Source organism: Haliotis cracherodii, unplaced genomic scaffold, assembly GCF_022045235.1.
Source record: "Haliotis cracherodii isolate W230 unplaced genomic scaffold, xgHalCrac1.p SCAF_1, whole genome shotgun sequence".
In the NCBI taxonomy this organism is placed as follows: domain Eukaryota; kingdom Metazoa; phylum Mollusca; class Gastropoda; order Lepetellida; family Haliotidae; genus Haliotis; species Haliotis cracherodii.
In genome coordinates, this window is record NW_027266264.1 from 86,721,430 (window position 1) to 86,865,608 (window position 144,179).

At 41.5% G+C, this 144,179-nt stretch overlaps 1 protein-coding gene across 2 annotated transcripts; it reads left to right on the forward strand.

Annotated features, from left to right (window-relative positions):
- The first annotated feature begins 5,285 nt into the window (after positions 1–5,285).
- LOC139453700 (lachesin-like) lies at positions 5,286–107,232 on the forward strand. 2 transcript variants are annotated; one of them, XM_071235179.1, is made up of 8 exons: positions 5,286–6,032; positions 66,827–66,966; positions 91,353–91,566; positions 92,103–92,129; positions 93,240–93,281; positions 100,213–100,503; positions 101,823–101,846; positions 102,157–107,232. In XM_071235179.1, exons 1-8 carry the CDS (start codon positions 5,978–5,980, stop codon positions 102,285–102,287), a joined length of 924 nt encoding a protein of 307 aa, XP_071091280.1. In that variant the 5' UTR covers positions 5,286–5,977; the 3' UTR covers positions 102,288–107,232. The 2 variants fall into 2 exon arrangements, with proteins under 2 accessions (XP_071091280.1, XP_071091286.1); XM_071235185.1 differs by lacking the exon at positions 93,240–93,281.
- The last annotated feature ends 36,947 nt before the right edge of the window (positions 107,233–144,179 follow it).

A 144,179-nucleotide genomic window follows, 5' to 3' on the forward strand; every position in this document is an offset into this window, starting at 1 on the left:
CTTTCAAATTACCGATAAGCCAAAAAACCGAGGTCATAGCCTTCTAGGAATGATTAGAGCCATTATACATTGCTATATCTGATAGCAGTGAATGCCCTTCACATACAGAGACAGGCCAGGGTTTTAGATTTGTACGTCTTCAGACGTGATTCCCATATTAAACCATGTTTCCTTTTGGCGTAAGGAACTGGCGTAAATTAATACACATGACTAATTATTTGCCTCCATATTCTGAAAAAAACGAACAACCTCACATTGGTGTTGAAGACGCATAAAAGAACTAGGTATGTGCGACCTATGAAATACCACATACTAGTGAAAAGCCAGTATGTTAAGTGGGGAAGAAATCTGCCCAAACCATGCATCGGTACTACCAACTACTACTACTGGATTCCAAAGTTCCACAAAAATTCGTACAAGGAGAGGTTAATTGCTGGATCCAGAACATGTAGCACCAAATCTCTGTCTCAAAGATTAATGTTACGTGTCGATTCACAAATCGAAACAATAATGTTTACCCAGAAATCTGTACGTAAAAGAACTTAGAGTGAAACCAACCCATGGTATATAATCAACTAATGTAAGACAAAAGCTTCCGAGATGTGCTAGGCAGGGATTCCGGTGTGATCTCCACACGAAAGCTGGTCTTGATGTCTTCTCAAATGAAAATATGTGAGACATACGTAAACACGCTCTTGTTCCCTTATAAACAGCCTTACTAGCCACCGGAAAATTTCTACAGAGTACCCTCACCAGTCTACCGGCACTAGAACATTACAGAATATTCTGTAAGCTTACATGCCCCACTAGCATCGAAATATAGTAACTTCCTGACGACTGCCTTAATTAAACAGTACCACATTCCCGACGACTAATCACTGCGCAAACACAATGCAATAAGCGTCCACCAAATCTCAACAGAAACACTACACCACAACCATTGTAAAACAACACTGCACAGCTACAACCATTGTAAAACAACACTGCACAGCCACAACCATTGTAAAAATACATTGCACAGCCACAACCATAATAAAACGACACTGCACAGCCACAACCATTGTAAAACAACAAAATACATCGCCATATAACAACAATCAAGGAAGAACCATCTTTAAATTCACAGAAGGTATTTGATACAAGTGGAATTAATATCATGTGGATTCTCATAACGTCAGGGATGTGCTTGATTTGTACCCTCTCAGAAAAGAACCAAGTTCTTGTTTGTCAAAACATTTTATGTTCAACTTTGTACAACCCCTTTTCCCAGACGACAAACTTAAGGAAAACTTCACTCCTTGATCCATTTGGGGCATTTGTTACTAAACTTGGTGCTCATTGTTACATGTCCTATCTTCCAAGGTTCGGGACAAAAACAAATTGTCCAAAATAAAAGCAGTTGTCATCTGAAGTTAACTGAGAAAACAATATGTGAAATACTGGACTTCCTTATTAATAACATCTTTGTGAAATTCATAAGTAGGGCACGAAGTGGGCATCACCAATTGTGCTCCCGTTCTGATTGAACTGTTCCGTTATGCGTATGAATACTATTTCGAATTTTTGCTCGGATTGGTAAAATCAAAACAAGGTAAAATGGCTAAGTAGTTTAACTTTGTCGATTTGATATCGTTCAACAATGGTCAAATAGCGATTGATTTAGCCACCAGAACTAGAAATAAAGGGGGCCATTAACACTGACTCATCTTCTATTTGGATATGCATACAATTTCAGCGTGACAACACACTACACGTGACACAAGACAAGAAGGGTGACTTAACTGTCCAGCAGTCAACTCCCCCCCCCCCCTCCCCCCCCTTATGTCGCCTCCAGCCTTAGGTGTCTACATTACACCACGTTTGAGGTATAATCGAGCATGCTCTTCCTGCAAAGGTTGAATGGAGCGTCTCACGACTCTTGCTGAAACTTTGTTTCATCAAGTTTAAGACACGTGGAGGGCATTTCATAATTTGACGCATCACTAACAAAAATTATGTCTGATGCAATTCCCCATTTTTACTTGTACCATGTTCCCGTGTTTGTTTTCATGTTTGCCTTTGCATGTGTTTGTGACGGGTGTCACCGGTGGGGCAGGATACGCTCACCTTTCCGCGAACACCAGGTATCATAGTGATTCGAAATACTTGCTTACAATATTGTCGGAATCGCACAATGGATCCTGCCTTTATAAGAGATTTGATGGTGATGGAAATGGGTATTCAACAAGTGAGTTAAAACCGTATTTCGCAACGCCACGTGAGTAAGTTTGCAGCTATTTGCGTCCAAAACATGGTAGTTGAAATAACGTTCTAAAATGTCTTCAACAAGAAAAGTTTTAATCAATATCACTGCTGTGTAATCTGTTCAAATAAGTATGACATTCTTATACCAACTACCCAGACAGTATTATTCCAACGAAAGGGGTACATTTGTTCATACAGCTGACTACCACCAACTCTTACAGATATATATCCATCACACAAAGGTTACAGATTGATACAAAAGCTAAAATAGCCTTATAAAGCTAAAAGTGACACGAAAGTTGGCTGGTATGAATTAATGATGCTTTCACGCGGCCAAGCACTTAGTTTTCGATTCGTCGCTCTCGTGCCAAATGACATTATTTTTTTATTGAGTGTTGTTTATAAATACTATAACGATTATGGTCGTCCGCCCCTTGGTGCTGGATACATGCTAGATTTAGTTTAACAGTTTAATTAAAAGGGCGAAAAACTTGTCAAAATCATGCTTCATGTGCTCGAGTGAAATCAGATTATTTACTGTCAAGCGAGGAAATGGTAGTAGCTACGTATCGACTCCCGGTTTGGTACTATTGTGTATTGTCTATACCGGTGTGTTACTCTACAAGTCTATACTCGTGTGTTACTCTACACAGTCTATACTCGTGTGTTACTCTACAAGTCTATACTCGTGTTTTACTCTACACAGTCTATACTCGCGTGTTACTCAACATAGTCTATACTTGCGTGTGTTACTCTACATGGTCTATACTCGCGTGTTACTCTACACGGTCTATACCCGCGTGTTACTCTAAACAGTCTATACTGGCGTGTAACTCTACAAAAGACAACGCATGTGTTATTCTGCACGGTCTGTACTCATGTATTACTCTTCACAGTCTATACTCGCGTGTTACTCTACACAGTCTATACTCGCGTGTAACTCTACATAGACTATAGGCATGTGTTATTCTACAGTTTATGACCTCGCGTGTTACTCTACATAGTCTATACTCGCGTGTGTTGCTTTACATAGTTTATACTCGCGTGTCTTAATCTTTACACCCGTGCGTGACTCCACATAGTCTTTACGCTCGCGTGTAACTCCTCACCCGTGAAGAATAGGTCTTCAGCAACCTATGCTTGTCGGAAAAGGCGACTAACGGGATCGTGTGGTCAGGCTCGCTAACTTGGCTAGTGCATGTCATCGTATTCAAATTGCTGTTGATCGATGTTCATGATATCAATCACTGGCTTGTCTATGTGCGCCATCTAGCGGGATATTGCCGAGTGCGGCGTTAAACAACAAACAAAGCGTGTCTATGCCCTCGCGTGTTTGTCAACATGGCCTATATACTCGCGTGCTACTCCACATAGTGTATTCCCTTCGTGTGTTACACTACATAGTCAATTCCCTCGCGTGGCTACAATTGTCAAATAGTCATATTCATGTCTTTACTTTCTTTATTAGTTGGTTAGTTATGGCACATTGATGGAAGACAAGGGGAGATGGGCCTGTATAGCACCCCAAGGGCGATAATCCTCCGTCGACAAACGCAAACGAGAATGCGTGACATAGTTACTGCCAGGTTGCTGTCAATGTAACTCGACTGGGCACTTACTGACACAGATATACAGCTGTGTGTGTCATACTGTACATGTAGCTGTAACACAAGGTATCACACGACTTGAACTGTTGCCGTGTTATGTCTCTGCCTATCATAGCCGACCGTTTGCTTGGTTATACATGTACTTGTCCGAAAAAATAATTAATACATCGGTCATAATTAATTTTCAAAAATGTGAAATAATGACCTACAATTTCCTTTTGATGCATAACATATTCAGAAACAATGTATAACTAACTGTATCATTAGTAGAGTTCAGTGTTTATCCGAAAAATATTTTACACAACTTTATCCGATAAGTACATGAGCACTTGTCATCTTGTTGAGTCATGTTGTAAATATACCTTGAAGAATTGTATTGCGCATGTAGCAGAGCTGCTGGCCACCTAGGGTGAGTAAAAGCTTCTTGTTGATAACGCTGCCATTAATATTTCCGTTATCGGAAGCTTTTTATTTCTTCTGATGAATATATTCATCATGTACAAAAAAACAAACCCATAAATATACATAAAATGTTACTGTTCTAGTGAGGTTGGCTTTAAATGCAATATTGTAGACTTGATCATTCCTGTAAATATAAGTATTCCGTGAATAAGATATGTATGTGAAACACCAGTTGTAAAATAGACAAATGTTGTGGATCATAATTACACAGTCCACGGTACGTAGGCCGAGTCCCATTGTATTAATTATATAGTAATGTGAATAATTTATTATGCGATGAATCATCGACACATATGGAACATATTTCTTGTTTCATATTTACTAATACCATATCGATATTCTTTTCAGTAATTGTCATTTATCTATGATAATTGATTATATCGAATGGCATAAGGATTTATCTGGATCTAGATACGGGACTGCCTTTGTTAGAGCGTCACAGGGAGATCGCATTGCCGCCTTAGTCATAATGAGTGAACGACAAGAAGCCAAACAAAGACTCGCGAAATGTACTGCCAGTGATAGTTTTGAGGTACTTTTGACAACTATCACCATCTGACCGTGGCTTTCATTTCATCCAGTACTAATTACATATTTCAGCTGAGCACGTGGGTCAGAAAATGTTATTGACAGATGTTAATTTCAAAATGATGTTGTTCCTTCAAACAATGCACTAGGTTTATTGACCGGGTGCGTATAATGAAGCTACGCTCGCGCATTGTTAGCTCAAAAGTGATCAACTCCATTTTAGGGCATTGGACTAAATTGATTCATTTATGAAAATTAAGTAACTTTAAAAGTTTCGGGATCTCTCGGCGTGGAGCGTGGAGTGGTTGTTTCCCATTCATCTTGCGGGACAATGACAGCGAATTGCGAATGTTGGTTTCTGATTGGTCAGAGGCGTGTCAATTTCATCTGACTCATCAATAACAGAGCCACGTGCTCGCGCTCGGCAGAACAGCTCAGAGAGAGTGTATTCGCGACGGGCGAAGTTCTGCGCTACTGCAGGGGTCGTGAGCGAAAGCTGGGATTTGAGCTATGCGCCGGATTAGGGTACCCGCATTCTGTCAACGCAGATCCATTGACCAATCCAGCTCGGACTAAACTTACAAGAGGCGATTAATACTCTGTTTGAGTTGTCGACAACACTATGCACCTGTCTCGCTGAAACGAAAAGCATTGCCCCGACACCCCCTTCTCAGGAGTAGACTCGCCTGCCCGACAGTTCGAGCGATTATACATCGCCGCATGTGGTACAATCCCATTTGAGTTTTTCGCCGATGCGAGGAATACTGTTTTAGCGAGCGTGGAACCATACGGCAGTATCGCACCGTTAACGGACTGGGCCGACGGCTAGGAACACAGATTCAAAGGGAAAAAAGTGGAATATTTCATTTTATCAGTTTGACGAGATTTCGGTCTGTGTTGAGCTTGGATGTGCTCCAGCAGTGGCCGATATGTAACCGACGCTGTGTCATTCCATGGAGCACCAGGGAAGCGACGTTTTAACCAAAATGTTGGAACTAAGCTGGAAGAGATTCCTGGCTTATTGAGAAGGCAATAAGCTCTACAGGAGCAATCAATAGTCCTCGCTGTCCCTACCATCGGATTAACATAGTCGTAGTAATTGGAAGTTTTAATATACCAGTGCCATTTCTGTGAAAATGTTGGAAGAACTAAGGCTGTTGTTTCACCTCTTCTTCGTCGTGGTCGTCACAGGTAGGTACTGCATGTTTAATTGGGACTGTCATGGGTACATGTGTAACGAGCTGGTGGTTAGAAACACTTTATCCTGGTATGGTCAGGTACACAACGCTTGTGGCTCAACATGCATATATGTATATAGACACAGCAGTTGCTAACTTGTGCATACTTACTTGTCGTTGGTGGGGATATCAGATTATTTTCCGCATCGTGTGATGCACTCATTCTGTGTTGCGTGAAATAAACAGCCGCTTACTCTGAATGTTAGCACATGTTATTTAGCAACGTAGGAATTTCATATCAACTAAGTGGCTGTGACTTACTTGTGGAAGTCCTGTCGGTAGAAAAAACCAGCTGTCAGTACCTAATTCGAGTTGTGACGACTAGAGACCAGATGATAGTACCTGACATTGGGAGCATCTGTAATCTGATTAACCCCCCCCCCCCCCCCCCCACACACACACACACCGGGCCAACGCCTTCCACCACCTCCCTACCCAGTGTGTAACCCCCCCCCACCCCTCGTTCCCGTTGGTTTCGTGTGTACCCTCTGTGTATTTTTGTAGTCAAGTAGGATATATTTCATCGGACATAAGGGGTGGAGTGATTATGGAGAATACTATCTGACATAACGGGTGGATAGGGTGCGTTTTGTTATACTGTGCATGACGAACAAAGGTGGATTAGGTTTGAAGTCGAACTCTGTGGAGAACGGGTAGATTGGTTAGGTAGTTAGCCCTTTGAAGGTATATTGGTTATGTTGGATAGCACTGTCGAGAACGGGTAGATTGGTTATGTAGTTCAGCACTTTGAAGGTAGATTGGTTATATTGGATAGCACTGTCGAGAACGGGTAGATTGGTTAGGTAGTTAGCCCTTTGAAGGTATATTGGTTATGTTGGACTGCTCTGTCGAGAAGGGGTAGATTGGTTATGTAATTATAACTTTGAAGGTAGATTGGTTATGTGGGGTAGCACTGTGCAGGACGGGTGGAATGCGGGTGTGTAGACGTAACCAGGGATTACGCCGACCGAGAACTGCCATGTTCTCTAGACACAGAGGATCGGTGGCTTTTTTCTCTTAAATTATCAGCAAGGTTATTTTTTAGCCTTCATAATAATCCTCACTTTTAGTATACCCAACAGTGAGAACATTGACTGTTTGTTGTAACATACACGCATGCAGATGTGCTCAAAACCAGACATGCCTGGGTATTCGTTGTATTATAAGAAAACAATTCGCCCACTTTAAACATTTACTGTTTTTCTTCAGTATTTTATGGGCGGCTCCGTCCATGCCCACTAGTTTTTACAAGGTGGATAATTTCAGAAATGATTTTAGAATGAAAATTACGAGACAAAAATATAGTATAATTTAATTGTTAATTTTATTTTTAACCGGCAGTATCTGTTTTATCTTTCGCTCTTATGTAAAAAGATGTTGGTTCTTGTCTGTAGGTCGCTACTAAACGTAAGTTCCCCGCGAACGCCGTGTACGGATTGTGTACAGTGTGTGTACGGTGTGTGTACGTCGTGTGTACGGCGTGTTACATCACGCTGGGGTTTCGGTATTATATACTCCCCACACTCTACAGTAAATCTCGTAAGATGCGTGGCAGCTTATTGTCTGAATCTGGGGATGACAAATAAATTGATTTGACCCGAACCCACGACGGGAGGGATTACAGGACCCAGTACCAAGGCAATAAGCATCACTTGTGTTACAAGACATATTGGTGTGATGGTTTCTATATAATATACATGAGGGGGTTGTATTGAACAACCGACAGAAAAATGGAGTCCCAAATAGAAGCACAATTGTATTATTTACCGATCAATTGTGAAGCAATGCCCCATGCTTCAGAAGTCAGGGCATGAAATATACATTTATACACAATGTAGATTTCGGTAATTGACAGACTTATTACCAATCGATAACAGATAAAAGGTTTTCTACGCAGAGAAATTGTGACATTTGACAGTCCGTTAGACATTTCTAGCCGTCCGCAATAAAACCTTTAAAACGAAAGATAAAAAGACAAGGATTGTGTTTATTATGTTTAATCTCTTGCTGGGTTTACGACCTGTGAAGGTTGTCTGCCAACAATCTTATAAATTGTTAAATTCTCGAGGTGTTGATATCCAGATTCGGCGATCAAATATCTTGAGTAATGACGGGAGTAAGTGTCTATCTCTGAGTACCGTCTAACAATAGGCGGCGACAGATGATCCCCACCTCCTCCTTGCCCATCCCTACTGTCTGTTTCCAGTAATCATACCTACCTATCCCAACCTCGGAGATTGGTCCCAAACTTAACACTCAGGCCGGTGCTATATATTACGCTTTTCCCCCTTAATCAAAGTTTGGTCACCTATGGTGATTCTATTAGACTGTCGCCGCTGTTTAATCAGATGTCTCGAGTTGGCAGGGAGCGTCCACCGTGTAGGGCTGGTGAGAAGCGTTAACCCCCGGTCACAAACTTACTTAGCCAGCAGTCGGAATCACACCTTACCATGTCATAACAATTAGACGACTCTTCGTTGGATTATTCGACATATATATCTAAATTTTATTAGCAAATAGAGCTTCATGTCTTCCACAGCTCGAAATAACATTGGTTGATTACTGTTTGTATAACAGTGTGGACCAGTTTGTACTCTGGGATGTGGTTATTTGATGTGAGGGTCGGGCGACGGACCCCCTCCCCCCCCCCCCCCCCCCCCCCGATTCGGTTGCTTACAATCAAATACTTACAAAAGTCTGTGCTTGAAGAAATGGCCCCTATGTGAATGTCTAATTAACGCTGCTCATTACTGGTGAAAATGTCGCAGGATCATTAGACGTGTGATTGATGTACTGTTTACTACATTCATTTGGACTTTATCGTTGTTTAAGCTTTGTTAGTTGTGTTTTCATATGCGTTATTAAAACGTGGATATATACGATCGATAGATATTCCAACTTTCAACGAGGTTCTTAAAGAGCAAACTTATGGATTACGTGTAAGGTAATTGGTGTTTGGGGATGATTTAGCCAGCACAATCGCCTGTTTTAAATCAAATTGATTAGTTTTTAATTAAGTTGGGGTCTGCTATGTATTGATTGTAGCTAGAATGTCACTCAGTTTAGGGAATCTATTTGTACGCAGTAAAGAGCAAATACTGGACTAACACGATCACCAAGGCACGGTTTACGATAGAAAACACATATATCACGCAATATTTGAATCAACGCGAAATTTATTTGCCATAAAAATATTTTGAATCAGCAGTAAATTTAGTAATCTTTTAACTCTCTGGTTTATAGTATTGCTACTTTAAGAAAAATAAGGTTATGTTATTAGTGTATGGTTTCAACAAAAAATTTTTTTTTACTCGTGTGAATTTTGACAGGGTGACTCGACTGCTATCTGTTCCGAACCGCATGTAGGACGGCGGGTATTCTCATGCACGACAGCTGTCCTGAGGATACGGCCCTCTGTGAAGTTAACCCGAAATATAGTTACTGTTCCGGAAAATGTATGTGATAGTTTAAGGACGCCAGGTTATTAGCAGCGAGTAGTGAACATTCCCCCGCCACCACGCATCGCGGTATCCATGTTGAGAGTGCACGGGATCTTGGGTGTTGGAAAATCACTGACAGCGTCAGATTAACCAACGTAGCAGAACAGAACGTCATATTTTGTTATTTTCCGATCACAATGTGTTGCATTTGTATTTCAATGCAACTTTACAGAGCATGACATGAAACGACACAATCTAGTTGATATATATTTTGTTAATAGTACAAGTCATATTATCATATATTTTGTTAATAGTACAAGTCATATTATTAGATATTTTGTTAAGAGAACAAGTAATATTAGTACATATTTTGTTAATAGTACAAGTCATATTATTATAAATTTTGTTAATAGTACAAGTCATATTATTATATATTTTGTTAATAGAACAAGTCATATTAATATATAATTTGTTAATAGTACAAATGACACTTACATACAGGGCCTGTATGTTTTTTTCTATTATTAATAATTGAGCGTAATATACTAAATTCTCACAGATCACTTTCATTATTGAACAAGCCAAATTGATATATTTGGCTTATTGTCTTTACAGGACTTCGGTAACAGTTATTTCCTGTACCACATGTTCAGATTTAATATTCCCATTTCGAGAAGTGTTGACTTTCATATCTGTTCCCATATAGTCTACCCGCCACTACTAACTCATGCGAAGGGCGACTTTTTGCGACAATCTGCTGATAGTGCTATCCCCTGCCGTCGAGGAATTTAACCGTCTCACCTGCCATGCAGTCAAAGTTTATTGCCACAATCGTAGCATATGTTTGACATGTTTTATGTGAATAAACCTTTTCGGCAAATTCAATTTCGTTAAAAAAGAATTCAAACAGCTAGGCTGTTTACACCTGATTAATTGTGTCTACTGTCTACTCACCAGAGGCCTGATTAATTGCATCTACTGTCTACTCACCAAGCCAACGGCTGAAGGATTTTGGGGAGAGAGAAAGAGAGAAAGAAAGAAAGAGAGAAATATTTTATTCAGATGTCTAGCGTGTTTAACAAAGTAACATCATAAAAACATATCACATTGTACCCCCGGTTAGTTAGGGCCTATTAGACACCAGTTACCGTAAAACGGTCAATAATAATAAAAGCAGTAATAATGCTAAACTAATACAAATACCCTATGTTTATAGCTTTATAGTTAATAACAGAGCGAGGGGAAACAACTATGATCTGTTGTTTTGTCGACGCCGTCAACGTTCTGTAGCTGAGTGGGGAATCGGACTTGTTTGTTTATTTGCTTGTTTAACGCCGCACGCAGGAATTTTCCAGCTATACGACGGCGGTCTGTAAATTATCGAGTCTGGACCAGACAATCTGGTGATTGATATTATGAGCATCGATCCACGCAACTGGGATACGATGACATGTATCAACCAAGTCAGCGAACCTGACCACCCGACCCCGTTAGTCGCCGAATCTTTACGGGTCGGATACCGATTTAGTGTCATTCTTGCCGTCATGTATACATGATATTGTTCTTGACCACCAAGCCGGATGATTGTTTCTACAAGTAACGGAGCAACTGTAGATTATGATCAACTAAAACTGTTTTCTATGCTACGGCACTGGTGTGTGTGTGTGTGCGCGTGCGTGTGCGTGCGTGCGTGTGTGTGTGTGTGTGTGTGTGTGTGTGTGTGTGTGTGTGTGTGTGTGTGTGTGTGACTACCCAATATGTATTATCAGACCAATATAGCCTTTGGTATTATCGTTAAATTTATGGTACGTGATAATGCCGTTGTGACGTTAAACCTTTGACTCAACACTGTGATGCTGAATATTTAAGTTGTGATATTGATCTATCGATTTTCCATTTCGTTGTACACGTGTATTGTCTTGACTTACCGTTGACTCTCTGACCTGGTAACATAAAAGGATAACATAGTATAAAAATATACGCCGAACCTTCTACCGTCAACAAATAAAATCGAATATAAATTGTTAACTGCTTGTGGTAATGTTGATGTAAAGCGAACAGCCTGTAGCAGATAATTTCATGCATGGAGAACCGCAGGTTTGTCAGAACGACCTTGGATGTAACAGCAGGACGCCCTTGTCATCACCTCCCGATCGCCTTCATTGACCGTTGCCTCCACCTCATCAATTAAATAGTAGAGAAAATACTAATTTAACGTTAACGCTATGCCTTTAACATTGCCTCGCGTGGCCTCGCGCCTTCCCTTGCACTCTCGTGTTACTGACCTGGCGATGTAAACCCTTTGTGTGGACACAGGCTTTAGATTCCACGAGAATATCACATTTGTCCTTACGTTGAGGTTTAATTGAGCTATTTCACCCATAAATCAGACACTTTGGGTTTTATTGATTTCTTGGCTGGGTTTAAGTAGTTCAGTTTTGTATAAAAACTATTTCCGACTGTACCTCAAATCCGACTTTCTATGCTAAATGACAACGCGCTTTAGGTTTATCACCACCCCACCCACAAAACATGGGCCACTGGCATAGTTTCTGTGTTGCATGCAGGCGAAATAGTGTTTTGAGAGAGCTGTGTTGAAATCTGTTTGGTAGCGGCATCTCAGGAAAGCACTCAAACAGGTTTCCTTGCCTGCAAATGTGTGAAAGTACATTGAATATAACTGCTTGAGAGCATAGGTAATCTTACTAACTCGGGGTTGGGATGGCGCACCCCTCGAGGTAGTAGAAGGGCTCGTCTCTCAACGTCAACATAACGTCTACACAAAACGTTACCTCTACGCGTGACGTCTACACGTTACTATGTGGTCTGTGTCTAGGACGTACATATTGGGTAGATGGTCTGTGTCTGGAAAATGCATAATGGGTAGGTGGTCTGTCTAGAACGTACATATTGGGTAGATGGTCTGTGTCTGGAAAATGCATAATGGGTAGGTGGTCTGTCTAGAACGTACATATTGGGTAGATGGTCTGTGTCTGGAAAATGCATAATGGGTAGGTGGTCTGTCTAGAACGTACATCACGGGAAGGTGGTCTGTGTCCAGGAATTACATTTGGGTAGGTGGTCATATACACACGGATTCAGATAGGGTACCCTCAAAAGCGTATTTCTCGTAATTGTGGATTTACAGATGTATACTTTAAGCCCAAATTGGATGATTAAATGAAAAGGAATGTTAAGTTGCTTGTTCGTAACCATTGCCATGAACCGCTAGTGAGCGTATCAACCATAGTGAATAGTCGCTTGATCGCCTTATCGCTTATCTGTAAGTACGTTATGTTCCCACGACAAAGTCGCTTATGATGTAATCGCTTGGCATATTACGCATTCAAACTGATATTATCCTATTTACGTGTCCTTATTTACACGTTCACTTATCTGCGCACACAGTGACAGACATAAGAACGCCGTGGGGTTTCCCGGTGAGAAATAATTAGTCCCTCTGCTGGTCGTAAGAAGCGAATTCCTGATACGGGTGGTGGTCAGCTGCGGTCATTGGGTTGATTGTGTCAACGCACCCTGACTGCGATTCTTTGACTTGATTATTTACAAGCCGCCGTCTAGACTAAAACTATGAAAACATTTCTTTATAATAAATGTATTTTTCTTTTCACAACACCCTTTACTCTTCTGCTGAATATACATTATATATATTCAGCATACTTGGCGCAGGACTAGCCGCCGTCATATAGCTGGAATGTTGCTAAAAATCACTCACTCAAAATGGCACACTCACACATTATAACACATTCAAGGTATTACTGGGTATTCTTTAATGGCATGGTCACTTGATACCCATCGCAGGACGAGTGACAGTCACATGCGCGGCTCAGTAACTTTTCGTCACAACAGCTGTGAACATCTCTATGCATATCAATGACGAAATGCGAGACCCTAATGAATATCTGGTTTTGTTACGAAGCTGTTACATTGCTATGAATATGTCCATATTGTGTCTCTCTCTGAGTATTGATAATTTGTTTAGAGGAATTCAAATGTCATTAAAACATTCTTAAAATTGTTGGTATTTCTGTACGCATGGAGTATCAGCGTGAATCATTTATTTACATCGCATCATTGCAGTGAATATTAATATTGTATTATTATGGTATAATGTTACAATAATGAACTTGTCGAGTCCAGGCACGTGTTGTTTGTGCGTGAACGGGATAGACGATAAGCTCCGTTCAGCGACGAGGAAGATAAACTCCGTACATCGCGGAGGGTGCACGACTTTAGCGTTATCTGTGAGTCGGAAGCAAGAATCTGCCATCGTGGCATCACACAGGCACGGACTGTAGGTTGAATCCCTTTTAATATAGCACCCCTCCACTGGGGTACATGTAGATGTGAAGCTTGCTAAGTGTCAGCGGAGACTTATACGAAGCTAATCGTAATGGGTTGATAGTATACGTGAGTTACTGTTGCCATGGTGACGTTAAGTCTGACCTGACACTGTGATGGGGCCGAGAAGGGGGTGGGGGATGTGATTTTGATACGACATGGTTGGTATGTAATTGTTACAGCGAAACCGATTAGAATGACCGTTGGGTCACAGATTTTTAAATTATTCCAAATGACTGGTCTATCGGTTGGTTGGTTGGTTGGTTTGTTGTTTAACGCCGCAATATTCCAGCTATATGACGGCGGTCTGTGAATAATCGAGTCTGTACCAGGCAATCCAGTGATTGACATCATGAGCATCGATCCATCCAATGACATACATCAACCAAGTCAGCGAGCCTGACCACCCGATCCCGTTAGTCGCCTTTTACGACAAGCATAGTCGCCTTTTACGGCAAGCATGGGTTGGACTAGGTCAAGACCTATTCTACCCCAGAATCTTCACGGGCCACTGGTCTATCGGTCCTCCATCTTAATACAACATTATATTAGTAATGAGTATAATTCGCGGCCCAGCATTATACTCTGTTTGGACAGATTCATTACAGTTGATTTAGCAGCGTAAGTTTGGCTTTTTTATTCATTGATTTATCTCTAAAGGTTTTGTACCTGGAAATACAGGTAAGAAGTGGTTATTCGTCATCAACATCAAAAATATATTTACTTTTATAATTACAAAATCTTTACGCACTTTTCATTCTGTCTTAAAGACTTGTTTCAATACGTTTTGACTCTTCATTCTATTCACATGAAAACTTAAGTAAACAGTTCCATGTGTTTAAAGGTTTGAACCAGTAACGTATTACATTTCTAGAAATGAACAACGGATGTCGACCAAGTTCACCATAAACTGCAGCAGTATAGGACTTATATACAACCTATTTACAACCTGTTAAATGTACACGTTCAAGTGCTAACACGTGAACCGCTCCTACGTTTCGCAACTACAGTGCTTATTGGGTGTAACAAAAGAATGAAATAACTGGCAACACTGTCTAGTGTAAAATCACATTTCTGTAAATTATGTAAGAGGTTGTTCATAGCTTTCAATGCCTTTTCTGCCAATGTGCTACCTTACATTTTCCAAAACAAGAAATTATTGTAGATCAGTAATTAAGTGCGTCAACTGTCTGCAACACCAGCGGCAGCGAACAGTGCTGCGGGACAAGGTAACCATTGATGATCATGAAGAGAGACTGACAAAGACCTCATTAGGCAAGGAGAAGACTGTAGCCCAGTCCCGTTCTGTGTTGCTCTTTATACCGCCACACCACGACAAGAAGGCCGACTGAGGCCTATCAAAGGGTATGCAGTCATCTGGCACGACTGTGGTGCAATACGCAGTCTTTTGTCCATTTCCACACCGTAATTGGGCAGCCAAAAGGAAAGTCTGAATAATATTTTTGGACAGTTCATCGGTTTTTGTGGTGGCAATATCCTCGCATGTGTATTTCCTTCGTCATCCCGGCTACTTGCAAAGACAGGGTATTAATATCTCGTGGCAGGTATTAACGGGATATGAGATTGATACACGAATTATTCACACATCGTCAGTCCTATTGACCAGACTCAACATCAATATCGTCAGTTTACGGTCAGATGTCAACAGGGACTTGACAAAGGCATTTATCGTCTCTTACAACACGAGAGAACATCCACTGTCGGAACTAGACTTTTACAAGTCTCAAAGCCAATAATTATTAGTTAAAATCACAATTTCTAGATTATGTAAATAATAAGAACCAATTATCGCTATGAAAGACTATGAGTCCTAAGACTGCCCACATATCTAGACTTGCCTATTAGGAGGATAGAATTATTACACATCTATGGACATTTCCTCAGGACAGCCTTGGAGCAAGGCTAGTGGTAGGACTGCGCTGTCTGATAAGGGTACACATTATTCCTTGTTAGCCACTAGACCTTGAGCACGGACTGTTGGTTCCGACTAATATCTTACCATAACACCCAGCCGGCCTGAACAGACAGTTTCATCACCAATGTTCACTGTCACGTGATCTGAGGGAGAAGACTCCGGAAAAGAACAAATTGCTTGAGAGTTCTGACCATATCCGACAACGATACACTGAACATCAGCGAAGGATGAGGTTTTGGGGGAATAGCGAGAGCTAAGGACTTGGATTACGGAACCATCGTCGAAATATTTTTAAAGCGTGAAATAAAGTTACATTATACTATAAATCGATTTATGAAGGAAGTAGCTCTTTGATGTATTTCCAGCGATCCATGCAAATTATTTCACTCTTACGATCATAATTGTGAGGCATCATTTCTATAAGGACACTCGGTATTATTTTTTAGAAAGAAAAACTTCCGTACATAAAGACATAACGGCACTCTAGGTAGGTTGCAAGCACGCGCTGAGGAGCAGTGTCAGAGACATGTAGCTGTTAAATGCTTGGCAATAAGTGCCAGGCGGGTCATGCCCCGGACATGCCGGCTAGATTAAGGTTCTATTCCAATATTGCAACAGATTCCCACAAACTGTGTTTGTGTGTCCCTCTCGTGATGTGGATTCACAGCTGCTGTGTAGGGCTAAGGCAACATCCATCGACCATCAAATCCCCTCAATATGAAGGACACCCTTTCACACCAAGGCACAATTAGACACCCCCTTCTATCCCCGTCAATCGGAGGGACACCCTTTTACATCCTTCTGTCCCCGTCAATATGAAGGACACCCTTTCACACCAAGGCACAACCAGACACACCCTTCTATCCCCGTCAATCGGAGGGACACCCTTTTACATCCTTCTGTCTCCGTCAATCGGAGGGATACCCTTTCACACCAAGGCACAACCAGACACCCCCTTCTATCCCCGTCAATCGGAGGGACACCCTTTCACATCCTTCTGTCTCCGTCAATCGGAGGGATACCCTTTCACACCAAGGCACAACCAGACACCCCCTTCTATCCCCGTCAATCGGAGGGACACCCTTTTACATCCTTCTGTCTCCGTCAATCGGAGGGATACCCTTTCACACCAAGGCACAACCAGACACCCCCTTCTATCCCCGTCAATCGGAGGGACACCCTTTTACATCCTTCTGTCTCCGTCAATCGGAGGGATACCCTTTCACACCAAGGCACAACCAGACACCCCCTTCTATCCCCGTCAATCGGAGGGACATCCTTTCACATCCTCCTGTCTCCGTCAATCGGAGGGACACCTATTTACACCGAGGTACAATTAGACATCCCCTTAAATCCCCGTCAAGGGGGCACGGGTGGCCAAGTGGTCTAAGGCGCCGCGATTCGCTGTGCAGAGTTGCGTCCCTTGGTCACACCATAAACCTATGATTGTGGGATCGAATCCCGGTTCGCCCTGATTATGTTTCTAGGTTTGTCAGCACCATACCCGTGCTCGTGGGTTTCACCGAAGTGGTAAACGTCTGAGACCTGCATCACTTCGGGCTTTCCTCCCACATTAAGCTGACACGCCGCGATATAACTGGAAAACTGTTAAAAGCGGCGTTAAATCCAACTCACTCACTCACTATCCTCGTCAATCGGAGGGACACTCCTTCACACCAAGGCACAATCAAACACCCCGTACAAACCCCGTCAATCGGACTGACACCCTTTCATAGTCACACCCTTCTATCCCCGTCAATCGGACTGACGCCCTTTCACACCCTTCTGGCCCCATCAAACCGAGTGACACCCATTCACATCAAAGCACAACCAGACACCACCCCTAGGAACACACGTAGACGCACATCAACACCCCGGACACGCCCTACGTAACCCCGGGCGCCTATGCAATCAGCCCATTAATGGTCACCAGAAAGATAAAGTCCCTCTGACCTGAGCTTTTATTGTGAACCCTCTAGCCAATGCCTTCAGTGAGGTATTAACCGCCGACCTCAGTTTCATGTCTTATTCATCAGCTGGTTGTTGCAATTATCGGCAAGTGTTACAACGGCGGTGACGAGCTGAGAATTTCCTAGTTCACCATGTTCAGTGTCTAAACCAGTAACACACATCAGTATGCCGACATCTGTTCACCTATACATCCTATGCAAATTGCTCCTTTGTTAATTTCGTATAGAATGATGAGGCAATTACATACAATGAAGCAGACATCAAATAAGAAGTGTGATGCGATATGCACTTGTTGCTGTATGTTGTCCACACGCCTTCAGGCAATGCATTACTTATAGGTAAATTGTAGTAATTGGAAAGACTTGATAAGGTTACGGAACACTTAGTGAGCTCCGTGGTCTACAAGCCACTTCACAATCTTTATTGTACTTGTACTTTTAGTTTTGGCGCAAGGCTGAATCCGCTTGCCGTTGACAACGTACTCGCGAAGATGTTGACGCAGTCGAATACTAGTATGTCGCGTCAATTTGTCTAAACATTAGACTTTTATGTTAACGTTTTCAACAACGATGGGAGGACATTTTTTTTGGAAAGGAGTGGGTTGGTGAGTGCACAACTTTTTGGATAGGAATGAGTCGATTGGAGCACAGCTTTTTGGAAAGGAGTTGGTCGGTGGGTGCACAGTTTTTTGGAAAGGAGTGGGTCGGTGGTAGTCCTGCACCATGACCGTGGAATATATTTATTTCATGAAAAAATAATAATCTAAAAATGCATACAAAAGCAAGTCTAGCCAGCTCAAGCTAGCTCTATTTTTAAAAAATATTTTTAGAGTCAAGAAGGATATTGTGTAATATAAAATTTCAGAGACTAAATGTTAGTCTAGGTCGGTGGGTGCACAGCTTTTTGGAAAGGAGTTGGTCCGTGGGAGAACAGCTTTTTGGAAAGGAGTTGGTCGACGGGAGCACAGCTTTTTGGAAAGGGGTTGGTCGGAGGGTGAACAGCTTTTTGGAAAGGAGTTGATCGGTGGGTGCACAGCTTTTTGGAAAGGAGTGGGTCGACGGGAGCACAGCTTCTTGGAAAGGAGTTGGTCGGTGAGTGCACATCTTTTTGGAAAAGGGGAGGATGCACTTAAAAGAGAATAAAAATGCTACATAGTAATAATTGTTGTTTTTGTAATTGCCAGCATGTCACCAAATGATTATATGTTATTTATACTTTAACAGTGTTAGTTACAAGGAAATAGGGCGTGGCATGTGCCAAAGCAGCCCACTCCAAGGTCCACGTGTTTCTGTAAAACGAGTGAATGAGTTGGATTTATAGTCGCTATTAAAAGTACTTCCGGTTGTATTTCGGCATAAGCTGATGTGTAGTGGCGTGCTGTAGGGTCGATGGGAGGTAGTGTGTTGAGGAGTGAAATGCGTGAATGTTGTTTTATGTCCAGTAAGCTGTACTCAAATAGCCCGAAAATAATCGGGCCACACAGACCAGTGGCAGGGGCCATGAACATCGATCCACCCTGTCGGGGTATGCTCCCATACAGTCATCCGTATCACGTGGTCATCACCGATCTGCTGTTGCGATGGGATGAAGGGTCTGGTGCGTTGCCCAGCACAGGGTTCCGTTGTGATGTCGGGTGGATTGTGGATTGTGATTTATTGTAGTGTTGTCGTATGTACAGCACAGATGGGTTGAGTCGTTTGCTAGGGAATGGGCACGGAGGCCACATGCATATTTAGATTGTCACTGGCGGATCCCGAAACAAGACCACCCGGCGCAGAGTTACAGCTGTAACTTGTTAGAACCCCATTTACCTTCTGCAACCAGTCTGATGTCACAACTCCCACTATCGGGGAGACCTGTTGACATGTACTCTCATACAGCCCTTTGTATACCGTGACGCCGGCTTTTGTAGATCGAAACACCGTCTGATTTAAGGTTACCGCAGTTCAGAGGAGTAGTATTATTTTCAGGGAGCAGGTACACAGATAAGGCCAAATACCACCGTCTCAGCGTGCCCCACCTGCACTAACACAATGTTCATGATCAACACTGGGTAGGAGTCTATCATTTCCTCATGAAACGCCCTCGTGTAGACGTGTGATGGACGTACTCACACAGCGTTTAGTGGCCTGTTGTTCATACTGACGGCGACGTGAAGTACACACTGCATTCTACTGGCAGTAGTGTGGCGTGTACCACTGCATTCTACTGTCAGTAGTGTGGCGTGTACCACTGCATTCTACTGGCAATAGTGAGGTGTGTACCACTGCATTCTACTGACAGTAGTGTGGCGTGTACCACTGCATTCTACTGGCAGTAGTGTGGCGTGTACCACTGCATTCTACTGGTTGCAGCCTGGCGTGTACCACTGCAATCTACTGGCAATACTGTGGCATGTACCACTGCATTCTACTGGCAGTAGTGTGGCGTGTACAACTGCATTCTACTGGTAGTAGTGTGGCGTGTACCTCTGCATTCTACTGGTTGCAGCCTGGCGTGAACCACTGCATTCTACTGGCAATAGTGTGGCGTGTACCACTGCATTCTACTGGTAGTAGTGTGCCGTGTACCACTGCATTCTACTGGTAGTAGTGTGGCGTGTACCACTGCATTCTACTGGCAGTAGTGTGGCGTGTACCACTGCATTCTACTGGCAATAGTGTGGCGTGTACCACTGCATTCTACTGGCAGTAGTCTGGCGTGAACCACTGCTTTCTACTGGTAGTAGTGTGGCGTGTACCACTGCATTCTACTGGCAGTAGTCTGGCGTGAACCACTGCTTTCTACTGGTAGTAGTGTGGCGTGTACCACTGCATTCTACTGGCAGTAGTGTGGCGTGAACCACTGCTTTCTACTGGTAGTAGTGTGGCGTGTACCACTGCATTCTACTGGCAGTAGTGTGGCGTGTACCACTGCATTCTACTGGTTGCAGCCTGGTGTGTACGACTGCAATCTACTGGCAATACTGTGGCGTGTACCACTGCATTCTACTGGCAGTAGTGTGGCGTGTACCACTGCATTCTACTGGTTGCAGCCTGGCGTGTACCACTGCATTCTACTGGCAATACTGTGGCGTGTACCACTGCATTCTACTGGCAGTAGTCTGGCGTGAACCACTGCTTTCTACTGGTAGTAGTGTGGCGTGTACCACTGCATTCTACTGGCAGTAGTGTGGCGTGTACCACTGCTTTCTACTGGTAGTAGTGTGGGTGTACCACTGCATTCTACTGGCAGTAGTGTGGCGTGTACCACTGCGTTCTACTGGCAGTAGTGTGGCGTGTACCACTGCATTCTACTGGCAGTAGTGTGGCGTGTACAACTGCATTCTACTGGTTGCAGCCTGGCGTGTACCACTGCAATCTACTGGCAATACTGTGGCATGTACAACTGCATTCTACTGGCAGTAGTGTGGCGTGTACCACTGCATTCTACTGGTTGCAGCCTGGCGTGTACGACTGCAATCTACTGGCAATACTGTGGCATGTACCACTGCATTCTACTGGCAGTAGTGTGGCGTGTACCACTGCATTCTACTGGTTGCAGCCTGGCGTGTACGACTGCAATCTACTGGCAATACTGTGGCGTGTACCACTGCATTCTACTGGCAGTAGTGTGGCGTGTACCACTGCATTCTACTGGTTGCAGCCTGGCGTGTACGACTGCAATCTACTGGCAATACTGTGGCGTGTACCACTGCATTCTACTGGCGGTAGTGTGGCGTGTACCACTGAATTCTACTGGTTGCAGCCTGGCGTGTACCACTGCAATCTACTGGCAATACTGTGGCGTGTACCACTGCATTCTACTGGTAGTAGTGTGTCGTGTACCACTGCATTCTACTGGTAGTAGTGTGGCGTGTACCACTGCACTCTACTGGTTGCAGCCTGGCGTGTACCACTGCATTCTACTAGTATTAGTGTGGCGTGTACCATTGCATTCTACTGGTTGCAGCCTGGCATGAACCACTGCATTCTACTGGCAATAGTGTGGCGTGTACCACTGCATTCTACTGGTAGTAGTGTGGCGTGTACCTCTGCATTCTACTGGTTGCAGCCTGGCGTGAACCACTGCATTCTACTGGCAATAGTGTAGCGTGTACCACTGCATTCTACTGGTAGTAGTGTGGCGTGTACCACTGCATTCTACTGGTAGTAGTGTGGCGTGTACCACTGCAGTCTACTGGTTGCAGCCTGGCGTGTACAACTGCATTCTACTGGTAGTAGTGTGGCGTGTACCACTGCATTCTACTGGCAGTAGTCTGACGTGAACCACTGCATTCTACTGGTAGTAGTGTGGCGTGTACCACTGCATTCTACTGGCAGTAGTGTGGTGTGTACCACTGCATTCTACTGGTAGTAGTGTGGCGTGTACCACTGCGTTCTACTGGCAGTAGTGTGGCGTGTACCCCTGCATGCTACTGACGAGAGTGTGGCGTGTACCACCCCATTCTACTGACGGCAAAACGCGACGTGTACACAATATATTACTGAAGGCAGCATGACGTGACACAATAATCTACTTACGTACTGTGACACACTCTTTGCGCGATGGACGAGCAGCAAAGGTTGTCTCTGGGTCGGGAGGATCGGAGGCTGAAGTATAATTACATCCTTTGATAAATGACAAACATAATTGACGAATGTTCATTTTCCGTAAAAAAATCCAATTAAAGTAGAACTAAGTGATTTTTTGTGATGTTTGCAGCGCTAGTCTTTGACCAGGAATAGGAGCTCGTGCTCATTAATTATTGAGATTAGTTTTCGTCATCGCTTAATGGGCTCATGTCACTTGTTGTTGCCAGGCTGCTTCAGGTTGCTGCAGGGTTGATACTTTTTGAAGGAATATGTTACTAAGTTCTTCATAGATGAGGATGTTGATGTTTATGATGATCACGATGAAACCACTTGTAGAGATGTGGATGATGATACTCTTGATGGCGTTTGACACTTTGGTGAACCCATTAACCCTCTTCAGACAGACAATGATAATCAGGGAGAATCTGAAATCAACGGATACTGCCACAACTAAGATATGCAACTCCTGACATCAAATGTCACCGATTCATTCGTGCGATCGATGACGACGTTGATGATTATGATGACATTTTGACAATATTATGGTGATGAAAATATATCAGATGAAGATGACACTTTGGAAACCAAATTACGGTTGTGATGATGATGGTGTTTATGGCACATGCCACTTTAGTGATACTGCTGCTGTTACTGAACGATGTTTACCTGAATATTGAATATATGATGCTATTTGCGTTTATGATGACATTATCTAGAGAGATATCATTACAATTCTGACGCTGTTACGTTTTTTATGCAGAAGACCCGTAAACCTAACACTGAAACAGCAGGTATGTGATTCCACGCACGGAAAAGAAAGCTACTGGTCCAAGTAATGGCGCTCTAATCCACTCACTCTTCCCAAGCTTGGCTAAGACAAGATGAAGTCAAGTGAAAGTCATCCCGAAGTTCAAAGCCTAGTCCGTCCGTCCCAAAGGCATAAACGTAATCACATAACACATCCATATTTACCAGTGAAATGTGTGCATGTTAGACACGTGTGAAGATCGCAGCTCCAGTTTGTTCATTATACGGGGCAATACCGTGTAATCATTCCATCAGGGTTCGATCCTGGAATTAACTGGTAGTTATCGTCTCTTTACGGTCGTTCAGACGGGTAAACAGATGCGTGTAATCGCCTCCATATTGTGAGAATACGCACAGATTATCTTAATTATGCTTTAATGAGTAGGAGGTCGTGGTCCGAGGACAGCAGGAGCGTTTGACTGTAGTTATTCACTTGTGTTCAATGTTATTTCTGTAGATCAAATACACGATTACCATGATTCGTGACATTCCTGTAATTTTGTCTCGCCCTGCACGGATCTGACGTGGCCCGTGGTGGCAGCAGCTGCGAGGCACAGTTCCTAACGACTCTATACCACCCGATATTACATGCGGTAAGCTACTTTGCCATTGTGCTGGAACGAGACCGCGGACCAAGTTCAGACCATTGCACAACTGTAGTAGGTGTATATTGAGTGGAAGGTTTATGCTGATGCAAGGCGGACAGAGTCGGTGGTACGATTGCTGGAGGAGTGAATGTTGCTGCGTTGCTGATGTTTAGAGTGACCTGCATTCGGACTGTATTCTCTGTTCCATGGACGTCACAGATCTAATATAGCATGTATAGAATAATATGCGGAATTATCATACCGTTGTTCATCTGCAAGTCAGAAGACATTCCTGTAAGTCATCAAGCCTCTGGATGGTGCGGCAGCTATGAAGTGAATTATTCTCCTTCGAGGACGGTTTGTGATCACTAAAGACAGCCAAGCGATTGAATAGCAATAATGTAATCTAAAACTAACTCAACCATCCGAACATCTACTGCGAGCCTGCCAGACAATTACGGAGAAATAAACGTAAAATCTATGACAGCTCTAGAATGGCTTTATACGGCGAAACAAGAGACTCAAAGAGGCAGCGTATAAAAAAATTCTATAGCTTCTGAATAAAAAAACGAGACAACTTTATTGTCGATGTAGTTGTGTCGAACCAATGACGCTAAGTGCAGCTGTTAGTTTGCCGCCATGTATACCTGTGTAATATGACCGTGCCTGATCGGTACATCAGTATACAAATGGGCCGAGAATGATAATGTGATAAAATACATTAATGTAATCAATTTATAAGTAAGCTTAAAACCTGGCAATGGATAGGTTAGTGATGATTGTTTAGATTGTCCAAATGCATTAGCAATTGAGATGGCAATGTTTAAAAAATTATTTTTGTTTTCAAATAATTTGAATGTAGTTCGATGATAAACCGCTGGGGAGAAAAACGAAAACACAGAAATGTGAATATTGTGTTGGTGTAATCACTTATATTCCCAATATCAACTGCATTTGTTTCCATATCTATCATTTCAAACAATAAATACCCCTTCATAACCGTTGACATTTTATGTATAATAATATCATTAAATATGTAATATTGATTGTTTTGTTTTTATATGTGTCTACAGGAATGTAAATTATGTATGTCTGTATATATGTATATATGAATCATAATGTCTTGTCTTTTAAAATTGCATCTGTCACGTAATGGAACGTTACTGCAATAAATATTATCTTATCTTATCTTATCTACAATGCATACAATACAGGTTAGCATTTACGCTCAGCTGTTCTTTCGATATTGCAAATATGAATAAACATTCTCCAAAACTAGCATGCTTCAAGATCTGTTGACAGATGGATATATCGTCTTGTCTTGTCACCAAGGACGGACTCTGCTGGGTAGGGGAGGGGGAGGGAGGAGGAGGGAGGGTACGGATGAGGAGGTTCTGCGTCAGATCCGGCACGCATGGGTAATGGGCTGACATTTATGTGGGGGTTCGTGTCGGCAAGGCGTCGACAAGCCGACCCCACTAAATGTCGGGCGTTGTTAGGGTGACCGTGTCAAGTCTATTTGTAGGTGATGACAGCAGATTTAGCTGGCATTTAACAGTGTCGAGTTCAATAATGATTTATTCACAAAACACCTTCATGCAGGTTATAGTGTATTTTGTAAATTCGGTTTGATGGCTGTGTTTGTGGGAAGTGTAGATGTGGCACTTTAGGACACTTTGGAACTTGGCTTGGTTGACAGGCGTCGTCTTCGCCATCATTGCAACTGACACCAACGTCATTGCAGCCGCACCAACGCCCACCACGAAACCCTTAAGGTGTGGTTTAGTATGATGGTCAACACAGTGTGTGTGCACAACGAAGGACATAGACTTGCATAAGTCTCTTAAGACAATAATTATTAGTTTAAATCATAAGATCTAGATTACGTAAATGATAAGAACAAGTTGTCCCTATAAAAGACTACGTGTACTGTCAACATATCTAGTCTAGGAGGATAGAATTACTACACCCCCATGGACTTTTCTTTGAGTAAAACATTGGTGCAAGGCTAGTATGAAAATTTGTTTGTTTGTTTGTTTGTTGTTTAACGATTTATTGTGGCCTCTTTTTACGATAACCCGACAACCCCTCTTGGAGGCCCAATAGCGGGACAGCGAGGTCTCCACAATCAATGCTTGTCGCAAGAGTCGACTAAAACGTGTACTGGAGGATTTTGACTTTGCGTATAAGGAACGCATAATATAAATCCCGACCACGAGGCTTTGAATATGATTGTCATGGTTGTCTCCACTACACCCGACACTGCCCTGTGTTACCTGATCTGATACAGTCCTTGGTAGGGTACGTCATAGGGTAACTATACTCATTCAAATGTCAAATACTGAAACTAACACTGTCAGGCTCATGTAATGACCTTACGCTAACGGTATCGAGGATGCAGCATCTTCACGAAAGAATGAACCAAATCCGAAACAATAATATTTCATATAATAGTGTATATGAAATTATCAATCGTAGTGTCATTTCATAAACATTTTGTGATAAAAACACATTTTCATAATGTCAGTGTTACTTTATAAGGTATAAGCAAACAGACACCCGTGAAGCGCCTCTGTTAGTCCAATCTATGAGATCTACTTATATAGTAGATATCTATCTACAAGCTATACTAGAGCGCTAGAGCGATATTGTGGCATCTACAAGATGTAATTGATAGTTTTAACTCGATGTCTAACTATCAACTACTTTATTACGTAACCGTGCTAATGTCATATCTTAAGATGTAGCAGATCGTTTTAACTCGACGGCTGTCAACCATCGTACAATATTGCAGTGATAATTCCGAATCTGTTAGATGTAACAAATGGTTTATATTCAATATCTGGCTATTAACTATCCTATTGTAATACAGTGATGATGTCGAATCTAGCTATAAGATGAAACCGATAGTTTGAACTCGATATTTAGCTATTAACTATCCTATAGTATTACCGTGCTATCGTGGCATCCGAGGACAATCTGACGTTTGGGTACACTACCTTACGCAATACGCCGACATTGATGGATGGACGTGTTACAGTCGACTATCAGATCAACGGAATGCGATCAGCTGTTTCAGACACTGGTCTATCTAGTTTGTAATTGCGTGTGCCGATTCAACGATAACGTATGCCGCAGTGACTGGCATCGAGCGGGACAGGTTAATGTCTCTCCATGACCTGTGTATATTACATAGATTTCCCCGCACTTCCTCGTCGCCAGGTCATGTGGAACAACATTGCACGGCACTTTTAGAATGTAGTACTTTTATCTGCAAATCGTTTGGAGTTAATCCCATTCAGACATTAGCGATTTCTTTTATGTGCTTTTGTTTTTGATTACATTTCGACATGTTTTTCCTTTTAGAGTAGGTGGAATTCACATTCCAAAATAAAGCATCTATTTTGGTATATTGAACGCAAGCTTATAACGAACAAATCACCAACCGCTGCTGTATGTACGGAAACATTACCCTGCATGGCGTGACCGGGACTATTTCCTACCCCAACCCGACACGCTCATCTCCCTCCCAGGCTTTGTCACGAGGTACACAAATTAATTTTCAATTTTTTATTTGCTGCCAAGTGTAAAAGATTTTCCTGACGCCTTTAGCAGCGTTGTACAGACACATACTTAACTTGCGGCCCGGCCGAAGTGCGTTTTTATTGACAACTTTCAAAATCTAGTTACCATTTGACAGATTCCGGCGTCAGAATATTATTAATAGGTCTTTTACAAGATAAATGGTTATTAATCCTCGATGGACTATACCACAAGGCTAGCGATTGGCTTCAAGTCTACTCGCGCAGAGCCTTTGTCTCAATGGGTTATTTATATGATTAAATGATATAAACTAACTCTAATTGTCCCTTGTTTATACTGGCTAGTACACTCTGGTGCATTTGTGATTGAGCTGTCACTGCGGGAAGAATGGATTGGTAGACTATGAGGTGTCAAGGGTAACGGATAGGTGTCTGTTTTTCTCTGTATCTCACTAATAGTACCGATATTTCAAATTTGAAACTGGATTCATCATAAATACCTCACTCACATCTAACTGATTCAATTGTACAATCCAATGGGGCTTATCAAGAGATTCTCAGTAGCCGATATTCGTTCCCAAGGCTGGTGTTATTGTGGCTTTCCATTGCATTGAATGCAATATTAAAATGCCTCTGAATTTAGACCAATCAATAGACCCAATCAAAAATCCCAATTTTGGACACTGTAATTCTATTTGATTCCACCGGTCACTTTACTTTGCGATCCTAGATAAATCCGTGCCTACTTATTTTAAATCCATGAAGTAAGGTTAACTCTTAATATCCTAGCACCTCGCGTCTAATACCAATGAATCCACCTAGTCTCATGACTCCCATGCTTGCCGTAAAAGGCGACTATGCTTGTCGTAAGAGGCGACTAACGGGATCGGGTGAGCAGGCTCGCTGACTTGGTTGATGCATGTCATTGGATCCCAATTGCGTGAATCGATGTCAATCACTGTATTGTTTGGTCCAGACTCGATTATTTGCAGACCGCAATGATATAGCTGGAATATTGCTGAGTGCTCCGAGAAAGGCGCCAGTCGGGTCACCTTTTCCTCCGAAGACCCTGGCAGTCACTGAACGAGGTTTGTGAGAACAGCTAGGGGTCGACCCCGGACCGTTTGGGTTCTACCTACCTACCTACCTACCTACCTACCTACCTACCTACCCACCCACCCATCCACCCACCTTCCTACCTACCTACCTACATATGAGTGATTTAAAGAGCGCTTCAAGCGGAGGTAATTTCGCATTCGGGATCTCTATAGACTGCCATTAAGTCGTACCCCACGTTGGTGAAGTAGGTGAATGTCCGGAGGGATTAACAGGCACTCGGATGCTTGTTGAGCCCTTCATCCTGGCATTCGTGGTCACTCGATGTCCAGAACGCTGGTCAAGGATTAGTGTACCAAAATGACTTGCTGCATTTGTCACCGAGACTTTGGATGGCAGCGCCTCAGTCTTGGAAGACATCCTGGCAGATTCTTTCACATTGTGTTGACATCATCAGCTCCACGTCTACCGAACATCTAAAAACACCACACATCAATAAACACAACGTATCAGTGTAATTCCCATTTACAGCTTCTGTGAAGTTATCACTTGACGGACCGCGGCATATTGATAAAGAGAAGCGATTGGATGTCAATGTCAAGAGTTTCTTTTCAAGAAAATAAGTTTTGTTGCCGCAGGGAATGTGTGTGCATGTGATGCTTCTTGTCCTGACAATTGATGTGGAATTTGTCGTACTGTTCCTTTAGATTGATGGCGGAATGTTGTCGTAAACGGGGTTCTCATTATATAGTAAATAAAATATTTATTTGGTGTTGGTATTTTGAGTATAAACTTTTATATATGCTTTTGTAGTTTTTAGTATCTTGATAAGGGGTAGGTTGCTGTTAAGGGATAATGGGTGCCGTGGTCATCTAACCTGGTATTGGCTGTGTGACATTGGGAGACTTAGTATGTGTTAATGGGCTCATGAGTAACATGCTGTTTGGCTGTGTGATGATAGGGAACTCAGCAAATGGTATCGTGGTTTTGGTAACTTGGTATGATGGTAAGGTGGTGTTTTGTACCACTGTGTGAGGGTAATGTGGTGTTTTGTACCGCTGAATGAGGATAAATAGGTGTTTTGTACCGCTCTATGAGGGTAAAGTGGTGTTTTGTACCGCTGAATGAGGATAAATAGGTGTTTTGTACCGCTGTATGAGGGTAAGGTGGCGTTTTGTACCGCTGAATGAGGATAAATAGGTGTTTTGTACCGTTCTATGAGGGTAAAGTGGTGTTTTGTACTTCTGAATGAGGGTAAAGCGGTGTTTTGTACCGCTGTATGAGGGTAAGGTGGTGTTTTGTACCGCTGAATGAGGATAAATAGGTGTTTTGTACCGTTCTATGAGGGTAAAGTGGTGTTTTGTACTTCTGAATGAGGGTAAAGCGGTGTTTTGTACCGCTGTATGAGGGTAAGGTGGCGTTTTGTACCGCTGAATGAGGATAAATAGGTGTTTTGTACCGCTCTATGAAGGTAAAGTGGTGTTTTGTACCGCTGAATGAGGGTAAAGTGGTGTTTTGTACCGCTGTATGTGGGTGAAGTGGTGTTTTGTACCGCTGAATGAGGGTGAAGTGGTGTTTTGTACCGCTGAATGAGGGTAAAGTGGTGTTTTGTACCTCTGTATGAGGGTAACGTGGTGTTTTGTACCGCTGAATGAGGGTAAAATGATGTTTTGTACCGCTGAATAAAGATAACGTAATGTCTTGTAACGTGATGTTAGGGAGAGTGGTATCTTCTACCGCGGTATTTGGGTTTTACTTAGACTGTTATGTAGTGCTGTAGTGCTGTTAGGTAACCGTCGTGATTACGCTGACATCAGCGACTGCAGGCGGACGAGTAATGAATGGATGGTGATTATGTCGTTGTGCAGGAATGATAATGTTTAGATAACAAGACACAACTTATGACACACCCGCATATTTACATAAGGGCAGGAGACAATATAACAGAAAAAATATTCCTTAGTTTGAAATCCTTCAACTGAATTGGAATTCCCTTCAAGGTATTTGTGTAAATTTCCAAACCGTCTTGCGGGTTCTACCAAACACGGCTGTACGTATATCTGCAAACTGTTTACTACCGTGAGCATGGTGAGTCATGTGGAATATGATACACAGAGGGCCTAAGTTCACAAATCCACATTAATATTAAGACTTTATAACTCATGTCAAGACGGATAGAAACGTTTTTAATCGACCCCGCAGAGGATACGAAACACAATAAACAGTAATTCACGAATGTGATGAAGGACAATCACCAGTAGTTCAATAATGTGATAAAAAGGCAATCACCAGTAGTTCAAGAATGTGATCAAGGACAATCACCAGTAGTTCAAGAATGTGCTGAAGGACAATCACCAGTAGTTCAAGAATGTGATGAAGGACAATCACCAGTAGGTCAAGAATGTGACGAAGGACGATCACCAGTAGGTCAAGAATGTGATGAAGGACAATCACCAGTAGATCAAGAATGTGCCAAATACAATCATCAATAGTTTAAAAATGCGATGAAGGACAATCCCCAGTAGTTCAATAATGTGATAAAAGGGCAATCACCAGTAGTTCAAGAATGTGATGAAGGACAATCAGCAGTAGTTCTAGAATGTGATGAAGGACAATCAGCAGTAGTTCTAGAATGTGATGAAGGACAATCAGCAGTAGTTCAAGAATGTGATGAAGGACAATCAGCAGTAGTTCAAGAATGTGATGAAAGACAATCATCGGTACCCCAGGACTGTTGTGTAACCTGACGCTAACACCTGTACTCATGACAAACCAAACCTACACTGATATTCCTGGTATGGAGCCGTGTATGGACTTTAGAATGCTTTAGAAACCGGCTTGGCGCCTTCGATCGCGTTTTGATAATACAGTAACTGAAGGATTTCCCGAAGGATAAAAGTTGTACATTCACGAAGCAGCCCCGCAGGACTGCAAATTGGACATTCATGAAAGGGAAAAAAGAATCGGCCTAACGCGTTTCTTCTGCTATGTATCATCTTCAGAATTAGAATTGTTAAAGAATGTATGAGAGGCGGAAACGGCGTTTCATACCCGCCGTGTTTCTTGTCGAAACATTGATATTCTTCTGGTACCATAATTAAGCAGGTATGCCCGTCATCAATCTGTTTTCAGTGTATGGACCGACTGAATTCATATTTATTAGGCCATGTGGGATATGGCCGCTGAATGCAATGGCATCCTGCTTGTCGGATCGCATATACATGCGGATCTTGACAGGAGTTCTCTTTAGTGATGGAAATCATGCAGAGATGCGTACAAGGTATATCATTATCATACTTTTATGTGACTTGGGCTTCTTTGGAATTCTATAATTAGCACAAGACGCAAGCAGTATCTCAGATGAACTAGAGATAAAATAAGTGCACTACATTTGTAGCCTTAGTCGGCGGAAAGCGATAACAACCTAAGGGGGTATATGCTCTCTTGTTATACCTTCGGAGTATTTTTGGTGTATCAGGTCAGATTATTCACCATTATCAACTGGGACATACATGTAAGAGGATTCATCATCACTCTGCTTCAAGATAAGTGAGGTGGTGAAAACCCTACGAAGAACGCGGGGCAAGGATTCACCCGACAGCATTGTTGACGTTATGGGCCATCCATGTTGGCATTATTTAATAATTTGTTTTACGGCGCTGCAAACACTTTTTCTCGACTGCAGCTAATCATAAAGAGCTGACATTAAACAACATTTATTACACTTACGTGAGGATTCGAGATTAATGTTGGGAGATCTTTCAGATAGTGGAAGGCGAACGGCTGAAAGGCTGCATATGAACACTTCTCGTGTTGCATGTTGTGGAATTTTTGAAAGATGGAAAATGTTTCGAATGTAAAAAAATGATACTTGGATCAATCGTAACGCTCTTTGCGTACAAACTATTTACATGAATGTTTATACTAAATAATTTATGTAATAATTTATCTAATTATACTACAGTGTGTATTGTTCACAAAAGGGCAACATGTTTCTCATAAAAGACGTGACATGCTTATTGGAATCTTTGTCGATGGATAATGAAGAAGTGGAAATAATTCTACTCAAATACTTCAAATGGATTCTGTTGCGGTGGATAATCACTCGTTATTCTGTTGCATTGACGTTATATATTTATTGATATATCTATCCTAATCCTTATCCTTATCTTCATGTCCACATGCAAGTATATGTCAAGGGTCTTTGAAGTTTTCAATACTTCTAAGCTTTATTGAACATACTACATAAATAATCCGAGTAAGCATATACTCCGAAACGTTGTGTTCGTCATAATAAAGAAGTTGACATCCATAAATTCTGTAAAAACTGTACTTCAACATTTTGTGCACGTTGAAATTTTGATAAATTTATGGGACCACGGTGCTACCTGCTTTTTCTCTGAAACATACACCTGGTGAAAGTTAAATCAAGTTCCTTAAACCGATCCCTGTCTTTTGTCACTTATCCTACTGTGATCTTGCTAATCAACCACAGGGTTAGACATAACCGAGTTCACAAAAATCGTGAACACGAGTCGAAAATAGAAGTCGAAGAAATGTTATATACACTTGATTTCATTTTAGGATCTTCTTGGTATGTATTATAAGTAACCTTGTTGACGAACATGATTATTTATAGAAGACATGTTTCTTCATTACAATTTACCAACAGTGATTATATTGCTTGTGACGTTATAGTAATCATATTGCTTGTGACGTTATAGTGATTATATTGCTTGTGACGTTATAGTGATTATATTGCTTGTGACCTTATAGTGATTATATTGCTTGTGACGTTATAGTGATTATATTGCTTGTGACGTTATAGTGATTATATTGCTTGTGACGTTATAGTGATTATATTGCTTGTCACGTTAAAGGTTAAACGCAGTTTTTAATTCTAGCATATGACAAATTATTTATTTGTGCATAGAGTAGCTTCTTCATAGTAGTACGACAGTGTCAACAACCAATCAGTAAGGCAACTGAAGAAAGTTTCTAAGAATGTAAGGACGTTCTTTCAAGTACCACGGTGATATTAGTATTGTAGTCTAGACATGCACCAAATCAGTCAAACAAATGAAAAAAATCTACTATGTTTTTAAGATACGTGTTCAAGTACCTTGTTAATATTAGTTTAACTTGGAAGACATGCAGCGTATCACTGAACGAAAATAAACTAGTTTCACAATACTAGTATAACATTGTAGACATGTAGCATATCACTGAACGAAAATAAACTAGTTTCACAATACTAGTATAACATTGTAGACATGCAGCGTATCACTGAACGAAAATAAACTAGTTTCACAATACTAGTATAACATTGTAGACATGTAGCGTATCATTGATAACAAATAAAACAGTTTCACAATATTAGTTTAACATTGTAGACATGCAGCGTATCACTGAACGAAAATAAACTAGTTTCACAATACTAGTATAACATTGTAGACATGTAGCATATCACTGAACGAAAATAAACTAGTTTCACAATACTAGTATAACATTGTAGACATGCAGCGTATCACTGAACGAAAATAAACTAGTTTCACAATACTAGTATAACATTGTAAACATGTAGCATATCATTGATAACAAATAAAACAGTTTCACAATACTAGTTTAACATTGTAGACATGCAGCTTATCATTGATAACAAATAAAACAGTTTCACAATATTAGTTTAACATTGTAGACATACAGCGTATCATTGAAAACAAATAAACTAGTTTCACAATATTAGTTTAACATTGTAGACATGCAGCATATCATTGAAAACAAATATAATAGTTTCACAATACTAGTTTAACATTGTACAATTGCAGCGAATCATTGAAAACAAATATAATAGTTTCCCAATACTAGTATAACATTGTAGACATGCAGTGTATCATTGAAAGCAAATATGATAGTTTCACAATGTTAGTTTAACATTGTAGACATGCAGCGTATCATTGAAAACAAATATACTAGTTTCACAATATTAGTATAACATTGTAGACATGCAGAATATCATTGAAAACAAATATAATAGTTACACAATACTAGTATAACATTGTAGACATGCAGCGTATCATTGAAAGCAAATATAATAGTTTCACAATGTTAGTTTTACATTGTAGACATGCAGCATATCATTGAAAACAAATATAATAGTTTCACAATACTAGTATAACATTGTAGACATGCAGCGTATCATTGAAAACAAATATAATAGTTTCACAATGTTAGTTTAACATTGTAGACATGCTGCGTATCATTGAAAGCAAATAAAATAGTTTCTCAATATTAGTATAACATTATGGAAATGCGGCGTATCACTGAAAACAAAAAAAATTGTTTCAGAATATTATTATAACATTGTAGACATGCAGCGTATAAGAGAAAACGACTGAATATCACAAGCGTGCCTTGTCAATCCGTGGGTCACACGAAGTGGCCCAACTGTGTCATAAGTGGGCCTATTTCTCACATGGGCAAAGGGGCGCCGTTTAGGATTTGGGTGGGCATTTAGTTGACCACAAAGGTCACCTGCTTGTCTGTTTCAGGCAGTTAGACTCCAATAGGTAGTCTGTACTGTAATGTGAGATGACGGAACTGTCTAGTCCTAGCCGGATAGAAGCAATTTGCTGACGTCATCATCTCCACGACCCTAGCACCTTATCGCACAGTACCGGCCGGGCCCAGGCGATCTGTCTGAACTTCGTGAAGGCCGAACACCATCTTCCAAACGGCAAAGGATACTAGACACGCAAGAGTGTTCTTTGAGGAAATGTAGTCATTTTATGTGTCTGGTCTTTTGGCAACGAATATTTCTGTTCGCGACCGATGCTTAAGTAGCGCAGTATCCGTACAATGACCATTAGGTCCGTCATAGTGTTTGTCATAAAAGTAGGTTTGAACCGCGATGTACTTGGGCTGGAAATGAATTATGCGACAATACCTTTTTCATAATCATACGAAATCTGTGCTAAAATCAGAGTCTGTAGTACGGTTCCGAATATATCATGACAATGAATTATTATCAAAAAGTAATTACTCCTTTTGTTCGTGAAAAGGTGAGTTATCTTGCCCAACCGGTCATAAACACAGAAAATTCAGTTATTTACCGGAAAAACTCGGAAACACATGGTACAAGTGAAAATAGTGAATTGCATCTTCCATCACTTTGGTCAGCTTTGTAACCACGGTTCAGTAAGAGGAAGGGAGATAGCTTCATTTCATGTCAGATCTTGGGGAAACTCTCAAGATAGGTAGAAATGTTCAGACAGGTTACTCTCAAACACTAGCACGTTATTACCAACCAAGGATAAATCTGGCATTGGAACCCACGACCAACGGATGTTGTAAGGTAGATGTCAACGCTATTGCCCTTCCATGATTGAAGGTACATGGGACGTAGACAACATACATGATATTTAATGGTTTCGTGTTACCTCGTCTCAACTACAAGGTTCATTGATGACAAAATGTGATCTTTTCTGACCGCAGACTCTCTTTATGTACTCGTATATAGGAAATCTATATCTCCTCTGACAGCGCTACAAAGATTCATTGTGTACATTTACTGGGTCTTATATCACAGCTACCAGCTTCAGATGGGGCGCTGGAACCATTATCTAGAGGTCCCATCTTATCAACCATCGTGCCCTTTAGTAAGAAATCAATGTTTTAACAGGCTTTGCTATATCTAATGTGCCAGGGATTTCTCCTATAATGAGTGATGTTATGCAAGCACTTGAGTAATGCTGACACTCCTATCGCCTCACCTGTTGCCGCTTGTCTTGTGTATCTGCTAGTCCGCTAATTTTATAACGCAAGGTTGACGGTTGGGCGTATCTTGAAATATAGCCTGATTTTTTGCACGATGAATATGATAATATTCCGTCACTATGTACTTTTAGCTTAATATCAACAGACTGTTCTTCTATCGGGTGAAATACACACACGGGAAATGATAGATGCCTCTAAATATATATAGCAGAGCTACAGATAGTGAAATGATGTTGAACCAAGCCTATCTGAAGTGGGGGAAACAGGCGGGGTGTGGGTAGTGATATCAGGTGGGGTATAGTCTCAATTGCCTCCTTTCACTGAGCAATACCAGCTAGATGTGGGTTCGCATCCAAAGTTTTAACCGATTCCATGGTCTGACAGGTGATCGCTGGTTTCACCAAACTGATACACGTATGAAACTATGCCCCGTTTGGCTTTCCTCCCATATTATGCCGACACGCCGGGATTAAGCCCGAAATTCTGTTCCAAGAGGCGTTAACTCCAACACTCCATTCCCCTCTTTAGGAGCCAATCACACACGTGAACATCTAGTGTCTGTAATGACTCGGCCAACAAGGTCGATGGTACGTTCACTCAAGTTCAGCTTCACGTTCAGACACTTTACTTCTTGATGACCTCTGGAGTGCACCATGATGAAATAGTCAGCATCAGATAGCATACTCCAGATTCACTTAAGGATTAAGAGGTGGCATGTCACCTTCAATGAAGTGCAATTTGTCTTGTGAGCGTGGACACCAAACAATATCCATCTTACAATCGATATTGTTGTACCAGCAGGACGACAGGGTTTGGTCCGATAGCGTGATAACCAGCATGTCAGATTAGATTGTAAAGATAACGTGAGTGTGAATTATTTTTTCCCGAGGTGCTATTAATTCTGATTCATTCCAGATTGTCCGTCAAACCACTGCTGTTACATGGCCCGTCCTGGAGTGTTTGATAAAGTCAAAGCATGTCTAAGTTAATGTCAGTCTGAAATGAAACTGGCATTCCTGGATTGCTTAAGACGATGGAACACACATGCAAACAGTTATTGACAGCAGTTCATACTACCCCTAATGAAATGAACATTCTTCTACTTGGGGATCTTTCATTGTTGACGTTTCCATTTTCATCTTATTATGGACCATTGCATATGTATGCAAGTTGCACCGATGAACCATGGCAGCAAAAGCTTTTACCGCAATACTCAAGGGACCTGAACACTTGGCCTTGTATCTGGCATCTTAACTAATTCGATTATAATTGTATTCGTAAACAGTAGCGATATCGTGTAGGCAGCTCGGTTATATGTAAATGCCTTGTTTTCTGTAGCGGCAGCTATTCTAGACATCAGACTGACGTCGGTAACTCAAGACTCTAGCAATCCTCAACGGCCCCAAGATTCACATCAGTGTTTAAATGAACATGATGTCTGATCAAAAGTCAAGTTTTATGTTTTTGAATGTTGATTATATGTGACACGTTACAAGCGCAAGAACGAATCCAGTTCTTAGGAGATTAGACTTGCACAAGTGTCTAAGGCAATAATTGTTAGTTTATATCATGATTTGAGGATTATGACACTTATACCAAGTTGTCCCTACAAGAGACTGGGTGTACTGTCCATCTATCTAGACTTGCCTACAGGGAGGATAGAATTACTACACATCCATATACTTTTCTTTCAGTACAGCCTTGCAGCAAGGCTATCTCAGATGGTCTCGACGTTGAAACACCTCCTAGTACCTAATACCTAAATAGTCTGCCGCTCCTAGGCATCAATCTAATACCAGGGACATGGTAGAAAACACGTGTCGAACCCATTGTAAACACAGTACATTGTACACAGACACGGCCCCACAACAATATCTAAACGCTTATGTTATGGTCGGCCTTTGTTGAAACAGTAACGGGATAGTTTGTCTTCATATTAATTAAACCGCCGAGCCTGAGCGATGTAATGTATGTGAGCGTGTGTACAGTGTAAGGTTCTCGTGATGTCTGTACCCCGTCATCGATCTTCACGTCGAACATTCCTTTATCCGTTTCATTGGAACACAACACCCATTTTGCCAGCTGTTTTCACATTTAGTGCTGATTTACTTAAATCCTTTATTCTGTTCATGATATCAGTATTTATTGAATGATACCAGTAATGTTTTATTGAGAAGATTAATTCTTTAATGAATTAATATCAGTAAATGTTTGATGTTATCGTGAAATAAATTAATTATATGATAAAAATAATGATGTTATTTTGAAATGAAGTAATGTTAATAGTTATTATTACTATACTTAAAATGAATAATGATATCGTCAAACCAATTTCTGATATCATTTGGCCATATCGTTAATTGAAATATTAACGTCAATAACATATATTCTGATATCTGTACTTACCTCCTTGCATCAAAACGAAGGATTTATTGATATCGGTATTTGAAATTTTGATGGAATGTATTATTGATATTACTAAAAATGGTTACTCAGTAACGCCATTACCATTAACAATTTCAATGATTTAATTCTTGATATAATTAAATCAATTAATGATATCATGAAACCATTTCACGGCGTCAGTAATCAAATAATGATGTCCGTAATTATGTTTATGATATCAGTAGTGATTAGTTTAATGATATAAGCACTGAGATAACTGACATCATGAATACTCGTCATGGTATCATTAAAACAATTACTGATACATGGACGGATACAGCTTTTTTTTAAAAGGGGGGGGGGGGGAGGGAGGGGTGTGTGTGTGCACAATTAAGATCTATTTATTGTCTTTGGTGGTAATTTATACCTATATAAAGATTTTTTTCGAAAAAAAAGAAGAAAAGGGGTGGTGGTTGGTGGTGGTGGTGGTGGTGCGCACCCCCGCACTCCCCCCCCCCCCCCCCCCCCCCACCCCCTGTTTTGTTTCTTTAATATGCCACAACAAGAGAACCGTATTTGAGAAAAAATAGATAGATAGATTGCTCGGCCAAAATAAAGAAATAAATCTGATTCAGCGTCAAACCTAAGTTTCAAATCTAGACGACTTAGATTCCTTTATCGACCAGACAGCGCAAAAAATGAAATTATTTTTCTAAAAGGACGCAGCGTATAGGCTATATGACAATTGGTCCACGGCCCAGGGGAGGGACTCCCGCCTACTTAGGTAGCTCCTGCCCCGGGGGAAGGTCGGTCGTCTTCCGCGGGGCTGGGGGAGAGCGGTGGTATAATTGTGTTACCTCCCTGCTTACAGGTATAGATACCAGGGCTTTGAAGTGGAAATAGCAGTGCCAAGACACTTTCATGATGCTATTATTTTCCGTAATGAATTTATGCTAGACTGCTTTCTGAGAGTTATTTAATTAACAGTTGGATAGGAAAGGTCTGTCTGGCTTAGTTATGGGAAATCATACAATATTGATTATTATGAAACTTAGAAGAGTTAGGCGTAGTCGTCATTCTAACTAGACAGGGCAACACGGCGCTTCTGGTTATCCGTGGCACGACACAGCTGCGCTCCAGACCTGTCTTCGGTGTCATGTCCGGTCTGAAACTGTTTTTTTTCATTTAACTAAATACATTTAAAATGGGATGGATGCATTGAGAATGAAAAGTACGATTTGCACGTGCACTGTATGTCATTACAGAAACGATGTGTGTACTGTAAAGCTTGGTGCTGATGGAGCTGATCTTTTTAAGCCCAACGGCCGACATATCAGTTGAACCTGGTGTTGATAGAACTGATCTGTTTGACCAAACCTCTGAAATTACCGCGTAGCCCGATATTGATAGAGCTGATCTGTCTGAACAAACCTCTGAGATGACGTATACTCTATAGTCCGATATTGATAGAGCTGATCTGTCTGAACAAACCTCTGAGATGACGTATACTGTACTCTATATATGATGTCCTATGCAAATCCATATTTTGACTTGTACCATATGTTTCCTTGCTTATTTACCACATGAAAAATCGACTTGCCTTTGCATGTATTTGTGACGGGTGCCACCGGTGGGCAGGATACGATCACCTTTTTGCAAAGATCTGGTGCCATGACTGTTGGAAACTGATTCCATTAACACATGCTTATTACATAGTCGGAATCGTACACTGGAGATTTCCTATGATTATGGAAAGGGTTCTGTCGTTTATAGTTGATGAGTATGTGTGATAGCAGTCGACGATGCTCTTCCTTTGATATTGATTTCCATACAATGACCGACTCTTTGCGTCCTGAATTCTGTTTTCATCTCCATCCATCGTGAAATTGATTTGTGCTTCGTCCTATCATCCATCTTTTAGTTTACCTTCGAGACTATAAGTTAAGTGCAACAAAAGCATCCTTAATCTAGATCTAGTCCTCTGCTGAATCGCCATGTATGGGTTCACAGAAGGCCAATGTCACTTTGAAGTGGCTATATTCTACCTAATCAGATGTATTGTATTTACGTATGATTGGTTTTGCTAAGATACATGATTTTCTCAGAGTGAATCGTGTTACTATAGAAACCGTAATATGTTCAGGACGGTGCATATTTCCGATACCGATTCTATTACATTAGTGGACGTCCTATTATGTATGATCAGACATGCTATAAGGTAGGCACTATTAGATCGGACCGTTGTGATGCACGAGAGACTACCTGACAGACAATGACTGGTACACAATATGCTGGGTCTCTTATTGCTAAAATGGGAAACTTCTCATTGCCAAATCAGTTACGTTTGCATTTTTCCGAGGAAGCTAACGAGCGCTTATACCGAGCGCCGTTTATTCACCAAAACGAGGCGTACATTGTTGTGCAATTTTCAGCGTCCATGGGTTTTTCTACACGTTTGTCCAACTAGCTATACAGCGGGACGTGACGCAAGGGAATTTAGTAGTGCTTCTAGGTCATTTCAGGATTTGCAGTTTTGGGGTATCACTGGATGGCTTTTTTAAGTGTATAGGATATATTCATCAGGCAAAGACTAAACACCAATTTAATGGTAGCAGTTCCTACTGACTTTACAATGGCATTTTCTTTGAATAACGAATAATTACTTTGTTTTGGCTTTGTTTATCACCAGACAAATAATGACCATGTCCACGTCCTCCCTTGTGTCATAAGTTCCTGTGTGACAAAATGTATGTATGACACGTAGTGCGTTAGTGCTGATGGATGAGCTGTGGTTCTGTTTGGGACCACCGGTTACCGAGTAGTCGTAAATGACGCCGTCAAATGACATTATCTTGGCAGTGTAGCTGTAACCAACACAGGAATTTATCATTTTCCTCAAGTTCAGACACAGCACCGGGCAGTCAGTGAGTCGGGAGTCAGAGAAAGTCTTGTCCTCCGTATGGGTCAGTGTTGGAATCACTGTCGGAATCAGTGACGGTCATTGGTCAGTGTTCAGCTGTATTCTGTCGGAATCAGTGACGGTCATTGGTCAGTGTTCAGCTGTGTTCTGTCGGAATCAGTGACGGTCATTGGTCAGAGTTCAGCTGTGTTCTGTCGGAATCAGTGACGGTGATGGGTCAGTGTTCAGCTGTGTTCTGTCGGAATCAGTGACGGTGATGGGTCAGTGTTCAGCTGTGTTCTGTCGGAATCAGTGACGGTCATTGGTCAGTGTTCAGCTGTGTTTTGAGACCCTCATGGGCCACCACAGATAAGGGCCCCATTTACCAGCTGTTGTAGGCGATACATCTCCTCCACCACTATGTGAGGCATCATTTGATAGCCGCGCTCCTTCTGTGACCAGTGCCGGACATTCACAGCTGTCTATAACATCGACATCAACCATTATCCCACGATAGCTATTGAGTAGATACATCGTCAGTCATGATCTTACTGTAGCTTTTATAAAGATTCATAAACTGAACCATAAACTTACTGTGGGACTTGAGTAGAGACCTACATCAATAGGAGGACGCCAAGCCTCTCGGGATATTTGTATCTCCGTAACAAGAAAACGGTCGCCGGTCAAACACACGGAGGCAAGGCTTGTGTTAAGGATGGCTGTCATAGCACTGCTGCCGGATGTGCATCACTACCATACTCTGTCATGTGATGAAATGCTCTTTGTCTTCCTCGTCCTATACAAAACAAGTCAAACTGTCATGTTTGCCTGGAGATGCACTTAATGAGGTATTTGCCGATTTGTAATCTTAGTAAATTAAAATGTAAGGCCCACCATTTAATTACAAGGATATAACAAAACAAAACAACCTGGAAAAAATGTCTCAGGTGTTACGAAAATAAGACTGATGACTGGAATCCCCTATTCGCCCCGAGCAGGGTTCTTGGCTTCGTTCACCAAACTCCCCTCAAATGCTCTCTCTACACTACTGTTAATTATCTCATAGCCCATATCTCCAATGCCGAAATTATCACTGCTTTTATATACCTACTGAATCCATCCCGTGGCGATCCGGGGTGGAATAGGTCTTCAGCAACCCATGTTTGTCGTAAAAGGCTACTACGCTTGTCGTGAGAGGCGACTGACGGGATTGGGTGGTCAGACTCACTGACTTGGTTGATGCACGTCCTCGTATCCCAATTGCGTGGATCGATGCTCATCATGTCAATCACTGGATTGTCTGGTCCAGACTCGATTATTTACAGATCGCCCCCATATGGCTGGAATATTGTGCAACAAACCCAACCTACTGAATCCATTCCCTGATTGTTCAGCCCTTAATAGCTGGTTCAAATCACAGCATGTTTGAAGTGCTGCAGCAAGATGCCCTCACTGTGTAGGGTGCTGCTTACTGTCCACGCTGACGTTTTGTGTTATCATCATCATTACCATCAATACGAATTTAGAAGAAATGAAGTTCATATTGTATTGGTTTTCTGCGGAGTATGAACGCTTCGAACCGTGCAAGTTAAAATCTTATGTAAAACACTATTTTAAATGCCACGATTCAAAACGTTCATGCCCCAGTAAACCAATACAATATGAAATTAATTTCCTATAAATTCGTAATTTTAAGTTTAAGCTAGGAATGCCAATTTTACTTTTACGCACATTTTAGGCGAATTACGTCCCCGGTTACATTGGAAATCAGTGACCTATGGACTGATATATTCTACACGCGCAAAACAAAGTATTTCCAATTCTATAAATGAAATAAAACACAACTCATTGTTAATCAACTGTTAATTTTATTAATTTCACATTACCAAATATGTATAAGAATGTTGACGTTTGACATCACAGCGGTAATCGACTTAAACAAAATGGGGTGTCCACTGACATCAGTTTGCGGGATTTTTACGAAAGATATTGTGCCATTGTTCCACAGTGTAACAATCTATATTTTGTTTTGTTTACATTTCAAACAAGTGCACTTTTCCGCGCACAGCGTTCGTTTTCAAATCTAATTTCATTTCGCTTGAGTTTATCTGGACATCTTGTATTGGTGACAAAAGCCATATTTCATTTGATTCTATCGCTACGTTTCAGAATGATCATTGGTGATTTGATAAAAAAAAATACCCTTGATCACTGATATGCTATTTTTGAAATTCAATTCTCCGAGTAAATATCAGATGTTTTGATTTCAAAACATACAGTAAATAACGCCGTGAATGGTGATTTAGTAATGTGTCCAAAATGGCGAGATTTACGATGTTCCTAATTTCAGAGGTCATTTTCAGTAATTTTGTTTTGCTTAAAACGACAGTGGATATCGCAGAATAGTGAATCTCCCACAGAATCGTTGAGTGTTTTGAATTTGTACTCAACTTCAAAGTGAGGGTTGAAGAGGAGGGACAGAGGGTTGTCCTGTGGCATCGAGGGGATTACGAATACATGTATGTAATCAAGTGTTTTAATGAAACCTTTTGTAAAAAAAGATTTTTTTTCTATTGTCATATATTTCCGATCCTCAACTTCGTGGTAAGGAGGGGAGACAACAGAGAAGTGGTCAACTCGGGGATTCATCCGGGTTAGAAATAGGTCTTCAGCAAAACATGCTTGCCGTAAAGACGACTCTGCTTGTCGTAAAAGGCGGCTAAAGGGAGCATGTCCTCGTATCTGAATTGTGTAGATCGATGTTCATGATGTGAATCACTGGATTGTCTGGTCCAAGCTCGATTATTTACAAACTGCCGTCATATAGCTGGAATATCGCGGAGTGTGGCGTTAAACAACAAGCAAACAACAACGTAATGCAAAATGTGTCTAATATGTTTTTGTAGCCGGTCGCTAGTGGGTGTATGTGTACAATAACATTTATCTTATGTTATCTTTATCGTATCTTATCTTCGGACTTTAACCTGGCTATAACCGAAACACGTGGCGTTGAACCCAACTCACTCCCTCTGAGCGTGCGGCGTGGGATGTCGCTGTAGGTGATGAGGATGCTCAACGTCTTTATTGGCCCCTTGTTGTCTCGGGAGGAGTCAGGTGGCCAGGGAGTGTATGAGGTTGTCATATCACAGTCGGTAGTTTGGTTCGCGGTCAGGGAGATATGGAAATGTAATTATTGCTTGTTTACTTTAGACTCCCAGTGATTAAACTGCGCCAGTCGGGTGAGTCGGAGAGAGTGGGGGGCTCTTGCCAAGTACACAACCAAGTGCTAATTAGTTTCAAAATAGCTGCACTGTAGTAGAAAACCACACCAAACTTGTGCTTCTTTCTTACATAATTAAAGCCGGGATTTGGAAAAGTCATTATTCTTATATTTCGTGAATGTATATCGACATATCCACAGCGAATCCCTGCGGGAATATTGCATGTTTTTAGCACAGTGGAATGTATACGTATGTAAATTTACCGTCTGAGACAAGCATATGGAAGCCTAGTATTACTAACACGCTAGTCAATGTTATTCAATGCACGACTTCTGAATAATGTTTTGTTGAAGAGCATGTTTCCTGTATCTAAATGCAACATCACGGAGGTCGAGTTAGCATCTGTTCCTGAAACCACCACCCAGTGTTCCTGCATCAAATTCCAACTGGAATTATGGAGCAGCATCCGTGCTATCTGCTTCTGCAACTATTGCACTGGTGGGAATTGCAACATATTGTATGGAAACATCCTTAGGCATAAATCCCAACCTCCTAGTCATAAGTGTAAATTAGCAGCTGACTGAATGAGGACATTTATAGAAGCTACCCACACGCAGTCGCATTTAATGTGGACACAAATCAGCACTGATTGGATAAAAGTCACAGCAGTTTGACATGATCTGTTTCATTAATTCTGTAGAGAGTATCCCCCCTCCTCTGCCACGCACGTGGTTACATAACAAGCCACATCACAGCAAAGGGCAGGATCATAAATCTCACAAAAACAAATAAAGTCATCACACAAGTAATGATTTAATCTAAACTAATGTTTACTTTTGCCATTAGGAGACTTATAGTCTTAACAACACCGGGCCCTTAGGAAACTGGGAAACAATCTGATTTTGCAGTTGGGGATTGAAGATTGCCAAAATGATGCAAGTTATCGCCTTAAGCAAAGTCTTTAGCAATGCTTAGTGGTTTAGATAAAAAGAAGCAGAGGCTTTTTCTGTGACATTCAGCCTGTGGTTTTCTGTTTCTAGGCTAAAAATCAATAGAATGTTGTTACAGGCCAGGTTTTTGCACCAATTGTGGCCATTACTTGCTAGGTAATTGTTTTAGTTGTTGACTTATGGCGATAGGGTTATGAACATTGCCTCGTCTTATGACTATTGAGACGCATGTTTAAATTCATTTGCTCCTGAACAGTGAGTGAATTCGTGTTTCTTGTAAGATTGGGTATTGAACCAGTGTGTGTTACCACCAGGACATCCAGTATTCCTCGACGTCAGTAGATCTTCCGTGGAAGGCTGAGTGAGTGGCACGGGTTCACATGCGGGCTTCACACACGTTGTCTTGGCCTCCACGTCTTCTGGGCCTGTGTGGCTCGACAAGGCTTCCTAGTCAGACGGAATTACTCCTCTGTTCGCTTACCCTACTTCTTCCTTTATATTTTCTAGTTTAGGTGCTGGGGACCTCTGACCTACCCTAGACAGTCGGTATATTCACTACTCTATGTGCCCACAGTCAGTCGGTAGACCTGTGAAGATCCGGGTTAGTATAGGTTTTCAACAACTCATCACGGCAAGTAGGAGGCGACTATGCTTGTAAGAGGCGACTGACGGGGTCGGGTGGTCAGGCTCTCTGACTTTGTTTAATGCCTGTCATCATATCCCAAATGTGTGGACCGATGTTCATGATGTCAGTTACTGTATTGTTTGGTCCAGACTCGATAACTTACGGACCGTCGTCATATAGCTGGAATAATGCTGAGGGCGGCTTAAACAACAAACAAACAAATAAACAAGTCGGTATGTTCACTGATGTCGGTGCTGAGAACATGGATCCACAAAATGTGAAGTCGTTTAAGACGCCGCTGTTGGCTGTGCAGAGTTGCTTCCCTTGTACGCGACAGAAGTTGCCTCTCGAGGGCTGGAATCCCAGTGTACGATCCCCAGATATGGACATTTTGTTCCAATACTCAGCAATGTTACAAGTACCATCGTGACCTGCGCATGACCTAGCGTGGACAGCGACCTGTGTGAAGGACTTGACCACAGTGACACCCAGTATGCCGGGCCCAACTGCTAATTTGACCACGCTGTCGCACTTGTACCCCTCGGTACGACAAGCAAGATGTTCTAGGGGATCTATTCTACCTGGAGTCTTACTGTGGGTGAGTGGATAACTGAATTAGTCTGGTTCTATGCTCCTTGTAGCGATATTCCAGTAATATCACAGCTTGGGGACACCAGATATGGACACTGTACTCATGTGAGGAATCGAACCCGGATTTTCTGCGTAAGTGAACGCTCGAACCACTACGCTACATCGCCCCCTGACACAATAATTGGCGTAAAGTTGTAAAATCGATTACATTCCAAGATAACATTCTATCAATACCCTGACCACGTTGCATTCACAAGATGTGCGTGTGCCAGATCTGGCATTGACAGATAGTCCTTCATCTAGAATGGTTGCAGGAAGGCGGAAACAAAGGAGAGGGAAAAGAATTATATACTGTAGAGAGCGAATTCTATATCAGCAGCATTGACCACCCGTTAACAAACATTGGCGATGGTTGTCCGTCGACTGATGGGCCTTGGAAAACAGCGGCTCAATTACTGTAAATATCTCTTATATATTAGACGTGTCAATTATGATCCATTTTGAATCTAATGTCCATAACACCAATTAAAGCCGCAAGGCAAATGTCCGGAACTGAACCGAACACGTACAATATGGGACATTTACTTTGCCAGACAGCGGAACCGATTTGATCACGTGATCTGCCGCAAGTGAACTCGTTAATTGTCGTAATTAGTTCGGATTGGAGATATTTACGGTAGATCTGCTGTCAGCTTGCAGAACGATTGCCAATATTTCAAGTGAGAACGATTGGTTTCAGTCGTTGTGTTCCTGTCCTTGAGATGTCAACACGGCACAAAGGCATCTGCTGCCAACAGACGCGGTTAGCCGGTTTCCCTGTCGGTCATATATCCGCACTTCAGCGCCACCTGTGGCATAATCGCAACCACAAACATAACAGTCGTAATGACAATAGCATGTGTATACGGATCCACTTATCATTTCTAGCAGATGGAAATCTCAAGAACAGGCAAGAAATCTGTAGTGCTAATATTAGAAGGGTGTATTTTAACGCGGTATTTTGTCACTTGAGCGAACGTAAAACGGGCGTGATGTATCTTTATTGGGATGATATGCAGGCTTGTGCTACTTTATTAGGCTTCAAAGCGAAGGAGCTGTGCAGGAATGTGCTATCTCTCAGTTACATAGTCCGGATAGATATGAAGTGTACAGGAATGTGCTATCGTTTGGGCTAGGTTATGTGGGCAATGGTATGATACTAGCATGTGCTCTCATTTGGGTTAAGTAGTGTGGACCATGGTATGATACTAGAATGTGCTCTCATTTGGGTTAAGTAGTGTGGACTATGGTATGATACTAGAATGTGCTCTCATTTGGATTAAGTAGTGTGGACCATGGTGTGATACTAGAATGTGCTCTCATTTGGGTCAAGTAGTCTGGACCATGATGGATGTAATTCTAGAATGTGCAATCTTTAGGGCGACGTAGAGAGGCTTCTTGGAAATGATATTTGCTATATTTTGCGCAAAGTATGATCTCAATTTTGGCTGCTCAATCGGGACTATGCTAGGTGTCATCTGTTTAGAAATGTGTTATCTCTCGGCTACGTGATCAGAACCTTGATAGGGATGAAGCACTACAAGACAACTCCACGCTGACTGGTCACCTTCCGCAAGAGTCTACCAGACGTTGCACCACGATCACACTGCGGAGGTAACCGCAACTGCTCAATCTTGCATCCCTAGCAAACCTACATAGTCGTCGTCTCCCCCTGTGCCTCTACCTGCCATTGCTGGCTCGCCTATTATCCCACTGTTAGTCAGCCACGTGACTATTTATTCTTCATCACGCCAACTGCTAAATTTTAATGAGATTTCACCGAACTAATTAGTGGACGATGCGTGTGAGGTGTTCGTAATCAGGGTTTATGTGAAGGCGCGAAGGTTTAGGAGTTACTTGTACAGAACATTTCGATCTGAGAAAACGAATTAATTGTTGTAATAAAACTGCTGTTGTTTATCTTAGAAATGTTTTATCTTGAGTGTAAGGTGGGAACCACGTCTGCACTTGGTGTGCAGGTCAGAAACACGAGACGTGTGGGGAATGCCAGAGCATCTGTGACGGAGCTCTGATCCACTGTGACGATGGATTTCGGTTGTTCGATGAAAAGGTATCCGTCTTAGATGCATTAAGTATGCGCGTGTAAAATGATATACGAAATGGCAGATATATGCTTGGGAACCATAGGCACCTTTCTTTTTTTTCCATCGCGAACTTTCTTGGATCTTATGGAAATAACTACGAATAGCAATGATGTCATTTTGATAAATGTCTGAGATACCACAGATGCCCACGTTTAGGGCGTTATCAGAACACTGTATGTTCTAGGTGGTGTTTTGAGTCAGATGATGCAGTTGAAAGGCTGGTCAAAGAAATGTCATTAGATCGTGGAAACTGGTTCTGTATTTCAGTATGTGACCTTGAAAACGAAAACAAATGTTTTTTCGTCTGACAAATAAGAATACGTTTTTAAAAACTGACTATGATAAAGATAAATATATAGTTCACGATGCCTTACTTGTTTCCAGTTACTTAGTATGGACCAAGTTGGACTCCTGCTACTGGTACGAACACAACACTTTCGCTTGCTTGACGTTTTTTACAGATTGTGGGTTTTGCACAACACGTTTCCTATGTGTTCCAAGTACTCAGAAAGTTTATAATATCCGTCAAAATACAGAGTAAACATGGTTACTACCGTGATGATGTAGAGGAGGCAGTCAAGATGATGCAGAGAAGATGTGCTGTAGACGATATGAAACATTAACAGTCGCCATGTGATGCTACAATCATATAAAGCGCATTGTAATCTGCAGATACACAATTATTCTGGTCCACCGCAAAGAATGTTTCTTATCCACTCCCATAGAATATCCACAAAAGAAGGATCCTTTGATGCTTCTGGCTGCCACAAGGCAATTTGGCTGTAAACGGAAAGCCGCAAAAACGACAACCAAGGAAATGGTTTGGTTGTAACTGTTTCCAGCAACAAAACGAGCCTGTCAATTTCTGACAGAAGTCGGTAATATGTTTTTTGTCTGGTAGTGAAACATTTGCTTCTTATTGGAATGGAATCTATGTCTGCATATCATTGTCTAAGGACATATTGGACGTTCACGGTTGTCTTGTGTTTCGGAGAACGGTGGAAGGGGCTGATATATTACTGATTGAGGGGGTTCTGATGTACCAGGGGAATGTCCTGGGTATCAATGTGCACGGGTAGAGATGGTCTTCATACATCTTCCTTCACAGTAATACTGCTGCAAATTTAATGGAGACATGATGTATTGTAATAGTGATTTAGAGTGACAAGCTTGTTGCAGCAAACGTGGGGAAACGTCATCGACATGGCCAGTCAGCAAGTAACATACTGGAATTGCTTCATAAAAGATGCAAGTGACTGGATTAGCGGATAAGGAAATGAATTCAGCTATGTAATTGATGTGGGTTTTTGTTCCATGTACGGGTCTTACAAAGGGCATGTTGGGTTCAGTGGTAACATCTAATAAGAGCAATTGAAGTTTGAAAGAAAAATGTCACTTGAATAGAACTTCATGTATTGAAGCCATATTAGGAAATCCTAAGTTTAGTGGAGGAGCTCTTGCTTTGTTAATTCATTACAGTAATGTTAACTTTACGTACAAAAGTACGCTTGATGTCTTCCCTGTGGTGTAAGGACATGCTTGACGAGGGATGTCTCGTTGTCTGTGGACTTGCTTGACGAGGGATGTATCTTTGTGTGTGGACTTGTTTCACCAGCAGTGTCTTGTTCTGTGTGGATCTGTTTAACTGTCGGTGTCTCGTGTGTGCATTAGTTTAACCAATGGTATCTTGTTTGTCGACTAGTTTAACCAATGGTATCTTGTTTGACGAGGGATGTCTCGTTGTCTGTGGACTTGCTTGACGAGGGATGTATGGTTGTGTGTGGACTTGTTTGACCAGCGGTGTCTTGTGTGTGGACTTGTTTGACCAGCGGTGTCTTGTGTGTGGACTTGTTTGACCAGCGGTGTCTTGTGTGTGGACTTGTTTCACCAGCGGTGTCTTGTTCTGTGTGGATCTGTTTAACTGTCGGTGTCTCGTGTGTGCACTAGTTTAACCAATGGTATCTTGTGTGTGGACTAGTTTAACCAATGGTATCTTGTTCTGTGTGGATCTGTTTAACTGTCGGTGTCTCGTGTGTGCACTAGTTTAACCAATGGTATCTTGTGTGTGGACTTGTTTCACCAGCGGTATCTTGTGTGTGCACTAGTTTAACCAATGGTATCTTGTGTGTGCACTAGTTTAACCAATGGTATCTTGTGTGTGGACTTGTTTCACCAGCGGTGTCTTGTGTGTGGACTTGTTTCACCAGCGGTATCTTGTGTGTGGACTTGTTTCACCAGCGGTGTCTTGTGTGTGGACTTGTTTCACCAGCGGTGTCTTGTGTGTGGACTTATTTCACCAGCGGTGTCTTGTTGTCCAGGCGGTAGGATGATGACGGTGGGCTGAGACAGGTTACCATGCATGTAGTGTGGAAATGGTAAACAGAAATACCTGCCAGACGGAAGTTCAAAGAAACTACAACTTTAACCTTTTTTGGTCTAGTCTAAAGTGTTAATGATTTCCTCCCATTACTTGTGGTAGGACTGACAAGCGAGGGTAGTGTTCTCTTTTGCAATTTTGACTAATTGAACAAGATTAGCCCGTGTGGCCCGTGGTTTTAAACAGAAATAGACCCATGTTTGCCTCTTGGAACAGGTTCCGAGTCTTTCACCTGTGGATTGATAGGCCCTGTTACTGCTTTTTCCGACCCATACACAAAAACTCTGACAGAAATCGCGTAAAATGTTTTCATGGGAATCTGACTCGAAGAGATCTTGTTTGGAAATTGTACTTTCAGTCAGAATTCCGATTTGGTGAGTTTCAACATCGCTGTCGACAGCTTCAGCAGCTCTGACATGCTTTACGCTCCTGGCTTGTAGGAAGGGTTACACCCCGGGAACCGCTGTCTTCGCTTCGCCCTAAAAAACTTTGCGTATTTTTTGGACCACTGAAATCTAGGTTTGAAAGGGCGCCCATGTCTGTTGTCTGGGGGAAACCTATAAAGAATTTGTGTTTAGAAAGGCTTATTCACATTTCTTTTTCCTTGACTTTTTCTTTGTGTTCAGTGCCTCAGATAGAACATGTGATTAGTGCATTTGAGCAGGCAAGTTCTTCAAATGATATTCTAGGCAAATCCGACTCGTTAACTTTTTGTTGATACTGAGATAGAATGCGAGCTGTCGCCGCCTGAAAGCTGTGTCTAAATGGAGTCGTATTTCACGACTTTTGAATCGGATTGTGCGTTAAATTTGTTCAGCTTAGGTACAATTTCTTACCAATCGACCTCGTGTGCCGTGTTAAGTTCAGAACTGGCTGATGCGCATGTTGCTCTGGAACTCGCTTAAGTAAGCATGTTTCCAACTGAATTATTTATCGGAATATTTAAGCTGTATCCCACATGTGAATGTACGTTTGCAAATTACATACTTGTTTCACGGTATTTATTTCAAATATTTTTTTTATCATCGAGTTTGTGCAATGCAAATCAGTAGCTAATTTAAGCAGCAGCGATTAACGGGGTACGTGGACACACCATAACACGTTATGATCTTCCAGTCCTCATAAATCTTCTCTCAGGGACAGTCCATTTGCTGCGAATGGGATGCGAGTGGGGTGGTTGTTGATTTTCCCTCTTTTGTTTCCAAAACGAATAACTCAGTGCTCATTCCCCACAACCCAACTCCTACCTCCAGAATATAAACTGGTGTGCAGATAGCAGGCAGGCCCACCATTAGTTGCACTGGTGGTCCACTAGTCCACCCACGGCGTGCCCAGCTGATCTTTGATGGCGTAGTGCAACAATAACAAACGGTAGTAAGACAGTGGCCACTCGTGGCAAACCTCTACGTCATATACCCGGGGGGAGAGACCCGGGGTAGAATATGTCCCCACCACCCCATGGCTGGTCGTAATTGGATAAAGATTTGGGGTCGTATCCCTTACGTCATGTAGTCCTATTCTGCCCGGGGCACCCGATGGGAAGCAATTCTAAAACTACACAGGAACATAGTGAGAAATACATGCATTGCAACAAAGTCATCATCCGTATTTGGTCGACAGTGGCAGTACTGCGAGACTGAGACGTATACACTATACAGCACACGCTGTCCTTGGGAGGTTTTACAGAAGATTGATTATATGGAAACAAAATCCAGTCATTGTAGTGTGAAAACAGCTGTTGTGTACATTAGTTTGGGCTAATTGCTAACATATATCATTGACCGTTCATTAAAGAATCCGGAGTCCTATTCCCAGTGGTCATTTGTAGTGGTCGGCCTGTTGTGGTTATTGTATGAATGCTGGCGAACAGTTGATATCGACAACTGACGTTTCTTAACACACGAGAGCTTGCTTTGAATACATGTTAAAAACTAACCACATAATAGATACAGATTTTGTTTGAGGTAGTTACACAGAACATCAAAGCTTGTACTATGTCTATCGGATCGTTTCTTGTGAAAGCAACCAGTTAATTTAACATTGTGGTTTCCCTAACAGGAATGAAAGGGTTGAAAGAGTCTTATTGTTCAATTAAAAATCACTTTAGATACTGCTGAAGCCGACAGATTCATCCTTCTGTGTTGGGATAAAGCCGCGACGTCATGGATACAGCATTGTATTGGCGTTTGATCACGTTGTAGTTAAACAGTTTCACGTTCGGTGTTTTGTCAAATGAGAACCCATGCCATACACAGGACAAATGAGACCCAAGCCATACTCAGGACAAATGAGAATGAGACCCAAGCCATACACAGAACACATGGGACCCAAGCCATACACAGAACAAATGAGAACCTATGCCATACACAGAACAAATGAGACCCAAGCCATTCGCAGGGCAAATCAGAACCTATGCCATACACAGAAAAAATAAGACCCAAGCCATACACAGGACAAATGAGAACCCATGCCATACACTGGTCAAATGAGGTCCAAGCCATACACAGGATAAATGAGAACCCATGCCATACACCGGTCAAATGAGGCCCAAGCCATACACAGGATAAATGAGAACCTTTGCCATACACAGGACAAATGAGAACCTTTGCCATACACAGGACAAATGAGAACCTATGCCATACACAGGACAAATGAGAACCTATGACATACACAGGACAAATGAGAACTTATGCCATACAGCAAGTACTCATTACGTTACAGGGTAACTGTTGCGATGTATTCACGCCATGTGACGTCAGCCAGTAGTATGTGAATCATGTTGACATTTGGAGATATGCATTAACACAGTTGTTGGCAGTCTGAATGCCAGTTGTACTAGGGTCGGTCCAAGAGGTAATCATCCTAAACTTACATTCTCCCGAAATGGCCAGTAAATACCACAAGCGGAAAGCCATGTCAAGTAAGCATGATGTGCCCTGGTCTCCTTTAGGTTTCCGTACACCGTCTCCCGCTTCCTTCTTCTGCCCCTGTGGATTTATGGAGATGAAGACGAAGATCTCAGAATGTTTCTCAAGCTATTTCCGTTCGTTTCAGATCATATGTTCAACTGACTTTGACATTTGTTATACAAAATTATCATCTCGGGGAAATGAACTGCTGAGCGAGAGACATTACGATCTGACCTATCGCGTGGGGCGTGCTAAAGTGCACGAGCTTAAAAACTCATATCTGCACGTGCCACTAATTTTCCAATCCCATTCAACCAGATGAAAAGGTGGCACTTTGATTGAACCTCTTAGTTACTCTAGAGAGACCTTGCCTGGGAAACATCACGTATTACCCGTTTTAAGCGGAGGAGAATACAAAAAGTCTACACGTTATTACTCTGAGGTTGAACGTGCCTTTCTGGCGTATAAAGAACCTTTGTCTCTGGTGAGGAGTGTTCGGCAGATAGTTTGTTACCGATGTGGTGTTCTTTATTGACATACACTATGGACGCCACATGACGCCCAAATACCATCTGGTTACCAAAGTGATGTTCTTCATTGACATAAACTATAGACGTCACATGATGCACGGCCCAAATATCACCTGGTTACTAAAGTACCATTCTTCATTGACATAAACTATGGACGTCACAATACCCTATACCCTGCGACAATACATCACAGCTACTGCATCTATACAAGCCCACGGCATAGTCAGTGTAAACATATGTGTTAACAGAGCTTAGGTCAACTCAACGGAGATAATAGGCGACTGCATGGTGATACAATCTGACTGGTCCTTACCCAGATCACAGCCGTAATGGACGAGGGAGGCAGGGACATTAATATAGGCATGAGAGGTTCGACATTATAAGTGGTCCACGTACTACCCTCTCAGATAAAGAGGAGTTGGTTGTTCAGTGCGTAAGTCATTTGTGTCAAGGGTGTCTCCAGATGTTATTATCTCTGAATTAATGTTGTAGGGGTTATCCAGTAAATATTGAAGATATTGGACATTGGAATGTGAACCAGGTTGTATTTTTGTTGCAAAAAGGAACAGAATGTATCTCTGTCACGAACAATGTCATCCACATTAACAAAATATTTATGAATCGCTCAGAAAGGCCCATGATTGTATGATGAATATATGCAGATTGATTGTAAATAATACAATGGGTAGGAAGGAAGTGTTTTGATGACCGGACTTTCCGCAGCTGAGTAAGTCAGTGTATTGTTTCGAGCCAGCGGTTGACCACTGTCCATTCTCCGTCCAACCTCTGGCTTAGCATGACTTATGCGTGGTTAAACAAGCTGTCTAAAGCCGGACGCTGCCACGGTCTCCTCACGGATGTGAGTTAGTCCATACATTATAAGATTGATGCAGTCAATAGCTGTCACTTCAGCCCACTCTACGCTGAGATACACAAACATTTACATAGGGTCAGATCAGTCTCATCGGGCGAGGAGCCACGCCAAGAAAGAGCCGCAATGTTTACTGTTTTCGTGTACTCAGTACAGTCGTATATAATCTGATTTACTGTTCAATGCCTCGCTCCCCTTCTGCTGTGATATTGAGGTTAGAATATATGTTATAACGCATTGAGTTGAATGCATCAAAACATAATTAATATAGCGAACATTGTATGACGATGAAGATGCTGTTCTTCCTTCTTCCATAAGTGCACGTTTAATAGCCCGAATAATTCATTAACCGATGTGGAATCTGTAAGATCTACTTGAAACATTTCTGTTTCAGATTTGATGTTTATCACCGCCCGATAATCCTTTGAATTTTGCTGAAGGGCATTTTGTCAGCGTTTCTTTCATGTGAAGTATTTAATATGTCGTTGTTTTCTGTTTCAATAGAATAAAACAACGACTAGTCTTTGAAACCGTATAGCAAAGACTGATTAATTTGCTTGTTCTGGGCAGCTACTGATGCCCGTGGATACGGCCATCTAATGTGGTGGCAGTGCTCGGTCTGTGCAGTTCGTAGATGGCAGGTAAAACATAAAGGCCTTGTCTCATTACCTTGAGACGTCATGTTGTTTTGGGGCGATGTCTGTCGTCTGGGCATATTTTTAATGGCAATCCTAGTTTATGATGTATTGTCAATCGAAATCCAGGAGGTGGATGTACGTTTTCTGCCCAATATTAAGGTTGTCTAGTAAGGGAACCCCTTGGCGTCTTCTCTCGAAGGGATAATTGCATCAATGGGCGTCATGACGTGTGTGAGTACCGCGATGACCATGGAGTGTTAGTACACGTAACGAGGGTAGCTGTGTCCATGCGTGATATTTCAACTTGAATGTCTCTTAATTAGCAGATCAAAGTCATCATGAAGAGCATCGGATTTTGACCTGGAATTGTTATGCCAAAGATATGAGCTAATACATACGGTGTGTATGGTATTTAAAAAAATACTTTCAGTGGGTTCAGTGGCGACTGCCGACTGTATGTATGAACGGTTTGATATGCATAAAGACAAATGACAAAGAGGAATGTACGTATGAACATCGGAGCTGGGAAGTTTTATATCCCTATGTTTTTCATGTAGTGTGCGTTGGCAACGAGATGGCAACATGTTCTACAAATCCATATTGGTTTGGTTACATCTAATAGGTTTAAGTGACATCATCATTGGATGAGAAATATCTGTGGGGATCATCCCCCAGGCCCTTGACAGATACAGGGCGTTGTACTGCAAGTGCAGGATGTCAAAATGGCCGACACGTTGATCATGAGGAGTACGGGGGACCCGTGGCAGTAACTTGTCATCACTGATCAACTGGCAGATCATTCAAAGATGATGAAAACGATGTGCCGAATAAATACTGAATAAATTCATAGATTTTTGTAGAGTGCTGCCGATCGTGGCACGGTTCGAGTCGAAAGTTTGGGATGTGATGAATATGGTATATTCGGTATATGCGGTGTGTATATCTCTGTTGGGTGTGATGTTACATTTCTTGTATTATATACCCGGTGAGTATGGTATATTTGGCATGTATGGTATATGCCGTGATTATGGTATATGTGGTATTCTAACTAGTATCAGAAGAGCAGACTCCTCATATACAAAAACCGGTTAAATATGCTTGACAAAGACGTATGTCTCAAATGTTGAAATATTGGAAACATATTTGGACATGCTCATTTCATCATTCATCAAACAAATCAGTGGTTCTTGTATGTTTGAGATTGAGGAGAACACCTATTTGTCCATCCTAGTCTAGACCCATAATCTCACCTGTTCGTTTACACGCATGCCTTTAATCCCATGTCAGCATCCATCTGTTGCTTGATTCAGTACGTCGTAGAATGTATTATCTGACTCGCTCCAACGAAGGTTACCACCAGGACGGGGCATGGATACATGCGTCAATTATAAATTTCCTGTACCAATATGCCACTGGCCTTTGTGTACAACATGTTTGAGTAAAGGCTAGTTTATAGTTTTAAAATTGTATTTCTTAGTTCATGTGAGCGTATGCCCGGGGAGTTGAAGGTCGATCCACAAGACGTCAAGAGATGGCGTTTGTTACTCTGTCTAGCGCTCGGTGGCTAAAACAAAGATGGTCGTCCCGGAGTCTTTGTGTATACTGTGTCTGAGCAGAGTATCCATGTTAAGCTGCGGCATGGTATCTCAGTGGACTTGCATTAAAACTCCGGACTAGTACAACAGCAACGAACACCCTATATAAGTACATACTTGAACGCGGCGTTAAACCCCTTGAAACCCACCTCACGTTATTTCATGCGGATAATACAAAATTAATATTTCTCTACATTAGAGATATTTTTTTGATAAGGCGATAATGAAAACATGACAAATTCATGGATGCTGGGTGTGGACAGTACAGCATCACTGTCGAGGGTGTAGAGTCGTCAGTGTGTTGCTTCTACAGTCTTCTGGCTCTGGCTGTCCTTGTGAGTTACGCAATAAGACCGAACGTTTATAATGGTTGCAAACTTCTGCAACTTTGGGTTGCCTCGACGTGCGCCCGCCTCAGTTGTCGAATATGGACGTTGTTCAGTTATAACTTGTCACTTTATGAGAGTGAAATCTGTTAGATTGTTAAAAGTTTACTTATTTGATAGCAATTGAAAGTTTATTTTAAACTTTATCATATTCCGTGCGTGGTGGGTGTCAATAGGGTGCTCTTTATCCATTATTTATGTAAATCCCGCACGTCGAGTGAGAGAACTATGAGTTAGTCCAGTGTAAGAAACATGTGTTGAACCAGAGATTTTAAACAGCAGACAAACACGGCTAATTTCGGGTTTTCACTGACAGTTTCAATGACAGACGCGCGTTGCCTGTTTTCACTTTACCAAATAAATTATGCAAATATTTGCCCACTTTTCGTAATTGAAAAACTACAGACACCGGAGAAGTCATTTTGTCTGACGTTGCGGCTCTTATTCCTCGGGAACTGTGCATATACTGCTTTACATTCGCAACTGGATCTCAAACATTGATGTGAAATTGCTTCACTCAGGATTTATGATTTAATATTTGGGTATGAGGCTAAATAGTTGCACCGGATGTAACGCTAAATCCTTTGGTAAGTAACCGTGTTTTCGAGATTAATTCTGGTCCCATTCTTTCGTTTCCTGTAAGGAAGACGGCAATGTCTAGGTAGTCACGTGTTGTGGTACTGATCAGGTCTATGATTCATATAACCCATCCACGTCCAGGAGTCGCATTCTCTTATTTACTTTGTGTTTAGAAGAATGAGTTTTAACGTGGGAAGTTCATGTCGACTTTGCAGAGACTAGATATACGATCTAGCCACAATAATAGACAGATAGATACAGAGAAAGATAGAGAGATAATGATGGGCATTTCCAAGCTACTCAAATGGTCCAGATCGACAGTGAAGGTGAAATATAATTAAACGTTTGTGACATTTCCATGCATCATTACACTTATTAATAAGACATTAAAAGTCTTTATCGGGTGTAATAATATGTTTTAATATTCATAATGGAGCCTGGAATGAAAGCCATGCATTATCTTCAAGGAATCGTTAATTTATGATCTTTTATTATATCTTCAAACATTTAGGTTCTCCAGGAAGTCCATTTCACAAATTCTCAGTCTGCTTTAGACACGAATTGTTATATTGACATGAAGGTATGAGGTAAGACTTGGCCATAATCGTTACTAATGTCTCCACACACAGAATGGACATTAAAAAAATACTACTTGACCAATACTGGTGGCAGATGACACGTTGTATTCTACTGAAGCAGAATTAGTGAGACAACAGTGAGACTATCATACTGGAGAAGATTCAGTGAGATAAATATGAGTTGTACCTCCCAACTCCGCCCCCAAACCGCGGGGGTGTCCTTGACCGCCAGACATGTCAGACATGTTATAACTGTGTGAACTTGATTGTGCTTGAATCTGATAACTGGAACCAAAGTGACAATAGAGGTGTCTGGCGCTGAGACAATGTTGTGTCAGGTTAATTCACTCGAATGGAAGATGGCATTGCTTGTAGCAAGTTATTGCATTTCCCAACACACAACCCGCCGGCATGGCGCATTCAACATATGAGGTCAGGCAGGGCGTGACGTCATATCCCCTTCTTGCGTACATGTATATGTTTACAGCAAGTTGGAATATATTTTTTTAAATGTTTTTCTGCATTTTCTGTCGTAAGTATACATGTTTCGGCTCATGTCATGGAGGTCGGCTTATTGATAGTGTTCCCGCTGATTTTGCACGTGAAGCTATTTGGGGATCTAAATATTTTTCTTGTAACGAGTTCGCGCAGTGCTTTTTGATGCATGCTACTCCACGAAGGCTACAGGCCAAGCATTCTGCCACGCAATATTTAACGCTGAAGCTAGGGAGATGAGACGTCCACGCTCCCGTCATTACTACTTGTTGTTTTTGTCGTGTAAAAGTCATGCAACAGGTCATAAGAGCAGGGTTTAGTTACGTGTGGAGTAACAGTAACATCGTTAGGCAGTGTAGAGGAGCTGCATGGGGATCACAGTCACGGCATCAGGGAGTCCGTGGTGTGTTGCTATGCATCTCCCTTCACGTGAGGAAGGAGACAATAGGTGCACGTCATGACGACGTGTACCCCACAAACAGCATACCAATATTCATCTCTTTCTTAACTTACTCCATAGAGCCATCGGTGTTTCCAGATTACTTTAACGCCTCACATGCACCCATTTCAATATTTGGTTTGTTCAGCTTAACGTTTTGTTTGATGGTCTCTGGAATATCGTTGGGTGCGGCTAAACATCAAATAGATTACATTCGTCGAGACGTTTAACAACCAGTGTAATCCAATTCGTCGAGACGGCTTCTGAACATGAGGCTGTTTTTTGATAATTGCCATTTCTTATTTGTGTAACATGAATGTGGAGTCTTTAATGATGTCTTTTAAATCCTCCGTTATCTGATCTCTTGTCTATACCAGTGATCTGTGCGTACCGAATTGTTCCAGCAGAATGTCTGCGGGTTCAGAGAGCTCCATCAGTTCTAGATGAGCTATCTTGTTTACACTTACTTGGTACCTTGTAGCTCATCTGTATGCATCAAACAGTGCCTTTAATGTCAACGATTGGCAAACAAAAAATGAAGCCCGTTGTTTTTAATCGAAATAACTTGAGGATGTACACATCAGGCATGTTTTCAGACGATTCCAATGATTTCATTCTAGGATCGATTTTGTTGTGAACGATTGTCTTTTTGGAGGTGAATGCAGGATATGTCAATATTGAATCTCATGCACTCTTCCTACTCGGAGTATAGATCCATCCACGTATACATATGTTTGAAGGAATATTCAGGATACATGTAGAAGTAGGCGAACCTATATTTAGTGAGGTGGTGGGTGAGATGAATATGTCATCTTGATAAAGAATGAAGGCTCATAGTAACGCATGCGCAGTCAGACCCCTTGGATACCAGTGGGACCGCGGTGCCTGGGATGCTTGACGTGAAATTAGTGTCTTCTTTTAGGGATCCCGTTCAATTGCGTTCACAGATCCAATGGGATCTTTCCTGTTCGAAACTTATCGCAAGGGTCCAATGAAAGTGCGCCATCAGTTCCGACCACGGTAGATTGTATCGATAACGCCATAAGTAGCGATTACTCCCCTAGAAGTTCAACGTCCTTCAACTTGTCCGTTACTCTCCAATTTGTAAAATCTCGCTAATATGTTCGATGAACATCAAGTCCACTTTTCGCCAAAAGGTCCATTACTCGCAAACAAGTTCAATACCTTTCAATAAATTAGTTACTCTCCAGTATGTCTAGTCTTTCACGTGAGGTTCGATAAACATCAAGCCCATTTTTCGCCAATAGGTTCATTAACCGTCAACAAGTCCATTATTCCCTAACAAGTCCATTACTCGCCAACAAGTCCATTACTCGTCAACAAGATCAATAACCGTCAACAAGTTCGATAACCGTTAGCAAGTCCATTACTCTCCAACAAGTCCATTACTCGTCAACAAGATCAATAACCGTCAACAAGTTCGAAAACCGTCAACAAGTCCATTTTTCGCCAAGAAATTCAATACCCTTCAACAAGTTCGTTACTCTCCAATATGTATAGTCTTGCCAACACGTTCAATAACCAATAAGTCCATTATTGATTACTCTGTTCACTACTCGGTAACTAGCCGTCAATAAGATCAATAACCGTCAACAAGACCATTTGTCGCCATCAAGTGCAATACCCTTCAACAAGTCCATTATTAGCCAACAAGATCAATAACCTTCAACAAGTCCATTATTCGCCAACATGTCCATTACTCGTCAACAAGTCATTTGCCCGTCAACAAGATCAATAACCTTCAACAAGTCCATTATTCGCCTACAAGTCCATTACTCGCCAACAAGTCCATTACTCGTCAACAAGATCAATAACCTTCAACAGGTCCATTATTCGCCTACAAGTCCTTTACTCGCCAACAAGTCCATTACTCGTCAACAAGATCAATAACCTTCAACAGGTCCATTATTCGCCAACAAGTCCATTACTCGTCAACAAGTCATTTACCCGTCAACAAGATCAATAACCTTCAACAGGTCAATTATTCGCCAACAAGTACATTTCTCACCAACAAGTTCAATACCCTTCAACAGGTTCGTCAAGAACATTGTAAGGTCATGGTCAAAGTTATGGACACATGCGATTAGCATTGGTAAAACATCAATAAGTCTTTAATAAGGAAACAAAATTCCACTCATCTAAACATGCATAATCGACTGTACAGACAGCAGATTGGTTTGGTGTTTTCTGTAAAAATGCTAAATATTTACTATTTCTGAGCAAACAACACATCAACACGCACACACCACCATGAGGGATTTCAGTTCGGTCGGGCCAAGAAAGATGCAACGCTGCTCTCGTTAATTTGCCAAGCTTAATTGGCAACTTACAACAGCTCCACGTATATTTTTCCATCGCCATTTAATGATGTGTGTAAGGCAGACACGTATGTGAATCTGCACTGTTTCAAAATGTCGCCTCAAGAGTTCTTCCCTTACTGTAAATCAATACATGATGTATATACTTTCTAGATATAATGCCAAGCTCGCGCCCTGTTCCACGCAAGGGCTTTGACATTCGCAAATCATGATTTAACTTGTAATGCAGTGGAAATAAGTAATTATGATGTGTTGGTGATTATAGAAATATAAGCAATCGATTGAGGAATGATCAGAAAATTATCCCCTTTTCCCTTTTGAAGTGAGTCAGCCATGATACTGCGAGGTCCGTGTTGAAGGCAGATCCCCGTGGTGTGAGGCACGTCCGAGGCATATCGCCACTGATCAAAGTAGGGTTATGCATTACCTACAATAAATGAGCTTTGAGATCTGCTTTCAACTACGGAAAAATGGGTCGTTCATTTAAAAACGATTGCTGGTTGCTTAACGTCTACAGCTGGGTCCTGTGGGATGGTTGTTGTTACAGAGATGGGCAAGTTTTACTTCCTTATCGGCAATTTTCTCAGTTTTAATGTACAGCGTCTGAAAAGGGTTATTAGCGAACTTAAAACTTACCGTCTCAACATAAGCATTCATATCCAGCGCTTTGAACAATTCTTTGCTTCTTTTAAAAGAAATGTCAAGACATTCTACATCGCCATGTGCAGCGTGCACACAACAGACTAACAGACCTAAAACGTTGCAGCGTGGACGACGGAATGACATCTTACTAACGTCTCACCAACGTTGACCACGGAATAATGTCCCTCTGACGTCACGGCAACGTGGACTGAAGAATATCGTCTCAGTAACGTTGCTGCAACGTGAAAAACAGAGTAAAGTCCCAATAACGTTACAGCACCGTGGACAACGGAATAATGTTCCACGAACGTTACAGCACTGTGGACAACGGAATAACGCCCCACTAACGTTACAGCAACGTGCACAATTGAATAACGTCCACTGACGTTGCTGAAACGTGGACAAGGGAATATCGTCCCACTAACGTTACAGCACCGTGTACAACGGAATAACGTTCCACTAACGTTGCTGCAACGTGGACAACGCAATAACGCCCCTGTAACGATGTTATTTGTTTGTTGAGTAACGCCGCGCTCAGCAATATTACAGGGGTCTGTAAATAATCGAGTCTGGACCATATAATCCAGTAACTAACATCAATATTACCGTTTTAAGCAACAGGGATTACGTGCATCCACCAAGTCAGCGAGCCTGACCACCCTACCCCGTGAGACGCCTCTCTTTAGGACAAGCATGGGGGCCTGAAAACTGTTGTAACCCGGATGTTCACGCTGCTGTCAGTGTGGACGCCGAGTTTGGCGACGTTATTACTGTATACGTCGACGTGTTGACACCAACTCAGGCAGTGGAAAAAACACATGAAAGTTGCACTTCCTAATCACGCGTTTCATCTTTTAGCCATGTTCATCCATTTGGAATTGTAATATCCACGTTAACAAATGACGGTGACTCTTCAGTTGATGGGCTGACCAGCAGAGGTCGGTATCTCGTGAGACATCAAACGCCTTGGACCCATTGTTTGTACCACCGCTGATCTTCCATGGTCCGTAATTACATAAACAAGTTGACAGTGGCAAATTGAAACTTTTGTGACAAATTCAACATTGTGACACACTGCAGCGTTCGAAGTCAACAGTGTAACAACAGAGTATTACTCAATGACGTACATCAGAGCATCACATCGTGACGTATCTCAGGCCATCACACCGTGACGTACATCTGGTCACAACATGACGTACATCAGAGCATAACACCATACCGTACATCAGAGCACGGCAGCATGGCGTACATCAGAACATGATAACATGACGTACATCAGAGCGTCATACCATGACGTACATCACAGCATCACACCGTGACGTACAGCACAACATCACACGGTGACGTACATCAAAGCGTCACACCATGACGTATATCTGAGCATGACAACATGGCGTACATCAGAGCATCACACCAAGACGTATATCAGAGCATGTCAACATGACGTACATCAGAGCATGACAACATGACCTACATCAGATCATGACACCGTGACGTATTTCAGGCCATCACACCGTGACGTACATCTGGTCACAACATTACGTACATTACAGCATAATATTATTATTAAGTACAACATACCATTACGTTTTGATAAGCACCAGAGACACACTCGGTTCCAACAACTCAACTGGGAGGTGATGAGAGCGATCCCTCGAGCAGTGTTTATTATCGCATGTTTTAGGAGCCCGAGACGAGAGATAATTATTAATAAGAATTTGAAAGCACATTATTGTCTTGAATGTTAACTTTTCGCTAAAGGCAAATATTTAACACCCTTTAACTTAGGTTTCTGGCGCTCTGTGGTGGGTGCTGGCAGTTAGAACAACAAACAAACGAGAAGTCGATCGCCCATTTCTTCAACAGCCGTCGACTAGGCGACATGGAAGGAAATATTTTGGCTTTACAATGTTGAGACAGTAAGCTTCAGGCGTTCTGTCTTCCATCTCGGAATGCTGAGATGATGTATGGTTATTTAATGAGAACACTCAGCTCTTTGGAGATTCTCCACCTAGAGGTACAGAAATCAATCTATTATTATACAGAGTAAACACAGGAATAGACTGACGTAACGCGCAGTGGCGATGGCTCACAGAACGGAAGGAGCATGGCCGCTGTCATCATCGCGTGGCTTGAATGTGCGATGTGTGACACGAGTCAGCACCGTGGAGGTATCTTGATATGATTAGATTGCCATTAACCAAGTGATATAATGGAGTCTAATATCACCTTTCAACGAATGTCAAGTTGTGTGGCTTCGACTACCGAGCAAGCCAAATTGCGCCTTGCTGGCGGTGGTCCCGAAATTCCGCCTTCCGGTGTTTTCGTTGCTCACTTCCGACTTGTGCCTGGAGTCAATATTTTTTCCCTTAAGTCAGCGTCTATAGCTACAGCTCAGTGCGGTAATTAGTACGAGCCCCCAAATTCTAAGCGTTTATGATTAACCTAGATCCTTGGGGAAATCCTCTCATATGGAGAAATACTTTCCAAAGAATTTTTCAGGATTTTATATAAGACTACCTCGATCCCATCTTCACGCCTGAAGGCGTCCCCGTCAAGTCATGGTATGCTATGGAGCTACAAGGACGTCTGTGACGAAAGCGTGAGAGGCAATCGATTCCAACCAAACTTGCAACTTGTGCATTTGGAATGGTGTTATCTATATGTTGACTTCACTGATATATGACTTGACTACACTGATATATGACTTGACTTCACTGATATATGACTTGACTACACTGATATATGACTTGACTTCACTGATATATGACTTGACTTCACTGATATATGACTTGACTACGCTGATATATGACTTGACTACACTGATATATGACTTGACTTCAATGATATATGACTTGAATTCACTGATATATGACTTGATTTCACTGACATATGACAAAATATTTACCATCCTTATGTCAGGTATTAACTGAAGCATGTGCTGACAGTCTCCATCCCTCTTACACTCACGCTCTCACTCTATCTCGTCCTGCCTCACTCACTCACTCACTCACGCTCTCATTCGATCTCGTCCTCACTCACTCACTCACTCACTCACTCACTCACACACTCACTCATGCACTCACTCTATCTCGTCCTGCCTCCTTCCCTCTTACACTCACGCTCTCACTCTATCTCGTCCTCACTCACTCACTCTCGTCCTGACTCCATCCCTCTCTTTAACTCACCCATCCACTCAATCTGGCCCTGCCTCCATCCCTCACTCACTCACCCACTCTATCTCGTCCTGCCTCCATCCCTCTCTTAAACTCACTCACTCACCCTGCCTCCACCCCTCTCTTCCACTCACTCACTCACCCACTCTTTCTCGTCCTGCCTCCATCCATCTCATCCATTTATTACTCCTCGTCCTGCCTCAGTCCCTATCATCCGCTCACTGATATTGTTGAAATATTGCTAAAGGTATTGTTAAACACGCTGATGTGAAATGAATGTAACCTATTGTTCTTGACGTGATGTACATGACATTGTCTCTCTTCCAGCGTATGACCAACCCTACGTCCAGACGCAGACCTGGGAGGTGAAGTCCCCGGTGTTCGCCCCCACCCCCGACAACTACACCTACGAGGCGGGGAAGCTGGCGCGGCTGAAGTGTGAAGTACAGAACTTGGGCAAGAAAAGGGTAAGTGCACTGTAACAGAGCGGATTGGCCGGTATTTAACATGCATGCAAGGTGCTCGCCACCTGCGGCACAAACATGTGTAGTATGTGTCTAGTAAGCAGCAGTGTAATCTGGTTGCACAACGTTAACATGTTATGCATTCATACAGATTAATGGCGGTTTAACGTTGTATGGTTTCACTATTGTGGATTATGGGTCACTTTGGAAGGGTACCTCAGGGTACATCCTTGTAGGGATTCTCTGGAGTAAGACATCCTTGGAGTAGAGATTCTCTGGTGTAGGACATCCTTGGAGTAAGGATTCTCTGAAGTAGGACATCCGTGGAGTAGGGATTCTCTGGTGTAGGACATCCTTGGAGTAGGGATTATCTGGTGTAGGACATCCTTGGATAAGAGAATCTCTGGTGCAGGACATCCTGGGAGTACGGATTCTCTGGTGTAGGACATCCTTGGATAAGAGAATCTCTGGTGCAGGACATCCCTGGAGTAGGGATTCTCTGGAGTAGGACATCCTGGGAGTAGGGATTCCGTGAAGTAGGACATACTTAGAGTAGGGATTCTCTGGAGTAGGACATCCCTGGAGTAGAGATTCTCTGGTGTAGGACATCCTTGGATAAGAGAATCTCTGGTGCAGGACATCCTGGGAGTAGGGATTCTCTGGTGTAGGACATCCTTGGATAAGAGAATCTCTGGTGCAGGACATCCTGGGAGTAGGGATTCTCTGGTGTAGGACATCCTTGGATAAGAGAATCTCTGGTTCAGGACATCCTTGGAGTAGGGATTCTTTGGTGTAGGACATCCTTGAAGTAGGGATTCTCTGGTGTAGGACATCCTTGAAGTAGGGATTCTCTGGTGTAGGACATCCTTGGAGTAGGGATTCCCTTGAGTAGGACATCCGTGAAGTAGAGATTCTCTGAAGTAGGACATACTTAGAGTAGGGATTCTCTGAAGTAGGACATCCTTGGAGTAGGGATTCTCTGGTGCAGGACATCCTTGCAGTAGGGATTCTGTGAAGTAGGACATACGTAGAGTAGGGATTATCTGGAGTAGGACATCCTTGGAGTAGAGATTCTCAGTTGTAGCACATCCTTGGAGTAGGGATTCTCTGGTGTAGGACATCCTTGGAGTAAGGATTCTCTGGTGTAGGACATCCTTGGAGTAGGGATTCCCTTGAGTAGGACATCCGTGAAGTAGAGATTCTCTGAAGTAGGACATACTTAGAGTAGGGATTATCTGGAGTAGGACATCCTTGGAGTAGGGATTCTCTGTTGTAGGACATCCTTGGAGTAGGGATTCTCTGGTGTAGGACATCCTTGGAGTAGGGATTCTCTGAAGTAGGACATACTTAGAGTAGGGATTCTCTGGAGTAGGACATCCTTGGAGTAGGGATTATCTGTTGTAGGACATCCTTGGAGTGGGGATTCTCTTGAGTAGGACATCTGTGAAGTAGAGATTCTCTGAAGTAGGACATCCTTGCAGTAGGGATTCTCTGGAGTAGGACATCCTTGGAGTAGAGATTCTCTGAAGTAGGACATACTTAGAGTAGGGATTCTCTGGAGTAGGACATCCTTGCAGTAGGGATTCTCTGGAGTAGGACATCCTTGGAGTAGGGATTCTCTGAAGTAGGACATACTTAGAGTAGGGATTCTCTGGAGTAGGACATCCTTGGAGTAGGGATTATCTGTTGTAGGACATCCTTGGAGTGGGGATTCTCTTGAGTAGGACATCTGTGAAGTAGAGATTCTCTGAAGTAGGACATCCTTGCAGTAGGGATTCTCTGGAGTAGGACATCCTTGGAGTAGAGATTCTCTGAAGTAGGACATACTTAGAGTAGGGATTCTCTGGAGTAGGACATCCTTGGAGTAGGGATTCTCTGAAGAAGGACATCCTTGGAGTAGGGATTCTCTGGTGTAGGACATCCTTGGAGTAGGGATTATCTGGTGTAGGACATCCTTGCAGTAGGGATTCTCTGAAGAAGGACATCCTTGGAGTAGGGATTCTCTGAAGAAGGACATCCTTGCAGTAGGGATTCTCTGGAGTAGGACATCCTTGGAGTAGGGATTCTCTGAAGAAGGACATCCTTGGAGTAGGGATTCTCTGGTGTAGGACATCCTTGGAGTAGGGATTATCTGGTGTAGGACATCCTTGCAGTAGGGATTCTCTGAGGTATGACATCCTTGGAGTAGGGATTCTCTGGAGAAGGACATCCTTGGAGTAGGGATTCTCTGGTGTGGGACATCCTTGGAGAAGGGATTCTCTGGAGTAGGACATCCGTTGAGTAGGGTATCTCTGGATTAGGACATCCGCGGAGTAGGGATTATCTTGCGGAGGACATCCTTGGAGTAGAGATTCTCTGAAGTAGGACATACTTAGAGTAGGGATTATCTGGAGTAGGACATCCTTGGAGTAGGGATTCTCTGGTGTAGGACATCCGTATAACAGGGATTCTCTGGAGTAGGACATCCTTGGAGTAGGGATTCTCTGAAGTAGGACATCCTTGGAGTAGGGATTCTCTGGAGTAGGACATCCTTGGAGTAGAGATTCTCTGAAGTAGGACATCCTTGGAGTAGGGATTCTCTGGAGTAGGACATCCTTGGCGAAGGGATTCTCTGGTGTAAGACATCCTTGGAGTAGGGATTCTCTGGTGTAAGACATCCTTGGAGTAGGGATTCTCTGGTGTAGGACATCCTTGGAGTAGGGATTCTCTGGAGTAGGACATCCTTGGAGTAGGGATTCTCTGGTGTAAGACATCCTTGGAGTAGGGATTCTCTGGTGTAAGACATCCTTGGAGTAGGGATTCTCTGGTGTAAGACATCCTTGGAGTAGGGATTCTCTGGTGTAGGACATCCTTGGAGAAGGGATTCTCTGGAGTAGGACATCCGTTGAGTAGGGTATCTCTGGATTAGGACATCCGCGGAGTAGGGATTATCTTGCGGAGGACATCCTTGGAGTAGGGATTCTCTGGAGTAGGACATCCTTGGCGTAGGGATTCTCTGGTGTAGGACATCCTTGGAGTAGGGATTCTCTGGAGTAGGACATCCTTGGAGTAGGGATTCTCTGGTGTAAGACATCCTTGGAGTAGGGATTCTCTGGTGTAGGACATCCTTGGAGAAGGGATTCTCTGGAGTAGGACATCCTTGGAGAAGGGATTCTCTGGAGTAGGATATCCTTGGAGAAGGGATTCTCTGGAGTAGGATATCCTTGGAGTAGGGATTCTCTGGAGTAGGATATCCTTGGAGAAGGGATTCTCTGGAGTAGGATATCCTTGGAGTAGGGATTCTCTGGTGTAGGACATCCTTGGAGTAGGGATTCTCTGGTGTAGGACATCCTTGGAGTAGGGATTCTCTGGTGTAGGACATCCTTGGAGTAGGGATTCTCTGGTGTAGGACATCCTTGGAGTAGGGATTCTCTGGTGTAGGACATCCTTGAAGTAGGTTGTCTCTGGAGTAGGGTGTCTCTGGAGTAGTGTGTCTCTGCAGTAGTGTGTCTCGGGAGTAGTGTGTCTCTGGAGTAGGGTATCTCTGGAGTAGGGTGTCTCGGGAGTAGGGTGTCTCGGGAGAAGGGTATCTCGGGAGAAGGGTGTCTCTGGAGGAGGGTGTCTCTGGAGGAGGGTGTCTCTGGAGGAGGATGTCTCTGGAGTAGGGTGTCTCGAAAGAAGGATGTCTCTGAAGAAGGATGTTTCGGGAGAAGGATGTCTCGGAAGAAGGGCGTCTCTGGAGTAGGATATCTCGGAAGAAGGATGTCTCGGGAGTAGGATGTCTCGGGAGAAGGGTGTCTCGGGAGTAGGGTGTCTCGGGAGTAGTATGTCTCGGGAGTAGGGTGTCTCGGGAGTAGTATGTCTCGGGAGTAGGGTGTCTCGGGAGTAGGGTGTCTCGGGAGCAGGGTGTGTCGGGAGTAGGGTGTCCCCCATCTCATACACATGCCAACACAACACCTGCTTTTGTCAGCAATTCGTGTACAGAACCTGGCGATTACCATGGTTGTAACATGCACCTCTAGTATCTGATTCTCCAGCTACATTACAGCATTACATGCACCAAGCGAAACAGAGCAGGATAACATCGACGTTTCTGGCCAAGGAATGTCTCACTGTGCTCCCCCAGTAACATATCTGACGAAATCTACAACTACAATCTGTGTAGCAGTCAGCCGTATCGCTGCTTTATGACAGAGGTATGTGCATCGGGTCTGGACATCAGACAGTGAGTGGATGTGATGAAGCATCTCCACAGTTGGCGTGCAGTGTGCCACACTACATCGTCTTTGCCCTAACTCAGACGTGGCTCCACCGATCACCACTTTGCTTGCTCCATACACGAGGCCCTGTGGGGTTTCGGGTTACAATTGGTCCCCAAAACCTATGGATCCTTGCTTGTAACATCAATGTGACTACTGAGTCTTTCTCGTTCTGCCTCCGTCGCTTTCATCAACTCACAGACTTGATAATTTGGTCCTGTGTTGATTATATTCATTCAGCAGTCATAGTGTGTGAGTGAGTAAGTTTGGTTTAACGCCGCGTTTAACAGTATCCCAGTTATATCGCGGCGTGTCAGCTTAATGTGGGAGGAAAGCCCGAAGTGATACAGGTCAGGCGTTCGGTGAAACCCGCGAGCACGGGTATGGTGCTGACAAACCTAGAAACATAATCAGGGCGAACCGGGATTCGAACACACAATCATATGTTTCTGGCGTGCCCAAGGGACGCAACTCTGCACAGCGAATCGCGGCGCCTTAGACGACTAGGCCACCCGTGCCCACTAGCAGACATAGTGGTACATTATTGTTGAAAGTAGCATTGAACAATGAACCAACAAACAAACCATAAGATAAGATCAGATGATATTATTTATTGCAAACAGAGATAGTGTTGTAGACAGACACACAATCACTAAACGTAAATATACATGTAACATTTAAAACACAATTGCAAAAGTAACAAGATAAAAAAAAATAAAAAGTGGATGTTAGATAAATAAATTGCAAACTTGGTGACAGATATTATTAATTGTGATGACATAAATATTTTCTAAAACTAAAATAAACAATGATGTTCCTTAAGTCGTGAAAAACTAGTCTTTGGTTTGTACTTTGTAATATATAGTGTTTTTCATCTTCGATAAGTTAGAACAAAGCCTTTGAGTTTAAGGTACTGGAACAATAGTCAACAAACCCAAGAAATCGCCAGGGGGTATTGGACCTATTTCACCAAGCACCCCCATGGATATTCCTCATAGGAGAATCACGCATTAGCAATGTTCCAAAGTACACGTGTGTAGACGAGGAGCTAGGCTGAAGAACAAACACATTAGCATCCCCTGTGGACTGCCTGTCACCAAGCGTATACAGCGACAGTGAAAACACGGACAAGGCTACTAATTCTCATAATGGACGAAACTGCTCATTACATGAGGAAAGATATACCCCATTGGCATAGTTCGACTCAATTAAGGCTGCAGTACCATCTTAATTTGTGTTACTAGGTTACCCAGAGTCGCCCCCCACGGCCTGCACACCCAGATACCCACAGGCGCGGGGATAATGTTCAGTTTGAGATCCGATTAATCGTCGCTCAGTCACAGCTGTTTTCCCAGAGTTTTTCGTTGGTTTGATTAGCTGAATCTTTCTCTTAGGCTAAATATTGATCCATTTAATTCAAACTGTATTCAGCTTTACATCTGTCTTGAATAGAACGTGTTGAATCATCCAACTAATGATTTAGGTCAGGGTTTTAACGCTGAGCTCATTTTGTCTCGTTACGTTTATTTTTTCGTGTGTAAAAAAATATTAAGCAGTTGCTGAAAACTTGATAGCAAATTTCAGGAAAGTATCGCCACGGAATACGGCTCCATTTACTCTAACGATCTCTACAATTGCAATTTGTAATGAGTTCGTAATCGTGAGTGAGCGTTTTCTGCATCATTCAAAACATGTTGAAATGTGAGATCGGAATTCTTCAAAGGCATGTGTATGACGAGAACATATCAATGCCACAGTCGGACGTGTAAGTACAGGGCTAACGAGGCCGATATGATCTGAAGTCTGTCAGCACACACCCGTGTTCGTGGATTCCACCGAAGCTATAAACGCTGATTTGTGTGGTATCGGGCTTCCATCGTTCATTAGGGCCGGGGTAGAACTGGTCGTCAGCATCCCACAGCGACCCATGCTTGTCCTAAGTGGCGACTATCAGGGCAGGCAAACTTGGTTGATGCATGTCATCGTATCCCAATTACGTAGCCATGCTCGTTATGTCAGTCACTGGAGTGCGGCGCTAAACTACGAACAAACATAAGGCTGACGTGTCCATATATATATATATATATCCACAACCCTTGCCACTTATGAATGAATAGGTGAGCAGGTATGGTCTTTACGAACAACAACAATAATACTAATACTTATACTACTACTACTACTAATAATAATAGGCCAGTTACATTGCGCATATTTCCAGACCACTCAGGGTCATGCTCACAGCGCTATGATTACCAAGGTCACTGGATCAGTGTACACTCAAAAGTCATTCACATCTCCCTGGGGAGTATACAACCCAAGCTGCCTGATGGCGCTGGATGGTTAACTATCATCCTGCCGGGATGTCATCCCATCCTACCGGGTACCCATTCACTGCTGGGTGAACAGAGGCACATTTCGAACAAATTCACTTGCCCAAGGAGACGCCGCATGTGGTACATGTGCTTCAGTGTGGGGCAGGACCGTAGCCCTAGAAACTCTCAGGAGCCAAGCTGCCGACCACAGTCACCCGTTCAAGGACTCTCCGCGACCGACGTTTCCTAACTTCACCCGATGTGTGACCTGTACGCTGTGCACAGGACAACTTGCCCAATGAGCACCAAGAGCAGGCTTCACCCGTTGTGTCCATGTGGTGTCGATGATGTGTCGTGGAACCGTTGTACTGGCGCTGCTAACCCAGCTATTTGCACGAGTAGGAAAGCTTTACGCCTCTTTGATCAGTATTCAAGAACACCAAGAATAGTCTTCGCCAACTGCATCCATGTAGGGTATTGAGGCTGGGTCGACGGCGTGACGAGCAAACACTGTAATGCCCCTGCCACCAAGCGTCCACTTACGCCTAGGTATATAACATGATCGTTCCCTGGGGTGTAAGCTCACTGTTGACATCTAACACGGCGATAAGCCCAGGTCACCCTTCTCTGGCCGCCGCAATCACAGACGCCAGTTTTCTTTCTGTTTTGAATGAAAAGTTAAACATGCGTCTGAGACATCGTCTAAGATATAATTGGATTTATCTCTGACATCTATAAAGCTAGGGAAGAGGAAAGAACCAATATCATTGAGACGGGGGCTACCTCGTTAAAGTCTCTTTCTGTTACAGAGGTTGCGATTAGCACTGACAAAATGTCTGTAATCAGACGTGGGACTTTAGTTCAAAGGTATCGAGACGTCTAGCAAAGGGCGATATCAACGTCTTAATTTTGTTTAAACTGACCGCGTCCAGGGTAAAACCTATCGGTGACAGGGCAGACCAAATTGACCCCCTCCAACCGACCAGATTAAAACAACCTGATGACTGGAGCGAAGGGCGCATCACGGCTTGGGTGGTTCCTCGGAGAGAGAGGGGTGTGTGTGTCTCGGGACCTCCATGATTAGGAAATAAAGTTCCAATCAGGACAAATGAAGACATTCTACCTAAGATGTCCGCCTGTGGCATCTACACATCTGAGATCTTAATCCCATTTATCAAGAAGGATGCAAATCGATTGGCATTTAATTTTATTTAGCGCCACGTTAGAGTGGAAAGCTGAAAAGATCAAAAAGCTTTTTAAGTGGGTCACATGACTACTGAAGACATCCAAAGTATGAACGCCTTCCCATGATGTCTTCTGATTTGCAATTCTCGTATATTAAAAATCAATCTCCCTTGACCCTGATTCGATTTGTTGTAAAAGTTTTAATATCTAATAAATGTCGGGCCCTCAGAAGTACGAGGTTGATGGCTTCAGAGTGGGGCTCACGAGTCAGGTCTGATCGGCCCTCTGAAGCTGTAGTGGCGGAACTGAATAGTTTATTGTTGACCCCTGTACGTCAGTGCTGTGTGCTTGTCACTGCCACCGTGACTACAGAACGTCATGTAGGTGTAATATAGCTGACTACAGCTCGTCGTGATATGTGTAATATAGCTGACTACAGCTCGTCGTGATATGTGTAATATAGCTGACAACAGAAAGCCGTGATATGTGTAATATAGCTGACTACAGCTCGTCGTGATAGGTGTAATATAGCTGACTACAGCTCGTCGTGATAGGTGTAATATAGCTGACAACAGAACGCCGTGATATGTGTAATATAGCTGACAACAGAACGCCGTGATATGTGTAATATAGCTGACAACAGAACGCCGTGATATGTGTAATATAGCTGACTACAGAACGCCGTGATATGTGTAATATAGCTGACTACAGAACGCCGTGATATGTGTAATATAGCTGACTACAGAACGCCGTGATATGTGTAATATAGCTGACAACAGAACGCCGTGATATGTGTAATATAGCTGACTACAGAACGCCGTGATATGTGTAATATAGCTGACTACAGAACGCCGTGATATGTGTAATATAGCTGACTACAGAACGCCGTGATATGTGTAATATAGCTGACAACAGAACGCCGTGATATGTGTAATATAGCTGACTACAGAACGCCGTGATATGTGTAATATAGCTGACTACAGAACGCCGTGATATGTGTAATATAGCTGACTACAGAACGCCGTGATATGTGTAATATAGCTGACAACAGAACGCCGTGCTATGTGTAATATAGCATACAACAGAACGCCGTGATATGTGTAATATTGATGACTACAGAACGCCGTGATATGTGTAGTATAGCTGACTACAGAACACCGAGATATGTGTAATATTGATGACTACAGAACGCCGTGATATGTGTAATATAGCTGACAAAAGAACGCCGAGATATGTGTAATATTGATGACTACAGAACGCCGTGATATGTGTAATATTGATGACTACAGAACGCCGTGATATGTGTAATATTGATGACTACAGAGCGCCGTGATATGTGTAATATTGATGACTACAGAGCGCCGTGATATGTGTAATATAGCTAATTTCAAATCGCCATACAAATTATATTACTGACATCATCTCGTCATATAGGTAATAGTGTTGGCTACAGCTCGTCATATAGGTAATAGTGTTGGCTACAACTCGTCATATAGGTAATAGTGTTGGCTACAACTCGTCATATAGGTAATAGTGTTGGCTACAGCTCGTCATATAGATAATAGTGTTGGCTACAGCTCGTCATATAGGTAATAGTGTTGGCTACAACTCGTCATATAGGTAATAGTGTTGGCTACAGCTCGTCATATAGGTAATAGTGTTGGCTACAGCTCGTCATATAGATAATAGTGTTGGCTACAGCTCGTCATATGGGTAATAGTGTTGACTACAGCTTGTCATATAGGTAATAGTGTTGGCTACAACTCGTCATATAGATAATATATCGCTTTGTAGATATCGCTGCAATGAAATTACATCACAATGCTTTGCAGACCACTGTGACATCATTGATACTGTCTACAAACTGAAAAAGTTGGAGAAATGATTTTAGATGATAAATAAAATCTCACCCTCGTGTCTTTTGATATCAAATATATCAACAGTCGTTGATATATTTGATATCAAAAGACCTGAGGGGTTAGATTCTCTATATGTATGAATACTGTGTCTATTATTGAATAGACCCGTGAAGATCCGGGGTAGAATAGATCTTCAGCAACCCATACTTGCCGAAAATGGCGACTATGCTTGTCATAAGTGGCGACTAACGGGATCGGATGGTCAGACTCGATGACTTGGTTGATGCATGTTATCGTATCCCAATTGCGTGGATCGATGCTCATGATGTCAATCACTGAATTGTCTCGCCCAGACTCGATTATTTACAGATCGCCGTCATATAGCTGGAATATTGCGTCGTTAAACAACAAACAAACAGACAAACACTTATTGAATAAGGTGGCATTTTCGTGACGTCAGATGTAACCTGTCCAGGAGAAGCAAGTCGGAATACATTGTGGCCTTGTGTGCCAAGTCATCCTCGGTCGGGATGGGCAGAGTGACTTACAAACTCTTTGGCTATTTGGCTTTAGTTTGAATTCTATTTCAGTGAACGACCACAATGTATTGATGATATATTTATGTTCTTTTGGGAATGGACCGATCAGCATGTATTGGTAATATATTTATGTCCTCTTTGGGTTTGGGTCGACCATTCATGAAGTCTCACAATGGATTTACATGGTCATGTGGTGAGGGAGGTTAGTTCCGCTGTAAGCTTTATGGCATACAAAGCAATCCCTTTCACCCAGAATACTTTGCCACAGCGTGACAGTCCCCACAAACAGGAAACTTCGGTACTAAAATAGTTCGATCAATTACAGAAACATAAGTCTTTAGTCTGTACAAAGCCATGCACCTAGTCAGCATCAGGCTGACCTATGTCGACTGCCTCCTCACGCCCTTCGTATTGCGCAACCACTATTGTACTGGGTCCCTCATTGATTTGCTTCTCTGCAGACCGAACCACACATACACGTGTTTATCTCCGTTAACTGAATAACCAGTGTTTGGTCACTCCTTGTCTTTCATGTGACAGCCGTAGTCATCAAAGTTGCAACCTGATTGACACTTCTGGCGTGTACGTACGCCGTTAATCCTGCCCCGGCCGGTACAGAAGATGTGTGTTCTTGTCTTGCCTTCTTTATCACTAGAAACCATCTTGTAGAGATACCGTTGTTTGGGTACTCCGCTCCGCGGGCCGTTGCTGCACACAAACCTTTGACACCTACTTGAGATATTCCTTGAATGTGAAGAGGATGGGTGGTGTTAATGAACGTGGCTCACGAAAGCAGTCAACTGTAGATAAAACGAATTCGGATATATGGAATTATTTGACATTAGGAAATCAATGATGATTCCCGACGCGGAAATGAACGTCAATATGTGTGTGATTGGCCACATTACTATCTGATTGTGAGGTTCCTTGGGTGCTGTACTTAAGTGTTATGCAAGTGTCATCGAAGACATAAAAGTTACTCCTTATCAAATATGGCTCACTATGCCCACATCTAACCAGACTGGAATATATAATGCCCGCCGTCATATAGATGGAATATTAATGTTGAGTGCTGCGCTAAACAACAGACAAACAAACAAACAAACCAAAGGAGTTCGAGACGAATTATTTTTTCCCGCACATTATCTTTGCTGCGCTTAACAAAGAAACAAACAAACAAACAAATAATCTAACAAACAAACGAGACGAGATATATTTTTCTCGCACGGTGCCGCGCTTAATAAACAAGCAAGCAAACAAACAAACATATAAACGGAGTTCGAGACGAGATAGTTTCCCCCGCACATTATTTGTGCTGCGCTTAACAACAAACAAACTAACAACCAGAGTTCGAGACGAAATATATTTTCCCCGCACACTATTTTTAGGACGTTCTTAATTGTTTTGGTGTAAAACCCGAGACAAAATGATTATTTGAGATATTTTTATATTATGTTTTTCAAAACTGCCTTACGACAAAAGAAAGTGTTACATTGAACAAACAACCAATGAAAGACACCAATGATCCACGTACAACAGTGAGATCAAACTTCTACTTCTTGGATACAGTAGTTGCAGGCATTCCCAACACAAACAGTTCAGACACATCAAACATTCTTGTATTAGAGTCACTAATGACGGTTTGTTCTGTTTCCCATCCGCGGACGTCGTCGTGTCAGATGTTGATGCCAAGAAGGCCGATGCAGCTGTCGTCCCCGTCCAACCCAGGCCTTGTCATTGACAGTGAGGTCGGCATGTGGGGCATAATGTGTTTCCCACTGGAAATGTTCAAAACAGACATCACCATCAAGGAAGATTTTTCTCCTTATATGGGCATTTGAAACATCACGTTTAAATGGAATCCGAGAGAATATAGGAACCACCAGTGTTTTTCCAACCCCAGAACCGATTACCATTTTCACGTTTCATCGGACACGTTATTGAACTGCGAATACCTAAACATTTTAAGGAGAGAATGCAATTAATCTTCCTCGGTGGTCGGCTAACAGACTGATTTTCGTGTAGGGACGAGTGAGATCGATTAGCTTAATGACATCTTTAGCTCATTAGGGCGAAGCTGTGACAGGAGAGGTCTGATGTTAAGACATCTTTGTGTTTAGTGGCATGAACTGGGATTTCCTACTTTGTGAGTTATCCCCCTTTGATGAATAGCCGCCATTTCGTATTCTACCTTATTTGTTTTGATTAGTGAACGTCACTTTGAAGGTGATGGGTACTCCCTTCATGAGATTGCATATCAAAAGCAACGCACAATCTATCTTGCTGATCTAGGACGAAGTTCATCCCATCTAAAGCCACCGGTTCATTTATGAATGATGAATGGGACATTGATATCTATATAATTCCCCGTACAGAGTTTAAGGACATTGCGGCACATGTTTTGTTCACGCTCACACAAATCATTGTTTAAGTGATGAGTTGAGTAAGAAAGCTGAAACTATATCTATATCTAGCAATATTTTTGATGAGATTTCTTGAAATCTAATCTTGTCAGCCAGTATGGGTTAAAGGGATATCTATGAAAACTACATGTTTATAAGTGAGAACATGAAACTGTTTTTCTGCTGTCTGAAGAGTCTGATGTATTGGAGGGGAAACTGACTGATGAGTTTCCGATCCGGTGATCTCCGTTGTTTATAGGTAACATGATCGATGCAACATTGTGCATCACCTGCTACCACCGACATAGACCTTGATTACCGTTACTCCAGCAAAGACATTCGTGTTTGGACCAAGGCTAATGGATCCTTGCCTGGTCGGGGACCTTGTGGATCTGGAGATATGGTATTGGTGAACTGAAAGTATTTATCTGTGTCTGAACGACGCCCCAAAGACTACAGTTCGTACTGACACAGACCTGCACGAGCTACACTCGTTTGTCGTTACGATCTCAGTAACAGAGGCAGGTATTTCATGTAGTGTCTTCTGTCGAGTGAGATCACTGCTGAAAAGGAAACTTTGTAACACATCAATACTTTCCTGCAATGTATTCTTCATGATGATGAAGAACTTGACTGTTTCTAATTTGAGCTTTCGTGCAACATTTTAAGAAAATAATAAGAAGTAGTTCCGGTGACATGGTGGTGGTCGGGATCATTCCCTAATTAAGGGACGAATGCAACAAATTACGGAAACCCGAGGAAGTCCGGCAATTTGTGCCTGGTCACGTGCGAACATGGTGGTCGCCCTCCCACACCTGGTGGAGCACGGCCAGTATGTGGCAACTGCATCAGCCTCGCTCTTTGACAGGGTGAAACAGGGAAATTACAGTGTCATCCATGACCTTCTTGGCCTATTAGTCTAAAAGTGCTGGGGATTGTTAGGAGAGATTATATTTATAACACAACGAAGCAGCTCCATGTGATAGGCTTAAGGTGAGATGAAATATCTCAGCGCAACAGAGACCATTCCATCTGCGGAAACGTTCTAATGGAAAACTGGTGTGCGTCATGTTCAGCACCAATTACGCTTGTTATCTCAGATATATATACATGGAATAAGGGACCCCGTCTAATGAGGGATCTTATCACGCCGGAGTGTCTTTTGTTTTATGCAAACAACATAGAGGATTGAATGAAACTGACACGTTTGTACATTCAAATTAAGCAATTGGATATGGTTCAAATTGTCATGAATAGCGATGGTTGTGTGTCGCACCTTGACACTTGACAGGATCTTTTCTTATCGATGTTTTGAATGATGTGTGGTGCCCAATGAAGTCAGTATCAACATATTAAGGATTCATGCATTATAGAAAGGAGACGAAAACAAATAAAATGTTGGAAAAGTATAGGTTTAACAACAAACAATTCGCTCACTGGACATGTGGGATGTTGTGGAAAATAATGTTTTATAGGTCCAAATATTGATTTTTCCAACAAAAAGCCATCCAAAAATATAACATGGTTAGTCCCTAAACGAGTGATTCCTTAGAAGTTGATCTATTCATACTTAGGAGCTCCATGGCAACGTATATACAACCCTCCTGTAGAGATCCTCTGAGGACCACAAGCAACTCCTTAAGAGACACCCTGAAGACCACAAGCACTTCCTGTATGGATCCTCTTAGGACATTAAGCACTTCCTGTATGGATCCTCTGAGGACCACAAGCACTTCCTGTATGGATCCTCTGAGGACATAAAGCGCTTCCAGTATGGATCCTCTGAGGACCAGAAGCACTTCCTGTATTGATCCTCTGAGATCCACAAGCACTTCCTGAAGAGATCCTCTGAGATCCACAAGCCCTTCCTGTAGAGATCCTCTGAGGTCCACAAGCACTTCCTGTAGAGATCATCTGAGGTCCACAAGCAACTCCTGTAGAGATCCTCTGAGGTCTACACGCACTTCCTGTAGAGATCATCTGAGGTCCACAAGCAACTCCTGTAGAGATCCTCTGAGGTCTACAAGCACCTCCTGTAGAGATTCTCCGAGGTCCACAAGCAACTCTTTAAGGTCCACAAGCACTTCCTCTTCGTAGTGATATAAGTTGTTTTTTTTGTTTCTAAACAAAATGATTTACCACCTGTTTCAATGCTGCGTTATCCTGCTGTCTAATATAATATTAAAGTAGACGAGTAAATCTGTGCACTCGCCGTAATTTGTCGTGATGGAAACATCCCAAGGTCTCATTCAACAACCCTGCCTATTTCTAAGTAATGGATGTTTCAGATGATTACGATACATTTTGGCGAATTTGCTTAATCTTTCTTTAAGCATAATGCTATTGTAATAAATGACAATGTTGTTTTTCTGTAGAATTGAGTTAAGTGTGAAATATTTTTGTCAGAAGCCTGACATATAGGATCTGCGATTTTCGAGCATAAATTAGGTGTATAAATCTTGATTGTTGGCCTTCCAGCCACGGTGGTATGCCACATTTTATTCAGTATCACAAGTGTTTTTCACGTCGGTGTGATTTGTTACAAGGTAATGCGCGGGGACCAAAAGAATACATTTGACTTTTGATTTTCCGGCGTATTAATGAGAATGTCGTGAAGTGAATTCTATTCTATTCCATTCTCCGGCTGTTAAGGGGCGAAGCATCGGATTGTGCGCAGTGACACATGGTTGGTACAAGCATTGCAAGAATATCCAACCTCAACAAAAGTAAATCTTATTATTTGATTATTCAGTGTGGTAAAGGTATTTGTCTAACCTTCAAAAACAACGGTAAGACAATGAAATATTGACGCGAAATTGAGCTACGTTCCTTAAAAAAGTTGGAACGACCTTTCGAGAAATGAACAGATGTTGAGGCCAGGAGGCGATGTCTAACTTCCAATCTTCCAGATCTCGAGTTTGGTTGATAAAGGCTCTATGGACTATATTATATTATTCAGTATAAATCTGGTTGCCGACATAAGTATTCGGCGAATGGAAGTTAGAACGGTCTTGCAAAATGTGATCAGAAACACATGTACCTGAATATATGGAGTGGTAAGCTACCTGTTCAAATTACAGAAGATGTCAAGATGATGGATACATATTTGCCATCTGCCTCTTCTACTTGCTTGGTTTGTGTATATGAGTGACAGCAGGACATATCCAGACCGATAAGTAGTATTTTCTGTCATGTGTGGTACTGAATGCAGAGCGATCTGTCGAGGCTGTCATTGTTTGCAGCAGTGTGAGTGGTGTTCAGATTGAAGATATGCATGTCTTTGCACAATGATTAATTTCGCTCGGCTGTATGGAGTAGTCGCAGGAGCTTCCGTATGTTGTTGGACGTGAATCCAGTTCTCTGCACGATAACCTTTGAACTTCTATATTTATCAGCCGTGTCATACATCAACGTTAGGTTCTTGATACGTTTTAATGTCCTTCACCTACGGTCTCGCTGACCCTGATCTTGAACACAAGACGACGCACGTCCGAAGGGTGTACAGATTTTTCTTTTTAAGAAAGCTGAGAATATCTTGTTGTTTTCCTTCGACGTTAAGGGGACTCGGGTGAACTAGGGTTTAACGCCGCATCCAAGATTATTGCACTTTTGGTATGACGTGGTCGGGGATTAAACTGCGGACCTTCCGCTCTCCAGGCGGACGCTCTTTGGTTAGACCAGCGAGGCGGTCCATTCGACGTTTGAGCAAGCAAGCTGACAGTACATGCAGGCGCCATTATTAGCTGTGTCAGATAGTGGCGTCAGCACCATGCCCTTGCCACTGGGTTTCACCAAGCTATAAACGCCTTGGACCTTGGTTACTTCGGACATTCCTCCCACGTCAACCAGAAGCGCCGCGATATTACTGAAATACTGTTCTTATCAAACTCACTCACTCCAGACAGGCCATTGATAACGATGGATCACACAGTGAGAAGCTGAGGGACACAATACACATGCAGTGATCCAGGCGTTAGCGGTTGATTTGGTATATGGATTCTGGTGTCGTGTGATACATTTAGAAAAAAGGACTCGTTAACTTTCAGCTTCTTCTGCGAAAAGCCCACAGGATGAAACTGAAACTGGGAAGATGCCTATCACCTTATATTGATTTGATGTGTTCATGGAATTAAGGTGAAAAAGTATTTTGTTTTGTTGACATGAGTTGCAAATTGTGAGGAATAATCGCTTCGTGGAAGATTAAAAACCTAGGATGTGTAGCAATGCCACGAGACCCAGGTGTGTTCATGGCATGAATTAAACATAAAACTTGTAAAGCAAATATAATATTTTTTGAAAGTTTGCAAATGTGTTCTTTGGGAAAACCTCTGTGGACAGATGGTTGGTGTTTGGTGAATATTGGACGGGGAAAATGCTCACTGACTTCATTACCGTAACGATTTCTTATTTAATTAATTTAACTTCAATAACTTTGGCGTGTATAGACGACGCATGGGCGTAAAAAGAGATGTGCATTGTGCAAATAAATAATCAGTGTCCATAACGACTTTTTTTTATCGTATGTTGACAATCACATCGGCATTTAATGTCGATGTTACAGTTTAACCGGGATCCTATTTCTTGTGTTGCTTGAATGTTTTGTTAATGACATTGGCAATGAGTAGTTTGACCTATATGGTGTTAATGTCTTACAATGTGTTATATAGTGTTGTGGGTATTCCTGTTTGTTTGCTGTTTCACGCCTCACTCAGCAATATTCCAGCTATATGACGACGGTCCGTAAATAATCGAGTCAGGACAAAACAATCCAGTGATTGATATCATAAGCATTGGTCTACGCAATTGGAATACGATGACATGCATCAACCAAGTCAGCGATTCCTTACCACCCGATCCCGTTAGTCGCCTCTTACAAGCATGGGTTGCTGAAGACCTTTTCTACCCGGATCTTCAGGGATCCTGCAGAGCATGATATCTCTTACATGAATACAACGGGCGGTAGCGAGGTGTGTATGATCTAAGTGTCAGGCGACGTCAAGCGTAGCGATAAGAATCACATGAACATGTCTTCGATATGTCCCAAGTAGAAAAGGAGACCAGACGTTACCACAGTGTTATGCAGAACGTTCTAGGGTGACTATCAACCGTTTTCTTTAAAATGTGCGTTACCCATCAACCCCACGTTGTGTTTAAAACTCAATGTAGTTATAATCACACGAATCAGTTCCTGCAAGGAATGCCAGATAACGCGCGTTTCATTCGACCTTTTTGTTTGTTTTACGTACTACTTTCTGTTTATATCCACGCGCATGGCTTTGTTTGACGTTTATGTTGCTTTTATGTGCATACATAAGTGTCATCATGCGTTTATGGTATCTGAAGGGTGGATCTCGCGATAATGTCATCGGTTGTTGTTTGCATTTACCGATGAATAGGCGCGTAATACACTCGCTGCAAAGATATCAGAGATGCATTTGGTGATAATGGTGTCCCAGCTAGACATTGTCTCAACCCCCCTGGACTGCCAACGGTCCTGTATTGTCGAGACACTAACGGTGATGTACTGCACTGGCGCTGTACGTCATGCAATTTATGTCACGGTAGCACGACAATATATCGCACTGGCTACTCGACGAAGGCTATTCCCAAATGTCAGGATACCACTATTTAGGAAGACAAAAATTAATTCAGCCTCGTTATCTATGAGGCGAATATAATGTCGATAAACAGGAAATGGACGTAAAAACGACAGCAGATTTTTATCAAGGAAATTGATGAGACCGAGTGTAGTTAACTGCATAATCGGAATACCGCGCGAGTGTCGTAATGTGCTAGCGTTATTTCCAGGCAAAGGTCACGCTAGAACGACACATGCCTGTGCATGGGACAAGTACCCTACGTTAGGTCAGTATTACTGTGCACATATGTGATGTCAACTTCCTCAGGAATAACATGCATCTCATTTTCAAAATCATACAGCGTGAAGTGCCTGTTCCAATGGGGCATTTTCAAGGTCTATGTTTGGGATATTTGAGGGTTTTATTAACTTTTGGGATGGAATTTCAAGAACTTTACATGTATGCACCTATATTGAGGTAAACATGGATGAAAGGCTTTCTACATGAAGGTAGCTTAGTATTTGTCCATCACTCATTTCATGTATTGGAGGATCGTTGACTCCACCTTTGCCCAACATCGAAGATCCTGCTGTTCAGCCTGTCTACGCGTGGTAACAAGCAGCGACATTAGCCAACAAATTTCATTATCGTCGTGTGATTTAATTTCATAAGCGCTGGTCCCAATCCGAAGGACATTGAAGGTTTTACCTTAAAAGAAAGCTGAAATGAGACGGGGAGCGAGGTTTGGGAGAGCCTTTCTTCCGGTTGCCCGATATCATGCAGCAGTGCTAGGGTTTTATGGGGCGTCATTGACATGCCGACAGTACATTTGCATATGAAAGGATTGGAGGGACACATAGGAACTCTTATTACATGCTTATTTCTTTGTTCTTGTAGTTTGTATGCCGATCATCCACATACTTAGCACCGGCTTTCCTCGGGGAATGGTCGACAATTCCTCCTTCGTGATGTAACTGTTGAAAAGGTCGCAGATTGTGGCGAAAAATCGAATTTGTTCATCGGGGGGTTACTAACGTAAGAAAATTTACACCACGCCGTATTGATTGCTTCGAGGGTGAAATGTCGCCCGCTAACGTGTACCTCTCCTCTCTTGCTGTTTCAAATTGAGCAGACTAATTTTGAATTGCCATGTTGCGTTCTGGTCTTAGTCCTTGCTGCCAACGTCATAATTATTTTCCGTTGCTGTACACCCTTGTGAGAGGATAACTTGTCATTATCTTTCCCCTCGACTGATCACTGGGCGCTCGACTGTCGATCCTACAGGGAAGGAGATCATTTTCATTAGCTCTGGCACTACTCTGATAGGAAAATATGTCACAAAGTCAACTAGGTAAAAGGACGCAGCTTTGATTATAGATGGCGTGCGATGTATTCAATTTTATGTCAATAACAGTGTAGATGATGTTTCAGTTGAGGAGTCTAACATGCTTTATCGTATTAATAAAGTGATGCAGTTTGGGTTCTAAAGCCGATTTCCCACTCAAGAAGGCTTAGAGAACTTTTGAAGTTGCAAGGTGTAAAATTGGCTTGCCATTGCTTTAGAAGCAGAGGAATGCCCTGTGGTTAAACTAATCTGAACACTCGTTGCTGCGGGTACTGACTTTGTTAAGAGTTATTTTGCCATTTTAGTGCACTGTAACCGCACGCAACATATCCATGCGATTTCCAGATAGAAACGAGGTACCAGGTGTGAGACAATTAAATGTAGACCCAGATACATAGGCGATAAGACGTTGGCAGAGCGTTTCCCGATACACTAGAATCCCCGTCAGCGTCTCATCACCGGCAGCTCCCCATGACGTCAAGCCGCGGTGTATGAAATTAATTTAGTTAATGCTATACAATGCCAAACTAGTGGAACTAAAAAACCCACTCCCATAAGGTGCTTCAGCTTATTTCTTTGTAATAAGGAATCATTTGATTTGTCTGCTTGTGTTCCGTAGGGAAGTGAAACTTAATTGTGAAGACTGAAAGCAATCAATATGCACTGCCAGATAATCATTCGGATCCATCGTCATCAGCCGAGAGACACTTCCAAAATATTTAGGGCTTTGGATGTGCGGTTTGCGTGAGGAGTTATTTACTAAGCTTTGAGACTTTGGAAGAAGAAATGTTCATTCCGCAATAACACATTTGAGTTTAAAAATAATAATATTATAACACCTTTTGATTTATGCAATCCTAGAATTAGTTGCTTTGCAGAGTGTATCTATACCCTCGTCACAATGGACCGACAATCACTAACGCTTCTGTGGTGTATGGTGGTGTGTTGTGGTGTGTTGGTGTGGTGTCGTGTGTTGGTGTGGTGTCGTGGTATGGTACTGTGTTGTTTGGTGGTGTGGTTTGGTGTGGTGTGGAATGGTGTTATGTTGTGTTGGTGTGGTGTGTTAGTGTAATGAGTTGGTGTGGTGTGGATTGGTGGTGTAGTGTAGTGTGTTGTGATGTGGATTGGTGATGTAGTGTTGTGTGGTGTAGTGTGTTGTGTGGTGTGGATTGGGGGTGTAGTGTTGTGTGGTGTAGTGTGTTGTGTGGTGTAGGTTGGTGGTGTATTGTAGTGTGGTGTGGTGTGTGTTGGTGTGGTGTGATGTGGAATGGTGGTGTGATGTAGTGTTGTCTAGTGTGTGTTGGTGTGGTGTGATGTGGATTGGTGGTGCAGTGTAGTGTGTGTTGGTGTGGTGTGGTGTGGTGTGATGTGGATTGGTGGTGTGATGTTGTGTGGTGTGTGGTAGTGTAATGTGGTATGGTGTGTGGTAGTGTGATGTGGTATGGTTTGTGGTGGTGTGATGTGGTATGGTGTGTGGTAGGGTGATATGGTATGGTGTATGGTGGTGTGGTGTGGTATGCTGTGGTGTTCCACCTTGAGCAATCAGTCACATCACGCCTGCTCTAATATACTCAACATCAAAAGTTCCTGTGACACCAATATGTTAGTGTATTTTTCAAACAAATAAAGTTTGGTTTTCAATATTGTAGTACATATATGGAATCAAGTCACAAAAACGCAACTGCTACAGAAAAGCATGCATTCCATGTTAAAGTTGACTTTTATGCAAGCCCCATGCATTTTATTACCTAACAATGGGTATACAAGCATGTGCGTTTACGGGATTCCCTATGCATTGTATCGTACTGACCACTCAGAAAAAACAACAAAATCACGCAATTATTCAACATTACGAAATGCCACGCCATCCCGAAAATGAGCGTCTGCGAGCCATTTGTATGCTTGAAGCAGGATCGAGTCAACGTGGTGTTGCAAGACAATTTGACGTCCACAGAAACACCATTTGGTGTTTATGGCAACGTTGGCAACAAACGAATGCAGTCAGAGACCATCCTCGGAGTGGCAGGCCACGCGTAACCAATAATCGACATGACAACACACCTACGAAAGCGATTCCAGCCAGCAACAGTGACTGCAAGAAGCATCCCTTGCCTTCGACGAATATCTTCCCAAATCGTACATCGTCGCATCAGATTGTCGCCAGAAGACCCGCCAGACGTCCCATTTTGACAGCAAACCACCGTCAAGCACGTCTACAGTGGTGCAGACACCGTTTACGCTGGACGGCCACGTAGTAGGGACAAGTTCTATTCACTGACGAGTCTCGTTTTCACCTCAGCCACAGCGATGCACGGATTCGAGGGTACGTTACGTCAATCATTGTGTCATGGAAGAAGATCGGTTCGAGTTATGATATGGGGTGGGATTACAGCAAGACAGAGGACCCGTTTGATAGTGGTAGAGGGAAATCTCAATGGACAGCGCTATCGCGACGAGATCATCAGCCCGAGTCATGGCCCAGGCATTACCTATAAACATGACAACGCCCGGCCTCATATTGCTCGACTTGTTCAGGATTTCCTTCAGCAAAACAATGCGAATGTCATCCCCTGATCTCTCACTAATCGAGCACATGTGAGATGAGATGGATCGGCACCTTCGACGTCAACCACATGTTCCACAGACACTCCAGGAACTTCGAAACATACTCCAGCATATATGGACAGATATCCCTCTGGACGCCTGGTCTATTCCATGAGACGAAGATGTGTTGCTTGCATCGCAACCAGAGGTGGCCACACAAGCTATTGATTTGTAAAATGACATTTTGGCATGTTCTGAAGTCAGTATGGCAAGTTAAACCATTTGAACACTTCCAGAAGTCTTTTATTTGTTGCAAAGGGAAATTGTTTCAGATTTGGTAAAAAACATAACTTTTCAGTAAATCTTATTCAATGTCGCAGGAACTTTTGTTTTTCAGTATACGTTTACCACTTTGAGGAAACAAATGGACACGGCGGTTATGGTGCGGTCAGACCGGGCACATGTAGGGTTTCGAATCCAGTACCATGGTATTAGCAAGTCTTCTCAGCGACGTGCAGCGCCTTTGAACACTTGTCCCCATAAATGCAGCAACGTTTTTCCAATATACCATTAACACAACATAGCACAACAGCGACAGGCCCTGGGGACATGTGGCGTTCACAACAGAGGGAATAGAAACAAAAGAATAGACTTTATACGATTCAGTTTTATCGCTCACGAAACAAGAGTTAGTGATGACACCAGGTGTACTCTTTCGATAAAATGTGCAAGTCCCAGTGATGACACCAGGTGTACTCTTTCGATAAAATGTACAAGTCCCAGTGATGACACCAGGTGTACTCTTTCGATACAATGTACAAGTCCCAGTGATGACACCAGGTGTTCTCTTTCGAAACAATGTGCCAGTCCCAGTGATGACACCAGGTGTTCTCTTTCCATGCAATGTACAAGTCCCAGTGATGACACCAGGTGTTCTCTTTCGATACAATGTGCAAGTCCCAGTGATGACACCAGATGTACTCTTTCGATACAATGTGCAAGTCCCAGTGATGACACCAGATGTTCTCTTTCGATACAATGTGTGCACACAGTGATGACACCGGGTGTACTCTTTCGAAACAATGTGCAAGTCCCAGTGATGACACAAGGTATACTCTTTCGATACAATGTGCCAGTCCCAGTGATGACACCAGGTGTTCTCTTTCGATACAATGTACAAGTCCCAGTGATGACACCAGGTGTACTCTTTCGATACAATGTACAAGTCCCAGTGATGACACCAGATGTTCTCTTTCGATACAATGTGCCAGTCCCAGTGATGACACCAGGTGTTCATCAAGGGGGAACCCATTATCCCATTTCTGCATTATCGTAGTGGCACATTATATACTATATGTTTATGACCACTGAATCGATAAAATGAAGCCGCGTCGTTAGCCGGTAAAATGAAATAACGCTGTTTCTACCTGTCGTTGGCGTTACGTGAATGTTGCAGTGTTACTTGATATTTTCCTCTCCTATACGTGATGTTACCTATATCACGTTCATCATCCAATCGATCTTCCAAGAAGCAAATCAAATATCGAAAATCGAAGGCCTCACAACCTTTTATGACCGCGTCCTATCGATATATCAAGGCGTATCGCTACATCTCTCTCGGACAATTGATATATCAATATAACAAATAGTTTCCTCCATTATGTCGAACCGATGTTTCTTTTGTACTCTCAAATGTGGATCTGAACAATTACATTGTCCACAGACTCTCAGGACCACCAGCACTACCACATCCATTACCTTTACTGAATTATGTCTGGTAATACATCAAGCAAATGATTTTTGCCAGGATTTTCCATCTTACCGATGCTAAGGGAATTAACTGACTGCAAAAGTCCCGAACTAGGCTGAAATTTCTTGGTTCGATCGTAGCGACACAAGTGGCTATTACGAGTTATGTCCTCTTTGTCCCTCCTATTGACCAATCAGATTCGACCTCTGATATTTCTTGCATTTGCTTCAAACAATATGGCGGCGCCCAGTCAAGACGATCTGATCGATTATAATCAAGATCTATGTTGTAATAAAACGGGTCTTACACTCGCGAATAAAGTTACACGAGCACATTGATTAAAAACATGAAAAGGTTTGGAAAATATCTGTTGACCCTAAGTTAACGGTACACATGCGTTTCAAATCCTGCAATCGACTGAAAACTGCACGGCTGTTTACGAACCTGATGCTGATTTCGTTATGTGTTAGTCCATCCATGATATATCTCCATTATTCCAGCCTAGTTCGGCAAGGGTTGACACTGGACTGTACTTCGGGAAGATGGTATTTTCTGTAGCAAATTTGAAAACAAATGGTTCCCTAGATTTTCAAAATGTTGGTCAAGTAACTGGAAGTGTATTTCTCTTGTTTACAGGTGGGATGGCGTCGAGCGTCTGCACCCAATCCTCTAACAATCGGCACCATGACGTTTGTGGAAGACGACCGGATCAGCGTTGAACACCCGCCCTCCACCGGGCAGTGGAACCTCATGATCAAGCGGGTGGAGATCGAGGATGCTGGGGTATATGAGTGTCAGGTTGCTTCAACGGCGCGCCACCTCCGTAAACACGTCCTGCTGGTTGTCAAAGGTAGGACTTGGTGTGTGTGTAGTTTACAGCTTTGTGATTACATTTTTGTATTTGCAATGTGACTTTGGGTTACTGTTTCAAATACACTAACGTGATGTAAATGTTGGACCAGATGTACAGTTTCACCTTTTGTTTTTAGTTATTTAGCATGATTGATTTATGCGCCAGAGCTAATAATACCCGACTGGGATGTTCTTTAGTTTCTGTCTCATTCATCACATTCATCCATTGGATAAAATCACCGGAAATAGCATCTGACTCTTGTGACTGAATCACTGATTGGATGGACGGAAACTGAACCTATGTAGTCGTTTTATTGTCACGCGGAAAGATTCATAACCGTTCATGTCTTCTACAAGTATTATGTTCAGTTCTAAAATTATTTCTACGAAATCCTGACAACCTGTCCACCAGATGCAGACGAATGTTCCCGACTGCATGCTAGCTGGGACAGAGCAGCACTGATGGCATGTTTTGTATTCACATCAACATTTTACCAAAGCTCTAATAACGCTGGAAAATATTTGTATTTTCAGAACCAAAAATACGGGAGAATGAGCATAGTGAGTATATGAAATCTATTCGTCTCTACTCTAATCTTGGAAATTCTTGGAAGATATCGAACTTCAAGAAGTCCTAGTCAATGGGATATAACCCGATATAAATCCTGTCACTTCATCAACCAACTCATTGTTACTAACGGCTTGTAAATGTGAATGGGGTAGCTTTGGTTTGCCCATGAAACCATGTTTGGTTTGGATTAGAAGTGCACTGCTTCCAGCCTTATTGATGTACGTTCCCCCCTTGCATCATGGCGTATTACTAATGCAGTGTAACGGCGGTTTGATGGAATTACCCGAGTCCCATGTGTTGCGCTGGTCAAGTTGGTTAACCTGTTTCTGATATTACCTTGTAATGATAGATGTGAAGTGGTGTATGCTTACCATAGAGGAATTGCGTATCGTGGGATGTTGGTAAACCGTCATGTAATGTACAGATGCCCTTTGTTTTTATGTCTGTGGTTTGGGGTTTGACATTTACTCTTTAAATATTTTAAACGTTCCCAATATAGACATTAACATGAAGGTGGGCCTCTTAAGGCAGGTATTGGTTTGACTGTAACATATGTCATTCATCGGCGAAATAGTAGTTGGGTGTAGGGTTGATAAAAATATAGTTACATTTTCAAAATGTACACGACAATGATATTTCTTGCCTAATGTTCGCGAACGACCGGTTCCATGATGAACAGATTTTAGGTGGTGTGATGGTAAATACTCGAAGTATGAAGTAGAATTGATATCACCTGTTGAATTAGTTGATTAAAGCAGTGGATCAATCTGTGTAAAGTTACTGTGATATCGCTCATTGTATGGGGAAGATTGTACAGATTCCGTGTGAAGGATATTTCTGGTACAAGTTTACGTGGTAAGTTGTTGGTTAGGTAAGCATAACAGTTTTCACGCCAGCTGTAGAGACAGTAGACCCAACATGGGGCTGTGTGTGAGTGTGTGTGTGCGTGCGCAGTTGTGGTATTATATCGTAACACCGCACTGTCAACAGTTCTTAGTATGCGGTCATCTACATTATGATAATGAGACGGATATGACGTCATAGTCTAGCTGGACTGATAGATAAATACAATATGTCTCATGGTCTTAACGTTTTTTCAGTGCCTCGTGTCTCGGGTACAGGAATTAAAGATGATCTTTATGGTAAACCAATTTTGTTCTGCATATTGTGAATAGCTCGAGTTGCTCTTTTTATTCTTATCTGTACATTTCGCCTTCTTCGTCCAACCACTGATGTGTCCTACATCCAGACACACATGAGGAGCGACAGTCGTATACCCAGGTTCACTTGGCAGATTCTTTTCAGGTTCTTATGACGTAGTGTGACGTGTGTATGTATTTAGGCATGCCTCACAACCCCGTGGTTCCGTGAAAGAGCATTGTAATGACTAATCCGGTCCAGTATATTGCGAGCATCTACCCGAAGCAAGAGAGTTAACTGACTATAAAAGTCCACTTTCCACCCTCGCCAAACTAGGCTGGTATTATAGCGTTACATTGTGGCTGAACTAACGAGTTATTCAAAGTCCAATCAAAATCGCGCAACGAAATGGAAATCCGGTTCGTAAACCGCCGTGCAGATTTCAGTCGATTGCAGGTTTTACAAAGCATGTGCACCGCTTACTCGTTGTCAACAGATATTTTCCAAATCTGTTCATGTGTTTAATCAAGGTGCTCGCGTGATCTGATGCATTTTGCGGTTTAAGACCCGTTTTATCACAATTTAGATCTTGATTATCGATCAGATCGTCTTGACTTGGCGCCGCCATTTTGTTTGAAGCCAATGCAAGTGAAATGAGAGATCGAATCTGATTGGTCCATAGGTGAAGCATAGAAGGGACGTAACTCGTAACAGCCACTGGTGGCGATACGATCGAGCCCAGGAATTCCAGCCTTGTTCGGCAACACTATGAGTTTTCCTCCAAAGTAATGTAGCTCTCGTATTTTGCGATCATCTGATACACAGAACACCGTTGATATCGCCCTGATCACGGTCACATCGCGCACAATGTTCACAATACTTTGACACTACATGATCCATTAAACTGAAACATATATGAGCGACTCGTCCTATATTTCTTCAATCTGTTTTTACCCACTCTCGGCACCACTGAGACTCTCTAAGTACATAGCTGCACGCACATAGCGTATTGTCTTGTGTTTTTACTGTTGATAGATACAAGCCAGATTCGTATACACTTCGCATTCCCTACACGACTAATACTCTTGGCTTTTTATGTAACGTACACTTTTGTAACTGTATGACTTTGCAATGTTGGTCCAGTTAGTGCTTCGTGTTTTTTTAAAAACGCTGGGTCGCATGCGCTGATTTGAGTGTCTGTATGACATTGTGGTATGAATATTCTTAACTGCGGCAAAAAATTCCAATCAGAATGTGTTTTGCCAAATGCTCACTCTCAACACTTTGCACTGGAGCTGTAATTTTACGTCGAGTGTAACATTTCCCTCTCGTGTAACACTAATCTTCCAAACCCCTGTCGGAATGCTGCCTGTCTTTACGTTGTAGTACGGCATCAGCCACGGCAGACAGTGGCCTGGTTAGCGACAACCTCCCCATCACGACATTGGGAAAAAGTGATAATTACTTCAGAGCTTTCCATGGAAAAAAAACTACTCCACGGGTTTCTTTACTTGACAAAAACATAACCATCGACGTTTGGGGGTGATGATGAATATGTTGTCTTGGCTTCTCTGAATGTATGTGTGCGACTAGTTACCTTGGTTGCTGTCATAATTCGCTGTATGATTCACGTTTCACATACCACCATGTGCATGTTCGCAATGAAAGGGAAAAAACCCCACATGGCACACGGAAATACAAGTAAGTAGAATTATTGCATCCGACGCCATAATGGTCGAGCTGATCCTGACCGTGACTGCGGAAAATATTCGCAATATTTATTTTGATAAAAAAACAGCCCTGATGATAAAAAAGCACACCCAGCTAGCTGTATTCCCACATATGAAATCAGCACTTGAAAAAATAACAGAGAAAAATGTATAGTGTAATGACAGATTTCATATATTATTTACTTGTCCACGACGAGCTGGGATTGTATATAGCTGAATTCCAAATCGAATCTTGCCTACGTTTATCAGTGTTACTTCATACCAGACGGCGTCAGGACGCGACATTGGCACTCCGGCCTTCTCATGGTGTGATTGGAATCAGCCATTTTGATTGAAATTGTTGTGATTGTTTGGATACATTAAAAAAATATTTTAATCATTCAATGACACCATTTATCTCTCAGTGTTCAGTGTTCCCGTCTCCTCAAGACGTTTGACAGAAATGAAAACTTGGTTTTTATCCCCTAACCAGGAAAAAAGGACACAAAAAACAACCCCGTAATTAAATTCGTTAAGGTATCTGATGGGGATGCAAATTAGAATACAAACTGGTCATTAGGATTGGAAAGACGTTCAAGAGGATCGGGGATGAGGAACAACAACAGGTTGCATTAGGAACGTAGTTAATATATTATTTGGTCTGGCTAGTTGGTCTGGAAATATGGTACCATCATTTCGGGAGCGTCATCAGGACCCAGTTATCTCTGTGGAATCAACGGGTGGAGAAGTGTTCAGATCTGGTTAATGAAAACAGGGAAGAAAAAGCTAAAGCAAGATTTAAGTTCAGATGGAATGTGTAGATGTGCTTGATCTGAGGTGTCTGATGCTACGAGTGGGGTCTACGGAGAGACTCATGGACAAGTCGCCACAGGCAGTTCGTACAGAAGATCTTCCTTCGTCTTTCAGTATCACACTTGTAACTTTCATCAGTGTTGTAAGCGTCTGCGGCATCCGGAGGTTGATTCGCCATGACGTCACCCCCAGTATTTTACACAAAACAAATTTGCAATAATTGACTTTTGACGTGTAGTTTTAATGACCCGTACATTTAGGCATCTGAAGTCTCAACAGCTTCCCCTTCTGTGCTAGATGTGTATTTGAACGACACGTCGTATGTATAGATGTGCCTCAACGCAACTAGGTCAGCCATGCGTATTGCAATAAAAGCCATTTAAATCGCCAGGAGACGCTTTAACGCCATGTGTACCACTAGGAGACGCTATACCGCCTGTGTATCGCCAGGAGACGCTATAACGCCATGTGTATCGCAAGGAGACGCTATAACGCCATGTGTATCGCTAGGAAACGCTGTAACGCCATGTGTATCGCAAGGAGACGCTATAATGCCATGTGTATCACCAGGAGACGCTATAACGCCATGTGTATCGCTTAAAAACGCTGTAACGCCCGTATATCGCCAGGAGACGCTATAACGCCCTCTGTTCCGCTAGAAGACGATATAACGATCTCTGTATCGCTAGAAGACGCTATAACACCATGTGTATCGCCAGGAGACGCTATAACGCCATTAGTATCGCCAGGACACGCTATAATGTCATGTGTACCACTAGGAGACGCTATACCGCCTGTGTATCGCCAGGAGACGCTATACCGCCTGTGTATCGCCAGGAGACGCTATAACGCCATGTGTATCGCCAGGAAACGCTATAACGCCATGTGTATCGCAAGGAGACGCTATAACGTGATATGTATCTCCAGGACACGCTATAACGCCTGTATATCGCCAGGAGACGCTATAACGGCCTCTCGCTAGAAGACGCTGTAACGCCATGTGTATCGCTAGGAAACGCTATAACGCCATGTGTATCGCAAGGAGACGCTATAATGCCATGTGTATCACCAGGAAACGCTATAACGCCATGTGTACCACTAGGAGACGCTATAACGCCCTCTGTTTCGCTAGAAGACGCTATAACGATCTCTGTATCGCTAGAAGACGCTATAACACCTGTGTATCACCAGGAGACGCTATAACGCCATGTGTATCGCCAGGACACGCTTTAACGTCATGTGTACCACTAGGAGACGCTATACCGCCTGTGTATCGCCAGGAGACGCTATAACGCCATGTGTACCACTAGGAGACGCTATAACGCCTGTGTATCGCCAGGAAACGCTATAACGCCATGTGTATCGCCAGGAAACGCTATAACGCCATGTGTATCGCAAGGAGACGCTCTAACTTGATATGTATCTCCAGGAAACGCTATAACGCCATGTGTATCGCAAGGAGACGCTATAACTTGATATGTATCGCCAGGAAACGCTATAACGTCATGTGTATCGCCAGGAGACGCTATAACGTGATGTGTATCTCCAGGACACGCTATAACGCCTTGTATATCGCCAGGAAACACAAATACGCCGTATGTATCGCCAGTTGATGGTTTGATTCCATGTGTACAACCAGGAGACGCTATAAAGCCTGTGTATCGCCAGGACACGTTATAACACCATGTGTATCGCCAGGAGACGCTATAACGCCATGTGTTTCGCCAGGACACGCTATAACGCCATGCGTAGCACCAGGAGACGCTATAACGCCTGTGTATCTCCAAGACACGCTATAACGCCATATGTATCACCAGAAGACGCTATACATGGCAGGTGGTGTGTGGACTACGGTCCTTTCTGTGGCCATACACAGTGCCTGCGTGATAAGTGGGCCCAGTCTGAGTACGCTGGAACTGCTCTAGTGATAAACGCCTTGATGTTCTAAAGGCTGATCAGCTGTTATCCTTTGTACCACAATTAGTTTGGAAGTCCATCTATCACACAACCTGCTCAGTTGTTCTTTGTATAAAAAAACAAGGCAACCAGAGGGATTAAGCCCCGTCGGAGACTATTAGAGGGCTATTTCCTGCGTCAAATCGAGTCACTTACTGGTAATTAATTTACCTGTGGAACAGACACGACCATTAGTTACGATATTTAACGCTGGTTTATTATTGGAGAAAGACCCACTATCGGGTAGTTAATTTCACAGACCGTCTACTCTGATACGGGACTATGTATTAATATAATGCTTGGTTGTGCCAACGTCTAAGCTGTACCTCTCCATCATATCCATCCTTCACAGCTTCCCTGAAGCTGCAGCAGCTGTAGATCAGAGGATACACTTCCCTCTTCCAGAATGTATTGTATGTTAGTCCGTGGCAGTCAACTGAGAACTAGGCCCCTTGGAAGTGTGCCTCCTTCGCCTGCTGGTGCGATAATGTGCTTTATTTTTTTAGAGTAACCAAATTTGGTTTATTGATTGCTATTCATAAGACACATGTGCATTTGTAGCAGGATGCTTTGGTTTCCGGACGATAAACACAATCAAGAACAGGTTTCAATTCAATTTGTAGAGAGCTAATATTCAAACACAACTCAGTTTGACAATATGGGGTCCACGTGGCTGTTCGTGTCTGCGACTTGTTTAAACTTTTTAACTTCTAACTACATATCATGCAGTGCAATTCTAGATATGTTCAATCTTCAATGCCTGTTATCTGGTATTTTGCTGCAAGGCTGCACGTTCAGTACGACGCAGTGCTTAGGTCCAATTCTCGGACATTTGACCTTTTCCTCAATGTTGTAGCTTAATTTGCACCTAGATTTTTTATATGAATATAAGAATATAGTTGGTAAACTGAGCTAGATTGATCTCAAAGACCAGGTAAACGGTCACGCGATCAGCTGTGTTACGAGATGACATGATGAATATTATTAATTCATGTAATCAGGTAACTATAACATTAATATAGTATACCATTATACATGTATACTTACTGTCAGTTACCATAGATATTTGGAAACATTTCATTCAACAGCTTCATGTCAAATTATGTGGATGCCATTATGTATGACAGGAACCAGTTTTCCCGAAATGAGAGAGCCATATCTATGTAGTTACCAACAGCATTCGACCAATGACGATCCGGGGTAGAACAGGTCTTCAGCAACCCATGCTTGGCGTAAAAGGCGACTATGCTTGTCGTCAGACGCGACTAACGGGATCGGGTGGTCAGGCTCGCTGACTTGGTTGATGCATTCCATCGTATCTCAATTGCGTGGATCGATGCTCATGATGTCAATCACTGGATTGTCCTGTCCAGACTCGATTATTTACAGACCGCCGTCATATAGCTGTAATATAGCGGCGTTAAACATTAAATAAACAAACAAAAACAAACAAACCAACAGTATTCCCCATCTCCGAGAACCATGTCTATGTGGTAACCAACAAGATTCTCCATCTGCGAGAACCATATTTATGTCGTTACCAACAGTACTCCCCATCTGCAAAAAAAAATATATGTAGTAACCGACAGTAATCCCACAATTCACTATAATCACCATAGCGATATTTATTAGAACTTTCTCATGCAATCTCACTACCATATCTTGATGATCGATTTGCCACCACCATGGCGTTTCATGTCGAAAAGAAATTTGTTTATCTTTGATTCTCTCGGTTATTCGAAAACATATATCCCAAATTCAGTTGACTGTAAGATTTGCCAGCTGCTAACATCCTTTGCCGTTCATCGCGTGACTGTTCGTGACATCCTGATAGGCATGCCGTGCAGACAAATTACATCAATAGCGGTGTTGTATCAGCTATCATAACCAGTGAACATACACGGGACCACAAAAGTAGTGACTTTATTGAGTCTATTTGCCCACATGTTTGTGTGTAGGTAAACAAGTGCATGCATGCTTCAGCTTAAAGTGGCAGTTTGTGGACTGAGAGCAACGTGTCCAGTGCATGATGTTTGATCATTTTCAGTTTTTATCTGTGTTATAATCACTTCCTGTACCATATATAACATGAGTTCTTGATATCATGACAGACTCATTATTTGCTCTAGATGTAAGACTGCGTGTCAAACATTTATTTGTTTCAATTAATGCGGAGGAGTCAATTTGCTCTACTTGATGAAGGAGTAGGCATATACTCCGAAACGTTCTGTTCCTCTTAATAAAGAAGTTGACATCCATAAATTCTCTTCCTTATGTGTATCACTTCTAAATGCCTTTCAAAGACTTGCTCTCCCTGTTTCCTTCATTGTGTTACAGTTGAACGTCGTGTTTGTCATTGAGTGTCATAGTAAACGAGAAAGAGTTTATTTGATATTGTGATAATTATGTCCCTCTTACTGTTGTTTTTGTATTAAATGTGAAAGTAAAATTGCAGATATCCAGATAACTGGCGAGGAGTTTGTGGAACAGGGGAAAAAGATCTATCTCATTTGCAATGCCACGGGGAAGGAACACTCCCCCGATGACCTGGACTGGTTCAAGAACGGAAACAAGCTGACCACCGAGTTTGCCCGGAAGATCTACATACGGAAATTTGTTTCTTTGACAACGAAAACTATTGTTAGCATCCTGGAAATAAAGAATGCTAAACTGAGTGACGCTGGGATGTATGTGTGTCGGACGTCGGATTTGCAGATCACGAGTAGAAGAATCAACGTATTGAAAAGTAAGTGTGAGAACGTCTGTGGCAGAGTGTTCACCATCACATACACGTATTCTGACACTTCACTGTGGCACTTTCCTGTGTGGCTTTAAGACGTTTGAAACTGCTATTTGAAGACATATTCATAAATCCCATTGCAAATGTCTTCACTTTCTGAAACATAGAAGCATAAAATGGATAAATAAGTAAAGTGTGATATTGTATTTGGTAGACGTGTTGATTTAACGGAGGACAAGAACCTGCAGTAAATTTGTACAATGTGTAGAAAGTCAATCGCAGCAACAGCTATGTACCCCTCAGGAAAGTACCTTATAATTTTCTCTACATGTTGGGTGCGCTTTGCGTTTGCGAATTGCTTGTAGTCCAGTGGTCAAATACTACCTTTACGAATAACTTTTCGGTTGGCCTCTCGTTTTCTCCATATACTTAATGGTGGATGAGGACGTGTCGACAGGAGTAGATGCAACTTTCCCCAGCAACCACAGAACACCCCGTCGAATATTTGATACCTGGACTATTGCAATGTTTATTTGAAGTTCTTTGAAAAAAACCCATCGAATCCTATACACGATAGAATCTGTGTGTGTGTCTCTGTCTCGCTGTCTCTCCCTCTCTCTGTTGTGTGTCGCTTTCTCTCTGTATCTCTCTCTCTCTCTCAATTATCATATCCCCTACTTATATCTATAACCGTTCATTCTGCAATTATTCCATTTGTGTTTACATCCTCCCCGCAATAAGAAGAATTTGTGGTCAAGCTGCTTGAATCACCAGCTCGTCCTCCCCACCACCCCGACCCCCATTGCTTGTCCCTCTTCATCACTGTTTCAGATATAGTCATCACCATGGACATACATGTCCTGTTATATACAACCATTGGTTTATTAGGAGCATGCCAAAGTGTGTAGATGAACACCGATGCAACAGACATATCCCCTACCGTTAGAAGACACGGAAACACAATGACTGTTACAGTTACTCGCAAATAAATGTGGGCAAACATTGATTCAAACATACACGGATGTCACATCTAACATCACAGGACGTGGCACAGCATATTGAACGTTTAAATCAGCAACTTGTCAAAAGGATATTTGTATTTGTTTTAAGAAATGCATGCAAACAAATGTCCTGTTCATTAATTCAAAGTAGGATGTGTTTTAGCCATGTTACCTATTCAATTTGCATATATCATCACGGCTGAGAATGGTAATCTTCCAAAAGCCTGTAACTGAGGAGTGTGCATTCCCCTGTGAGTTTCTGATATTGTCCAGCAGCGCTGTTTGCTTGATTTTATTAAGTGATGTTTTCTTTTTGTCTTTCAGCCAATAAAGAAAACGTGAAAAGAGGTTAGAGTTATTATCTTTACTTTTTACTGATTTTACTTCTGCCTTGCTTCGAGTTTGCAAGTCTTGTCTGTTAAGGTGTTGTGATGAAGCATAAATATGCTGTTTAAATTCTTCACGTAAAGTAACGATCACAAAAACCTAGGTGAATAATGTTTACAGATTTTGTGAATTGACTGTTTATGATTAACTCGTAATGTAAACAAAAACGGTAAGAGTGTAACGTTGTGCTCAGCTCATGCGCATGCACAGTCTGAATGCTTGAGTCGTTGTTACATACGTTCATATAACTACCTCCTTTCTTCTGTTCCAGGTACTCCCAAAGACCATTCAGATTCTAATTCGGGGAGGACATTGTTTGGCAGCTGTTCTACGAGCTTAGTGTTAACATTAATATCATTATTGACAATTAGATACAGACTTGAAGTGATGGTGTTGAGATGATTTGGGAGACTGCAATGTTGAAAGTAAGCTGTGCGGCTTCTGCATCTATCATCATGGCACATGTACATACATTCCGTTCGTTTCCGATCCTTGCAAGGTGCATATCTCTCTCTTTATGGGAAACTCAAGTCATTGCATTTCGACTATTAGATCCCCATTTGCCGGGAAAAGTATGGATCCAAAATTACGGAAAATTTATCAAGTATCATCATTAAGAGACTGTGTCGAAAGGCACAGAGGCAATGTGACAAGGTTTCGTTTGTGGTTGTGATGGTGATGGGCGTATGCGGAGTGGACTTCCCGTAAAGGCCGAAACAGTGAAACGACGCATACGGATCCGCACATACGTCGTTTTCGTTGCAGGACTTACGTGCAATGGATACTGTGCAACCTGGAGAATTGTCCAAATTCAAAACGAAAGACATGTTTGTACATAATGTATTACTCGAGGTGGGAAATCCGCCAGTAATACAAGAAAGTGATATGCGGGTGAGATGTAGTCATTGTTCGTTGATTGTAATTATATATTTCTACACAGTGAGGATTATGACAGTGTTGTAAGTTACAGCTGCTATTCTCGACAGAGGAAGCAGAATGACAATGTAACACCTGCGTTAGACAGGTGTGATGATATGCCTATCATGTCTGGTGGGAAGAACCGTTCGTGACAATGTCACACCTGTGTTAAACAGGTGTAATCACGCCCATAAGGACGGATGACCTCTTCCCTTTCGGTGATAAGGCAGCGTGAGTAAGAGGAGCATATATCAGATGGTGTTGCATGACGATGGATGAAGAACATCCGGGCACGACAAGACTAACTTCCGGTGTTGGAGTCTTCTGTGACCAAGGGTCACCACGACTAGACAGCCGGCACGTTGCTGGTGGGGCTGGTAGCACGTTTCAGTTGAAAAATGCAACTCAGATGTGAATTTGTGTTTCAGTTCACCAACTGACCCTGACGAGTTGAAATATGTCTTTTGGGTTGCAGACTGGCCGCTGACGTTATTTTTGTGAATGTTTTCGAGACTGATTGACGAGGTGGCATCCAACTCGTAGCCAATATTGAGGGTATTATGTACATATATAATCTCCTTGTCTGTTAACGACTAATCTAGTGACATGAAGGAGGCGTAAATAGGGGAGGCCGTGGTTTCCCCGGGGGCGAGTATGTCTGTAACGTGACGCTACCATCTGAGTTAATACTGTCACGTTTTTTGTAATGTAGAAGAAATGTGTTATTTCGTCTTAATCAAAAGCCTTTTAGACTTACAAATCAAATTGCAAAATATTCAAAAATTAACAAATACCCACGTGAATGACAACATTCTCCCGAATGTTGGTAACACGGGGTTAAGAAGCTGCTCCGCACGAGGGCAACCCGTGTGGGGCATGGCAGGTCCGGTACCGCTGTTTGGACAATTAGAAGAATATATTTCATACCTCATATGTGTATCTTTTTACTTCGTGGAAATGCGTGTAGTCATAGCAACCGACACATTTTGAAGTGTATGCCTCGGATGTTATTTATATATGTATATATATATAGTTGATGATCGTTTGCACATATTATCATTTTATAACCATACGTTTTGCCTCGTCTCCCGGCGTGGTGCTGATAACCTAGAAAACCTGCACCGTCCGCCAACTGTCGGTTTTGTCTCAAATGAAGTTGTTACATTGTAGAACGTTTTGACTGCTGTTCTCAAACTTTAATATAAAGTCATTTGAAGTAAAGGTTCATGCTTTAAGTCGGTTGAGCTCAGCGGTTTGTGTGGGGAGGGCATCGGAATGGATTATATGCCTTAAAGCGACGAAACGACTATTGTCGGTTACCTTACAGTTTTAGAGGTATTGATAAGCGTCCGGTGTAGCCCGATCATTCAAAGTAATGGTTGAACTCAACGTGATGGCGTCACTTCCACTCAGTTGCTGCCATCCCCGTTAGGTGTAGTACATTCCTAGCTGCATTCTACACTGGCAAAAACCAAAGATATATGGGATGAATAGTTTACCAGAGCAGGGCCCCGTTCCACAAAGCGATCGTAGCGCAACGACAGTCGTAAGTCTGTGTTAAAGTATGGGAGTTACGATAACTTTAGCGCTACGTGCCCTGTGGAACGAATCCCAGAGCTGCTTTCTGCGTTAGCGGTGTCTGCTGCCATTTAAAGTTCAGTTCTATTTTGATGTTGATGTTTGGACGTTAAAGAACACGTGGCAAGTACTGGTCTACTCGTAAGGCCCAAAACTTCTTAAAGCATGCATCGAGGGGAACCTGTCACTCAGGCCTGTCTCTGAAACGGGAGTAAAAGGTCCAGCGCGATTGGGGAAGCGATCGCGTAGAGACGATCAGTGAGATTTGAATGCAACTTTAGCGTTAATATCCCTGACCGCCTGGCCATGTGGGTCAGATATTGTTGTGATATAGATAAGCCAACACGTTTCCCGGGTGACTTCTTGTCCTTAAGCAATAAACTCCTGATATACTGTGTACTACACAGACAACACTGCAGGCAATACATGCCCCCTAATACATAATCTTAGTCAGTTTCTGCATGAACCTATCTGATCTCTTCCTGACATGTATGCTGTGATGATAAACTAGCCTTATATTTAAGAACGGGTGAGACAATATAATTTATATATATATATGTTGGGAGATTTTTCGACAGTTGTGTCTGGTAATACATCTATCCTACATGGTGTTTATGGCAAGACACCGGGTGTTTCAATGTATATGTGTAAGACACCGGGTGTTTCAATGTACATGTGCAAGACACCGGATGTTTCAATGTACATGTGTAAGACACCGGGTGTTTCAATGTACATGTGTAAGACACAGGGTGTTTCAATGTACCTGTGCAAGACAACGGATGTTTCAATGTACATGTGTAAGGCACCGGGTGTTTCAATGTACATGTGCAAGACACCGGATGTTTCAATGTACATGTGTAAGACACCGGGTGTTTCAATATACATGTGCAAGACACCGGATGTTTCAATGTACATGTGTAAGACACCGGGTGTTTCAATGTGTATGTGTAAGACATCGGGTGTTGCAATGTACATGTGTAAGACACCGGGTGTTTCAATGTGTATATGTAAGACACCGGGTGTTTCAATGTACCTGTGCAAGACACCGGGTGATTCAATGTACCTTTGTACGACACCGGGTGTTTCAATGTACATGTGTAAGACACCAGGTGTTTCAATGTACATGTGTAAGACACCGGGTGTTTCAATGTACATGTGTAAGGCATCGGGTGTTTCAATGTACATGTCCAAGACACCGGGTGTTTCAATATGCATGTGTAAGACACCGGGTGTTTCAATGTACATGTCCAAGACACTGGGTGTTTCAATGTACGTGTGTAAGACACCGGGTGTTTCAATGTACATGTGTAAGACACTGGGTGTTTCAATGTACGTGTGTAAGACACCGGGTGTTTCAATGTACGTGTGTAAGACACTGGGTGTTTCAATGTACGTGTGTAAGACACCGGGTGTTTCAATGTACACGTTTAAGACACCGGGTGTTTCAATGTACATGTGTAAGACACCGGATGTTTCAATGTACATGTGTAAGACACCGGATGTTTCAATGTGTATGTGTAAGACACCGGATGTTTCAATGTACATGTGTAATACACCGGATGTTTCAATGTACATGTGTAAGACACCGGGTGTTTCAATGTACACGTGTAAGCCACCGGGTGTTTCAATGTACACGTGTAAGACACCGGGTGTTTCAATGTACACGTGTAAGACACCGGATGTTTCAATGTACATGTGTAAGACACCGGGTGTTTCAATGTACATGTGTAAGACACCGGGTGTTTCAATGTACATGTGCAAGACAACGGATGTTTCAATGTACATGTGTAAGACACCGGGTGTTTCAATGTGTTTGTGTAAGACACCGGGTGTTTTAATGTACATATGTATTACACCGGGTGTTTCGATGTAGCTGAGCAAGACACCGGGTGTTTCAATGTACATGTGTAAGACATCGGGTGTTTCAATGTGTATGTGTAAGAAACCGGGTGTTTCAATGTGTATGTGTAAGACACCGGGTGTTCCAATGTGTATGTGGCATCCCGATATTATAAGTCCACATGATATACCAAGTTCTTATTACCGACCTTCTAAAATGTTTTTGATGTAAATTTGTTTAGATGTTGATTTGCTAAGCGTTTGCTAATGTTCTATTTCAGTCCTATTCATTCAATGCGTGCCCTGGCATACAATGGATCTGAAATCAAGATCAGCTGTCAAAATAAAATCATTTACAAATTCAACCCTACTTTGTCAGTAATGAGAACAAAAAAATGTATTTCATGGGGCCTACTTGGGGCGGTAGCGTTGATAACGGTGTTGCTGGGTGAAGATGACGTCGTTAGCAGCTGCATGCGTAATATGAAAAATACCACATCTACCTGTTCGTTAGAATAATTAACTTTTAAGCGCCATCCAACAATTTATCTTAATCGCATACCACAATCGCATGCCTGTCATTTCTCGGATCATTGTGTTTCAAGAATCTGTATGTTTTTTATTTCTTAATTGTTATGTTTAGACAGTTTTATATTTATTTTCACATTTGTTTTAAAGGTGAAAAAGAATATTTAAATATGGACGTTCCGTAGTTCGTAGCTGTTTTGAAATAATGTACATAGATGATCACAAATAGCATAGTCAACTTTTCATGTAGTCATACACTAGCGTTGTTTGCAACTTTGAGGAGCTCTATCCGTTTTGTTTACGGTACATTTCGTTAATTCGCACTGACTTGTTAGAATATGATCGTTTTTCAGTTGAGACAATCCTGCGTTGATTCCTAGTAGTAAGATTTGTGTCATCTATGTCCGACTATCATGTTGCCATATGTTGAAAACTACAAATCATCGTGTAAATATCCTCAATCATTCTTCACTCACAAAAGAGATTACCAATAAAGTTTTTTGAATGAACAGCTGTTTTGTTTTGATGTCCAGATGTGACACGATGTCTTGTGTTTGAACTTCGACTGATGTCACCCGCTGACCACACTAATTCGCTACTACTTCCTCCCTATTCTCACACACTCACTCATGGTCAAGAACTTGTGGTCTCCGCTATAAGCCCACACGCAATCACTCGTGATGATGCCCGATGCGTCATATACGGTAAATGCCCGCACGCAATCACTCATCAGGATTCCCAATGCTTCATGTCCGGTATATGCCCACACTCATTCACTCGCTATGGTTCCCAATGCGTCATGTGAAATATATGCCCGCACGCAATCACTCCCTATGATTCCCAATGCGTCATGTGAAATATATGCCCGCATGCAATCACTCCCTATGATTCCCAATGCGTCATGTGAAATATATGCCCGCACGCAATCACTTTCAATGATTCCCAATGCGTCATGTGAAATGTTTGCCCGCACGCAATCACTTGCTATAAATCCCAATGCATCATGTGGAATATATGCCCACACGCAATCACTCGCTATGATTCCCAATGCGTCATGTGAAATATATGCCCACAAGCAATCACTCATCAGGATTCCCAAAGCGTCATGTGAAATGTATGCCCGCATGCAAACACTCGCTATGATTCCCAATGCATCATGTGAAATATATGCCCGCACGCAATCACTCATCAGGATTCCAAATGCGTCATGTCCGGTATATGCCCACACTCATTCACTCGCTATGATTCCCAATGCGTCATGTGAAATATATGCCCACGCACAATCACTCGTCATGATGCCCAATGCGTCATGTGAAATATATGCCCACGCACAATCACTCGTCATGATGCCCAATGCATCATGTAAAATATATGCCCACGCACAATCACTCGTCATGATGCCCAATGCATCATGTGAAATATATGCCCACGCACAATCACTCGTCATGATGCCCAATGCGTCATGTGAAATATATGCCCACGCACAATCACTCGTCATGATGCCCAATGCATCATGTGAAATATATGCCCACGCACAATCACTCGTCATGATGCCCAATGCATCATGTGAAATATATGCCCACACTCATTCACTCGCTATGATTCCCAATGCATCATGTGAAATATATGCCAACACGCAATCACTCGCTATGATTTCCAATGCGTCATGTGAAATATATGCCCACACGCAATCACTCGCAATGATTCCCAATGCATCATGTGAAATATATGCCCGCACGCAATCACTCCCTATGATTTCCAATGCGTCATGTGAAATATATGCCCACGCACAATCACTCGTCATGATGCCCAATGCATCATGTGAAATATATGCCCACGCACAATCACTCGTCATGATGCCCAATGCATCATGTGAAATATATGCCCACACTCATTCACTCGCTATGATTCCCAATGCATCATGTGAAATATATGCCAACACGCAATCACTCGCTATGATTTCCAATGCGTCATGTGAAATATATGCCCACACGCAATCACTCGCAATGATTCCCAATGCGTCATGTGAAATATATGCCCGCACGCAATCACTCCCTATGATTCCCAATGCGTCATGTGAAATATATGCCCGCACGCAATCACTTGCTATGATTCCCAATGCGTCATGTTTAATATATGCCCGCACGCAATCACTCATCAGGATTCCCAATGCGTCATGTGAAATATATGCCCACGCACAATCACTCGTCATGATGCCCAATGCGTCATGTCCGGTATATACCTATCGAATAAAAGAAGGGTGGTTGGACCGCGCCATCGACTGGTTAGAATCACTTAAGCAAGTTAGACCTGTTTCCTGCAGACTCTTGCAAGAGTGGACACGTTTAACTGTAGGACGCAACCATTTGTGAGTAAAGAGCTTATAAGAAATAATTATTTTAGATAGTCTATGGTTGCAAACCTCAAATCAATTTCTGAGTTAACTGAGAAGTTAATGTTAGAAGTAAATACAGAATATTGGTAAGAGTACGAGATCGACCCTCAATGTAACAGAAGCTGGTGACGTGTTCCTGCGCGAAGTAACTGACGGCGAGAGACTACTGAACGTACCACCGACGGGAACCTTGAGCAACTGTACGATTCCACATGGGGATGATAATTCTACACATCTCTTAATCTCTTTGATCCGAGTTTTATCATCCATAGCGATGTACGAGGTCAAGTCTTTACTCTCGTCTACTGCCTACAACCGAACAGAATGGAAGAGACAAACGTCCGTGTGTTTAAACCCTGCTGTGTTTCACTTGACCCTGCAGCCCGTTATGCAGTCCGTAAAGTGTTCTTAAACACCCCACACTGGACAGCATTTTCCTCCTCTCCTTGGCTCAGACATCCTAACAGCCAATCGAGGTGGTACAAGTGTGTGTGTGTGTGTGTGTGTGTGTGTGTGTGTGTGTGTGTGTGTGTGTGTGTGTGTGTGTGTGTGTGTGTGTGTTTGGGTGTGTGTGAAGATTTATCATGCAGTTGAACGGACCCTACACAGCCCCTACCTGAAGATACAGATACGTCAACGTCGATGCCAGAATCCGTACCATGTATCCGTTTGATGCATCGGGTAAATGAACTGAACCGCGTTCTGCTGAGCATCCAGTTGGTCGCCCCTGATGACCAGCACACGTGTATGTTGCTGGGGAGCTAATCTAACCTGCAATCCCCAAAGGTTCCTTAAAAGTGTTTGTGTGTTTAGCAATAATAGAAAAGGGATGAGGAGATTTTGTGTAGGTTATAAAGTTTACTGGTTGATAGCTTCTTCTGAAATATTTAATTTATGAAAGTAATTCGAAACCAGTATGCTATTTGAGCCCTTGAACCTGTCACCGAAAACATGATGTCATCCTTTTAAACAGATTTTATAGTGATTCATAAACAAAGCTCTGGTATAGTCGGAATCGTACAATCGACTCTGCTTTTGGAAGACATTTCTTATGAATATGGAAAGTGTTTATTTATTGAAAATGATGATGATGATGATAAAAATAAAAATAACAACAACAACAACAACAACAACAACAACAACAACAACAACAACAACAACAACAACAATAATCTGATAAGAAATGTCATCTAATTTTCGCTAATGACCTGCAACTTAGATCTAATTCCACCGACAAATCCAGGAATTTGTCTGTAATGTTTGCACTAACAACATCAATAACGTAAAGACTGATGCTGTAATTTTGGGGTCTAGTAATGCAAATCTGTCATGGGTGCAAATCGAAGTGGTCAGTAACATGACGTGAAAGCGACAGACAGATATCGTTATTTGGAAATTGTCTTCAATCAAAAGTCTAGATATAATAGTCCATATATTCTCTGTAACCTCGTGTAAGAAAGTGACTTGGAGCATGCCACGTACTTTATCATATTTTATTCCTATTTGCATCATACCCATGGCGCGAAAACGTTAATTTGTGTCAAGCCCTGGCATAACGTTATTTCTATCTCTCACAAACGTTACCTGAACAGTTTTCCTGGAATGTGTGCATTAATATATATTACGTCAGAGGGTAAGTGAGTGTCAGTCGGACAGTGACAGTAGCCAATATAGTTCCAACTGAAACCCGTTTCTTATACAGTGACGTACGTACATATATGCAATACAACAATTGCCTTTAAAATTGTATTTACTTGCCTTACGCGGAAATCGTTTGTTGACAGTCGGCCTGTCATGTCATAACGTTACGAAGTGCAGTCAGATATATACACAGCGACAAAACAACACACGGTAACAATTTCGGCCAAATACAACTGTTTTATTTTGTGGAAAAGGTTCAAAGCCGCAGTGGTCTACAAGAATAGAGACTGATCCCGCTTGGCTAGTGCCCTTGCAAAATTGTATTTCCAAAGTTGCCAAAAATTGTAAAATGCTTAAACTACGTCAAAGTAAGACACTGATATTCAGTATATTAGACCATTCCTTTGATAATGACAGCAATTATCACAGTAGTTTTTTCCAGATGCCCGATGGTTAATTCTGACTCGATCGTCGAATGACAAGGGCGACGCCATGTTTGTGTATAAACAGTGAAAGTAGTCCCTACTTGACCTTAAATATTTGCATCTCTATCCGCATATGATCCCAACGGATATCGTTTTTATCCTTTGGCTTTATCCTGCCGAGAAACCCACCCTTTATATGATAAACTCTTTACCGTTAGTATAATATGAAACTCAGCGCCGGAGAACACGATGGCGCGTTTACGGATTTCGTTCAATTGAATATGAGACGTCTCGATTATCTGCCGAAACAGATTCCATTGAGCGTAAGGCAAAATAAGTTAAGTTGGTGAAAGTTATATCAATGGATCACTGAAAATAATTGAAGACCGCAGGTATACTATCGAGTCTTAAACACACAATCAAGTAATGGACCAGGAATCCAGTTACAAGAGAGCGCATTTACTGATTTTGATGAAAATAAAAACTATATTTTAATTTTGAATTATGCCTGCTGTACAGAGATTCTGCAGCTTATAAGTCAGGTAAGTTACACGCCTGAGGATAACCAGCCTCGACCATGCGCCAAAACAAACGCCATTGTGTGTAAGGCAAAATAGCGGTGAACATTGCTGGTATATGATCACAGGAAACACAAAGACGACACCGGGCGTTAACGAAGAGGGACGAGCAAAATAAATGCATGCAATGAATAAATCTGTTTATAATGTATGGTTAAGAACGTCTGTAAATGGTTTCCTGTAATGACATTTTCAGAAAAAAAGACGCACAGCTGTTACATATTTTTCACACCTCATATTGTTAAGTTATGTGTAATGCTGAATGTTAGGGCTGATGAAAGAAGCATGAGCGTTCTTTGCTGGTAAGGGGGTTGCCATGATCTTTCATTGGCCCATACGCGGAAACGTGCGCATCATCATCATCATCATCATCATCATCATCATCATCATCCTTATTCACATTTGTCCATACGAGGAAACACGCGTCACCAACTTAACATGACAAGGTAGACACACTTTATGGATAAGAACTTCTTTAATACTGTATAGACGACGTTGCGGTATAGATCCCTATACCGTTGTCAAGCAAGACTCCATAAATTGTGTCTACTTTGTCATCCGTCATTTTCGAAGTAATCCTATCAAACAGTTCATCTTATCATCTTAATTTATCCACGTCAGACTCTTTGGGGAGAACTGGAAACTCATCATCATCATTTACAGCCAACACAATTTAGAAAGTTAAACTCTTATAAAGCTCTCCCCACACAGCTAGCAAATTAATTATTAATATCATGAACACGCGGTATTATTGTTGACAATTTGATATTAATGAGTAACCATTCTTGAAGACGTTGCTTTTTCCTTTTGATGAAGACTATTATTCTATTGTCGCTTTGTTTGAGTCAACAGAAACCGGCGTGAATATCAGATAAGTTGGGTTGGATATTGAGTTCCGGAGAAGTACATTACTTTTCAGAAACCGGCTATCCCTTCAGTTCTAATTCCACCCTGATGGGACCATCGCTACCATATTAACGTCAGCTTGATCAAGTTACGCCTTATATGAGTATTACGAAACTCAATTAGCAAAAAAGAGTAATGCAACGGATCGAAAAATTAATTTGTGATTTTAGAAAAGTCTTTAACTGTTCGCATCGAGCATATGAGAAATCCATCTCCTTGGCGCCAACTTTACATCAAGGGATTTGAGCAACGTTCCTCCCTTCGCACCGTTTTAATGAGACGAGTAGTAACCACAGTGTGTTTTATTGATATGTCTGAATTACAGCCCGGATAAGTAGCTCCGTAATATCGCTGAGAGACGCCCAGTGTAGCCAAGCGATTCACGGAGCATTTATCAAAAGCGTAGACTCCGTGAAAAGGAGATTGGATCAATTTGTGATCATTTAAACAGTTGGACATGCACGCATATAACACTACGACTAACGTTAGTTTGGGGGAATCCATGTGTGACCAAACGAACTGCTGGGGACACCTGAAATGGGGTTTGCACTTTCTACCCGTGTGGGGAATCGAACCTGGACAGTCCGCGTCTTAAGCGATTGCCTTTCCCACTGGGCTACCCCAGCGTCACATTAGTGCATGGATGACCACAAGGGTGGATAATCCGTCCTGGTGGAATACATGTTGATTCAGCATTGATGTATGGTTTACAGAAAGTGTAGACTTCTAGAATCGTCTATCTGAAAACATATTACTCGTGATAAGATTCATTCTTGTAAGAGCATGTACATAGATGTTTGTCTGTTGACGGCATTGCCGGGATTCATGCAAGTGGGGCAATACAAACCCATCTTATGACCAAAACACACTGTTAGGGGGGCGCACTCTTGAAGTATTTATAATTCGGATTAATTCCATCTGGTAGCAGCGCACCAATCAGAGGCGGTATGTTATACCATGTCTAACTCCTAAGGTTATTTGCAAATCGGATCGTGTGATGGCGTTAAATTTCTTATATTTCTCGGAATCCTTTGAAACCAGGGAAACAATTAGAACTGATTTATTCTTCTGTAAAATCTCTCTGTCTGCAATATTTCTGCACAGACTCAACGGCGCAGTGCATGAGGCAACGGCTTCGCCCATGGAGTTCACGAAACAATGCAGACTGGACCCCGAATCTTCAAGGGAACATATGGTACAAGTCAAAATAGGGAATTGCATCGGACATCATGTTTGTCACTAATGCGTCAAATTTGGAAATGTCCCTCACATGTTTACCACAAAACTTTTTGAAAGCTTTACTGAGGCCTTAAATGTTGCAACCTTGATCAAACCAAACAACTTTTGAGCAAGAGTCGTATATGCTCTTTGAAATCTTGAGAGAAAGAGCATGCTCGATTGTATCTAAAAAAAATGTGAAATGTGAAAACCACATGTATCATTCAACCACCAGCTGATACATATAGGTATCATTCAGCCACCAGCTAATACATAAGTGTATCATTCAACCACTAGCTGATACAAATATGTATCATTCAACCACCAGCTGATACATATATGTATCATTCAACCACTAGCTGATACATATAGGTATCATTCAACTACCAGCTGATACATATATGTATTATTCAACCACTAATATGTATCATTTCAACCACTAGCTGATACAAAAAGGTACCAGTCAAACACCAGCTGATGCAGATAGGTATCATGCAACCACCAGTTGATACGTATACGTATAATTCAACCACCACTTGATACACGCTGATCTCATTCAACCACAAGCTGATGCATATAGGTCGCCTTCCACCACATGCAATACTGCAAGCAGGTACCTTCTATAAACACGTTTGTATAAGTTTAGGTCAGATATGATCAAAGTGACGTCTGGGTGGCTTAACAACAACAAACGTTTATAAGGTCAAAGATCGGCAATAAAACTTGAAAACGAATTCTACTCCTACCTTGAACAAAAACGGTTTATTAAAGTCAGACGAAATCCAATATTGAGCACAGGTTATCTCCCAAGAGTAGTTTCATATAGTTTGTATATCATATAGAAAATGTCTGAAATATTTCAAAACTCAATTATCTGGAAAATGTGGCACAATTCTGTCAGGAAAATTAGTATACTATCAAAGGAATAACTGAACTTTCTAACCAAACAGAGCGGGGACCCATGGCATGATGCGAATGCTTATATTAAAAAGAGAATTGAATAAATGAGATTGTGAGACTCGCTGCCTGAGCCCTGATACCGCGATCGCTCCTGCTGTTAACAGGTAACTGGACATTCCTCTTAAAGGTCTACTGTACTGGGCCGACATTAGCGAGATCCCCAAGATGATTGTAACGCATTCACTCAACCACTTCGTCCGTTCATGACAACCTGCCTCTTTTCTCAAGTGGGCGTGCAATGGGTAAGATTCATACCCGTCGTTCTTCACATTCTTCTGAACCCCCTTCCATTACACCGACAGAATTCCAGATACTCTGAGAATGACGGGGCTGTGAAGTCTGCACGCTTCTCAAACGCATGGTTAAACTCTCTGGATTTCTCAAGTAAAGCAATACCCTTCATTTCCTATTGCATGTTGGGAAGCCAGTCACACCAGGGACCCCCCGAAGTGGCACCATATGACTGTGATAGACGCAAGTACTTGGCACTACCCGTTATATTTATACGGTGTGGAGTCAGGGACACCTGTTGAGGAATTCCCCTTCAACGGTTGTTACTATGGACGCACGGTTTAGATTTAGCCCCATCAGTGATGACTCATTTGAGATGGATTGAACACATTTTATTACATTGCGTTAAAGTAATTTGTCTGTTGCATTTTTTGGTTTTGTTAATTGAAACAGAGAAAAATAATAGTTACGAGTCCTGGGTAGCATGCGGGACCGTCTATTTGATATTGGAGAGGGGGGTTGTGGATGGGGGTGCGTGAAGGGGTGTGGGTGTGTAGATGTGGGGATTTGTCTGGAGATAAGATACAGCAGCAAAACCAGTTATTTGTAAAATTAAAATTATGAACATAAATAATTGGTGATAGTTTGTGCTACTTTTGTTGCAGACATTTCTTTCAACAGTCTGAATGATAAATACATTTTTCAAGCATTTTCCTGGACAAGTTATTTTTCGATAAGTTTAAATGGACAAAACTGGCTCCCCACTGTCATCAAATATCTCCAACTGAAAGGATAACTCCAGTTCAGTCACTGTTTTCTAGTTCAAAACATTTGTTATTCTCATGAAAGGATTTGGCGGGCACAAGTTATCACAACTTAGAACGCCCTATCACATAGATTTACATGTAAGCTTATTTACACTTACTACATTAAATGGCAGAAGGGAAAGAAGAAATGAGAGAAACGTATGTAGTTGAACATTGCTCACTCAAATCCTTTTGTTTCCTTTATATATGTATGTACATTCATAAAGATCGTGTCGTTCACATGATGAGGTAAAGCTGTAGTGCCAACCAGCACAAATATGGCAAATATTCACAATAGTTGGTTGGTTGGTTTATTGTTTAACGCCGCACTCAGCAATATTCCAGCTATATGACGGCGGTCTGTAAATAATCGAGTCTGGACCAGACAATCCAGTGATTGACATCATGAGCATCGATCCACGCAATTGGGATCGATGACATGCATCAACCAAGTCAGCGAGCCTGACCACCCGATCCCGTTAGACGCCTTTTACGACAAGCATAGTCACCTTTTAGGGCAAGCATGGGTTGCTGAAGACCTATTCTACCCTGGAATCTTCACGGGTCGTATTCACAATAAACAATAGTGATTGCATAAGTTCGATTGTACCTAATTAAGAATATCAGGGCTAAACGTCGTTGAAACCTTCCCTAAAGATGTTTCGTTCCACCAAGACAATGCACCTTTACACAAGTTTGTTGTCGCCATGACTGAAAAACACGACTGGGGCTTCAACTCATTGAAAATCCTCCCTACGCACCAAATTTGTCACCGTCAGATTTCCACCTCTAAAAATGTTGAATGGTTAAAGAGCTGTCTGGTAAGGTTTATCAAAAAGATGATGAAGTCATTTCTGCGGTGGAGGATCTTTTATACCACCAAGAGGGAGCCTTCTGTGCGAAATACGCTCCAGTCGGAAAGCGCACGTTAAATCTCCAAACGTAAGTAAGTAAGTAAGCCTTCTATGGATTTATATTCCTTTTCCGAAATGAATCCGAATCATTATTATCATGATTTAAATTAGGTTTATAAAACGTAATCGTTGATATTGTTGATATGAAACACGCGATGGAAGACTTATACTCCTTATAATAATCAATCTGAATAATTATAATAATGCTAAAAAATTATATGATGTTCGCGGTCATTCCATGTCCGAAATCTGTGAAAAACGTCACTACTTATTGTGAAGAATGTCACCACATACTGATGTATAATCAGGAATTCAAACAAAAGCCGAACGAATGTCTTCATCTTGTACAAAATGTAAAATTGGATTGTGGCTTTACTGCCATTCTAAAGAAAAAATCCTTTATGACGTCACAATTCGAAAAACTAGATGTCGTACTGGGATGTTGCAGTCGATGGTCATACGAACAGAAGGTTTGCCTTTCACTCAATTACATTCCCCCAAACATAAGAAGTCGATATTTCGTCGGAATGCTGGAATGGAATTGTTTAATAATAAACGAAATGTCCTTTAAGTTTATAGAAGTTTTAAAACCTCGTAAACGATCCATTCCATATAATGATTGTTTTTTTATTTTTTATGCATGCATAGAAGTATGACAGTTAAAATTGATAAATTATCGCTTTGTCACATGTGAAATACCTACACACCAAAGCAGCTCCAACTCCCTTGTTTCTTCAAACGTCAGTTGTCCCGACACTAGACGTCGAGTGCCCGCCGCGACATTTTCAAATCCAAACTGTAACACTTTTAGGCCTACATATACCTAGCAGCCCCTCTCCAATAGTATACTAAAGTTGCATGCTTCTCAATCACTTTCTGATTCTCATGGCATATTGATCAGTTCAAATTTTAATAACTGTCTGTTCTCAACTTACATGAACCATGTTTGACATTACGACATTAGCTGCTGCTGCTATGCTTGCTGTCAATGCCATACAATAATATATTCCTTTCTGAAAACAACTATTTTTGAAGTTTTAATCGCTCAGGTACAACATCAGAGAAAGCAAAACATTTCATCTTGCAAAACACGTGTTTGTTAATTGTATGACGTAGCGATAAAGTTGTATTCATGTATTCTTGCGCATGTTATGAAGTGCAGCGAAATGATAAAACAACAAACCTGACAGATTAAGTATATCAGATAAGAGTCGATTTTGTAATTATAAGAATTGCTTTAAATGTTTTGTGCATGTATCGAAGTATGATATATTTTGCATCATTGTGTTATATATGTTTATTGTCAGCACAGACGAGGATTCATGTGTTTTGATATGAGCATAAACGAAATGTTATGAGCATACATACGATATGTTCCGTGTGGTTGAAAGACATCTAGACACAGAGAGGAACTGCCACTTGCGTTTTATGTCACCGTCTAGGTGTTCTACATGTTCAATGTGAGCAAAGACGAGATGATGTGTGTTTGATGTGAACATCCACGACGTGTTTTGTGTGGTTTATGTCGGACTACAGACATTGAAGTAATTTAATATACAAGGGCAGTGAAGTTCGTTCTAATACCTCTATTTGATGCACATTTAAGTCGGTACGTAATGGAAGTGTTCTTTACGTCTCGACAGTTTATGGGCCAGGTTGTGAAGTTCCAGTGTGACTAGCGACATCGTCAGCCGTACTGCGCTATAAACACAGACATTTGTTTGAGAAATCCGCTTACTTGCTGCACTTTCGGGATCCTTAAAGGCGAGAGAAGAAAGCGTAGTTCGGTCGTAAGACAAATTGCCACGGATTGGTGGTACTATACTTGCTCTAACCAGCAAAAACGAACTCGTTAATAAAAACATGTAAGAGAATAATCGAACTGAGATGAGCTTACCAAGGGAGTTGGGAAAAAGCGCACTCAAGCTGGTATCTATGGCTGTGCCGTTTGCAATGTCAGCACATCTTTCGTGAGATTTCTCTGTAACACGTGGACGCAAAGAAAGGAGAGAAGCGTGTTGAAAGACGGTGGTAAAGAAGTATACATGTTGTGTGGAGCTTCACAGTGGGGAAACAGGGCAAGGAATGTCCGCCCAGTGTGTGTTGTCATAAACATGCATGATATGTGGATAACGTGGTTCCACAACACCTTCACATTGAGATTCATTAGTCAGCTCTGTATTATAACACATTCTAACAGCCTGGGGAATTCTATATTCTTTTGTTACAGATTAGTTGTATGCTTGGAAGAGTATCTAATTATGTATTTTAGTAGACATTCTCTTTCAACACAAAGGGCTATTTATTATTATATTTGGCACTGGTAGTTCCTCCTCCTGTTTTGTGACTACACGTAAAGGCATACAGTTCCACGACAAGAATACAGAAATCTGCTCAAGAATAATATTACGACGTGAGACATTTTCGAAAATACCGTTTTTGACTATCATCTATCTTATCACACAAAGGGTACACCGACCCTTTTGCTAAGAAACTAAACATTTTATTGGCAAGGTATCTCCTGATTTCAATTCTGATAGAAAATCCTCTGAAACAATAGGGTTATACAGTTTTCTGGCAATGTTTTTTTTTCATTAAACAGAGGAGCAAAGTTATTCTGTTCTACCTTTCAGCCACGTATTGTTTCGTTTTCGGAAAATACGATTCCAGGTCTAAACTCACGCGGTCGTTGAGATGAAAGACGTTGTTGTACAGACTTTCTTGTCGCACTCTGACCCACTTCAACTCTCATGTGCAGCGGATTAATGGAACTACATTGCCCCATAAGCATAACATGCTCTCGGGCCTAGATCCATCATGTTGATGGCGCTAGTCCTTGTAGTTATCAACATGTATTATTGCTGGTGGAGTCGGACGTGCAGAACATAACTGAAATTGACAACACATACCCTCTTTGCTTTTATGATCCGTCGATGCTTTTATAACCTAAATGTCATCGCTTAATGTGAATCGGACTGCACAAAGCAAGCGCGCTGCAATATAATAGGTAATGATCCTCTTAGTGGTTCAAAGTGAATGGCGAATGTTTGAGATTGCTCGGCATGTTCATGAACAATGCCTCCTTCGTATGTTTGAAGAGTTTCAGAAGCTTTCGTCTTTACCAAATTCTTCAAAAAGAATATCTTATAGAAATTATAAAAAACGTGTTTTAAATTTGGACGTAATCTACCCATTTTAGCAAAGCATAGTTGAAGAAAGCTCCTGCACTACCGTACTGCCATTAATCGCCTCCATGTTGAGGTTGGAGTGAGTGTGTGAGTTGGGTTTTATGAACTGTTCTGCTATATTCCAGCAATATCAGGGCTAGGGACACTTGAATTGTTGATGTTGGAAGATGGGCTGGTATTTCACATAATGATAGAAGGGCATTTTGTGCAGTAATTCTTCAGAAGGTAAACCCAACGTTGTTAAGTATTTTCAAAATGAAAAGCTTGGTGTATTTAGAAAACGTAGCAAGTTTTGAAAACGAATTTTGACAACCTAAAAGTCCTCTATATAAACTCTGTCCACATATTAGTTACACATCTATATGCCATATGTGGTACGTATTTGCCCTGTCACTAAATTGAAAATGTAATTTGCATCTTCAAATGCTGTGTTAACGGATGTAAACAAAGTATTGAACTTATCAAGAGCATACCGTTTACAAATAGTGTACACGGTATATTCGAATTGTGAAAAAATAACTTTGGCTTACACTAGAGGGTCGATGAGCTGAAGAAAACAAATGCTACCTTGTCTGGTGGAAGTTTCGTGAAGAACACGCCTCACGTTGCACTCCTTGTTTGATGCCTCAGTTCCCCCTTCAACACAGGCGGATGGCGGACAATACAGGTAGGAATTTTAACCGGGAAAAAGACGGAAGGCGAAAACGGAGAAGGAGAGTAAAAAAGTCATGTGATATGACAAGGTTGTCAATAAAACAAATATATTCAGATGCAGTAAAACCCGGTTTCTCCAGTGGCTTTCATTTCCTATATCCGGATTATCAAAATACGTAGTGGCATCAAAAGTGGAAGAAAGTTGTCTGGTTGACACTGGTCCCGGATTAACGAGGGAGGTATAGAGTAATTACCCTATTTGAGTAGGCATGCCCACCAGTTGTACTGGTCACTAGTCACTTGTCACTAGATCGCCACAGACGTCGTTAGAGGCGAATATTTTACCTTCTCTGGCCCTCATTACACGATGTGTCGGTTATGTGTTACATGTATCACTAACGGGTTGTGCTGGCTTTTACGAGGTGAACATTCTGACACACCAGGGGACCGAATGGTGTGCACGAACAACTCTTGAAATTCCCTATCAATCGACCAATCAATTTACACTTGGGGCCTTGACTTGCCTCAAATGTATGTTGGAAGACCTTTTAGAATATGGATTTCCCTACCTCACTCTTAATACTCAGGAAAAGCATTTCGAGTTAAAGCCTCTTTATAACAGTGCTCATGATTACGTTCGGTAAGATATATGCAGGGGCTCGATGGTGCTCTGCTACAGTTGGCTGGCGAGTATTTGGATTGCACGTTGATTTAAAGATCACAGGTGAGAGAAATCCTGTGCTAATATTGTGACAAGAGAGATGGTAATGATGATGTATGATGGCGAAAGGGTCCTGGAGATTTATTAAATGGATACACTTGAAAATCGAGGTTGACGAGGATTCGAACTCTGAACTTTGGTGTGACGAGCAAATACTGTCACTACTCAACCACCGCTATCCCCTACCTAAATCAGAATTGATTATCCGTGTTAACCATACTGACCACCTAATTAGGACGACGATAATAAGCATCCGATCTATATATAGCTGCATCAGAACTTCATCTATATATTCCTGGCAGACGTTCATAGACAATGTATTTTATTTGGTTTAATCATGTTACACGATTCTATACTCGTAAATCATGCATATATTTATCTCAGTTTAGATTAGGTTTTGTTTTCTAATAGGCATCTTAGTGTTTAACATTACACATTAGATGTTCCGACCGAGGTGTTAAAAATAGATGAACAAAACCATAACCCACAGTTGACAGGCGATTTCAGAGGAAGTCGCTTGTGAATAATGCAGTGATATACGACTTGATGATATGTATATATTCAAAGTTTGTTTGTAAATATGTCAACTTATTTTTATTAAAACAACAAAGTCGTAGAGGAAATGTTTTCTTCATTTCAAACATTTTCCAGAGCGAAGTGATTCGTATTTAGATGTTTATTTCGTTTTGCTGATGCTACTTAATCTTTTTCATTGCCTCGAAGAGGATAATTTGACATACACTAAGGCATGATGCGGTAAAGACATGATGTGTTTGCTGGGGCTGACAAGCTGGCCCAAGTGGTATCTGTTAGTCAGAACACATTTTACCAATTAAACATCAACAGTGTTTTGCTGTACAGATGCCTTCTATTATCAAAACAGTGCTTTTTTGACTGTCAACACATGATGAAGAAAAAGAAGGAATGTTAATTTGGTAACGAAATATGTGCTTCTTAAACTAACACTGACTATACATGATATCTGAATATATGGCATCCTGTCTTTGTGTAAATAGGGGTATATTCTTCTGGCCTCTGACGTCAATTTGGACACCTTCAAACGGTTGTATTTGGTATCAAACGTCGTAGAATTGCTAGAGCTGTCCAACGAGCCATCATGCACTAAAATCGCTTAATATTTAAGAAAAACGTGGATTTCACCTCTCCAGCAAAAGGACTTCCTAGTCAGCAAACGGACAAGACATTGTTCTACCTTGTGTGTTTGAGAAACGTGCCACTTTTCGTTTTTGGAGTAAATGTGCAGGTCTTTTGAAACACTTTGCAGTGACCAAATCTTTTAAAAAACTTTTGGAAACATTTAAAGGGATACATTGGCTATCCAACTATGTTAAAATAACCACAATGGTGTTGCGCATGCGCGTTCGGTAGCACCCCAACAGAGGCCTCTGACGTCAATTTGGACACCTTCAAACGGTTGTATTTCCCTAACGACCCATAATATGTGTGTCGGGTTTGGTATCAAATGTGAATGTCTTTTAAAAAACACTTTGCAGTGACCAAATCTTTTAAAAAACTTTTGGAAACATTAGATCGCCATACCCTGTCTTTGTGTAAAGTGTGACATATATTCTTCGCTGAATAAAAGTCGCTTCAAGAATACCACTAATATTATGACTCGAATCCACAGTATAAATATATAAATACACTTTTTCTGAAACTCAAGTAAATCAAGGGAAAATCTACTCACACACTAAAACAACGTTATCAGCATTGTTAAAGACGGAATAACAACGAACATCCATTGCTAGAAAGTATCTTCCAATTTGATAGGTGCGACATAGATCTTTGTATTGCTTCAATTTGGCGTATTCAATGGGTTTATTGATTTTCAGTCTGAATAGGCATGTTGATATACAGACCTTCAGCAATCACCAGTCCACAAATCGAAAATCAATCGATATGCTTAGGTGTTCACTGCATGCACCTTAACTGTGAAATCGATGCAATTATTTGACTTTTGTAGAGTCAGAAGTCTTTGATTTTCTCTTATGTGTCTCATTAAAGGATTTTTTTCACCTTATTGAAATGTAATGTTTACAGAAATACCAACACGGTATCAGTTTCAGCGTATTGATAGGAGGCTGCAGGTGATTAGCTGGAGGGACGGGTCAATTCTATGACGCTATCTGGTAATATCTTCCCTTGCACTAGACAGACACATAAGTAGGTCAAATGCTAACTGATTGTTTGACGATGTCGATGATAGTCAAAGACGTTCATTTGTAGCGTCAATTACATTATGTCACGCTTCATTAATTGCATTTGGAAATATTGACATTGTCTTTGAAGGTTCCTGCAACAACTTCATTATCCTCTAATCGATGTCCAATGAATCACTTGATAAGCGTTCCCGACAACGCGGCAATACGTCAATAAATCTGTCAGTAGTAGCACCACGAGGTTAAAAAAACAAATCCACATTTGTATTCTTACCTGTCACTCTGCTGAATACAAATCAAGTGCTATACCGCAAAACTGAACCATTTGTTTCAAAGACTTTTATTGCGTCACGGTTCCACCGTCGGGGCCCGAGGCTTTGTGGGAAAAAGATAGAAACAGTAGATAAATCTACACGAAGCCAACGGTGCGGTAACACCATGTTATATGCATGCATAATAGATGTGGGAGATTTTTCTGGAGATAAGATATTTCTTCAGCTACAGCAGCAAAACCAGATATTTGTAAAATTAAAACTATGAACATAAATAATTTGTGTTAGTTTGTGTCACTTTTGTTGCAGACATTTCTTTCAACAGTCTAAAGGATAAATACTTTTTTCAAGCATTTTCCTGGACAAGTTATTTTTCGATAAGTTTAAATGGACAAAATTGGCTCCCCACTGTCATCAAATATCTCCAACTGTAAGGATAACTCCAGTTTAGTTACTGTTTTCTAGTTCAAAACATTTGTTATTCTCATGAAAGGATGTGGCGGGCACAAGTTATCACAACTTAGAACGCCCTATCACATAGATTTACATGTATGCTTATTTACACTTACTACATTAAATGGCAGAAGGGAAAGAAGAAATGAAAGAAACGTATGTGCATGAACATTGCTCACTCAAATCCTTTTGTATCCTTTATATATGTATGTACATTTATAAAAATCTTGTCGTTCACATGATGAGGTAAAGCTGTAGTGCCAACCAGCATTAACATGACAAATATTTACAATGAACAATAGTGACTGCATCAGTTCCATTCTACCTAATTAAGAATATCAGGGCTAAATGTCATTTAAACCTTCCCTAAAGATGTTTTGTTCCACCAAGACAATGCACCTGTACACAAGTTTGTTGTCGCCATGTCTGAAAAACACGACTGGGGCTTTAACGCATTGAAAATCCTCTCTAGGCACCAAATTTGGCACCGTCAGATTTCCCCTTCTAAAAAGGTTGAATGGGAAAAGAGCTGTCTGGCAAGGTTTATCAAAAAGATGACGAAGTCATTTCTGCGGTGGAGGATCTTTTATACCACCAAGAGGGAGCCTTCTATAGATTTATATTCCTTTTCCAAAATGAATCCGAATCATTATTATCATGATTTAAATTAAAATTGTGATTTTTCTAGGTTTAGAAAATGTAAAAGTTCATATTGTTGATATGAGCACACGATGGAAGACTTATACTCCTTATAATAATCAATCTGAATCATTATAATAATGATAAAAAATTAAATGATGTTCGCGGTCATTCCATGTCCGAAATCTGTGAAAAACGTCACTACTTATTGTGAAAAACGTCACTACATATGCACATATAATAAGGAATTCAAACAAAAGCCGAACGAATGTCTTTATCTCGTACAAAATGTAAAATGGTTAGGATTGTGGCTTTAGTGCCATTCTAAAGAAAAAATCCTTTATGACGCCACAATTCGAAAAACTAGATGTCGTACTGGGATGTTGCAGTCGATGGTCATACGAACAGAAGGTTTGCCTTTCACTCAATTACATTCCCCCAAACATAAGAAGTCGATATTTCGTCGGAAAGCTGGAATGGATTTGTATAATAATAAACGAAATGTGCTTTTCAGTTGATAAAAGTTTAAAAAAGATTCACTAGGAGCTAAATGTGAACATTTAAACATCGGAAAAGCAATGTCTCCAGAGATGTGGCTTGATCTCACACAAGCGATATCTCCTGTGGGAGTGAGAAATGAATGCTAAATAAGATTGTTAGGCCGCAACTGTTGCAATCGAATGAAGGAGATGCAGTGACATGTACATGTTTTTCTATGCAGCATAACAATTTCAAAATGGTTTTATGAATCAATTTGAGCTCCAGGAGATAACTTTTTTCTGTAATTCATGATTCACATAAATGAATCAGATAACAGATAAAGCAAACACTGCTCCGGCGGTTTAAATGTATGGGCGTTTCATGTGGTTGAGGCCTGGTTCGTAGTGTGTTGGTTGGGTGAGCCGCTGTGTGATCCTGGAGCGTAGGGCAGGGTAGCGACGGGTCTGGGTACGGCTATGTGCGAATGTTACACAATGATCAGAGATAGTAGGATGCGGTACATGTTATTGAATTGAATCATAGACAAATGCTGACAGCGAACACCGCAGTATTACACCATTCAACAAATGAGTCATTTAGATAAATCTAGGTATAAACAGTTACCCCCCTCCCCTAAAAGCTTGACATCAAACACCAACAACCAAAACCAAAAAGAACCCAAAACAAAACAATACAAACAAACAAACAAACAAAACAGATAAGTGTGCTTCATCCTTGTATTGTCATCTTCCTGGTTGCATTCGACCGCTGCAAACACGTCATTACCACCTTATAATTACAAAATGAATTTGTTTCTGTTCAATTCTGATTGGTGGAGTGCTCCTGAAAAAATGCATTTATATTTGTGCATGCATAGAAGTATAACAGTTAACATTGATAAATTATCGCTTTGTCACACGTGATATACCTACACACCAAAGCAGCTCCAACTCCCTTTTTTCTTCAAACGGCAGTTGCCACGACACCAGACGTTGAATGCCCGCCACCACATTTCTAAATCCAAACTGTAACACCTTTAGGCCTACATGTCCCTAGCAGCCCCTCTCCAATAGTATACTAAAGTTGCATGCTTCTCAATCACTTTCTGATTCTCATGGCATATTGATCAGTTCAAATTTTAATAACTGTCTCTTCTCAACTTACATCAACAATGTTTGACATTACGACATTAGCTGCTGCTGCAATGCTTGCTGTCTATGCCATACAATAATATAGTCCTTTCTGAAAACAACTATTTTTGAAGTTTTAATCGCTCAGGTACAACATCGGAGAAAGCAAAACATTTCATCTTGCAAATACATGTGTTTGTTAATTGTATGACGTAGCGATAAAGTTGTATTCATGTATTCTTGCGCGTGTTATGAAGTGCAGCGAAATGATAAAACAACAAACCTGACAGATTAAGTATATCAGATAAGAATCGATTTTGTAATTATAAGAATTGCTTTAAATTTTTTATGCATGTATCGAAGTATGATATATTTTGCATCATTGTGTTATATATGTTTATTGTCAGCACAGACGAGGATTCATGTGTTTTGATATGAGCATAAACGAAATGTTATGAGCATACATACGATATGTTCCGTGTGGTTGAAAGACATCTAGACACAGAGAGGAACTGCCACTTGCGTTTTATGTGACCGTCTAGGTGTTATACATGTTCAATGTGAGCAAACACGAGATGATGTGTGTTTGATGTCGGACTACAGACATTGAAGTAATTTAATATACAAGGGCAGTGAAGTTCGTTCCAATACACATTTAAGTCGGTGCGTAATAGAAGTGTTCTTTACGTCTCGACAGTTTATGGGCCAGGCTGTGCAGTTCTAGTGTGACTAGCGACTTCGTCAACCGTACTGCGCTATAATCCCAGACATTTGTTTGAGCAATCCGCTTACTTGCTGCACTTTCGAGATCCTTAAAGGCGAAAGAGGTAAAGCATAGTTGGGCCGAAAGACAAATTACCACGGATTGGTAGTACTAAACTTGCTCTAACCAGCAAAAACGAACTCGTTAATAAAAACATGTAAAAGCTGGTATCTATGGCTGTATCGGTTGCAATGTCAGCACATCTTTCGTGAGATTTCTCTGTAACACGTGGATGCAAAGAAAGGAGAGAAGCGTGTTGAAAGACGGTGGTAAAGAAGTATACATGTTGTGTGGAGCTCCACAGTGGGGAAACAGGGCAAGGAATGTCCGCCCAGTGTGTGTTGTCATAAACATGCATGATATGTGGATAACGTGGTTCCACAACACCTTCACATTGAGATTCATTAGTCAGCTCTGTATTATAACACATGCTAACGGCCTGGGGAATTCTACATTCTTTTGTTACAGATTAGTTGTATGCTTGGAAGAGTATCTAATTGTGTATTTTAGTAGACATTCTTTTTCAACACAAAGAGCTATTTATTATTATATTTGGCACTGGTAGTTTCTCCTCCTGTTTTGTGACTACATGTGAAGGCACTACGTGAGTGTGACGTACGTTGAATATGAGCACGGTTCACGGAAAACCGAGCTGGCATCATTCTACCATTTACTCTCAAACACGCCATCATACCACTACACGGCATACAGTTCCACGACAAGAATACTGAAATATACTGAAGAATAATATTACCACTTGAGAGAGTTCCGAAAATAACGTTTTTGACTATCTTCTATCTTAACACACAAAGGATAAACCGACCCTTTTGCTATGAAACTAAGCATTTTATTGGCAAGGGATCTCCTGATTTCAATTCTGAAAAAAATATTCCCTGAAACGGATTTCTGACAATTGTTTTTCATTAGAGAGGGGAGCAATGTTATTCTGTTCCACCTTTCAGCCACGAATTGTTTCTTTGTCAGGAAAATACGATTCCAGCTCCAAACTCACGCGGTCGTTGAGATGAAACACGCAGTTGTAAGACTTTCTTGTCGTATTGTGACCCACTTCAACTCTCATGCGCAGCGGAGTAATGGAACTACATGGCCCCATAAACATAACACGCTCCCCTGTCTAGATACATCATGTTGATGGCGCTGGTCCTTGTAGTTATCAACATGTATTATTGCTGGTGGAGTCGAACGTGCAGAACATAACTGAAATTGACAACACATACCCTCTTTGCTTTTATGATCCGTCGATGCTTTTATAACCTAAATGTCATCGCTTTATGTCAATCGGACTGCACGAAGCAAGCGCGCTGCAATATAATAGGTAATGATCCTCTTAGTGATTCAAAGTGAATGGCGAATGTTTGAGATTGCTCGGCATGTTCATGAACAATGCCTCCTTCGTATGTTTGAAGAGTTTCAGAAGCTTTCGTCTTTACCAAATTCTTCAAAAAGAATATCTTATAGAAATTATAAAAATGTGTTTTAAATTTGGACGTAATCTACCCATTTTAGCAAAGCATAGTTGAAGAAAGCTCCTGCACTACCGTACTGCCATTAATCGCCTCCATGTTGAGGTTGGAGTGAGTGTGTGAGTTGGGTTTTATGAACTGTTCTGCTATATTCCAGCAATATCAGGGCTAGGGACACTTGAATTGTTGATGTTGGAAGATGGGCTGGTATTTCACATAATGATAGAAGGGCATTTTGTGCAGTAATTCTTCAGAAGGTAAACCCAACGTTGTTAAGTATTTTCAAAATGAAAAGCTTGGTGTATTTAGAAAACGTAGCAAGTTTTGAAAACGAATTTTGACAACCTAAAAGTCCTCTATATAAACTCTGTCCACATATTAGTTACACATCTATATGCCATATGTGGTACGTATTTGCCCTGTCACTAAATTGAAAATGTAATTTGCATCTTCAAATGCCGCTGTTAACGGATGTAAACAAAGTATTGAACTTATCAAGAGCATACCGTTTACAAATAGTGTACACAGTATTTTTGCATTGTGAAAAAATAACTTTGGCTTACACTAGAGGGTCGATGAGCTGAAGAAAACAAATGATAACTTGTCTTATGGAAGTTTCGTGAAGAACACGCCTCACGTTGCACTCCTTGTTTGATGCCTCAGTTCCCCCTTCAACACAGGCGGATGGCGGACAATACCGGTAGGAATTTTAACCGGGAAAAAGACTGAAGGCGAAAACGGAGAAGGAGAGTAAAAAATGTCATGTGATATGACAAGGTTGTCAACAAAACAAATACATTCAGATACAGTAAAACCCGGTTTCTCCAGTGGCTTCCATATCCTATATGCAGATTATCAAAATAAGTAGTGGCATCAAAAGTGGAAAAAAGTTATCTGGTTGACACTGGATTAACGAGGGATTATAGAGTAATTACCCTATTTGAGTAGGCATGCCCACCAGTTGTACTGGTCACTAGTAACTTGTCACTAGATCGCCATACCCTGTCTTTGTCTAAAGTGGAATATATATTCTTCGCTGAATAATAGTCGCTTCAAGAATCCAGGGGTGAATACCTATAATATTACGATTTGAATCCACAGTAAATATATTAAATACACTTTTTTCGTGAAACTCAAGTAACTCAAGGAAAAACCAACTCACACACTACAACGTTATCATCATTGTTAAAGACGGAATAACAACGAACATCTATCGCTGGAAAGTGTCTCCTAATTTGATGGGTGCGACATAGATCCTTGTTTTGCTTCAATTTGGCGTATTCAACGGGTTTATTGATTTTCAGTCTGAATTAGCATTTTGATATACACACCTTCAGCAATTACCAGTCCACAAATCGATAATCAATCGATATGCTTAGGTGTTCACTGCATGCACCTTAACTGTGAAATCGAGGCAATTATTTGACTTTTGTAGAGTCAGAAGTCTTTGTTTTTTTTCTAATGTGTCAGAATTACCAACACGGTATCAGTTTCAGTGTATTGACAGGATGATGCAGGTGATTAGCTGGAGGGACGGGTCAATTCCATGACGTCATCTGGTAATATCTTCCCTGGCACTAGACAGACAAATAAGTAGATCAAATACTAACTGATTGCTTGACGATGTCGATGATAGTCAATGACGTTCATTTGTAGCGTCAATTTCATTATGTCACGCCTCATTAATTGCATTTGGAAATATTGACACTGTCTTTGAAGGTTCCTGCAGCAACTTCATTATTCTCTAATCGATGTCCAATGAATCACTTGATAAGCGTTCCCGACAACGCGGCATTACGTCAATTAATCTGTCAGTAATTGCACCACGAGGTTAAAAGAACCAAATCCACATTTGTATTCTTACCTGTCACTCTGTTGAAGACAAATCAAGTGCTTAACCGCAAAACTAAACTATTTTGTTCAAAGACTTTTATTTCGTCACGGTTCCACCATTGGAGCCCGAGACTTTGTGGGAAAAACATAGAAACACTAGATAAATCTACACGAAGCCAAAGGTGCGGTAACGCTATGTAATATGCATATGTTTTCAGCTCACACATGTACGGGTTTCGATGGGTGTTAACGGGGGAGTACTTATACCAAACATAGGTGAGAGATGCATGTCTTCGTTTTCTTAAAATATTGTGTTCATCATCCCATTAAACTGAAGTAAACTTAGACAAGTCTAGCGTTGTCTTCCTTCCCCGCACGGAATCCGCATCTAACTGACTGACTGATTGGGAACTCCCAGGTGATTTAATGGTATGATGGACACTGATTTATACGTCTGTTTGTCTTTCTCTCCATCTCTACCAGAAAGCCATCACTCAGGTTATTTTGCCTGCTGATCTCAGCGGGACTCTGTTGCAGAACCGTCATACCAGCAATCACTACCATATTGTGGAATGTTAATAAACAGGTTTGGGGCATGTTTTGAGCCCTGCAACCCGATCTACGACTTCTATATCCTTTACTTCGAAGGATTCATCTTAATGGTTCGAATCCAAGATTCTTGGTTTGTCATCACTATGCCTGTGCTCGTTAACCTCACCAGCTTGTGTAAGCGTGACACTTTTGAATTCCCTCGCCTCATTGATCTCTAACCTACTGCCAGCATGGCTTCCTTCCTGGCTCCCTCACATCTGTTCCGACACGTGAAGACCCGGGTTAGAGTAGGTCTTCAGCAACCCATTCGTCCGTTAAAAGGCGATTATGCTTGTCGTAAGAGGCGACTAACGGGGTCGTGTGATGGCTCGCTAACTTTGTTGATGCATGTCATCGTATTCCAATTGTATGGATCAATGATCATGATATGATCACTGGATTGTCTGGTTCAGACTTGATTATTTACAGACAGCCGTATGTAGCTGGAATATTGCTGAGAGCGGCGTTAAACAACAAACAAACAAACACATCTGTTCTGGTGCAGGTAGCTGTCGTCACAACTGTGGAACCGAAGAACGCTGGCCCAAGGAAATGAAAGATGAAATCTTCTCGCTGCTAAAGTAAGAGTCACCGTTGGTTCTGCAACTCAAATGACAGTCTTGTTCTCCGTGTAATTAATTACGTTACTTGTTATGGGAATACTAACTTATTTTAACATGTATTTTATTCAACCAATATAGGGCTGCATTTGTTGCTGTTCTGCCTCTTTCGATTATAATTCGTTCAAGTTTCGTTCATATATATATCAAGCTTTTCATAACCCAGACTTACAAATTACAAATTGGTAAATATATAGTGATTCTTTTTGTTGTTTTGTTTCGTTCGATCTTTCGCAACTGATCCATTTTCCTTGCTGTGATTACTCGACAGTATGCTATGGTTACATGACCATGCTGTGATTACATGACGATGTTATAATTACATGACCATGCTATAATTACATGACCATGCTATAATTACATGACCATGCTGTGATTATGTTGCTATGATTACATGACCATGCTATAATTACATGACCATGCTGTGATTATGTTGCTATGATTACATGACGATGCTATAAATACATGACCATGCTATAATAACATGATCATGCTGTCATTATGTTGCTATAATTACAAAACTATGATATGATTACATAACCATGATATGAATACATGACAATGTAATAATTACATGACCATGGAATAATTAAATACCTATGGTATGGTTCCATGATCATGTCATGATTAAATTACCATGCTATGGTTACAATAACATGATATGATTAAATTACCATGCTGTGGTTACATGTATTCCTGCAGTTGTTATGATGTGCAGGGAAATGATCAAATTTGTCAACAAACCTGGTAAATTGAATAAATATATCAGATTAGCGTCGATTTTGTCATGATGCTATGCGATTTTATACAATTTGTGACTGTTGTCTGTGTGCTGGCAATAAGGTTCTTCACTCTGGCAGTGTGGGTTCGAATACCGGACAGCACTCAACCCCAAAAGTAAGATAATCTGTTTGTTATTTGTGTTCAATGTGAGCATAGACTAGGTGCCAGATGTGTTCAATGTTTGCATAGACGAGGTTCTATATGTGTGCAATGTGAGCATAGACGAGGTGATATATTTCTTTAAAATGAGGATATATGACGTAACATATGTTTTGATATGAGCATAAACAAAGTGTTAATTGTTTGATATGAGCAAAGACAACGTGTTATGAGCATATGAGTATATGTTCCGTGTGGTTGAAAGACATCTAGACATAGAGACGAACTGTCACTTGCGTTTTATGTGACCGTCTAGGTGTTCTACATGTTCAGTGTGAGCAAAGACGAGATGATGTGTGTTTGATGTGAACATCCACGACGAGTTATGTGTGGTTGATGTCGGACGACATCCATTGAAGTTATTTTCATATACAAGAGCAGTGAAGTTCGTTGTATGTGATGCACATTTAAGTCGGGACGTAATGGAAGTGTTCTGTGCGTCTCGACAGTTTATGGGCCAGGTTGTGAAGCTCCAGTGTGACTAGCAACATCGTCAACCGTACTGCGCTATAAACACAGACATTTGTTTGAGCAATCCGCTTACTTGCTGCACTTTCGGGATCCTTAAAGGCGAAAGAAGAAAGCGTAGTTCGGTCGTAAGACAAATTGCCACGGATTGGTAGTACTATACTTGCTCTAACCAGCAAAATGGAACTTGTTAATAAAAACATGTAAGAGTATAATCGAATTGAGAGGAGCTTCTCAAGGGAGTTGGGGAAAAAGCGCACTCAAGCTGGTATCTATGGCTGTGTCGTTTGCAATGTCAGCACATCTTTCGTGAGATTTCTCTGTAACACGTGGATGCAAAGAAAGGAGAGAAGCGTGTTGAAAGACGGTGGTAAAGAAGTATACATGTTGTGTGGAGCTCCACAGTGGGGAAACAGGGCAAGGAATGTCCGCCCAGTGTGTGTTGTCATAAACATGCATGATATGTGGATAACGTGGTTCCACAACACCTTCACATTGAGATTCATTAGTCAGCTCTGTATTATAACACATGCTAACGGCCTGGGGAATTCTACATTCGTTTGTTACAGATTAGTTGTATGCTTGGAAGAGTATCTAATTATGTATTTTTGTAGACATTCTTTTTCAACACAAAGACCTATTTATTATTATATTTGGCACTGGTTGTTCCTCCTCCTGTTTTGTGACTACATGTGAAGGCATTACGTGAGTGTGACGTACGTTGAATATGAGCACGGTTCACGGAAAACCGAGCTGGCAGCATTCTACCATTTACTCTCAAACACGCCATCATTCCACTCAACGGCAGAAATATGCCCAAGAATAATATTACCACTTGAGAGAGTGCCGAAAATACCGTTTTTGACTATCTTCTATCTTATCACACAAAGGGTAAACCGACCCTTTTGCTATGGAACTAAGCATCTGATAAAAGATCCTCTGAAACATTAGGGTTATACAGTTTTCTGACAATTTTTGTCTTTTTTCATTAAAGAGGGGAGCAATGTTATTCTGTTCCACCTTTCAGCCACGAAGTGTTTCGTTTTCAGGAAAATAGGATTCCAGGTCCAAAATCACGCAGTCGTTGAGATGAAAGACGTAGTTGTACAAACTTTCTTGTCGTATTGTGACCCACTTCAACTCTCATGTGCAGCGGATTAATGGAACTACATGGCTCCATAAACATAACACACTCTCCGGTCTAGATACATCATGTTGATGGCGCTGGTCCTTGTAGTTATCAACATGTATTATTGCTGGTGGAGTCGGACGTGCAGAACATAACTGAAATTGACAACACATACCCTCTTTGCTTTTATGATCCGTCGATGCTTTTATAACCTAATGTCATGGCTTAATGTGAATCGGACTGCACGAAGCAAGCGCGCTGTAATATAAATATGTAATGATCCTTTTAGTGATTCGAAGTGAATGGCGAATGTTTGAGATTGCTCGGCATGTTCATGAACAATGCCTCCTTCTTGTGGTTGAAGAGTTTCAGAAGCTTTCATCTTTACCAAATTCTTCCGAAGGAATATCTTATAGAAACAATAAAAAAACGTGTTTAAATTTTTGATATAAAGTTATCTACCCATTTGAGTGAATGAGTGAGTGAGTATGGTTTTACGCCGCTTTTAGCAATATTCCAGCAATATCACGGCGGTCATTTGAGCAAAGAGTAGTTGAACAATGCTCCTGCCATACCGTACTGCTAGCCATAGCGTCCGTGTTGAGATCGGAGAGCGTGAGTGGTTTTGGTTTACTTACTTTTTAGCACTTTAATATTGTTCCAGCAATAACACGGCTGGGAACACCAGAATTGTTGAGGTTGGAAGATGGGCTGGCTTTTCACATAATGATACCAATTGTTTGCAATAATTCTTTGGAAAATTATACTCTGCTGTTTTAGAATATCCGCACTTTAGAACTCATCAGAAATTGTATGCACAAAGTAAAGACTCCAGTTATTTCAAAATGAAAAGCTGAGTGTATTTCCAAACGTAGCAAGTGTTGCAAATGATAACCTGTAAGTCCTCTATGTAAACTATGTCCGCTTATCATATACACATTTATATGCCTGTATGTGGTACGTATTTGCCCTGTCGCCAAATTGGAAATGTAATTTACATCATCAGATGCCGATGTTCATCCTTGTATGTTATTAAAGTGCTGTACTGACAAACCGTTCTGGTCCCGGCCTCTCAGGAAGCATGCTGGAATCATGGAGTCACGTCTCTTGACATGCATTTAGAATGGTTGATTATGTACCCCAGAGGAAAAGGTTCATTGTTTTATCTGACTTGACAAAGTATTAAACTTATCAAGAGCATGCCGTTTATAAATAGTGAAAAAGTCATGTGATATGAAAAGGAGGTGAACAAAACAAATACATTCAAATATAGAAAGCCCGGTTAATCCAGACGCTGCCATTTTCTATATCTGGATGATCAGAGTACATACTAGAAGTAGCAAAAGTGGAAGATGGTTGTCTGGTTGACCCGGGCTCTGGATTAACGAGCTGGGGGTATTGAGTAATTACCCATTTGAATAGATGTCCCGAACAGTTATACTTTGAGAATTAGTCTCTAGATCGCCATACACGTCGTTGGAGGCGAATAGTTGACCTTCTCTGGCCCTCCATGATGTGTGAATCAGGTGTTACATATGTCACTAATGGGCTGTGTGCACTTTTACGAGCTGAACATTCTTAGACACCTTGAAACCGAATGGTGTGCACAAACAGCTCTTGAAATTACTCATCTAATCGACGAATGAATTTACATTGGTTTTGACTGAGATATCACAAGTAATCAACTGGCCTCAAATATATGTTGGAAGACCTTTAAGAAAAAGGATTTCCCTACCTCTTTCTTAATACTCAGCATTGATGATCCGTGTTCGCCATACTGGCCGCCTAATCGGGACTACGATAAGCATCCGATCTAGTTGCCTGAGAACTTCATGTAGTTTAGTTATTCCTGGCTGATGTTCAAAGACAATCTATTTTATTTGGTTTAATCATGTTACACGATTCTGTACTCGTCCATCATGTAGATATTTATCTCAGTTAAGATTATTTTTGGTTTTCTAAAAGGCATCTTAGTGTTTAACATTACACATTAGATGTTCCGACCGAGGTGTTAAAAATAGATGAACAAAACCATAACCCACAGTTGACAGGCGATTTCAGAGGAATCTGCTTCATAATTAAAGCAATGATATATGACTGGATGATATGTTGATATTGAGCTTTTGTTTGTAAATATGTCAACTTATTTTGATTAAACAACAAAGTTGTGGATGATATGTTTTTTTCATTTAAAACATTTTCCAGTGCGAAGTGATTAGTGTTTAGATGTTTATTTCGTTTCGTTGATGCTACTCTATCTTTTCCATTTCCTCGAAGAGGATCCTTTGACATACACTAAGGCATCATGCGGTAATGTCACGGTGAGATTTCTGGAGCTGACATGCTGGCCCATGATGTATCTTTTAGTCTAAACACATTTTACCAATTCAACATCAAAAGTGTTTTGCTGCAGAGATGCCTTCTATTATCAAAACAGTGTTTTTTTGACTTTCAACACATGATCGACAAAAAAGAAGGAATGGTAATTTGGTAACGAAATATGGGCTTCTTACACTAACACTGACTTTACATGATATCTGAATATATGGCACCCTGTCTTTGTGTAAAGTGGGACATATATTCTTCCCTGAAAATACTCGCTTCAAGGATCTAGTGGCCAGTACCAATACTATTATGACTAGAATCCACAGTATATACATTAAATACACTTTTTTTCTAAAGCTGAAGTAAATCAAAGAATAATCAACTCGTAATCTACGACAACGTTATCAACTTTGCTAAAGACGGAATAACACGGAACAACCATTGCTGAAAAGTGTCTTTTAATTTGATGGGGGTGACATAGATATTGGTATTGCTTCAATTTGGCGTATTCATGGGACTGATTGATTTTGCTCTTTTCAGTCTGAATAGGCATGTTGATATACACACCTTCAGCAATCACCAGTCCACAAATCGATAACCAATCGATATGCTTGGGTGTTCACAGCATGCACCTTAACAGAGAAATCGATGCAATTTTTTTATTTCTGTAGAGTCAGAAATCTTTGATTTTTTATCTAATGTGTCTCATTAAAGGATATTTTTCACCTTATTGAAATGTAATGTTTACAGAAATACCAACACGGTATCAGTTTCAGCGTATTGACAGGAGGCTGCAGATGATTAGCTGGAAGGATGGGTCAATTCCATGACGTCATCTGCTAACATCTTCCCTGACACATAAGTAGGTCAAATACTAACTGATTGTTTGACCATGTCATAATTGTCAAAGACGTTCATTTGTAGCGCCAGTTACATTATATCACGCTTCATTAATTGCATTTGGAAATATTGACAGTGTCTATGAAAGTTCCTGCAACAACTGTATTATCCTCTCATCGATGTCCTATAAATTACTTGATAAGCGTTCCCGAGAACTCTCTACTATGTGAGCGAATCAGTCACGGTAATAGCACCACAGAGTTCCAAACCAAGCCCACATTTGTTTTCTAACCTGTTATTCTGTTGAATACGAATCAAGTACTAAAACGCAAAATCAAACCATTTTTTAACAAAGACCTTTATTGCGTCACGGTTCCTACATTGAAGCCCGAGGCTTTGTGGGAAAAACATAGAAACAGTAGATAAATCTACACGAAGCTAACGGTGCAGTGAAACGATGTAATGTGAATGTGTTTTCAACTCACACAGGAACGGGTTTCGATGGGTTTTCAAGGGTGAGTACTCATACCAAATATTGGTGTAAGGTGCAAGACTTCGTTTTCTAAAAATGATGCCTTCATTGTTCTATAAAACTGAAGTATATCTTAGACAAGTGACAAGTCTGGCGTAGTCTGTCCTCCCCAGTACAGGATCCGGCACTGACTGAACACTAGGAACTCCCAGGTGATTGAATGGTATAATGGACACTGATTTATACGTCTGTCGGTCTTTCCCTCCATCTCTGCCAGGAGGCCATCAGTCAGGTTATATAGACTGAGGATCTCAGCGGGACTCTAGACCACAACCGTCATACCAGCATCCCCATATCCAGCATCACTACCACATTGGTGGATGGTGATAAAAAGGAGTGGGGCATGTTTGGAGTGCTGCAGGTTTCCTACCTGGCTCCCTCACGTCTATTCCGAGCCATGAATATCCGGGTTAAAATAGGTCTTCAGCAACCAATTCGTGCCCTAAAAGGAAACTATGCTTGTTGTAAGAGGCGACTAACGGGATCGGGAGGTCAGACTCGCTGAATTTGTTGATGCATGTCATCGTATTCCAATTGTATGGATCGATGTTCATGATAATTAATCCCTGGATTGTCTGGTTCCGACTCGATTATTTACAGACCGCCGTCTGCAATATTGCTGAGGAAACAAAAAACAAACATATCTTTTCCTGGTGCAGGCAGCTATCATCACATCTATGAAACCCAAGAACGCTAGCCCAAGGAAATAGAAGATGAAATCTTCTCTCTGCTAATGTAAGAGTCACCGTTGGTGCTGCACCTCAGATGACAGTCTTGTTCTCCGTGTAATTAATCACGCAACTTGTTATAGGAATACTAACTTATTTTTGCATGTGCTTTATTCAACCAATATAGGGCTGCATTTGCTGCTGTTCAGCCCCCTTCGATCAAACTTCGTTCAAGTTATATCATACACATATTAATCTTTTCATAATCTAGACTTACACTATAATCATTTGTAAATATAAAGTGATTATTTTTGTTTGTTTCGGTCGATCTTCCGTAACTTTCCTATTTTCAATGCTATGATTACGCGACAATACGCTATGATAACATGACCATGATATACTTACATTACCATGATATAATTACATGTCCATTATATGATTGCATAACCATGTTGTGATAATAAGACCATGATATGATTACATGACCATGATTACAGGTCCATGATATGATTACATGACAATGATATGATTACATAACTATGCTAAGATTACATTACCATGTTATAATTACATGACCATGATATGATTACATGACCATAATATAATTACATGACAAATTATGATTACATGATCATGATATAATTACTTGACAATGCTATATTTACACGAACATGATATGATTACAGAACTTCGCTATAATTACATAATCAGGTTATAAAAACATGACCATAATATGATAACATGACCATATGATAAGATGACCATGCAGTAATTACATGACAACGCTGTGATTACATGACCATGCTATAATTACATGACCATGTTACAATTACACGACCATGATATGATTACATGGCCATGTGGTGGTTACATGTATTCTTGCGCGTGTTATGCTGTGCAGGGAAATTATCAAATTTGTCAACAAACCTAAAATATTGAGTAAATATATCAGATTTGTGTCGATTTCGTCATCATAGGAATTGTAACGCGATTTTATACAATTTTTTGCTGTGAAACTTCGGTGCATGTACGAAAACGAGAATCTGTAATTTACTAAAAAGGTGTTATCCCAATTATAACATTTGTTAAATTCATAAATGGCACCCGGTCACCAATCGGTCAACAGAGACACACTTTAAAAGAATCTACCTCTTTAATATTCAGTGATTCAGTCTTGGGCCTGGTCAGACCTCCAGATCGTCCAGCTGATGGAGAGCGTTCAACCATCCACCTACTCTCCCAGCCAGCATTTGGTAAAATGCACATGTTGGCATGGTTAAAACAAACATACACGACATTGAACGGTGAGATGTGGTTGATGAGAACACATACCAGACATTATGTTCAATGTTAGCATAGACGAGGTTTTATATGTGTTCAATGTTAGCAAAGACGAGGTGTTATATGTGTTCACTGTGAGCATAGATGAGATGTTCTATGTTTCAATGTGAGCATAGACGAGGTGTTATATGTGTTCAATGTGAGCATAGACGAGGTGTTAGATGTGTTCAATGTGAGCATAGACGAGGTGTTATATGTGTTCAATGTGTGCATGACGAGGTGTTATATGTGTTCAATGTGAGCTGACGAGGTGTTATATGTGTTCAATGTGAGCATAGACGAGGTGTTATATGTATTTTGATATGAGCCTAAACAAAGTGTTATTTGTTTGATATGAGCAAAGACGAAGTGTTATATATATATTTATTGTGAGCATAGACGAGGTGTCGTGTGTTTTGATATGAGCCTAAACAAAGTGTTATTTGTTTGATATGAGCATACACGAAGTGGTTGGAAGACACATAGACATAGATACGAACTGCCACTTGCGTTTTATATGACCGTCTAGGTGTTTTACATGTTCAATGTGAGCAAAGACGAGAAGATGTGTGTTTGATGTGAACATCCATGACGAGTTATGTGTGGTTGATGTCGGGCTACAGCCATTGAAGTTATTTTCATATTCAAGAGCAGTGAAGTTCGTTCTAATACCTGTTGTGATGCACTTTTAAGTCGGTACGTAATGGAAGTGTTCTTTACGTCTCGACAGTTTATGGGCCAGGTTATGAAGCTCCAATGTGTCTAACGACATCGTCAACCGCACTGCACTATAATTTCAAACATTTGTTTGAGCAATCTGCTTACCTGCTGCACTTTCGGGATCTTTATACGCGAGAGAAGAAAGCGTTGTTCGGTCGTAAGACAAATTGCCATGGATTGGTAGTACTATAGTTTCTCTAACCAACTAAACCTAACTCGGTTATAAAAACACATAAAAGAATAATCGAACTGAGATGAGCTTCTCAAAGGAGTTGGGAAAACGCGCACTCAAGCTGGTATCTAGGACTGTGTCGGCTGCAATGTCAGCACATCTTTCGTGAGATTTCTCTGTAACACGTGGGCGCAAAGAAAGGAGAGAAGCGTGTTGAAAGACGGTGGCGAAGAAGTATACATGTTGTGTGGAACTCCACAGTGGGGAAACAGGGCAAGGAATGTCCGCCCAGTGTGTGTTGTCATAAACATGCATGATATGTGGATAACGTAGTTCCACAACACCTTCACATTGAGATTCATTAGGCAGCTCTGTATTATAACACATGCTAACAGCCTGGGGAATTCTATATTCTTTTGTTACAGATTAGTTGTATGCTTGGAAGAGTATCTAATTGTGTATTTTAGTGGACATTTCTTTCGCAACACCATGAGTTATATTCATTATATTTGGCGCTGGTAGTTGCTCCTACTGTTTTGTGATTAAACTGTGAAGGCACTCGTTGAATATGAGTAGAGTTCACTGGAAACCGAGCTGGCAGCATTCTACCATTCACTCTCAAACACGCCACCACCACGACAAACAGGTAATGTATATGAGTACAGAAATATGCTCAAGAATAAATTTACCACTTGGAAGAGTAACGGAATTAACGTTTTTGACTAATTTATCGCCTATCTTATCCTACAAAGGGTAAACAGAACTTTTGCTATGGAACCGAGCATTTTATTGTCAAGGGGTCTTCAGATTTTATTCCAGATAAAAAATAACGTAAAACATTTAGTTTATTCATTTTTTTGATAATTTGTTGTTTTTTTCATTAAAGATGAGAGCAATGTTTTTCTGCTCCACTCCACGAATTGTTTGTTTTCAGACAAATACGATTCCAGGTTCAAAGTCGCGCGGTCCTTGAGATGAAAGACGTAGTTGTACAGACTTTCTTGTCGTATTGTGACCTACTCTAACTCCCATACGCAGCGGATTAATGGAACGACATGGCCCCATAAACATAACACGCTCTCCGGTCTAGATACATCGTGTTGATGGCGCTGGTCCTTGTAGTTATCAACATGTATTATTGCTGGTGGAGTCGGACGTGCAGAACATAACTGAAATTGACAACATATACCCTCTTTGCTTTTATGATCCGTTGATGCTTTTATAACCTAAATGTCATCGCTTAATGTGAATCGGACTGCACGAAGCAAGCGCGCTGCAATACAACAGGTAATGATCCTCTTAGTGGTTCAAAGTAAATGGCGAATGTTTGAGATTGCTCGGCATGTTCATGAACAATGCCTCCTTCGTATGTTTGAAGTGTTTCAGAAGCTTTCATCTTTATCAAATTCTTCTGAAGGAATGTCTTATAGAAACAATAAAAACATGTTCAATTTTTTAATTTAAAGTAACCTACCCAACAGTAGTTGAACAAGGCTCTGCAATACCGTTCTGCTATCCATCGGTAAATGTAATTTACATCTTCAAATGTCGCTGTTCACGGATGTAAATTAAGGGCTGCACTGACAAACCGTTCTGATCCCCGCCTCTCAAAAAGCATGCTGGAATGATGGAGACACGTTTCTTTACATGCATTTAGAATGGTTGATTATGTACCCCAGAGGAAAAGGTGCATTGTTTTTTCTGACTTGACAAAGTACTGATCAAGAACATACGGTTTACAAATAGTGTACACGGTATATTCGAATTATGAAAAAGTAACGTTAGCTAATACTGGATGGTCGATGAGCTGAAGGAGAAAAAAATGATAACTCGTCTGATGGAAGCTTCGTGGAGAACACGCCTTCCAATGCATTTGTTGGAAACTGAGATATGTTATATGCAATCAACACAGGCGAATAACTGACAATGGTGGTCCGTATAATGGATTACGAGAGAACGCAGAATGAGTGTAAAAAGTCAGGTGATAACAAGGTTGTCAACAAAATAAATACGTTCAGATCCAGTCAAGCCTGGTTAATCCAGACGCTACCCCTTCCTATATACGGATAATCAAAATAGTGGTAGCAATAGTAGAAGATGGCTGTCTGCTTGACCTGGGCTCCGAATTAACGAGCTGGGGGGTTGAGTAATTACCCTATTTGAGTAGATGTCCTTAACTGTTAATCTGTGAAAGTTAGTCTCTAGATTGCCATAGACGTCGTTAGAGACGAATAGTTGACCTTCTCTGGCCCTCATTACACGATGTGTGGGTCAGGTGTTACATGTGTCACTGAGAGGCTGTGTGCACTTTTACGAGCTGAACATTCTTATACACCCTGAAACCGAATGGTGTGAACGAACAGCTCTTGAAATTCCCCATCAATCGACAAATGAATTTACATTGGTTTTGACTGAGATATCACCAGGAGTCGTCTCGCCTCAAATATATGTTGGAAGACATTTTAGAAAAAAGATTTCCCTATCTCTTTCTTTATACTCAGCATTGATGGTCCGTATTGGTCATACTGGCCGCCTAATCGGGACTACGATAAGCATCCGATCTAATTGCTTGAGAACTTCTAAATGCCTATCAAAGAGGAAACTTCATGTAGTTAAGTATTCTTGGCTGATGTTCAAAGACAATCTATTTTATTTGGTTTAATCATGTTACACGATTCTATGCTCGTCCATCATGTAGAAATTTATCTCAGTTAAGATTCTTCTTGGTTTTCTAAAAGGCATCTCAGTGTTTAACATTACGCATTAGATTAAGAATAGATGAGCCAAACCATATCCCACAGTTGACAGGCGATTTCAGAGGAAGCCGCTTGAGAATTAGTGCAATGATATTTGACTGGATGATATGTAGATATTGAGCTTTTGTTTGTAAATATGTCAACTTATTTTGATTAAACAACCAAGTCTTGGAGAATATATTTCTTCATTTAAAACATGTTTTCAGAGTGAAGTGATTCGTGTTTAGATGTTTATTTCGTTTCGTTGATGCTACTCTATCTTTTTCATTTCCTCGAAGATGATCCTTTGACATACACTATGGCATGATGCGGTAAAGTCACGGTGAGACGTTTGGAGCTGACATGCTGGCCCATGTTGTATCTGTTAGTCTAAACACATTTTACCAATTAAACATCAAAAGTGTTTTGCTGCAGAGATGCCTTCTGTTCTCAAAACAGTGCTATATTGACTTTCAACACATTGTGGACAAAAAAGAA

What these genes read in the sequence shown, in the direction of transcription:
- LOC139453700 (XM_071235179.1), top strand. Translation starts at nt 5,978, where the DNA reads ATGTTGGAAGAACTAAGGCTGTTGTTTCACCTCTTCTTCGTCGTGGTC. An exon ending in CGTCCTGCTGGTTGTCAAAG is followed by an intron (nt 91,567 to 92,102) that starts GTAGGACTTGGT and finishes TTGTATTTTCAG; the next exon opens with AACCAAAAATACGGGAGAAT. An exon ending in AAGAATCAACGTATTGAAAA is followed by an intron (nt 100,504 to 101,822) that starts GTAAGTGTGAGA and finishes TTTGTCTTTCAG; the next exon opens with CCAATAAAGAAAACGTGAAA.